Raw genomic sequence first — 144179 nt, 5'->3', positions numbered from 1 at the left:
AGAGCCTGGAAACCCTCTCATCCCCTGAGCCACAAAATCCTCTGACACAAAAACATACCCAGCTTATTCATCATTTATACTCAGCTGAGCTGTCTCCATCTCCAGAAACCCCCCTTAGATCCCCCACTCTCCACTCTGGCTGGCTTAGGTGCCCCTCCTTAAAGCTATCACAGCACATACTTTTGTGTTATACTCAAGATTGTGTTGTAATTATCACTCATGTCAATCTCCCCCACTAGACTGGGAGCTCCTTGAGGGTAGGGATCATAGTTTATCTAATCCCCAACAATTTACACAGTGTTTAGGGCTCTTAGATTATAAACTCCAGGAAGGAATGGATCATAGCACCATTTTTCAGTAACCCAGCGTCTGGTAGTTAGCAGGCACATTGATGAAGGAGTAATGAAACACAAATGAATCAACTGCCCACCTGACTATACCCTTGTCATCATCTCTTTAGTTGGCCTGAGTCAATGCCTGGCCCCTACTCAAGAACTTGACTTTCAGGAATTTATGTGATAGGCTTAATACAGCAGAGGCAAAGGAAAAAAATGGATACACAAAGATGTTCACAACAATATATATATATATTTTTGTGTGTGTGGTACGCGGGCCTCTCACTGTTGTGGCCTCTCCCGTTGCGGAGCATAGGCTCCGGACGCGCAGGCTCAGCGGCCATGGCTCACGGGCCCAGCCGCTCCGCAGCATGTGGGATCTTCCCAGACCGGGGCACGAACCCGCGTTCCCTGCATCGGCAGGTGGACTCTCAACCACTGTGCCACCAGGGAAGCCCCACAACAATATTTTAAATAATAGAGAGGAAAAGTGCAGGTAACCAGACAACCAAAATGTTTAACTTTAAACACTGGCCTCAACTGAGCAAACATTTATTAAGCATCTACTCAGTAGCAACAGATAAATGAGATACAGTCCCTGCTATGGATTGAATTGTATCCTCCTCCAAAACATACTGAAGTCCTAAACTCCAGTACCTCAGAATGTGACCTTATTTGGAACTAGGGTGGTTGCACATATAATTAGTTAAGATGAGGTCATACTGGATTAGGTTGGGTCCCTAATCCAATGATGGTGTCTTTATAAAAACAGTAGAGAGACACACAAAGAGAATGCCATGTAAACACAGAGGCAGAGACTGGAGTGATGCAGCTGCAAACCAAAGAACACCAAGGACTGATAGCCACTACCAGAAGCTTGGAAGAAGCAAGGAAAGATTCCTACACAGATTTCAGAGGGAGTACATCTCTGCCAGCACCTTGATTTTGGACTGCTAGCTTCCAGAACTACAAGACAGTAAATTTCTATTGTTTTCAGGTCACCCAGTTTGTAGTACTTTACCGCTGCAGCCCTAGAAAACGAACACAATCCCTATCTTCAGAAACCTGTATCTAATAAGAGACAAACATACAAACAAATACTTCCACCATGGAGTAATAAGACCAAAAAATAAAATTATGTACAGCATTCAAGGGTAGTACCAAGTAGTGGTTAACTCTACTAGGAATCTATGTTGGAGAGAATTCAGATAAAACTTTACAGATACAGTGATGTTGGTTTTGGGAGTGGATAATGGCTATGTGAAGGCTATTGAACAAGGTGGGGATGGGGAATGAGAGGATATTCTTCCAGGCACAGGGACCAGCCTGTGCAAAGCCCAGATGGTGTGAAATGGTATTGTGGCTCCAAGAACTGCAAGTAGCTCACTACTGCTGTCTTTCAAATGCAAGTGAAATGAGGAGAGAAAATATTGACCTAAAAAAAAATGCAAGAAGCAAGAACCAAATCCTACAGCACTTTGTATGCCTTGTCAAGGAAGCTGAAATTTATCCATTCCATGATGGGAAGCACTAAAGTTTTAAAGGGAAGAACATGGTCAGATTAGAAAGGCCACTTTATGGGGTAAAGTAAAGAGGGAATTGGGTCAGAATATGTGTGTCACAAGCCAGACAGAAAGACAAATTGATAGACTGACTATTTTTCTATCCTTCATGATGCCCTCTCTTTCCACCCACACCTTCCACCCCTCACCCACTCCCAGTCCTGAGGTGACCACCATGCATCAGGTTTTTATGTGGGAAGGAGGTTAATCATTTGTCTCTATGGCTCCAGGTTATAATTAAGACAAATTGGTATAAGTGTGAGAGAAGATACAAAACAAACAATTGTCTCATTAGAAAGAGTTCTAAAATTATTGCAGCATTTTCCCAAATATGACCTTATATCACTTCTGTGAAGAGGGGGGGAAGTTCCATGGTCAAATGTTTGCAAAATTCTGGCTTAAACAAAATAGAAAGTTCTCCCCATTCTGATTTTTGCAGAGCTCTTATTATGCTAATTTACATGATGACTCTCCAAAAGGGGGCAATTTTATAAAATGTTTCCCTAATGTATTTGACCTCAGAACTTTTGCCTGCAAATTATCACCTCCCAAAATAAAACACACCCTGTGTTGAGGTGAGTTAGCATTTTCTAATGAGCTAGTGATCCCCCCTTTGCTGGCATGTTTTGTGAGAGATTAGTCCTCTTAAGGATGATGTAAAAGAAAATTTCTCAGTTGAGTGGGATGTTAGATTAAACTACTTCGGAAGTCAATTACATTCACTCCCAGGATCAGACTACAAGAGCTTTCTTAGGCAAGAAACCCAATCCTCCCCCCACTCCACCCCTGAGAGCTGCCCAGCTCCAATACCATGCCCAATTGTGTGGCTTCCTTTCAGAAATGCATCTACAAGACTCATGTAACTTAAGCTACTCCTGATTTTTTCCAGGGAAAATAAAAATCAAATACTTTACTGTCTCAAAGGAATGCTGTCATCAATAATTTAAGGAGGGCTGGAAAGGGACAAAGCCAGTCACTGTCTAAGGGCATGCTAGGAGGACATACCTGTTGTCACCAGAATTACCAGAGAGGCTACATGGAATGGAATCATTCAGAACCAAAGATGAGTGTCAGGAAGAAGGGCAGGAAGAAATTGAGAAAAATAATTTCTTTGCCGACTGAAGAAACTGCTACTCTATCACAATCCCTGTCAGCCCAATGATGCTTCAGACCCTGACCCTTTTCCCACCTAACTCAGCTCTGAGTTACACAAATACATCTGATTGGCAAAACCTAAATTACAACCATAACCTTAGGGAGTCTTAAAAATGTGACTTTTAGCTTTCTAGCCTCTACTGCACGAGAAGGCACACTAGAAGGAAATTACAGTGGGTGTGGAGAAGGCCAAACAAACCACAGTATCCCCCACACACATATACAATACTTACAGAAGGCAGGTATTTTGGAAAGAAAACAAAATACAAAATAGAATGAGTTGAGTGGGGTTCAAAGACAAGTTATAATCTACTTCAGGAAGCTCCTGGTGATCCATTTATCCTACCAGTCATTAATAGCCACTCACACTTAAGTTGAGTCTGAGTTAGGATAAAAGATGTATAGCATATATTCTTTCACTTTCCCTTTCCACTCCTGTGGCAGACATTAATAATCAATCCCACTAATTTTGTGCTAAACCTAGACTCAATTTCAAATTCCTTTTCAGAACAATGCAACAGGCAGCTAGTAACATCAATCAGAATTAACAGGCAAGTTGAAAATTGTCATCCTTCGTTCAACTGTCATAACATTTTACTTTAAAAAATTTAGGAAACTGCTGGTCTATCATCTAGTGCCACAAAAATGATATGAAAACAAAACAAAACAGAACAAACAACTCCCTGAAATTCAGAGGTTTAAAGCAACACTCATTTATTATTATTAATGCATCTGCATGTTGGCTGATCTAGATTAGGCATGGCAGGGGCAGCTCTGCTCCCCAAGTGCCTTATCCTCCTTGGACCAGTGGGCTAGCCAGGCATGTTCTTCTCATGTCAATGACAAGGGTGCAAGAGGGGCTGTGGAAATGCACTGCCTAGGTTTGGAACTGGCACTACCACTTCTGTGCACATGCCATTAGCAAGAACAAATCACTAAGTTGAGCCCAAAGTCAAGGGTAAGGAAACCCCTTTCAGCCACAGTAAGGCCATGGCAAGGGTGTGAAAGCAAGGAGCAGTGAAGAATTGGGTATAAAAATGCAAACTATCACAGGTCCTCATCAAGGATCATTATCATCTCAAAATAAAATTGTGTGTAATCTCTAACTTTCATTGCCAATGATGCTGAAAAATTCTGCCCTACATTGCAAGACACTGGCCCTTGTCAATTAAAAATGGAGATCCACAGAGAAGTGCATATTGACATTAGGAGCATTGAGGTGAGCATGAAATCTGCTGGTTGAGGAAGTGGTATCCTTAGAAGTCTAAACCAGCACACAGAACTGCAGCAAGTGGTGGTCATACTAAAGTGACCAAGATAAGGGCCATGTGTACTTGGAGCAGCTCTATTTGTTCTCAGCAAGTCACTCACCATAACATCAGAGGCATGTGACAACAATCATTTTCATGTAAAGGCACCAATTTGCTTCTATTACTCAGTGCTACTTATGAAGGAATATGTTTAAATTTGTCATTTTGATAATCTCAAAAAGCAAATAGCCCTTTTCACCCCTGCCGCCACCCATGTGTGTGCACGGGGCCCACCCTACCAGCTCACCCTAGTCTTTTGCTTTCTTTTTCCTGCCCCGGGCCTCCCTCTCACACCCAGGACCACAATGCTCTGCTCCACTTGTCATTTGGAGGTGCCCAAAGGTGGAGCCGGGCTGCCCTGGGGGCACAGTGGATAAGCATTCGCCTGCCAATGCGGGGGACACGGGTTCAAGCCCTGGTGCGGGAAGATCTCACATGCTGCAGAGCAACAAAGCCCATGTGCCACAACTACTAAGCCTGAGCTCTACAGCCCATGAGCCATAACTACTGAGCTCATGAGCCACAACTACTGAGCCCACATGTCACAACTACTGAAGCCCACGCGCCACAACTACTGAGCCTGCGTGCCTAGAGCCTGTGCTCCACAACAAGAGAAGCCACTGCAATGAGAAGCCTGCTCACTGCAATGAAGAGTAGCCCCCACTCGCTGCAACTAGGGAAGGCCCACTAGAAGCAACGAAGACCCAACTCAGCCAAAAAAAAAAAAAAAAAAGGTGGAGCCGAATTCCACTCCCCTTGAATGTGGGCCAGATTTAGTGACTTGCTTCTAGTGAATAAAATGCAGCAGAAGTGATGTGATGTGGCTTTTGAGGAGAGACCAAGCAACTGGTTGCTGATCCTGCACTCTGCTCCCCGTAAGTCATCCAAATGGCAGCCCTGGCTTACCTTTCCTATGACATCTGTTAATAGCTTGAGGGCCAGAGGATCATGAACCAAGGAGTCCGTGTAAAAAGAACCAAGGTATTTCTTTGGGTTGGTTGGATTGCCCTGGGCACACAGATCTGGATGCATGCTGAATCCATGGGAGATTCTTCCTTCTGTGAAGGGGAAGGAACCACCTGCAAGCAAAGCCCATTCCTGAGGGGTGAGTATTAACTGAAAAGGATTCTTTTCAACCCTCATGTTGTATGCAAAGAGAAGTTACTGTAGCCCAGCTAGTTAACTGTATTTACAGAGGATCTACTGGGTTCCAAATGCGAGAGATGACCCAGCAAAAAGAATAAAGTTAACTCATCTAGAAATTCAGATTTAAGTAATTTATCCTAAAGAGAGAAGACAAGTGTATAAAGATGTGTGGTCAAGGTTTTCAAATGTAGCGTGGTTATAATAGAAAACTACAGAGGCAGCCTTTCAGTTGGGGAATATCTAAATAATGATGGCGTATCCATAAAATGTATTGTCATGCATATACAACCATCAAAAATGATGAAGCTCTGTACTCACTGACATGGAAAGATGTCTCCACGTGCTGTTGAGAAGGAAAAGTGGATTAGAGAACAGTGTGTATAGTTTGATATTGTGTGTGTGTATTCAAGAGTCACAAACTCACTTACCTACAGGAACCAAGCAGGAAATGGAAATGAATGAAACAGGCCTGTTTGTAAACAGTAGTGAATGGTAGGGACTATTGCAAACTGGAGAGCTTGTGGTAGCTTGTGGTCTGATGAGAGATTTAAATGAAAAACAAAGCAAAATCAAGTAAACTGTGCCAACCAAACTAAACTTGTCTGCAGAAATGGAATTTGGTCCTTGAACCATCATATACTTTATAACTAGAACAACAACCAGGACTAAATTGTGTCCCTCCAAAATTGTGTCCCTGACCCCCAATGTGATTGTATTTGTACATAAGGCCTTTAAGGAGATAATGAAGTTTAAATGAGGTCATAAGGTGGAACCCTCATCTGACAGTACTGGTGTCCTAATAAGAAGAGGAAGAGACACAGGAACTCTCTCTCTCTCTTCCTGTGAACACACAAAGAAAAGGCCATGTGAGGACATAATAAGAAGGTAGTCTTCTGTAATCCAGGAAGAGAGACCTCACCAAAAACCAGCTGTGCTGGCATCTTGATCTGGGAACTCCAGAACTGTGAGAAAATACATTTCTGTTATTTAAGCTGCCCAGTCTGTGGTCATATTCTGTTATGGCAGCCCAAGCGGACTAATACAGATAGGGTCTTACCTCCATGTGCAAAACATACTTTCAGTTTAGGAAACTTCTTGAACACTCCACCCATGATCATGGAGCAAATGGCTGTGGTGGTCTCTGCGGGCATTCCTGGAAGACGAAACAGTCATGACGTATAGGGCTTGTCATCACGAGCAAGAAGTTCAGTGATGCTAATGGCAGGGGAATGGGATCTTGTGAGAAACACGGGGTCCCTGTGCCCTAGCATCACTTGGTTGTATGCAGGCCATTACTCTGACAAGCAGAAACCATGTGACACTTCCTATTTGCCACTTGCAAGTAGAGTCATCTAATGGCTAGAAGAGTCAAGGAGCCAGAGGACCTGTCTTTTGTCCTGATTCTCCCAGCTTCCATTTTGTGTGCAGTGGGGCAAGCAGAGTACAGTGAGTCTAGGCTGAACCCTTTCTCCTCCAATTGTTTGCTTCTTGGGCTTTGACAAGTAATTTAATGCCCCCAAGTCTGGGCTTCTTCACCTGTGAAATGGGGGCAGTGTTGCCCATCTTGGAAGGCTATTGTGGAACCTTGCAAATGATGATGTTGGGAAAGTTCTTGGCCAGAACTTCACATTGGAGGGGTTCGACAAATATGATTTGCCCCCCTGCTTTAATTTCCTCATCTGTAAACTGGGGTTAATAATGGTTAGTTCTTGCCACTTAGTGAGTGCTCAATAAATATTAACTAATATTAATATTCCTGCCAAATCTTTACTGCTTCTTGGAGCTGAGGTTGAAAATAATTGGATTAAAATGAATTATTTCAAGTGCTTTGTGCTTCTAGAAGAGGCAGCTGGTCCATGCCTGATGCCTTCACCTCCATGGAGTCAATCTGGGCTATATTTCCAGATGACTGTTTTTCAGACTGTGATTAAGAAATCTCTGGGGGCTCTGTGACTGAGCCCTGGGCCTGCTGGGGAAGCCTGATTCTCTGGTTGCCTAGTGAGGCTTTACTGGTTGTTCATCCTTCCTTAGGCCTGTCACTTTTCCATGGACACAGATGCCCCTGGCTCCCTGGATCCTTGGCCTTTTGAGAATTCTGGAAGCATGATGGATTCACATCTACCTGGGAGTGGTTTGTGGGTAGAGTTTCCTGCAGGCGAGGGGATGAACAGCATCACTTCCCTTTGGTCCTGTGATTCTGCTTTCCATTAACTACCTGGACAATAACCCCACAATCATTGTCCATATAGGAGCCAAAGTGGAATATTTATAATGTAAATTGGATCATGGCCCTCCCCTGCTGGGAATCCTCCAATCTCCTAAAGACCGCCTTTGCATCCAGAATAAAATTCTGAAATTAAAAAAAAAAAGAGGGCTTCCCTGGTGGCGCAGTGGTTGAGAGTCTGCCTGTCGACGCAGGGGACATGGGTTCATGCCCCGATCTGGGAAGATCACACATGCCATGGAGCGGCTAGGCCCGTGAGCCATGGCCGCTGAGCCTGTGCGTCCGGAGCCTGTGCTCCACAACCGGAGAGGCCACAACAGTGAGAGGCCCACGTACCACAAAAAAAAAAAAAAAAAAAAAAAAAAAAAGCAAATATAACTTACTGGTAATAATAAGTAACTAGAGTACATAGGGTGCTATAAATTTTGGGGTTTTTTTTGATGCTATAACGAAAAAAATTACTAACAAAAAATGTTTTAACCATACATTATTATGAAAACATGACATTTTAACTATAAATCTTCATGAAAAGCAACTGTATAATTTGATGTTGTATATTTTATTTGTAATCACTGTTTTGATACCAGTTAGAATATATGAGTACAATTGTTGGATCCACAAAGCTATAAATGCCTTTGAATAATTTTTCTATCAATAAAACTAAATTTCACAACACTTGGTGTTCCTAATTCCTTTCAACACAGCTTAGTCTCAACACTTCCATTAAGGATTTTTCCTTCCTCTCTCTTCTTTTATGCTCACATCTATAAACACTAAAAATCATGCAGGGTGGGGAGGAAGGTAAGAAAAGATATTGGTTTAAAAAACTAGGTGGCAGAATCCTTCTAAGAGAAAAGTACCTTTTACTTATAACATCCTGATTGGCCCTTGGTTGTAGAAAGATATCCCTTAAGACGGGTGCAGGATAGGGGAAGAGTGAAGAAAGGAGAATTAAATTGCCCTATGTAATAAGTAAGAAGTTTTTGTGGAAAGGGGAGTGGCGGGGTGTGGTTTGAGAATAAGGTAGAAACTGAGGGAGGAGATAAAAGAAGATGGTATCAACCAAAAAAATAATGCAGGAAGCTGCAAATAAGAATAGAATTCATTTTGGATCTTAAGAATTATAATTACAGAGACACAAATTTGGGTTACCCCAGAAGAGCATTCCAAGGAAGAGAAAGAGCCAGGGGCTCATAAAGACAAAAAGCCACAAGGTTGTTAAGGTGCCCAGAGAGAATGGTGACTGAATCTGAATTGAGTCGGAAAATATTCATTCCAGGGTTTCCAGGATGGTTCAACATATGCAAATCAAAGCCATACACCATATTAGCAAAAGGAAAGACAAACCACATGATCATCTCAAAAGACCAGCAGTCCCTAACTTTTTTGGCACCAGGGACCAGTTTCGTGGAAGACAATTTTTCCCTGGACCGGGAGTGGGGGATGGTTTTGGGTTGATTCAAGTGCATTACATTTATTGTGCACTTTATTTCTATTATTATTACATTGTAATATATAATGAAATAATTATACAACTCACCATAATGCAGAATCAGTGGGAGCCCTGAGCCTGTTTTCCTGCAACTAGATGGTCCCATCTGGGGTTGATAGGAGACAGTGACACCCGAAGTGGGTTGCTCATGTTCAGTCTACTCCGTAATCTCGCTTTGGTTGCTGTCACTACAGAAAACCATGCTTCACAAAGATAGGATGTTGGAAATGGAAGCAGGCTTTTCCGTGATTTTGTGGCAATCTCAGGATATTCCGCCTTGACCTTAATCTAGAACGTATGGAGATTTGAACTTATCTCAAACATACTTTTAAGGCCACTGTCATTTGTGATCTCAAGCAGTTGATCCTCTTCTAGGACGGACAAAGTCAATTCACCTGGCTTATTCACAAATGGGTCACAGATCCATTCCCTCCCAGTGTGGGGGTCTTTTGTGGTTGGGAAGTAATGCTCAAACTCTTCTGAAAGCTGAGATAGGTGGTCATGCACCAGCTGGGAGAAAGAAGGCCCTGGCTCAGTCTCTTTCAAAATCTCTGCTAATGTTTGAAACATGTCAAAAATCCCAATGTTCACTTGTCGCCCCCATAATTCCAGTTTGGATTTGAATGCAGCTACTTTATCTGTCGACTGAACACAGTTGTTGGTCTCCCCTAAATTGACAGACTGAGTTCGTTGAGTAGGTTGAATATGTCACACAAGTAAGCAAATTTTGTGACCCCTTCCGTGTCACCGAAATGTGCTGCCAGTTGTGACTGTTTTTCTAAAAGAAATCTCTGGAGCGGCTCTCATAGCTCAGAAACTCTGGCCAGTGATCTGCCTTTAGAAAGCCATCTCACTTCTGTGTATAAGAGAAGACGTGTGTGCTCTGCGTCCATCTCCTCACAGAGGTGCGTGAACAGACGTGAGTTAAGGGCATGTACTTTAACGTGGTTGATAATTTTAATCACCTCCTGCAAAACGTTGTTAAATTCAGGTGACATTTTTTGGCTTGTCAGCATTGCTCTATGGATGACACAGTGCGTAGACTCACATTCAGAAGTGACCTCTTTGACCCGAGTAGTGAAACCAGAAAGCCGTCCAGTCATGGCAGCTGCTCCGTCCATGCATATACTGACACAAAATGACCAATTCAGTTTTCCTGATATGTAATCATTCAAAGACTTGAATAGTTCTACAGCTGTGGTGTTGATTGGCAACAAGAATGCACATAACATATCCTCATGCACATCCTCCTGAAAAATATATCACACAAAAACAAGCATTGTTGCCTTGTTGTCAACATCGGTAGACTCGTCAACCTGGATTGCGTACCATGGTGACTCATTAATCCTCTCTAACAATTGTTCCTCAATTGTTGTTTCATCAATTTGTCTAGTTATGGTGCTAGCCGAAAGAGGAACACGTGCCACCTTTTGAACTGCAGCCTATCGTAAAAGTTCACAACAAATGTCCTTAGCAGCAGGCAGGATCAACTCTTCACCAATAGTCAAGGGCTTCATAGCTTTAGCAATGTGGTTAGCCACTAAGAATAATGCTCTCAGTGCAGACACATTTGACGAAGTGGTGGCCTTCAATAATTGCTCTGTTCTTCATGTTTACGTTTATTTCTTTTGAAAAACTCCAGAGGTTTGTCTTTTAAAGCAGGGTGCTTGGTCTCCATGTGGAAAAGCAGTTTTGAAGGTTTCATGCCTTCGTTGGATAGCCTGTCGCCACATATTATACAAAGCAGGCTTGGAGAAGGTGAATCACCTGTTGCAATGAACCTGTAATTTAAGTAGGACTCTTGGTATTTTCTTTTAAATGCAGCTTTCTTTTTGCTGGCAGTCTTAAGAGTCTTCTGCCGTCTCATCATTGGGTCTTTCCCCCTTTTCAAAGAAGCTCTCCAGTGACATTTGTTTTTACCCATTTTGGCTAGGGTTAGCTTGTGGGCTTAGCAAAACTGTGACTGAGCAAGTGCGCAGTGCAGGAAAGAGGTGCAGATGGAAGTAGTAAATAAAATAATGGGCGGGCCAAGCGCAGACTAAAATAAGTGTCGGATTCTGACTTAACACCTGCCACCAGATGCAGCTATACAACTGAAGTACATCAACTCACTTGCCACTATAAAACCTGCCACCAGGGCTTCCCTGGTGGCGCAGTGGTTGAGAGTCTGCCTGCCGATGCAGGGGACACGGGTTCGTGCCCCAGTCCAGGAAGATCCCACATGCCGCGGAGCGGCTGGGCCCGTGAGCCACGGCCGCTGAGCCCGCACGTCCGGAGCCTGTGCACCGCAACAAGAGAGGCCACAACAGTGAGAGGCCCGTGTACGGCAAAAAAAAAAAAAACAAAACCTGCCACCAGATGTAGCTTAATTTTCACTTGCCACTCACTGATAGGGTTTTGATATGAGTCTGCAAGAAGTTGATTTATTATGGTCTCTGTGCAGTCAAACTTCTCTGCTAATGATAATCTGTATTTGCAGCTGCTCCCCAGTGCTAGCATTACACCCTCAGCTCCACCTCAGATCATCAGGCATTAGATTCTCATAGGAGTGCACAACCTAGATACCCCGCATGCGCAGTTCACGGTAGGGTTTGTGCTCCTATGAGAATCTAATGCTGCCACTGATCTGACAGGAGGTGGAGCTCAGGCAGTAATGCCAGTGATGGGGAGTGGCTGTAAATACAGATGCTTTGCTCACTCACCGCCACTCACCTCTATTGCAGGACCCCTGCAATAGACTCAGAAAAAGCATTTGACAAAATTCAACATCCATTCATGATAAAATCTCTCACCAAAGTGGGTATAGAGAGAACATATCTCAACATAATAAATCTATTTATGACAAATGCATAGCCAACATAATACTCAATGGTGAAAAGTTGAAAGCTTTCAAGTTCAAGACAAGGATGCCCACTCTCACCACTTCTCTTCAACATAGTATTGGAAGTCCTAGCCACAGCAATCAGACAAGAAAAAGAAATAAAAGGTATCCACTATTTGTAGATGATGTGATACTCTGTATAGAGAACCCTAAAATCTCCACACAAAAACTATTACAGCTAATAAATTAATTCATCAAGGTAGTAGGATACAAGATTAATATACAGAAATCTGTTGCATTTCTTTATACTAACAATGAAATATCAAAAAGAGAAAGTAAAAAACAAAATTCCATTTAAAATTGTGTCAAAAATTAAAATAAAATATCTAGGAATAAACTTAACCAAGGAGATGAAAGACCTGTATGTTGAAAACTATAAAACACTGATAAAAGAAATTGAAGATGATTCAAAGAAATGAAAAGATATCCCATGCTCTTGGACAGGAAGAACTGATATTGTTAAATGGCTATACCACCGAAAGCAATCTACAGTTTTAATGCTATCTCTGTCAAAATACCCATGACATTTTTCACAGAACTAGAGCAAATAATCCTAAAATTTATATGGAACCAAAAAAACTCAGAATTGCCAAAGTAATCTTGAGGGAAAAGAACAAAGCTGAAGGAATAACACCTCTAGACTTCAAACAATACTACAGTAATCAAAAGTGTGGTATTGGCACAAAAACAGATATATGAATCAATGGAACAGAATAGAGCCCAGAAATAAACCCATGCACCTGTGCTCAATTAATCTATGACAAAGGAGACAAGAACATACAATGGAGAAAAGACAGTCTCTTCAACAAGTGGTATTGGATAAGCTGGACAGCTACATGTAAATCAATTAAATTAGAACACTCCCTCATACCATAAACAAAAATAAACTCAAAATGGCTTAAAGCCCTAAATATAAGACAGGATACCATAAAACTCCTAGAAGAGAACATAGGCAAAACATTTTCAGATATATACTATAGCACCATTTTCTTAGATCAGTCTCCCAAAGCAAAAGAAATAAAAGCAAACATAAATAAATGGGACCTAATCAAACTTAAAAGCTTTTGCACAACAAAGGAAACCATCAACAAAACAAAAAGACAACCAAATGGGAGAAAATATTTGTAAACAATGCAACCAACAAGGGATTAATTTCTAAATATACAAACAGCTCTTACAACTCAATAGCAAAAAAATAAACAACTCAATCAAAAAATGGGCAGAAGACTTAAATAGATATTTTTCCAAAGAAGATATACAAATGGCTAACAAGCACATGAAAAGATGCTCAACATCACTAATAACAGAGAAATGCAAATGAAAACCACAATGAGGTATCACGTCATATGGGTCAGAATGGCTATCATCAAAAAGTCTACAAATAGTAAATGCTGGAGAGGGTGTGGGGAAAGGGAACTCTCCTCTACTGTTGGTGGGAATATAATCTGGTGTAGCCACTACGGAAAACAGTATGGAGGTTTCTTAAAAAACTAAAAATAGAGCTACCATTTGATTCAGCAATTCCACTACTGGGCATGTATCCAGAAAAGACAAAAACTCTAAATTGAGAAGACACATGAACCCCCGTGTTCATAGCAGCACTATTTACAATAGCCAAGACATGGAAACAACCCAAGTGCCCATCAAGAGATAATTGGATTAAGAAGATGTGGTATACCTATATAATGGAATATCACTCAGCCATAAAAAAGAATGAAATATTGCCATTTGCAGCAACATGAATTGACCTAGAGAATATTATACTAAGTGAAATAAGTTAGATAGAAAAAGACAAATATTATATGATATCACTTGTATGTGTAATATAAAAAATAATACAAATAAATTCTGCATACAAAACAGAAACAGACTCACAGACATAGAAAATGAACTTATGGTTACCAAAGGGGAAAGGGGGTATAAATTAGGCGTATGGGATTAACAGATACGCACCACTATACATAAAATAAACAACGAAGATTTACTGTATAACACAGGGAACTATATTCAATATTTTGTAATAACCTGTAATGGAAAATAATCTGAAATACGTGTATATCTGAATCAATTTGCTGTACACCTGAAACTAACACAATACTGTAAAAACTACACTTGAATTTTAGAAAAAGAAAGAAAATATTTGTCCTTAAGGAATCACAAGTTGTTTTAGGGTATGGGTCCAATAAGTTGATAGACTTTCACAAGTTATTTTAGGTCTGATAAGTGTCTTGAGTTTCTGGCAGAGGTTTTGATGACTTCATCAGGTCAAAGGTCAGATTCCATCCAGGCTGAGATGTGCATAAGTCACGCTTCCTTAATGGCACCCTGCTCCATTTTAGAGACCTCACTTAGCAACACCAACCTCATTTTTATTTTCCTTTCATCATGGAGAGAGAGAAGGCTGGTAAAGTAACAAGAGACCAGACAATAGATGTCTGTGCAGAAATTCAAAGTTGTGGGCATAGCTGTTGATCTTGAAGAACAGGGATAGCTAATATTCTATTTTAAATTGCTTTCTAGCCTCTGCTGCAATATCACACAAACATGACATCAACCTCCAAATCATGAATAGACGCCTACAATATATTTCATAGAAATCAGAGAACTCTTCCCTTCAGGTTAACCAAGAACAAAGAGAAGGGAATATCCATGAAAGGTGAAACAGAGAGAAGAAGAATTTGTGAGCAGAAAATGTGAGCAAGAGGTGACTAAGAGAAATGCAAGCAGGGTTGTTAGATAAAATAAAGGATACCCAGTCAAATTTTAATGTCAGATAACAGTTTTTGGACTAAGGATATCTCAAAGACTGCCTGAAACATACTTATATTTTAAAAATTAGTGTATTATTTGCTAAATCCAGCAATCCCAAATGCAAGCCTCCTCCACCCAAGAATCTTTAGATCTATTGTAGCAAGTATGTGTTTCTCTTTTTAATTTGAGATGATTAAACATTTTCCCCCACCTTCCAGCCTACAGGAGGACCTGAGGAATTCCAGACAAGTGACTAATATGTAAACGTATCCATTTACCATGTTACTAGCTAGTAATCCATACTAAACCAGTCATCTATTTCTCATGTCTTTTTAGTGTGGTCATGGTACTTTAAAATGGGGACTAGTGTCCCAGTGACTTTTGCTTTCTGTGCTACAGAAGGAGTAAAAAGTAAAGACTAGAAATAGGCTTCCTTTTCTGGCATTATGGACAGATTAGATACTCTGAACAACCCTCAAAATTGAATCAACTAAAATGCAGGATAAAATGTTTCTTAAAATATTTTGAATGCATCACTGAGCTGCATTCAAAGGAATCTACAGAAGCCAGAAATGAAATGAGAGCAGGAATTCTGAGTGGTAAGCAAGTATAAAACTCTGCATGGAGGGTTTGTGCTAATCCTGGAGAAACATTTAGTTAAACTGCAGGATGCGTGGGGGAAATACTAGATACTACCTAAGGTAGGGCTTCAAATAGAAAACCCCTACACCAAGCTGAGATAGCAAAGGGCTACACCCTCAGAAAAAAAGTAATGAAAAACTCCTCTATGCTGAAAGGAGCAGTTGGCCTCTACCTGGATGCTGGGTGGAAGGGGAAAAAATATTCCCCTTAAGATCTCATAACCAGAGGGCTCTCTCTCACGGGTTCAAACTCTAAGTTCACACCAATTCTGTGGTCCAAAAACTCAAACAGAATTTAAAGTGGCCCCAGGGGACTTCCTGAAAAAGAATGATGGCAACAGCTCGAAGTTATTGAATCTCTCCAAAACTCAGCATGAAACCAAGCTGAACAACCTAAAGATGCCGGCAAATGCTCACCACCAAAAAGAGACGCCACTCAAGGAGAAAGCTAGAAAGCAGGTCTGAGAACATGTGTAACTGAGAGGAGCCCTCAAAGGCTCCAAGTCTCAGTTCAAACACGACACATGGGGATGGGAGAGGACAATAGTCTCAGCCTTTCAGAATCTCAGATACCCAGGAATTTCCCTCCAGAGTCTCCCAATTGATAAACCCACGAGGAAGCCAGCTGACATGGGAACCCGTGAAACAGGGCCTTAAGTGTCAGCTTCCTACATGACAGAGCAAAGCAGGGGAGGGACGAAGAATAGGGCCATGAGCAAACAAGCAAGCAGCCAGCAGAGCCACCCCTTCCCTTACTGCTGTTATCCTGGCAGCGCTTTGTCAAGGAGTGACTGTGCGGGGCAGAGCCTCTGCCCATCTACGCTGACCTTGCAAAGTTGTGTGAAGCCACTGAGGTTTTGAAGTCATTTGATACTACAGCACAACCCAGGTTTACCTTGAAAGACATGGAGATTGGTATTTTACCAGTTAGAAGGAGGACTCTGCTAATAACGAAAACCCTCAACAGGGGACACTGGCTTAACGGTCAGCTGGTCAGCAGCAGGGAAATTAATTAGAAGCTAGAATGGCAATTGGTTTTATACAGTGGGAAGCATTTGGCAGAACTACTATCACCACAGTAACCCAGAAGGCAGATCATATATCTAGTGAATTTATAACCCTAGGGAAAGAGTTCAGAAAGCAAAATGTTAGTTATATGCTTTAGTTACAATTGGCTGCATTCAACAAGTTGCCACGGGGAAGATAGGAGCTCACAGAGGATTTGGCTGGTTTGCAGAAAAGGGCGAGAAAGAAGAGAGTCCACAAATTGATGGACTTGTACAGTGTCTCTCAACCTTGGGGTAAAAAACAATTGAGGAAGTTTTGGTACAAAATGACCAATTAAAACTCAGCTTTGGGGAAAATATCTGGTCAAGGTACGGACACCTGAATTAGTGATCAATATCTTCAAAATGATAATGGTGGCTGGGAGTAGAGGTTGAACTAGCGGTGTAATAACCAATAAATCCTCTCACTGGAAAAAATGGCTCAGGGAAAAGATAATAAGCTTAACTGGGATTTGGGGCTATATTTTAAACACGGATACTAAAAAGAGAATATGATAAACAGCTTTTTGTAAATTTGAAAACCGGACAAAATATACCAATCCTTAGGGGGAGAAAAGTCCTTATCAACAATAACTGAAGAAATAGAAAATTTGAATATTCCTACAACCATTAAATAAATTTAATCAATATTTTAAAACCTTTCTACAAAAAAATCTAGACCCAGAGAGCTTCACAGTCAAATTCTACCAAACATTCTAGTAAAAAATAACTCTAATCTTACATTAATTCTTCCAGAGAACATGAAAAGAAGAATCATCCCTCCCACACTCATATTTTCAGGCTACCATAATTTCATACCTAACCCAGACAAAGACACTACAAGAAAGGAAACTGATCACCAAGTTAGGCTCTACTCATGAACGCAAATGGAAATATTCTAAGGAAATAAAATAACCCTGAATCCCAAAATTTATAAAATAATAATGTAACATGATCAGTTGATTTTCCTTCTCAGGAATAAAAGTTTGACCTAAAATTAAACATTAACTAATCTAAGTGATTATTTCAATAGAAATAAGAAAATAATTTAATAAAATTCAGTATCCATTTATTATTTTTTAAAAACCTTAAGAAACTAGAAATAGTAAGTCCCTAACTTATTGAAGGATATCTAAAAATAACCAGTAGCCAACCATACATAATACAGTGCTTTCAGGATAAATACTGTATGGTTTCACTTATATGTGAAATCTAAAAAATAAAACAAATGAACAAACATAACAAAACAGGAACAGACTCATAGATATAGAGAACAGTCACCAGAGGGGAGACAGTAAGGCGATGGGTGAAACAAGTGAAGGGGATTAAGATGTACAAACTTCCAGTTATAGAATAAATTAGTCATGAGGATGTAATGTACAGCATAGGGAATATAGTCAATAATATTGTAATAACTTTGTATGGTAATAGATAGTAACTAAACTTATCATTTTGTAATGTATAAGAATATCAAATTATTATGTTGTACACCTGATACTAATACAATATTGTAAGTCAATTTTATGTCAATAAATACATAAATAAAAATAAAAATTTAAAACCTAGTGCTTTCAGCATTTCACTGTCAGTCACTGCCTGGCACAAGACATGGATGCCTATTTACCTCAGCTTCTATTTAACATTGTACTAGAGATCTTAGCCTGTACAGTAAGATAAGAAAAATATTTTTAAAAGGGATTTGAAAGTAATAAATATGCCAATATTTGAATATTATATGACAGTACACATATAAATTCAAAAGCAGCTACAAATCATTAGAGTTAGTATCAGAGTTTAGCAATTGCTGTTCACAAAGTCCCTACAAAAATGTCAATTGCATTGCTCTACACCCTCAACAACCAGTCAGAGATCATAATTTTTTAATAGGTACACTTTAAGATACTTTAAAAAAAAATACATTTAGCTAAGGGAAAATCTTAACAAAAGATGTACATCCTTTTACAGAAAAAAAAAAAACTTTATTGCAAGGGTGTGAAAGACCTAAACAAATGGAGAGACATGTCCTATTCTTGGTGAGAAAGATTTAATATCATACTGAAGATAATTCTTATCAAAGTGACCTTTAGATTCACTTATACACTTTGCAGATTTCCAAAATATTGTTTAGAGAAACATACAAAAGGAAAACAACTAGGAAGAGAATACTTAACACAAATTTTAGGGTAGCTATTTTTGGGGGGCGCTGAGAAGAGCATTAGGTTGGGAAGGTATTCACTGGAGCCTCCTGAGGTTTTAGTAATGTTCGGTTCCTTAAACTGTGGCACAGCTACACAGGTATTTGTTTTCTTATTTTTCATTAAACTGTACATTTGCATTTTATACACCTTTGACTTATGTTTCAAAATTCAAAACAGCAAGAATATTAGTAAATAATTTGCCCAAATTGTCCACTAGCCTATAGTTCCCTAAAAAACTCCTGATAATGTTAACCCATTAGACTTTGTAAAGTACCAAGAGGGTCGGCCCTAAATCTTGTTCTTCATACCTTTTCCCTTGTCTAGTACAGTACCTGGGATAAAAGAAATAGCTCCATAAACTTTTCTTTAATGAGTGAATAAACGAAGCCTCATTAATTCTCTGTAATGGCATGCATCCATCCCAACACCAATTACTCTTTTCCTAAGAACTATGCTTTGCATTCACGTATCTCTAAGCTTTGCTGGTGTTCCTATTATTTCCTACCCACTGTCTACTGGATTTCCTCTGCTGAAATGCGTGACTCACTTCCTCATATATGTTTAATGAAGTTGTCAGCAAAGCCCTTTTTCATCAGACAGCCTGGCTTGTGTTTCACTTAAGGTCTTATTAGCATGCCTAATTCTACTTCCTGAAAACACAGTTAATTAACTTGCCAAATCTGTGAATGTAGCCCTACATCACATTTAGTTTGCATTTACACACCAAGGGAAATTGGGGAACATACTTCGTTTCCTGGGACTTGAGTAGCATGGCAAGAGCACCTGGGGCTTTCTGGGGAGTCCACAAAGAAGGAATTGAGGTGGTAGTTGGAACACCGTAGATTAGGCTCAGCTCTTGGCAGCAATAGTGACAGGGGCCCATCTGCTCCAGTCTCTGGCAACAAACTCCTGAGCCCACCCTGACTCAGGGTTCTAGTCTCAGTCCCCATGAAATGCTGCCATAACACAGATTATTTCTCCCCAGAAGGTCACTGCATTTTTAAAAAGAGACTGATGGTCCCCTCCATACTTCCCAGGGGCTCATGCTCGTGAGTGGCTCTGGGATGGGGTGTCTTCTGATGACCTTGACAGAGTAACACCAAGCAACTTGGGGGTTTCCATACCATTTTGGGAGAAACTGGGGGCTCATTTTTAAAAAGAGACTGATGGTCCCCTCCATACTTCCCAGGGGCTCATGCTCGTGAGTGGCTCTGGGATGGGGTGTCTTCTGATGACCTTGACAGAGTAACACCAAGCAACTTGGGGGTTTCCATACCATTTTGGGAGAAACTGGGGGCTCATTTTTAAAAAGAGACTGATGGTCCCCTCCATACTTCCCAGGGGCTCATGCTCGTGAGTGGCTCTGGGATGGGGTGTCTTCTGATGACCTTGACAGAGTAACACCAAGCAACTTGGGGGTTTCCATACCATTTTGGGAGAAACTGGGGGCTCAGGGAATGTGAGGCAAAGCTGACACACATCCAGACTAGCCCACTCTCAGGCAGCCACAGAGGCCACCTGAGTCTATCCTCCTCCAGCTACTCCTCCCCACACTTACCTTCAGGGTCCAGGACTCCCGATGTAAACGGAGTTCCTGCAATAGGCCCAAAGCTCCCGAAGGAAGACATGCAGATTAAACTCTACGTGTGATTCTGAGCTAATTAGATATGTAAATATAACAAATTCAGAGTAGGAAAATAAACTTAATAGAATTCTAGTTCTTGGGTCTCAGTTTCTTCCCAAGGTAGTTTATGCCCAGAATCATGGAGTTGAGGGTACTTCCTGCTGCTAACAGCATGTCCATCTCTAAGCAGCACCAGCAGTTTATGGCCTTGGGGATGGACTGAAATGGTATCATTTTGTCTGGCAATCCAAGCTGTCTTCTGGACCCTGAAGATGTGTAACTTGGAGCATGTCGTGCAACATTTCTCAGCCTCCCTATTCTTATCTGTAAAATGAGGACCACGTGCTGTCCTTCTAGGGTTGTTGAGAGGGTAAATGCTATGACATATATGAGATGGTTTGCATAGAGTAAACCAATAAACTGCAGCTACCTGACTCAATATTATCATTATTATTCCATCTCCCTCTCACATTGCCTCCTGGCCTCCCAGAGATACTGCCTCCCTTTCTTCCCAGAAATGCTCCATAGATTAAAGCATTGACTCTGAGTCAGAATGTCCTGGGTTCCAATCACAACTCTGCCAATTGATAGAGGCACAACCTTCAGCAACTCACTTACCTTTTCAAAACCCGTTGGAATAATAGTACCAACCTCAAAAAATCCTTAACAGATAATTCATGGAACTCAGTCAGTTCAATTATCGGTAAACAATAGTCATTATTATTACTTCCTCAATTTCTCAACTCAAATTGCTAGTATCCCAATACAGATTATCTTAATCTATACAAAAGAAAAAGATTATTAACAGATTTAACCCTCAGAATCAGTTATTCATAAATCAAGAAAAATTTCTCATTAATGGGCATACTGGAGAGATACTTTTGAACAGGAGGATCCCCCTGCCTCTCTGGGCCCTCTCTCCATATCCACACGCTTTAGAGCACAGCTTAAGAACTGCTCCTGACTTCTAAGTGGAGTCTGATGCCTGCTCTGAACCCTCCAAGACCAAAAGACTGTTCCTGTTCATATTCTTAAAGGAGTAGAACAGCGTGGGGTGATTAAGCAATTATTTCCTTGATACAATGCTTTTTTCAACATTTTTCTTTCTGGCAGTTGTTCCCTCTTCTTTTAATTTGGCAATTTAACATCTCTAGTTAAAGACACTTCTGTAAGCCAGAACTACTATGAGTGTAATTTGCATATCTACCCCGGGGACACATAAGGGTATTCCAAGGCTCACTCTGCCCGGTGCCCCATGCCTTGTGGGAAACGGGGTGTGGGAAGGTGTCTTTGAAGCTAGGGAAGGCTGATCTGGATGAGAGAAAGTGACTCTTACAGCACTTTTCCTTCATAGTAAAATTTTTTAACATTTGTCATTAACTAATTTGCGGATTCTCTGTTTACTGACCTTCCCCCCTTCCTGACCCCAACACGCACACACTGGATATTACCTTCATGATGCTGGATTTGGTCACTGCAACATATCCAGCACCTAGCACCTGGTGTGCACTTAATAAGTATCTGTTGAATAAATGAGCAAATTTAAAAGAAGATTCTTTATGTCCCTCTCTCCTTTGGAATAAATTCCATTGTTGGGGTAGGATTTTAGGGGTCATTGAGGTGAGGGGGAAGGCATCAGACAGCTTTATTTCTGATGTAATTGGATTAGAGCATGTGGCCTGGATGTGTAACTACATGCACTTCCTAACGCCCCTAGACTGAAGAGACTTACCAGCACCCACCCCTCATCCCCAGCTGAATAATCAGAGGCCTCCCTGACCGGGTCAGGCCACATCATGTATGGCAGAAATCAGATTAAAATAAGGCTGTTCTGTGGACAGGCAACTCCAAAAGGAGTAAAAGTGGAGGGGGTGAGCTTCCCTGGTGGTGCAGTGGTTGAGAATCTGCCTGCCAATGCAGGGGACACGGGTTCGAGCCCTGGTCTGGGAGGATCCCACATGCCGCAGAGCAACTAGGCCCGTGAGCCACAACTACTGAGCCTGCATGTCTGGAGCCTGTGCTCCACAACAAGAGAGGCCGCGATAGTGAGAGGCCCGTGCACCACGGTGAAGAGTGGCCCCCGCTTGACACAACTAGAGAAAGCCCTAGCACAGAAACGAAGACGCAACACAGCAAAAATAAATAAATTAATTAATAAACTCCTATCCCAACATCTTCTTTAAAAAAAAAAAAAAAGTGGAGGGGGGCTGGCTGAGCCACACGTGTTCAGGTCCTCCCAAAGTCAATCAAATAAGTTGCTTTCTCCCACTCTCCACACGTGGGGAGGAATGAGCTGAGCAATGAATTAAGTACAGGTCAGATGCATCATTTCATCCTGGAAAGAGCCACCTCCATCAGATCAGCAATCAGTTAGCCAAGGGTCTGGTGAACCCCAGGCTGGGGTCATGACGCTGAGCCTACAAAGGGCCAGCCCAGCTCAGTGTGACGGGTGACCAAGAGAGGGCCCTCCAGACCTGGCCTGAGCTGCCACATCAGGAGACAGGGAAGATGTCTTCATGCTTCAAACCAGGCTGATGGCCTCCACAGTGCCACTGGAGACAGAAAGGCCACACACACACACAGTTCCTAGGGCACTGCCTAGCCAGCTTGGGAAATGTCCCCAGGTTCCCGTGCAAATGTCAATGGAGCCACTCACTGGAGTAGGTGAGAGAGTGGCCACAGCCTGAAGGTCAAATGACTTCTCAGGCTTGTCTGGAAATGAGACCCTTATCCAAGGTCCTGAAGGGTATGGAGGGAGCAGGGAGCAGGCAGGTCCTACACACTCAGTCAGTCCTCAAGAAGTCAGTCCTCAGCCTCCTTCTCTCATGCCCCTCGTTCCCCTCCCTTCCTTCTGGTACCTCATGTCTCTGCCTAAATTTCCCAGTGCTCTTGTACCTCTGGTTTCCCAGAGCCCACCCAGACCTGCCCTCCCTGAAGCGTCCCCCAAAATCACAAAATTAAGTCTCCACTTTTCCCATAATTATTCCCATTCCCAAAATTCAATCTCCCTCAAAGAAGTTACACTAGATATTAGGAAGAAAACATATCATCGAGTTAATTTACACAAAGGCTCCCCTGTTTTGGTCCAAAACACAATTTAGTAGAATTTCACCCGCAGGTGTGTCCCCTCTTTGCCTCTGCATGTGATCACCTGTGGATGTAATTTCTGGGATGTTGCAGCAAGTTGCAATCCCATGGGACACTAATGTTGCGCTGAAGCTGACACTGATGCTAGCAGAATAGAAGAAAGGAATCTGGGTCCTCAATGACATAATTGAGTTGATGATTGTGACATGCCTGGAGCCTGCCTGCCCTTATCTTCCTATAGATTTCTTGTCATGTAATACAGTAATTTCTTATTACTGTATTACTTATTACTAAATTCCCCCAGGATTAGGGGGAGTGTGTAAATCAAGCAAATGTAAGATCAGATTCTGGCTTTATTTAAAATTTCAATATTTTGCTCATTGTGAAATTTTTGCATTAATGTTGACTTGTTTAAACATTGCATTTAAATGGTATTAGTCTTTATTACTGACTTTTTTGGTGCCCTCCCCCAAATTTGCGCCCAAGGCGAGTCCCTCAGTTATTTACCCGAGTCCTGGCCCTGCTACTTTTTGTTGCAACTTTTGTTACTCACAGCAAAAATCATCATCAGAATGAAAAAAGGGGGGGGGGCAGAATTTGATAAAAGCTGTTAAGGAAATTCGTTATCCATATGAGGTAAATGTTGAAGTGAAGACAGGCCTGGGTAAATGCCTACGTGCTAAACCTGCACTGCAGGAAGGAGGGAGAACAAATGCACGGAGGTGAGTTACTGAGCCACAGCCCTGCAACCAGAACAGCTCACTGCTTGGTCTCGCAGGACGCCTCCCAAAAGGTGACATGAAAGCACTGTGTCTTGGAACTCCACGGAGGAGCACAGACAAGCAATATAAAGGCTGGTTTTCCCCTTCCCCTCTTTTCTTTCTTGGTAGAAGTCCACCTGCTGGGGCTTTGACTCCCTCGCACTCCCTGGTTCTGTGTCCCTCCAGGAAGCCCCTGCAGAAGTTCCAAGCCTCCCCAGGTCCCATCTACTCAGGGTGCGGGTATGACGGACTCTCCTTCTCAGTCAGTGCCACGCAAGAGCTCCTTAGTCTATGGCCTCAGTGGCCATGGCTTTATAACCATGAGAGCAAAGAGAACCATTGCCAGGGTAACTCTGGCCAGGAAACAGGGCAGGTAGCCACTCCAGGCAGAGCCAAGGAGATTTGAGATGGCACATAAACTGGCTCTGCTACGGATCCTCGCCTCCCATTTTACACAAAAATAATTCCCAGGGCATTAAAGACTTAACGATTCTTCAAAGAACAATAAACTACAAAAATACTAGAGGAGGGCTTCCCTGGTGGCGCAGTGGTTGAGAGTCCGCCTGCCGATGCAGGGGACGCGGGTTCGTGTCCCGGTCCGGGAAGATCCCACATGCCGCGGAGCGGCTGGACCCGCGAGCCATGGCCGCTGAGCCTGCGCGTCCGGAGCCTGTGCTCCGCAACGGGAGAGGCCACAACAGTGAGAGGCCCGCGTACCGCAAAAAAAAAAAAAAAAAATACTAGAGGAAAATAAAAGAGCATAGCTGTATCATCTGGGAGTAGGAAAGGCTTGCTTAAACAAGATGAAAAAAGCAAAATCATAAGAAAAAGCATTATCAATTGTACTAAGAATTAAGCTTTTTATAAGCAGTGGTTCTCAACTGGGGGTAATCTTGCCTCCTGGGCGACATTTGGCGATATATTTTCCCTGCCAAAACTGGGGAAGTGAGGTGGGATACCATTGGCATCGAACGCCCTGAAACCAGGGATGCTGCTACACGTCCTACAACGTCCAGGACAGCCCTCACAACAGAGACTTATCCAGCCCAGTCTGTCAGTAGCGCCAAGGTTGAGAAACCCAACCATAAACAAGGTTAACAGACAAGTTAAAGACAGAGAAAAGCTGTTTGGCATATATGTCCCCAATACAAGATTAGAGTCTACTATGGAGAGAGTCTGACAAATCAATAAGAAAAAAAAAGTCAACAGAAAAATGAGATATTCCTCATCCTTTCAGTTGGTAAAAGTTTTAAAAATCTAACAATATCAAGTGATAATGAGAATTTAGGAAGACTCTCCTGTACAGCTGGCAACCATGTAAACAGCTGCCCAATACCGCAAGTTATTTGACAGAAGATTTTTCAGATTTGAAATGTTCATATCCCACTGATGGAACGTCAGCAAATGTGAGGTGTGCCTTTATTAGGTCCATTCCTGAGAACACAGGTGTGAGCGCCTCTTGGCATCTTCCTGACGGTAGGATTTGGAGCTCTCTTTGACTTAACTTCAACCATGCAGACAAGAATAAAACAGAAGGAAGGCATGTGATGGGCCATGTGGACAAAGCCATATTTCTACCTGAACTGTTCACCTTGCAACTATTATGTGAGAGAATATAAATGTCTATTTTCTTTAATCAGCTGTATTTGGGGTCCTCTTTGCTGAAGTAGCTTGCTTTTACCCAACTAACACAGTTGACCCTTGACCAATGTGAGGGTTAAGGGGGCCAACCCCCCTGCAGGATCTCACATCCATAGTTCCACATCCAGGGATTCATGTACTTATTTACATATTTTCTGGTACATGTTTAGTGAAAAAATCCACATATAAGTAGACCCGTGTGGTTCAAACCCAGGTGGTTCAAGGGTCAACTGTACAATGTAGGTGTGTGCAGTGTGTGTAAAAGTACAGAGAAAGATCTGGAAGACTACACACAAAGCTCATAGTTTCCTCTGGGCTGGGCGATGGGTTTGAGATCAGTGGTCAAAGAACTCTTTCTGCGATGTTTCTCTTTTAAATAAGAGAAGGTATTCACACACTGTGCATTTTTAAACATATCTTTTTAAAAGAAGTGACCAAGATCATGTTGCCAAAACCCATGCAACAAATGGTAACTACTGTCGGTAAGAGGCAGGTACAAGATAACTGAGAGTGTACACCTCGTTCTCAGGAGAGCCAGGTCTGCAGGCACGTTCCAAAGTCTGCTGCCGGACCTTGATCAAGTTGCTTCATCTCTGAGACTAAGTTTCTTCAGGCACAAAATAAGGACAATACTGCTTCCCTCACATGGCTGTTGTGAGGAATAAAGGAGATAAAGTATGTAAAATTCTTAGAACGGTGGCTGTCATTTGGAAAGCATTCAATAAATCGAAGCTGTTATTATTATTAGGATATGTGTGAAAAGCAAAAGAAGAGCTCTCTGTTTTACTAGAAACGTATTTGTGAAAATAAAAATGAAAGGGTTATATAGCTGGCAAAGAAGGACAAAATTTAGTTCCATTCACGTGCATGTGTTGAGCACCTATTATGTGCTAGAGGAGTACGACCTAGTCTCCTGCCCCTAAGAAGCTCAGAGTCTAGTTGTGGAGACAGATGAAACTAAACCTGTAAATACGATGTAGAACCTCTAATCTATACAAAAAGAGAAATTGGCCGTGCCTTCTATAGTTCATTGGAGAGACTGGACTAGGAGGGCTTTCAAAGGGAAGATAATAGAAAACATGAATAGAAGTTTCAGAGGCAGAAAAAGTCAGGACAAGGCAGTATGGGCAAGCAGAAGCCTTGTGCAAAGAGATGAAACAGGGCACCACCACCGTTTGCTGGAATCTAGACATGAAAGTAGTAGCAGGGGTGAGAAAGAAGACCCTGGAGGCATCAGAGGCCCAAACAGGAAGGCCTTGAATGCCATCTTTAAGATCTAGCAGCAGGATGGAGGGTGGATATGAAAGGAGCAAAGCTGGGAAGCAGGAGAAAAAGGAGGGAGCTATTGCTGAAATTAGAGCAATGAACACAGTAAGAGCAAAAGGGAGCCAGAAGAGAGACTATGGAAGCAGCAAAATCCAAAGTAATTGATGCATTGGACATGGGGAAAAGAAAAAGGAAGAAGCTGAGGATGGCCGTCCGGTTTCCAGCCAGCACGACTGGTTGTATCTCTAAAACACAGACCTCAGGAGGTGGAGGAGAGAGCCGTGCAGCAGGTCTATTTATAAGTTCGGCGTAAGGACAAGCCAGCCGATTGCTGCGCTGCCAGGTCTGAGGGTGTGAATGCTTGGGTGGCATCACCAGATACTGGAGCGTGATGCCGGACAAGGCAGCTACTGGCCTCTGCTCTCCACTGAACCCTGGAAATGGCATCTACCTCATGGCCCATGACCAAGTGCTTAAATATGTCCGAGAATGGCCCAACTCACGTCTAAATGCAGCTGTGTCTTTCATGAGCATTTCTGTTTTCATTTAAAACTCATCAGCTGCAAGGGTTGCAGAGACAGAAGATGGAAATGGGTTATCCTGTATTAGAGTCCCTGGTATCCGAGTGCCTAATGTTTAATATTTTCAGTTAAATCATGAGCAAATAGTTATGCAAACCATAATTTTGCTATCCACAGGGAAATTATTAGCTTATTATCCTTAAGAGACTTGTACCAGGGCATCTAAATCTTTAGATAAGGAGCTAATTTAATTTTAGTTCCCCTTCTGCTAAGATTTCATACTCTGGGGTAATATATACAAAAAAGGGAAAACATGTGAGGTCTCTGGGTCAAGAATACTAGCATGATTATTAATGAGTAGAAATTTAGCTGTTTTACTTCTTAAAACTCTAAAGTTCCTTCTCACACACTATCTCATTTATTCTTAAAGATAATATAAAGCAAAAATTCCGAAAACAATATAGCTAAGTTATACGTGAGGCAAACTGCATTTGGGGAAAAGTCTTATTTTTATAAGTGTATATTACCAAACTTATAACACTTTGAATTATAGAGTTCTGTGGCTGAAACAGACCATTCCAGAGAGCATCACTTGTCTTAAAGGTGAAACAAAGGCTCAGAGCAGATAAATAGCTTAGTGAAGTTCACACAGTTGAGTCGTAGCAAAGAAAGGACTAGTTTCCAGGTTTTCAATCGTCCATCTAGCATTCTCTCCTCCACCTCATCCTATTTCCATTATTGACATCTATTCATTCTTTTACAGTGCAGGTTTCAATTTTAAAACTAAAAAAATTTTCATTATCCCTAGTTAGCCAAACCCATCTCCCTAACCTCTGCTTTCTGCTGGTTTTTCTAAAGTTCATAAACTTACCATCCTTAAAAACAAAAAAAAACGAAAGAGCATGCCACTGATCCTGCCTCCCCCTCAAGCTCCCTCCTCCCTTCACAGCCCAGCTTTCCGAGCGAAGGTCCACACTCACGCTCTCCTCTTTCTTCCCCCCATTCATTCCTCAGCCCACTGCCAGCTGGAGCCTGTTGCTGCCGCTCCCAGAAACTCTTCTCACTGCAGTCACTCAGGATCTCACACCTGGCAATGCCCAAGGACCTGTCCTTGCTGGACGTCCCTGCTGCATGTGACGGTGTTGGCCATGTCTTCCTTTGTGAAAAACTGTCTCATCCTGGGCTCTGTGATGCCAGCTTTTCGGTGCTTCCTTCCTTCCTTCTCAGTCTCCCTCATGGGCTCTCTGCTTTTATGAGTAGGCAGGGCTGTGAGGCATGCGTGAGTGGACCTGGCAAGGAGCAGAAGGGAGACACAACCATCCTCAGATACAGCTCCTCTCAACATCCTGCAGCCACCACCCCAACTAGTCCTGCCTTTCCTTCCTTCATTGATTCACTCAACAAGTATTTGTCAAGCACCAACCATATGCCGAATACTGTACCTGACCCTGGGGCTGCAGCTATGAAAGATGAGAGTGTAGTTTCTCTGCCTCCAGTTTGTACCGGCCTCCAATTCACTCCCCTCCAACCCATCCATCTTCTGGAAAGATCTGACAGGTCCTGTCACTCCCTTCTGATGAAATCCCTCCAATGGCTGGCTCTCTTTTTAAGCCCAGCTCCTCAGCATGGCATATATCTGGTTTTAATCTATCTGTCTAGCCATTCATCACAGCGAACACTCCAATCACACAGAACAACTCACAATTTCCCAAACACACACACCCTTTCATGCCTCTTTGCCTTTCCATACTCTGCCTCTCTCCCTCCCTCTAGAACACCCTTGCTTATCTTCTTTGTGTGGCAAAATTCGCTTCGTCCTTCACAACTGAGCAAAAATGTCATCTCCTCTATGACGCCTTGTCAACACCCCATCTGTTGTTCCCATTGTACAAACTCGTTAAATCACTTATCACTTTAAATTGAAATTGTTTTTTCATGTCAGCCTTTTCAATAGACTGTGAGCTCTGAGAACAAAAACTACATATTATTTATTTTCACACATGCCTAATGCCTAGCAAAGTCCCCGGTAGACAGTTATTAACAGACACCAACAAAAACGTGTAGAATTAATTACTCTATTTTCAGTGGTACCACAAATCCTCGGTACTTGTGCATCCCATCAACATTTAACATGTCCTGGGTTGATTTCATGTTCTTTCCCATTGTCTACATCTCACTCCTTCTTTTTGTTCTATTTATGTACTTCAAGAGGAAAAGGCAAAACCTGACATCTTTTCTTATCCCTCAGGCTCCTCTTCTTTATTAAATTGAAACCAAACTTCTTAAACCACAAAAGACTTTTGGTTCAAGCCCCTCCTCCTGTAGATAGCAATGAGGACAGATTTCCTTTCACTGGATTTGATTTATTCCTTCATAATGGAATAAAAATCAACTTCATGGAAATGGTACATACAACCAGAGGAAATGCAATGACTAATGAGTGAGATATTATATAACAAAACAGCTTAATTGGCTATTCTTGATTTAAAAAGCACAGCCTCTACAGTTTACAATGTTTCATTTCCTTTCATTCTTTCTAATTTTGTCATTGTGTAGTAATTACTACATACCCCTCTTTGAAAATCTTGCCTTCTGCTCAGCCTATTCCTGCCCTTGTAAATGAACCACGCCCACACACCAGACCTCACTGGGATTGAATTAAAAAGTCACTGCACAAAAAAGCAGGTCCTTGCTCTGCCTCCAGGATGCTGTCCCCTCCCCTGCCCACTTGTGCATCCCATTATTTCTCCCACTCAGTGTTTAGGTTCCTTCACACTCCCACATTTGGGGTTTGTACCATGGCCGCATACTTTCTTACCAACCGTGAATCGATGATTCTGTTTGGACTAGCTGTCCCTCCCCCCCATGATAGCCCCCAGCAGTGCCCTGCCTCAGGCCACAGAGAAGCACCCTCGGAAGCACAAGCTTCAAGGAGCACCTCCCCCCACCCCAACAGGGGAGGGAGATTGACAGGTGTCATTGCTGAGCACAGTCTTACCTGCACACTTTTTAAACTCCCCCTCTCATTACCTTCTTGCAAACTGTAGCCTCATAAAAGTCTACCCTGCCCCCGCCAGCCTCTCCCATCCTCCCCTCTCCTACTCCAGCCTCTCTCTCCCATGAGGACACCACGTGCCCTCCATGGGGTGAGAGGCGGGATATGTGTGCTCTTCACTGTCCACTTCAACTCCTAGACATTCCCTCCACATGCACCTCTATTTTTTTTTAAACATCTTTACTGGAGTATAATTGCTTTAAAATGGTGTGTTACTTTCTGCTGTATAACAAAGTGAATCAGCTATATGCATACATATATCCCCATATCCCCTCCCTCTTGCATCTCCCTCCCACCCTCCCTATCCCACCCCTCTAGGTGGTCACAAAGCACCGAGCTGATCACCCTGTGCTATGCGCTGCTTCCCACTAGCTATGTATTTTACATTTGGTAGTGTATATATGGCCATGCCACTCTCTCACTTCGTCCCAGCTTACCCTTCCCACTCCCCGTGCCCTAAAGTCCATTCTCTACATCTGCGTCTTTATTCCTGTACAGCCCCTAGGTTCTTCAGAACCTTTTTTTTTTTTAGATTCCATGTATATGTGTTAGCCCACGGTATTTGTTTTTCTCTTTCTGATTTACTTCACTCCGTAGAACAGACTCTAGGACCACCCAGCTCACTACAAATAACTCAATTTCATTTCTTTTTATGGGTGAATAATATTCCATTGTATATATGTGCCACATCTTCTTTATCCATTCATCTGTCGATGGACACTTAGGTTGCTTCCATGTCCTGGCTATTGTAAATATAGCTGCAATGAACATTGTGGTACATGATTCTTTTTGAATTATGGTTTTCTCAGAGTATATGGCCAGTAGTGGGATTGCTGGGTTGTATGGTAGCTCTATTTTTAGTTTTTTAAGGAACCTCCATACGTTCTCCATAGTGGCTGTATCAATTTACATTCCCACCAACAGTGCAAGAGGGTTCCCTTTTCTCCACACCCTCTCCAGCATTTACTGTTAGTAGATTTTTTGATGATGGCCATTCTGACCCATGTGAAGGGATACCTCACTGTAGTTTTGATTTACATTTCTCTAATGATTAGTGATGTTGAGCATTCTTTCATGTGTCTGTTGGCAATCTGTATATCTTCTTTGGAGAAATGTCTATTTAGGTCTTCTGCCTATTTTTGGATTGGCTTGTTTGTTTTCATGATATTGAGCTGCTTGTAAATTTTGGAGATTAATCCTTTGTCAGTTGCTTCGTTTGTAAATATTTTCTCCCACTCTGAGGGTTGTCTTTTCATCTTGTTTATGGATTCCTTTGCTGTGCAAAAGCTTTTAAGTATCATTAGGTCCCATTTATTTCTTTTTGTTTTTATTTCCATTTCTCTAGGACGTGGGTCAAAAGTATCTTGTTATGATTTATGTCACAGAGTGTTCTGCCTATGTTTTCCTCTAAGAGTTTTATAGATTCTGGCCTTATATTTAGGTCTTTAATCCATTTTGAGCTTATTTTTGTGTATGGTGTTAGGGAATGTTCTAATTTCATTCTTTTACATGTAGCTGTCCAGTTTTCTTAGCACCACTTATTGAAGAGGCTGTCTTTTCTCCATTGTATATTCTTGTCTCCTTTATCAAAAATAAGGTGACCATATGTGCATGGGTTTATCTCTGGGCTTTCTATCCTGTTCCATTGATCTATATTTCTGTTTTTGTGCCAGTACCATACTGTCCTGATTACAGTAGCTTTGTAGTATGGTCTGAAGTCTGGGAGCCTGATTCCTCCAGCTCTGTTTTTCTTTCTCAAGATTGCTTTGGCTATTCGGGGTCTTTTGTGTTTCCATACAAATTGTGAAATTTTCTGTTCTAGTTCTGTGAAAAATGCCACTGGTAGTTTGAGAGGGATTGCATTGAATCTGTAGATTGCTTTGGGTAGTAGAGTCATTTTCACAATGTTGATTCTTCCAATCCAAGACCATATTATATCTCTCCATCTGTTTGTATCATCTTTGATTTCTTTCATCAGTGTCTTATAGTTTTCTGCATACAGGTCTTTTGTCTCCTTAGGTAGGTTTATTCCTAGGTATTTTATTCTTTTTGTTGCAGTGGTAAATGGAGTGTTGCCTTAATTTCTCTTTCAGATGTTTCATAATGAGAGATTTCTGTGCATTACTTTTGTATCCTGCTACTCTACCAAATTCATTAATTAGCTCTAGTAGTTTTCTGGTAGCATCTTTAGGATTCTCTATGTATAGTATCATGTCATCTGCAAACAATAACAGTTTTACTTCTTCCTTTATGATTTGGATTCCTTTTATTTCTTTTTCTTCTCTGATTGCTGTGGCTAAACCTTCCAAAGTTTTGTTGAATAATAGTGGTGAGAGAGGAAAACCTTGTCTTGTTCCTGATCTTCAAGGAAATGCTTTCAGTTTTTCACAATTGAGAACGATGTTGGCTGTGGGTCTGTCATAATGGCCTTTATTATGTTGAGGTAAGCTCCCTCTATGCCTACTTTCTGGACAGTTTTTATCATAAACGGGTGTTGAATTTTGTCAAAAGCTTTTTGTGCATCTATTGAGAGGATCATATGGTTTTTATCCTTCATTTTTTTAATATGGTGTACCACATTGATTGATTTGCATACACTGAAGAATCCTTGCATTCCTGGGATAAACCCCACTTGATCATGGAGTATGATCCTTTTAGTGTAATGCTGGATTCTGTTTGCTAGTATTTTGTCAAAGATTTTTACATCTATGTTCATCAGTGATATTGGCCTGTAGTTTTCTTTCTTTGTGACATCCCTGTCTGGTTTTGGTATCAGGGTGATGGTGGCCTCATAGAATGAGTTTGGGAGTGTTCCTCCCTCTGCTATATTTTGGGAGAGTTTGAGAAGGATAGGTGTTAGCTCTTCTCTAAATGTTTCATAGAATGCACCTGTGAAGCCATCTGGGCCTGAGCTTTTGTTTGTTAAAAGATTTTTAATCACAGTCTCAATTTCAGTGCTTGTGACTGGTCTATTTATATTTTCTATTTCTTCCTGGTTCAGTCTCAGAAGGTTGTACTTTCTAAGAATTTATCCATTTCTTCCAGGTTGTCCATTTTATTGGCATAGAGTTGCTTGTAGTAATCTCTCATGATCGTTTGTATTTCTGCAGTGTCAGTTGTTACTTCTTTTTCATTTCTAATTCTGTTGATTTGAGTCTTCTCCCTTTTTTTCTTGATGAGTCTGGCTAATGGTTTATCAATTTTGTTTATCTTCTCAAAGAACTAGCTTTTAGTTTTATTGATCTTTGCTATCGTTTCCTTCATTTATTTTTCATTTATTTCTGATCTGATCTTTATGATTCCTTTCCTCCTAACTTTGGGGTTTTTTTGTTCTTCTCTCTCTAATCACTTTAGGTGTAAGGTTAGGTTGTTTATTTGAGATGTTTCTTGTTTCTTGAGGTAGGATTGTATTTCTATAAACTTCCCTCTTAGAACTGCTTTTGCTGCATCCCATAAATTTTGGGTGGTCATGTTTTCACTGTCATTTTTTTCTATGTATTTTTTGATTTCCCCTTTTATTTCTTCAGTGATCTCTTGGTTATTAAGTAGTGTATTGTTTAGCCTCCATGTGTTTGCATTTTTTACAGATTTTTTCCTGTAACTGATATCTAGTCTCATAGCATTGTGGTCGGAAAAGATACTTGATATGATTTCAATTTTGTTAAATTTACCAAGGCTTGATCTGTGACCCAAGATATGATCTATCCTGGAGAGTGTTCCATAAGCACTTGAGAAGAAAGTGTATTCTGTTGTTTTTGGATGGAATGTCCTATAAACATCAATTAAGTCCATCTTATTTAATGTATCATTTAAAGCTTCTTTTTCTTATTTATTTTCATTTTGGATGATCTGTCCATTGGTGAAAGTGGGGTGTTAAAGTCCCCTACTATGATTGTGTTACTGTCGATTTCCCCTATTATGGCTATTAGTATTTGCCTTATGTATTGAGGTGCTCCTATGTTGGGTGCATAAATATTTTCAATTGTTGTATCTTCTTCTTGGATTGACCCCTCGATCATTATGTACTATCCTTCTTTGTCTCTTGTAATAGTCTTTGTCTTAAAGTCTATTTTGTCTGATATGAGAATTGCTACTCTAGCTTTCTTTTGATCTCCATTTGCATGAAATATATTTTTCCACCCCTCACTTTCAATCTGTATGTGTCCCTAGGTCTGAAGTGGGTCTCTTGCAGACAGCATATATATGTGTCTTATTTTTGTATCCATTCAGCCAGTCTATGTCTTTTGGTTGGAGCATTTAATCCATTTACATTTAAGGTAATTATTGATATGTATGTTCCTATTACCATTTTCTTAATTGTTTTGGGTTTGTTTTCGTAGGTCTTTTCCTTCTCTTGTGTCTCCTGCCTAGGGAAGTTCCTTTAGCATTTGTTGTAATGCTGGTTTGGCGGTGCTGAATTCTCTTAGCTTTTGCTTGTCTGTAAAGGTTTTAATTTCACCATAGAAGCTGAATGAGATCCTTGCTGGGAGAGTAATCTTGGTTGTAGGTTTTTCCCTTTCATCACTTTAAATATGTCCTGTCACTCCCTCTGGCTTGCAGAGTTTCTGCTGAAAGATCAGCTGTTAACTTTATGGGGATTCCCTTGTATGTTATTTGTTGTTTTTCCCTTGCTGCTTTCAATATTTTTTCTTTGTATTCAATTTTTGATAGTTTGATTAATATGTGTCTTGGTGTGTTTCTCAGATTTATCCTGTATGGGACTCTCTGATCTTCCTGGACTTGATTGACTATTTCCTTTCCCATATTAGGGAAGTTTTCAACTACAATCTCTTCAAATATTTTCTCAGTCCCTTTGTTTTTCTCCTCTTCTTCTGGGACCCCTATAATTCAAATATTGGTGCATTTAATGTTGTCCCAGAGGTCTCTGAGACTGTCCTCAATTCTTTTCATTCTTTTTTCTTTACTCCTCTCTCTGGTAGTTATTTCCACTATTTTATCTTCCTGGTCACTTATCCATTCTTCTGCCTCAGTTATTCTGCTATTGATTCCTTCTAGAGAATTTTAAATTTCATTTATTGTGTTGTTCATCATTGTTTGTTTGCTCTTTAGTTCTTCTAGGTCCTTGTTAAACGTTTCTTGTATTTTCTCCATTCTTTTTCCAAGATTTTGGATCATCTTTACTATCATTACTCTGAATTCTTTTTCAGGTAGACTGCCTATTTCCTCTTCATTTGTTTGGTCTGGTGGGTTTTTACCTTTCTCCTTCATCTTCTGCATATTTCTTTGTCTTCTCATTTTGCTTAACTTACTGTGTTTGGGGTCTCCTTTTCACAGGCTGCAGGTTCATAGTTCTCGTTGTTTTACGTGTCTGCCCCCAGTGGCTAAGGTTGGTTCAGTGGGTTGTTTAGGCTTCCTGGTGGAGGGGACCAGTGCCTGTGTTCTGGTGGATGAGGCTGGATCTTGTCTTTCTGGTCGGACAACCGCGTCCAATGGTGTGTTTTGGGGTGTCTGTGAACTTATTATGATTTTAGGCAGCCTCTCTGCTAATGGGTGCGGTTGTGTTCCTGTCTTGCTGGTTGTTTGGCAGGGAGTATACAGAACTGGAGCTTCCTGGTCATTGAGTGGAGCTGGGTCTTAGTGTTGAGATGGAGATCTCTGGGAGAGCTTCAGTGTTTGATATTACATGGAGCCGGGAGGTCTCTTGTGGACCAGTGTCCTGAACTCGGCTCTCGCACCTCAGAGGCACAGGCCTGACACCCAACCAGAGCACCGAGACCCTGTCAGCTGCACAGCTCAGAAAAAAAGAGAGAAAAAAAAGAAAGAAAGAGAAAAAAATAAAATAAAGTTATTAAAATAAAACATAAAATAAATTACTAAAAATTAAAAAAAAATTTTAAGTATTAAAAAGAAAGATAGAAAAGAGAGCAACCAAACCAAAAAATAAATCCACCAATGATAACAAGTGCTACAAACTATACTAAAAAAAAAAAAAAAAAAAGGACAGACAGAACCCCAGGACAAATGGTAAAAGCAAAGCTATACAGACAAAATCACACAAAGAAGCATACGCATACACACTCACAAAGAGAGAGAAAGGGAAAAAAAAAATATTTATCTTTTGGGAAGTCTGAGGTCTTCTGCCAGCATTCAGTAGGTGTTCTGTAGGAGTTGTTCCACATATAGATGTTTTTCTGATGTATTTGTGGGGAGGAAGGTGATCACGTCTTACTCCTCCGCCATCTTGAAGTTCTCTGCCACATCCACCTCTTGTTAAACCCTATCCCACCGAAGGTCCTGCCATCTGACCACTTATTCACTAACTCTCATTCATTAAAGACTTTAAGTAGCTGGATCATGAGAAACTGTCAGCTCTCCAAACTGTTTCTCTCTCAGAACTCAAAATCTGTCTGACCCACCCTCTCTCCTCTCAATTTATATGCTAATCATTCCCACCACCTTTGTTTTGCAAATTCATTAGGACCTCTGGTCCAACAACCCACACATTGCTATGCATCCATCTCCTCCTTTCCCCTTCCTCTGCTTTGACTCCACGCTCCTGACGTCAACAATTCCCTCTCCAGTATTTGCAATTTCCGTTCTGGTCTGCACTTTCACAGCACCTGCCCAGTTAAACCCTAGGTGGTGAATCAAGCTATGTGCTTTCTTGGTGCTTACATTAGGAACATAAATACTGGAGAAAATCACGTGTGGGAGGGCAGGATTTTCTTTTCTGTCACCCACTTATCTTCTTCCTCTCATTGTCCAGGTGACCTTCATGAAGGGAAAGCTAAGAGTCCATCCTCAGTCCTCACCTTACCTGGTTTCTAACACAGCCCATGTTTCAGATTTTCCTCTAACCTCACAGTTACTCCTTCTCATCACCTGGACTGCTTCCTCCTCATCTCTCTGACCTCTTACTAGACGGGAGCACCCAGCTTCAGTCTTCATCCCTTGTCATCTCCTCCTTATCTCTACTCACTTCTCTGATAATTAGCTTCTGGCTTTAAATACCACCTGGATGCTGTTGACTCTCAATGTCTATGTCTACCTCTCCCCTGAATTCCAGATATGCCTTTTTCTTTTCTTTTTTTTTTTTTTTTTTTTGCGGTATGCGGGCCTCTCACTGCTGTGGCCTCTCCCGTTGAGGAGCACAGGCTCCAGACGCGCAGGCTCAGCGGCCATGGCTCACAGGCCCAGCGGCTCTGTGGCATGTGGGATCTTCCCGGACCAGGGCACGAACCCGTGTCCCCTGCATCGGCAGGCGGACTCTCAACCACTGCGCCACCAGGGAAGCCCCAGATATGCCTTTTTGAATTTAGCCTTAGATATCTCAGAGGCATCTCAAATTTCAAATGCTTCAAACCCAGTTCTCTACCTGCCCACTCAGCCCCACCTTTTTTGGTATTAACATAGTCTTTCCATCTCGATAAAAGGCAACTTCATCATTCTATCTTTCTTGGGTCAAAAACTTAGTCATCCTTGACTCAACAATTTCCTTTAAACCTCTGTCTAATCTGTCATCTAATCCTATCAGCTCTCTATCCTGCTCTCCTCTTTGTAGGAGGCCAGAGAACATTACCCTTTATTTATAGTCCTTTCATCTCAACCATTAATGACATCATTTAAATGCAGTGGTCAGAAGGAAACAAGTTTGCTGTGGTTCTCAACCTTGGCTGCACACTGGAATCATTGCTTGGTGGGGGGGGGGGGGGGCGGGAGGCAGTGCCTGTATCCCACCTGCAGAGATTCTCATTTAATTGATCCGCTTCTGGCCCCCCACCCAGGTGATTCTAATGTGCAGTCAAGTTTTAGGGCTTAAAGAGAGAGCCCCAGAGAGACCTGGTGAAAATCATTAGTATTAATCAGTGTTTAAATGTCAAGTAGATTTCAGAATCAGTATCACACACTAAAAACAATATCCCCCGAATTAAAATAAACAATAAAAATAATTAAAACTGGAAATCTATACCAATATGTTCTATTCTTTTTGAATAGGCCTTATAATTTCAATCTTTACTTTTATAATCTTTTCTTTCTCATTTTTATAAGAATCTTTTTTATTAGTTCTATATACTGATCATTTGATGAGAAAATTGTACTCCCGGCTAAAAACTGGCCAGATTATCACCAGATCTCAGCTCTGGATCCTTTCTGTGTTTTCTTTTCAAGCACTGACATTTCTCTGAATCTTGAGGGAAATGAGCTGAAAAGCTCATCCCAATATTAGGCAGGGTTGAAGGACTATACCAATTTAAGAAGGCCAGTTTTATTATCTTGATTTTCTTTTTCAGTTCTCGAGCATTTTCCTCTGAAGGCATCAGGCTGTGGGGTGACCAGTTTGCATTTTTTTAATAAGTTAACAAACAAGGGGAAAGAGACAATTAAGAAGTTAAAAAATGATAGGGAAAAACAACTCAAAGAGTGGTGGGTGAGAGGAAGGAGGAAAAAAGAGGCAAAGGAGGTGAAGGCTGGCACTTCTCAGTTCCTGCTATCAGAGGAAGTTGGGAAAACAGGTGAGCAGCTGGTGGACACTGTCATGTGGGGAGGGGGGCCATCATTACATCAGAACCTACCATTTCTCCTCCCCATCCTAATTTCTATTTTCCTCTGATTCAAATTTGTTAGAATCTGTGCAATAAAGTGTTTGCAGTCTTATTTCCCCTGAGAAATTCCCTACGGATGTCACAATTGTACATCGAACAAATATTTATACTTATGCAGTTGCATAACATTGAAATAAGAATTTAGCATTAAAAAAAAACCCTGTTTACTAGAATTGAAGGATACTTTAGATTAATCCAAAAATACAGATTGATTTGCCTAATAGTAATATTAAATTTTTCCCATGATGCTAATTATTCCAGGGATATACCAGAGCAAGCTTGTCTTAATCTGAAACCTAAACTGTATTGCTTTTAAAACATGTCAACCACAGTGCAATCAAGGAAAACAACTTCTTGTTTAAACAAAACAAAACAAAAAACAAAGGAGAATAGAGTAAACTCAATTTTGTGAGTAAACAATTCTGTGGTGCATTTTACTTGTTTTATTTTATTTTTACACTTATTTTACCCCTCCTTGTACTTCCAAGCTTGAATTATGAGTACACTTCTCAAAATATTTTAAGCAAACGAAAAAATATTCATCACACCATTAAAACAAATATCCCCAAATATCTTCTATGGTCACAGTTTTCATATCTGAACATTTAAATATAACTCTGTGTATGACCAGTAATGCTTGTTTTTTTTTTTCAATCATTTCTAATTTGAACTTGTAAAACACAGAATTTTTCTATTTTTGAAAAATTGTCTAAAAAAAATAAGAACAAGCCTTTCTCTTCAATGTTACACATAAAGGACCTTCTTTGTCACCTTCTCTCCCGGAATGGTAACAAGCTGACCCTACCTTCCCTTCTCTAAACAAGGCAATGATGGTTCATGCAGGAAATTCAAATCTGGCCAGAGGCAGCCCAGTGATTTTCCAGATGGAGGCAAAGGGAGAAAGCTGAGAAGCTCTGGGTATCTGCAGTCCGCAGAGCTGGGAGAAGTCGGCCACCCAGTGGAGGATGGAGGCCATGACGGTTACTTGTAATAGTTTGGTGCAGGTCTTTTGGGACATCAAGAACTGCTTCTACGGGGTCCTGAGTCATAGCTTCCATTCGAGACATGGTGTACTATCGGGAAAATGCCAACAACAAGCATCCATACTTAAACCCAAGACACAAAATGTTCTATAAATGACAACTATGCAGTAGCGCCCTATATAAGAGCATAAAGTAGTACCACATAAAGTACTGAGTGTTTAACAAATCCTGTCTCATTTCTACAGTGATTACCAATGTATTCTGTGTGTCTTTTCCTACTCAATAGTGAAAACAAGGTGGGAAGGATATTTATCCCCCATTATTATGATTAAAGTTGTACTTTTTCAGTATCTGCAGAGAATATTTTTCATCTGTTCAGATCCATGCGATAATGTACCTCAGTTTATGGCTCTCTTTCAAAAGTGACTGACATGTTCAAGCAAAGTTAAGGGATCGGCAAATATGGGCAGAAGACCTAAATAGACATTTCTCCAAAGAAGATTTACAGATTGCCAACAAACACATGAAAGGATGCTCAATCTCACTAATCATTAGAGAAATGCAAATCAAAACCACAATGAGGTACCACCTTATACCGGTCAGAATGGCCATCATCAAAACATCTACAAACAATAAATGCTGGAGAGGGTGTGGAGAAAAGGGAACCCTCTTGCACTGTTGGTGGGAATGTAAATTGATACAGCCACTATGGAGAACAGTATGGAGGTTCCTTAAAAAACTAAAAATAGAGCTACCATACAACCCAGCAATCCCACTACTGGCCATATACCCTGAGGAAACCATAATTCAAAAACAGTCATGTACCACAATGTTCATTGCAGCTCTATTTACAATAGCCAGGATATGGAAGCAACCTAAGTGTCCATCGACAGATGAATGGATAAAGAAGATGTGACACATATATACAATGGAATATTACTCAGCCATAAAAGAAACGAAACTGAGTTATTTGTAGTAAGGTGGATGGACCTAGAGTCTGTCATACAGAGTGAAGTAAGTCAGAAAGAGAAAAACAAATACTGTATGCTAACACATATATATGGAATCTATTTTTTCTAAAAAAAAAATGGTTCTGAAGAACCTAGGGGCAGGACAGGAATAAAGACGCAGACGTAGAGAATGGACTTGAGGACATGGGGAGTGGGAAGGGTAAGCTGGGACGAAGTGAGAGAGTGACATGGACGTATATACACTACCAAATGTAAAATAGCTAGCTAGTGGGAAGCAGCCACATAGCACAGGGAGATCAGCTTGGTGCTTTGTGACCACCTAGAGGGGTGGGATAGGGAGGGTGGGAGGGAGACGCAAGAGGGAGGAAATATGGGATATATGTATATGTATAGCTGATTCACTTTGTTATAAAGTAGAAACTAGCACACCATTGTAAAGCAATTATACTCCAATAAAGATGTAAAAAAAAAAAAAAAGTTAAGGGATCTGGACCTAGAGCCCAGGCCAGGCCACCCATATACATTCGTGCTCTCTTCTTTTGGTTTCTTTTGTCACATTATTCCAGTTTGCTTTATGTTTTAAATGATTGTTTTTCAGGTACACATACAGGCATCTATTTGAAGGCATCAGTTCCACCCCTTCCCACCTCCAGTCCTGGTCCAGGTAGAGGTAACTCCCCGTATGTCTGTCAGCTGTTTCTCTGAGTAAAATGCTTCTGCTGCTATTTTCAGATCTGTGGGGGGCAGACTGCCTCAGTTTGGGTTCCCTCAGAAGTAGACCATGAGACAAGGATTCAAGAGCAGGATGGGGAAGTAAGATGAGGTGGGGAAGGCAGCCAGGAAAGGGTACATCACCAAGCCAGCTGCCACTGTGGGCACCTGGAGCTAGACCCCAGGGCAAAATGGAGCCAGTGGACAACGGAGCCCAGGATCACTGGTTTAGGGCTGCTCCTGTCAGCAAAGTGAGTTCTGGCAGGCAAAACCCGGGAGCAAAGAAATGCAGAAGCTGGCAACTGGACACAGAGCTGCTGTGTGCTGCCATGGGCAGGACCAGGTGTCTGGGCAGGGCACTGGTTGCACCCACTACAGCCATCGTACCTAGATGAGCAAGTCCCTAGCACACACCCTACTTCCCCTTCCCATCCTCCCAATACCACCATTTTTTAATCCTTCTTTGGAAATCCTTGTAACTTTCAGTATATACTAACAGCTTTCTTTTTTGTTCCATCCACAATAGGCAGCATCTCATCCTCTAAGATGAAGACTTGCAGACACCACCCCACCGCCCAGCCTCCCACCTCTCAACTTCTGATTATATTTTCTTTCTCAGTTGCATTGTTCTATAGCTATACTAAGTCCTGGGAGTTCAGCCTATAGTTTAATTTTAAAAGTGCATTTAGGCGTCCGTGCCCAAGCCTCGCGGGTCTGCGGCCGCAGCGCCGGGTGCCGGAGCTCGAGGGGCGTGGTTTGGGGTCGGGCCGGCTGCCGGCCCGGGAGTCAGGACATGTTCGACGCCATCGTGATGGCGGATGAGAGGTTTCACCGGGAAAGGTATCAGGAAGGCTATGAAGAAGGAAGTAGTTTGGGTATGATTGAAGGAAGACAGTATGGCACGTTACATGGAGCTAAAATCGGATCTGAGATCGGGTGCTACCAAGGTTTTGCTTTTGCTAGGAGATGTCTCCTGCACGGTTCCGCCACTCAGAAAGACAGCAAAAAGATGAAGGTCTTAGAATCGTTGATTGGAATGATTCAGAAATTCCCTTATGCTGACCCTACTTATGATAAACTTCACGAAGACTTAGACAGAATTAGAGGGAAATTTAAGCAGCTTTGTTCATTACTAAACGTTCAGCCTGACTTTAAAATTAGTGCAGAAGGTTCCAGACTTTCATATTGAGGATGACAGATGCACAAAGACGAAACATCAAGGAACAGATGTTCGTATGTTAAGTGTTTAAAAATGTGATTAAAGGCAAAACAATGATGGGGGATTCATTGTTTTGCAGGGAGGGTTCCAGCTTGGCCTGTGAACAGGCTTCCTTCCCCCGAGGTCTGCCAGGTCACCTCGGTGCCCCCCATGGGGCCCCTCCACACAAGCCCGTCCTTTGTTGGGCCCTGTCTGCTCTGCTGTGTGAACATGGCCCTGGCAGAGCCCTCGCAGGGCTGCTCTTCTCTGGTCCAGGGTCCAGGCCGCTGGCTCACAGGTTCTCATCACCTGGCAGGCCTGGCTGGATCTAGACTCCGGTTGGCTCTGGATAGGATAAACCTCCCCTTTACCCCCTGGGCTTTGGTCAGTGCTCAGAGGGACAGTTTTTTAAAAAATGAGAGCCACAGGGTTGACACGAAGCAGGTTAATGGGAAGGAGTCATGGGTTCTGTGACATTTATTGACCCTTGAGATGTGCCAGTGCTGTGACCTGCTTCTCATGTTTTATTTAGTCCCTTCAGGAACCCATGAGGTGGGCGTTATTCCCGTCTTATAGATGAGGAAACTGAGGCCCAAGAGACTGCCTGATCCAAGGGCACTGGGCGGCAGAGTTGGGACTCCAGCCCTGTCTCCTGGTGCCCGCTCTGGAACGCACAGTCACACGCACAGGCTTGGGGTTCCTGCTTGCAGGTCCCTGCTATGCCCCGTGGAGTCCTGGGGCATCGTCCCCTGTGGCCATGGACGTGGGCATCTGGCTGAGAGGAGAGGCCAGCCCTGTCCCCAGGGAGCCAGGACGTGCTCTTCCTGTGTCCCCTGGTGGGTGGGGCTCTGCAGCGTGAAAAATGGTCAAGAGGAGGAGACTTTAAGGCCACCCTTCTATGTGCAGAAACTTAGGAGCCTTACTGCAGCCTTCCTTTTAGTGTGAGTTCTTCTGTCTTCTGCCGGACTTAAAAGGCATCATCTGTACATACCGTGCGGCCTCAGATGCCCCTTTGTCACAGACACCAGCAGCGCTTATCTCTGGCTAGTGGGATGGAGGGGCTTTTGTTGTCATTTTCCTGGGTGGATTTTTGTGCTCCCTAAACTATCTGTTTGGATAATGTATTATTTTTATAATTGGAGAAAAAATAAACAGCATATTTTAAAGCAAAAAATAAGTGCATTTATGTGACTACAGAGTATTTTTCACTGCAGAGCTGGTGTTCACTATAATTACATTTCTTTTGTATTCAGTCTTTTCCATTTTTCCTGAAGTTTCTGTCTCTTAATGTTCTTGCACTTTTTGCCTTTGTTTCATAATGACATTTTTCCTTAACCTCTTCTGCCCATCAGGGATCAGGTGTTCTGCTGAACCCCTTTTCTCTGTGGAGTTTCTTTGCAGTGCCCTCCATGGTGCTGCTCCAGTCTGGACTCCTTCTCTCTGCACCTACTGTCAGCCTCAGACTTCCTGACACTGCTTTCCCTGGTTGGATCCACTGTTGCCTATATCCCGTTCTCCTTTTTTTCTTGGTATATTTACTCCCTAGTTTTACTTGAATATATCCTAAGAAATAATGTGCGGGAAGTAAACTTCCTTTCACTTTGGAAATTTATTGTTCTCATCTTCAGTTTAGTAAACAGTTGCATTGCTTTTGACTCTAGATTATCACTTTTCTACTTTCTAGGGATACAGCTGCAAAATCTGATGCATTTTGATTCTTATTCCTTTGCAGATGGTCTGTGTTTCCTCCTCCATTTTGGAAGCTTTTAAGATCTTTTCTCTTTACCCTTGGTGTTCTGAACTTTGCAATGGTGGGTCTAGATGTGTGTGCTGCCAGAGGTGCTTCCAAAGGCAGAGGCACAGGGAGAAATACCCTGGCTTCCCTCTTCCTCTGCCCTCCAGTCTCCTGCCAGTGCCCCCACTGGGCAGCTCCCCCTGGGAGCAGGCAGACCTGAGAGCCTGGGAAACATTACCTGGAGGAGTCACATCTAGGAATACAGAGCAGGGCAGGGGAAGGGCAAGGGCAAGGGATAAATCTGAAGGCAGACAAGCCCAGGACCAGGGCAATTAAGATGACAAAATGTCATACGGAATACAATCTCACTTTGCTTTTTATGGTTTTAAAGGTTATAAAAGTAAAACATACTAGTTGTACAAATTCAAACAACATGTAGGTCTCCATTAAAAAGTGAAAGTCCTCATGCACAGCCCACCCATGATACTCCCTGCCCCAGAGCATAACACTGTGGGTTTCAGTAGAGATCCTATCTGTGCATTTACAAGCTTTATAGACACAGGCTCATGTGATATGTACATAACACATTCTCACTGTTTCTTTTACATCCCCTTTGCTCAATTCTGTCAGGCTGATTAAGTTCTCATGTTTCCTTTGTCTTCTTTAAGTAGATTAGAAATTATACAGCTATTTTACAGTTTTGACTCAAATAGTTCAATGAAATATTCTATATAAAAATATGTATGTATATATAAAATATGATGTGTCTCCATTACTCAGCCTAAGATGTAACAGTATTGCTGAAGTATCCAGAAAGCCCCCTAAATTATAACCCCCTCCCACCCAACAACCACCACTAATCTGAATGTTGCTTTTCTTAAAACTATATTTTAAACTATATGTTATTTTTAAATACTATACTGGTAACTAATTGTGGTGGGTTTTTTAAACTTATATGAAAGGTGACATATCATAAGTATTCTTATACAACTTGCAATTTTTACTCAATGTTATGACTTTTTGTTAGATTCAAACATGTTGCTATGAAACTACAAAATATTATCAAGAAAAATTTTTTTAATTCATATATGGAGAGAGATACCTTCTCTTCTGACATCTTAAGAAAGATGTCATTTCTCCCCAAATTAATCTATAGATTCAATGTAATCCCAATCAAATTGCCAGTAGGCTTCACTGTAGACATTGACAAGCTGATTCCAAAATTCATATGGAAATGCAAAGGATCTAGAATAGCCAAAACAACTTTGAAAAAGAAGAACAAGTTTGGATAATTTACAGTACTTGATTTCAAGACTTATGAAGCCACGGTAATGAAGACAGTGTGGCATTAAAATACACAAATAGATCAACAGAACAGAATAGGGTCCAACAATTGACCCACATATATATGGACAACTGATTTTCAACAAAGGTACAAAGGTGGTTCAGTAGAGAAAGAATAGTCCTTTCAACAAATGGTACCAGAACAATTGAATACTCATATGCAAAAGCTAGAATTTCAATCCATACCTTGCACCATACACAGAAATTAATTCCAAACAGATGATAGATCTAAATTCAAGGCCTTTAAACTACAAAATTTCTAGAAGAAAACACAGGAGAAAATGTTCTTAAAATATTAAGAAAATCTTAAAAGCTAAGAAAGTTTTCTTAGATATAATACTATGATTCAAAAAGAACAAATTGATAAATTGGACTACATCAAAATTAAAAACTGCTCTTCAAAGACATAGCTAAGAGAGTGGAGAGACAATCATCAGATTGGGATATACCTGAAAAAGGACCTTCATACACAATATATAGAGAGAACTCTCACTACTCCAAAATAAGGCAAACAACCCCCCAGAATGGTCAAAATATCTGAAAAGACACTTAACCATGATGAAACTTATAATTTGATAAGCCTTGACATATGTATACACTCATAAACACAGTTTTTACCAAAACTGGTGGCAAAAAAAAGCGCATATCTTGAGGGAAATGTACATTAAAACCACAATAAGATACCATAACTCCTATTAGAGTGGCTAAAATTGAGAAATATCCAGAAAGGCAAGGATGTGGAACAAGTGGGACAATCATGCCACTCCTAGGTATTTACCCAAGAGAAATTAAAAACACATGCCCATATACAGCTTGTACATAAATGTTCATAGCGGCTTATCTGTAATAGCCGAAACTGGAAACAGTGCTAATGCTCATCAATAGGTCAGTGTCCATAAGCAAATAGTAGAATATCCCTACAATGAAACACTACTCAGCAATAAAAAGGAATGGACTATTGACACATATAACAACACAAAGGAACCAGTATGCGGAGTCAAAGAAGCCAGACATTTATATGAAATCCTATAAAATGCAAGCTAATCTATAGTGATAACAAGGAAGCAGATAAGTGATTTCCTGGGCAACAGGAAACTTTTAGGGGTGACGGTATGTGCATCATCTTGATTGTGTTTATGGGTAAATAGATACGTCAACACATCAAATTATACACTTTAAATATGAGTAGTTTATCGAATGTCAATTATACGTCAAGAAGGCCATGTAAAAAATATGACTTTCGAAGACTCAACTTATGTCTAAGAAGATCTGCTTGAGAAGTTACAATGTCTCCTTACTAAAAATTAGTTTACTTTTGTTCTTCCAAACAAGTTTATTAAATTTGTAACTTCCTCCTTAATCTGTATTACTTTGTACATATTATATATGCAATTGGTATGAGGTACATACTTATTGGCTCACTTTGGAAATCCTGGAGGTTCCATAAAAATACCTGGCTTTGCTCTAAGAAATATGTACTGCAATAGATGACTCCTCCCATAGCAGGGAAAAGCCTTGACAGTTCATTCTAACATTAAATTGGCAATTATGTACATGTGTCCATTTAAGTTACCCAACCAAGGCTGTCAGTATCCTCGTAAGGGCCGCAATCAACAAGGATACAGAGACCATCCCCCACCCCAGTTAAAGTCACCATTCTATTGCCTGGCAAAAAATGATTTCCCTCAGAAGGAGCATATACCATTTGGATTACACTTTATGAGAGTCAAGAGTATAAACTTTGGACCTAAAAGGCTGAAGTAAACTTGGCCTTACCTCACTTTGTAGATCATCTTAATTTGAATCATCTGAAACTGAACAATCGTATCTGGTCCTAAGTGAAAAGCTAATGCAAGATAGGCCATAGTGGGCTTCCCTGGTGGCGCAGTGGTTGAGAGTCCGCCTGCCGATGCAGGGGACACGGGTTCATGCCCTTGTCCAGGAAGATCCCACATGCCGCGGAGCGGCTGGGCCCGTGAGCCATGGCCGCTGAGCCTGCGCGTCCGGAGCCTGCCGCAACGGGAGGAGCCACAACAGTGAGAGGCCCGCGTACCGGAAAAAAAAAAAAAAAAAAAAGATAGGCCATAGTGTTAAAATTAAAAAATTAAATCAATAACTAGGAACTAACAGTTTATACTTTGGGAATGGTGGTCTTTGGGCTGCTGTGGGTAAAGCTCCCATGACCAGCACCCTCGAAGCCTTGCTCTGTGGGCCAGGTGTCACTATTTTACTGGTCCTGTGCTATCACCACCACAGGTAAAAATCAGCCTTCCCATTTCACTTTGCATTGATTGCATGATGGAACAAATACAAGGATCTACTTAAAGAGTTTTGTAACTCCTCTGTTCCCAGTCAGTAAGACAAAGGGTAAATTATGGCAAGAAATCCTTGGAAAATACTGTTCCTTTGGGCTGAGGCTCCTAGCCATTTGCTATATGACTATCCAACCACCTGGGAAAGGAAGAGCTTGATTGTACGAGTGTTCCCAAAGGCTATGCTGTTTGCTTTTAAAGAGAGAATTTATACAAGCTCAACAAGGGAAGGCATGAAGTGGGCTGCAAAACTCATCAGTCAATTCCCCCTCTCTCTCTCTCAGAAATTAGGCATGCTTGATACTTGGAAAGTCTATATTAGTGACTAGAGAACCATATTTATGGCCCATGGTGCCCCAAATGGGCAAATCTATAGTTGAATAACATCATAAGCAATTATCATGGTGATAAATAAGGCTGTCGGTTCACTTCTCACCTTGAGGGCATGTCCACAGCACTGTACTGAACCTTCTTCTCCAGGTCCTTCTTCCTACCCCTCCTGACCAAGGGGAACTCCACTGCTGGGAATTCTGAAAAGGGGAGGGAAATACCTCACCAGGAGTCACCATCTGCTTATAAGTTAATAGTACCATAAAAAAATAGAAAGAACTTCGCTGAATAACATCATCTTGGCCAATGTATGGCTCTTGATGTTCTCAATCTTTGTGCTCATTGCCTTGTAAGAAAAATAAGTGAATTATTAAGGCCTGACAAAGAGAGGAGCATCTCTCATAATCTGGTCAGAATTCCCTAAAACAATAGCCATACATTTTTACTAAAGAAAACAAACATATGAAATAGCAAAATTTTCAAACTACAGCAAAATTCTTCAGTTGTTTACTGACTTTTTCCTCTCCTTGATATAGTTTTATTACCTTATGAAAGATTTTCTCATTTTTCTCCAGAAGGGACATCTTTATAAAGAGTGAAGAGGGAAGGGAACAAAATCAGAGGAGGAACAAATCACAAACGGATGGACTTAAAAACTTCTCCTCACCTTTAGTCTGCCTGAAGATTCTTTCACTGTAAAAGCCTCGAGCACCCGAGTCATTATTACCTGTAAGTCTACACTTGCACCTTATCACCCATGTCTTCTGAGGGCTTACACTCATATTCCCTAAATCATCCAAAAACAAAACAGATTTAGAAACAGTTCTAACTCCGAAGAATCTTATCATCCTTTTCCACATTACAATTAATTTTACCCTCTTCTTTCCATCTCCTCTTTCCCATCTCCTTCCATCTCCTTGAAAAGTGTCAGCTCTCAATTATACTGTTGACTTTTCACTGAGGACACTATTTACTGAACCGTCTGGCTGTGAGGCTACATTGCCACATATCAGTAACGTTCTGGGGATTTAGAGATTCAGTAGGCTGAATGATGTGTTGTTTCACGTGAGCAGAGCCCACCACTCTGCGGCACAATAATGCTCATTCCTGAGACACAGAGTACAAGGGGCAGGAGCTGTTTTGAGAGCCAACAGCAAGATAACTGAGTGAAAGACTAATTTGTATTTATTCCCCTTATACGTTCCCTTTCATCTCATTTCAGACAAGGAGGCAGGGCTTTAATATCTCCTTCCCTCAGTGATTTTTAAAAGTGGAAAACAGAAGTCACTTTCAATCAGAGGCTCTTCTGTCTTTTGCAAGCATCTAAGTTACCTGCAGAGAGGATGCCAGGAGTCCCAGGGGATGAGCAGATGGGTGCCTTTAGGAGCAAAAAGGAAAAGGGACAAACCCAGGGCCTGGAAAGGAGACATAGGTCGGTGGATCCTAAGATATGGAGAGATTCACATTCAACTCCTAACCCTTGCAGAATGGAAAGGCCAGACCCCAGGTACAGATGCCCCATGTCTTACCAACTACCCCCATGCCAAGCACAGCACAGCCATGGGGTCCAAGGGACCACACAGGCTGCAACAAAGGGCCCCTTAGCAGCAACTGGTCATGGTAGACCATGACCAGTGTCCATAGGGGCCAAGATCCCAGGTCACTTGCACAACACTGAGTGGTATAGGAGCTTCCAGCTGGATTTAAGCTAATTTAAAGAAAATTCAGAAATGTCACATGTTTTGCACATCCCAGTTGGCACACTAAGATTCATGTGGAGACCTCCCCTGGGGGTTGAGTGATGCATATCTGTGGCTGACATTGATTACAGGTTCTGGAATTTAAGCTAATTCATCCTGAACCCATGGTTGTGACTGTATTGTAGAATGGTGTGTAAAAAGATGAGTGTAAACTCTTGGAAAACACACCTGATTAGCAAATACCACGGATCTGCGATAAGGTTAGGTTTGAAAGAGTAATTCATAATGCTTTAAAATCCCTGGCCCTCTTTTAAAAGTAACAAAATACAAATCACTTCTTCAGTTACTATTATCTTGACTTGGTGGAAGTAAATTCAAAGCAAGACAATATCAACTAACAAAAAATAAAAGGATTGTTTTCAATATTGTACAATTTGTATAAATTATAAACAAATAAATCCTGGGCAGTTACAAGGTGGCCAGAGAAGGAAGTGAGCACAATGACAGCTTTGTTGGTTTGCTAAGATTCAAGTTCTCTAATTCTTAGGAAAATGTCTAGAAAGATTTTAAGGTCTCTAAGTTAATTTGTCTTTTTAAAAATTAAAACCCTTCCCAGAGAAGGAAAGGCAAAGAGTAGCCTATACACATGCCATCATGTTGGGACAGCAGTTTCAGGGAAAACCATTGTGTGTGATGGACACGACAGTTACAGAAACTGCAAGGTTTTCCAGTGATGTTTCCAATAATGAGACTCCCACCCCCAGAGGAGAGACATCTGAATCTTGGTTAGGAAACATTACCAAGGAACTGTGGCTATTGCAGTACCGGAAGTGCTCAGCAGACAGGCCTCCCTCCAGCTCTCTGTGGCTTCATCGCCTAATACCTTCTTTTTTGCTCACCCCACTCCAGGCACACTGACCTCCCCGATGTTCCCTCCTCCCACGGCCTTTACCTGCATTCCCTCTGCCTAGAATGCCCTTCCCAGACACCAGTGCCTGCAGCAGGTCCAGGCCCTTCCCAGACACCAGTGTGGCCTATTCCCGTGCCCTCTTCAGCCCTTTATTCAAACAGCACCTTCTCAGCAAGGTCTTCTCTGCCTAAAATTGCCACCTTGGCCCCAGCATTGCCTTCTACACTTAATCACCATCTGACCTATTACATATTTTACTTACTTCGTTTGTTGTCTGTCTCCACTAGATAATCTCCATTAGGAAAAGTATGGAGTCCTGTTCAAGGCTGTGTCCTCAGCCCCTAAAAGTATCTGACACACAGTAGGTGTTTAATAAATTCTCACTGAAAGAACCAATGAGCAAGTGAATGTTTACAGAATAAATGCCAAGTGGCCCAGGCTTGGGGCACTTCTGCTTTCACAACAAACAACGCTGCAGTGGCTATGGCCGAGCATCTGAGTATAGGCTTGTGGAGTCCAATTTGCAAACAAACAAAACAAGCAAAAAACAAAAAAACCAGAAGGCTGTGAACAGGTGTCTTCAATTGCACTGTGGTCAGAGGGCTGCAGCAGGTCCAGGTCCAGGCCCAGGCAGCTTGGACCTTTGCACAGCTCTGTCCTACATGGAAGCAGAAGGGCAGATGGAATTTTGCAGGGCATGCTCTCCCGGAGAGCGATTTGATGAGCTCAGTCTGCTCTGTGTTTCTCCCAAGCAGGGAATATGGCAAAGGAGGAAAAGGAGGGTTATTGGTTGATCCTCTTCACACATATCATTACTCATTTGGTGCTCTTCTCAAAACAAAGAAATTCCATGAGAACAAAAGAGCTGGGAAAATTCTTATTTGGGCATAGGGAACCTATGCTATACTTTTATACATGTGACCTGATGTAAAGCTCAAAAAACAAAATAGTATAAAATGCAATGCCTGTTCACGTGAAGCTTACGCTCTGGATGGGGATACAAGACAAACGTGTAAGAAACAAATTGGCGACATTTTTCTAATAAAGGGTCCCTGAGAGCCAAGGAGGGCAAATACGTTTTTCCTGGAGGCTGGGTAGCATTCAAGTTGGAAAGCAGAATTTCTTTGCAGTCTTATGTTTTATTTTTTTTAATCAAATTTTATAATCTTTACAGGTGTAAAATCTGCATTATAAAATTGTTTTAATTACTTACCAGTAAACTTACTTAGCTTTTGTTTCCCACAACTTCAAGACACACTGGTACTCCACCAAGATGTGCCAAGGAGCCCCGTGACTTTGGACTCTCTTTGGCACTATGAGCCCCGGGGGTATCACCCTAAATGGTAAATGTGGAATCTGGACATCACGAAAAACATCATCTTATACCAAAATATATGACAGAGGTAATAACTTATGGCTGTTCAGAAAAGGCCAAAATATTTGGAAAGACTACAGTGAGTCTTATTCAGTAATTCTATACAGACTATTCAAACTGCTGCCGAAGATATAAACTGCAAGACACAGCCATTCTTTTTGCCTTAGTTACGCTATTTTTTTTAAATGAGGAAACAAGACATTTCAAAAACATTTTAATATAAACAGAAAGTAAATATGCAGTAATGCCAGAAATAAACTATCTTCAACTCCAGGCTCTTTTCAAAAGACACAAGATACACAGATAAATCACATTCATTCCTTACAAATGTTAAAGAGCGAACAATTTAAATTCATAATGAACAATGAATATTTTTCAGTAGCTGAAATTTTACTCATTCCATAATTTTACAAGTGAAAAAAGAGCTAATCATGTTCCTTAATATTGTCATTTATGTATTATTCAAAAGTACAAACACCCTGAAGATAGAGTCCCATTCTTATCATATGTATTATAAAAACACTGAGACATTTATCAGGTATAATTAACATAATGAAAACTATATGTTAGGATATGTTTCACAAACACAAGTCCAACATTTCTCTCTGGTTCAGAAAATATGAGAGGTAGTTTCAAATAAAGTAAATGTCTATTATGTCACTACATTTCCATTGAAATGTTGGCAATTTATAACAAATTACTAGAAATAAAACTTGAGTTTAAGAACTCAATTGAATATGGGGATATATGTATAGCTGATTAACTTTGTTATAAAACAGAAACTAACACACCATTGTAAAGCCAGTATACTCCAATAAAGATATTAAAAAAAAAGAACTAAATTGAAAAATGATAAGAATAACTTCAACTAATAAATATTTTTCTAAGTCCTAATCACACAAATCAGAAAAGATAGTTGATTACAAAAAATGGCTTCAGTAAAATAAAAACATGCTATCAATATTATAAATCAAATTTTCTATATCATAATGTGTTTCTAAGCTGGGGGAAAGAGAAAATATGAATGTACATGTTTGTAAATTGGGCCTTTCATTTATAGTACCAAATATATAAAATTAATATATACTATTCTCCTAGCTTTGTGCTGCCCAAATTGAGAACTGCAGGGTCAAATAAATTAAAAGTGAGGGGGAAGTGAGAACGCCATTCACCCATGATCAACCTACTTCACGTAATTAAGAAATTTCAGATAACCAAGAATGGTCCCCAGAAGCCTTCCTGATTAAAATGGAAGTCTGACTCAAGTAGGAAACAAAGGACAAAGAGAAGAGAGATGCTCTTCAGAAACTGATACAAGTAAAAGGGTTTTGTTTCCTGGTGCTTTTCAAAGCAATGACAATAAACAGAATTTTTCAAATAAGTTGCCTTGTGTTGATAATTTAACAGTAATCTACTGACAATCAGTGTGTCATCCTGGGAACCAAATAACAGTACAAGACAAATGGAGAAGTGCTCACTGAAATAAATATTATTTTATCACTCTTCCTTACACAAAAATCTTATAAGTGGACCAGGGTATTCACATGCCTTGAAGTTCTGCCGCTTATGTTCATTCTTATTCAGCTTAAAAAAAGATTATAGACCTTATACCTATTTAGCTGCTGTAAGATTATGTTTTCATGCAATGACTCTCCATGAATGGTCCTAAAAGGAAATTTTAAGAAGTTTATAAAGACATTCAAAATACATAAATAATTTAAGTTTCTAGGTTTTGCAATCATTTTGTTTTTAAGAAAAAGATATTTAAGTATAAAGGAACTGGCATAAACTTGAACCAACCAAAATAAAGATCAAAGATTTATAATTCATACAAAGCAAATTTAGTTCAGCAAGTACATTTTTTCAGATTTAGGATTCCAGGCAGAGATTTGTAGAAAGGACTAATAAGAAAAAATATAATTTTATTGCCTTTTCAAGACTGTATGAGCTTATCAAGACAATGATTTTTAGCATTTCTGAATGTATAAAATTGAGTCCAAATGTTTGAAGTTACCAATGATTTGCTCTTCCCTTTTGTGAAAAAAAAAAATACAGCTTCTTTTTGCCATGGACTTGTTGCAGCTCTAGGAGAAAAGGTCACTCTGGAGATGGTTGAAAGTTTCAATAATTATGCTAAAGCAAAAAATTCAGCATATCACTTCTGAGTTACTCCTAAAGTTTGTCTCATATTTTCATAAACCACATAACTGATGCCTACAGCAGGAAGCACCTTCATAAAGTTTGGGGTGATGCCTCTGTAAAGTCCTGGTATTCCTTCCTTAGAAATTATTCGTCGAAAGAGCCCAACCATGTTCAGCTGTGCGGTTCCTTCTACCATGGCTAGAAAATTAAAAAATAAACCAGGCTAATTTAATATTCATGCATGTTTTATTATGACTATGCAATTATGATTCAGAATGATTTTCTAGAACGAACAGAATAAAAGGATAAAATTTATTCCAAGGGGCCCAAGAAATAATTCTCCCTGTATGGCACCTAACAGTGAATGCCTTGATTATAACAAATATGAGTGATTACTCTGTGTTAGATATTGAGTTAGTTACTTTATATACCAATCCTCTAAGGCAAGTGTTATTATACCCATTTAATAAGTAAGAAATCGGAGGTTTAGAAAGATAGAGAAACTTGTCTCAACACACTTAGCTAGCCAAGTGAGAGAGCTGAAAGCTGATGGTCTTTCTCTTCTGTAAATGGAATGAAAACTGCACAGCACTGAAAGAATCAGTAGCAACATATGTAAAGCAGTTGGCATCTGTCAAATTCTCAGTAAATGGTGGCTGGAGTTGTTTGTTATTATGGAACCTACAACTTCTGAACTGTGATTCCTCCCCACTGTGACACTGTCTCCTCGACTTTGATTACACAGCGCCCTCCTGGCTCTCCTGCCGTCTGATTCAGTATTCTCTTTTCTTATGATTTGCTGGTTTTTATTGCTATGCTAAAGTAGTATTCATTCTGTGCTTTTCTTTCACTTTCTGCTTTATCCCTGGCCAATCTCACCCACTACCATTTCTTTAAACAGTACTCCCTGAGCATTGAGACGCCTCTATCCCCAATCTCTCTTCCAAGTACCAACCTCCCTCCCCCAACCAAGCAGTCAATCATTAATTAACCAGTACTTCCAATGTAGATGATCTGTAAATACAAATGTAAAGAGCGGACTGCATGGCAAATGCAAGTTTTACTTTTTGGAACTTTCTGGATTTTGGGAGTCTTTTTGCTGAATATTTTCGATCGACAGTTGGTTGAATCCATGAATGCAGAGCCCACGAATATGAAGGGCCAACTGTACTCTTAAAACATGCACTCTCAACGGGAGCATGAAAATCTTACTCTGTGCATAAACCACAGATATACATACAATTTATGCACAGAGTAGCCGTGGTATTAAAATTTCATGAAGAGGAACTGATTTGGAAAAGAATTTCTAAAAAGCTTCCTTAAGGAGGCAATAATGCAAAAACGTTGAGAAATACTCTCTTAAAACCACACTCTGCTGTCTCAGTGGAACCTGAAGTTCCAAAAGCACGTTACTGATGCACTACTTTATCAGTGTCATCCTTGTATCCAAAACTCACCTTGAGCCTGCATGCGTGTTCTCACCAAAGCCAAGGGGTAGCTGGCCAGCTGACCACAGGTGCTGGATAAGGCACCACATCCCAGCAGCACCACGACTCCAGGGTTTACAGAGTCTTTGGCAAAATTATCTAGCCAATGGGACTTCAAGAGCTGCCAGAGAAACAGAAAAGAAGAAAAATAATAAACAACTAACTTTACAACTGCTTTCACTCAACATGAATGTTCTCACAGCTACTCTCATCCTTATGAGACAGGACACATTTCTGCAAGATTGGGCGGCACAGCCACTGTAGGAAGCAGCAGCTCTGTAGAGAGGTGGGGAAGCCACAGGGGATTCAAAACATGAGAGGTGTGACTGGCTGCTCATCTTCTTCTAACTAAATGTGAAGATCAACAGCACACCAGACTAGGATCTAAACATTTCCTACGGTGCTTATCAATGAAAATAATATAATACTACAAACTGCATCTAATTTTGTACTTTACACATATGTTATTTCATTCAGTCCTTCTACAAAAGCTCTGAGGTGGAGCTATTCTTCTGATTTTAGAAATGAGGAAAGTTAGTCTCAGTGGGGTTTTCTAAACAAGGGTGCTGAATTAAGTATATGGATCCTCAGGCTATGCTTCTTCCCTATTATCCTAGGTCCTTGTATTTCCATTAGAAGGCAATTAATTGAGAGAAATGTATAATCTACTTTTTAAATAAAAAATATCTGAAGTATTAAAATATATGCTAATATGTGGGGAAAATTATATACTAGTTTAAATATTTTAAGATAAAATGTAACTGCATACTTGGACCTTACAATTATATAACAAGAAAATCTCTATAAATTTGAAAACAAAGATTATATTTAAGTGTCTTATTTAAGGTCCATTTAGTACTGTAATATGACAAGAAAAAGTCAATAAGGCTAAAGATAACCATGTCTGAACTACAAACATGAGAAAAGAAAAGTGATTCACTAGAAACTAAGCAACTATTTACACTATTAACACCAGAATGGGGGGGGGGGGGTAGGAAAATGCACTTTTAAAACAATTAATTTAAAATCCTATAAAATATACATGATCCTGTAAGTCCTCTCTGTGTGTCCCATAATCATTTTCTTCTACATCCTAGGATCCATTATCATTCCTTGCCTCTCAGATCTCACTATATTTTTCTTACTTATTCATTTTATTTATTTTTGTCTCCCCCTCTTTATTGGCTTTGTACCCCTCAATTTATAGATATTCTCAAAATTCTATCACCTTATGAAGGTTCTCTGGCAACATCAAGGTCATAACAGTGGGGTCCTGATCCAATAGGATTAGTGTCTTTATAGGAAGAAATAACAGAGAATTCATTCACTCAACTCTCTCTCCCTCTCCCTCTGGGAACAAAGCAAGAAGGGAGCTGTCTGCAAGCCAGTAAGAGAGCCTCACCTCAAACCAAATCAGCCAGAACGCTGATCTTGGACTTCTAGCCTCCAGAACTGTGAAAAAGTAAATTTCTTTTGTTTAACCCTCCCAGTCTCTGGTATTTTGTTATGGTAGCCCAAACATACTAATACACTACCCAAAGCAAACTGCAAATTCAATGTAATCCCTATTCAAATTTCAAAGACATTGTTTGAAGAAATAGAAAAAAAATGCAAATAGAATCTTAAGGGACCCCACCTAACCAAAATAACCTTGAAAAAGAACAAAGTTGGAGACCTCACACTTCCTGATTTCAATGTATATTACAAAGCAACAGCAATCAAGATAATGTGGTGCTAGCATAAAGACAGATACATCGAATAATGGAACAAAATAGAGAGCTCAGAAATAAATTCTTGAATACATGGGCGCATGATCTTCAACAGAGGTGACAAGACCCCACATTGGGCAAAGGATAGTCTCTTCAACAAATGGTGCTGGGGGGACTTCCCTGGCAGTCCAGTGGTTAAGACTCTGTGCTTCCACTGCAGGGGGCACGGGTTCGATCCCTGGTTGGGGAACTAAGATCCCACATGCTGTGCAGTGGGGCCAAAAATTAATAAACAAAAATGGTGCTGGAAAAACTGGATACCCACAGGCAAAAGAATGAAGTTGGATCCTTATCTTACAACATATACAAAAAACTAACTCAGAATAAATCCAGGGCTGAAACATAAGACCTAATACTATAAATTTCCTAGGAGAAAACACAGGATAAAAGCTTTAGGACCTTGGCTTTGGCAACAATTTCTTGGATATGATCCCAAAAGCACAGGCAAAAAAGCAAAAATAGACAAATGGATTTCATCACCTTAAAAACTTCTGTGAAGCAAAGAAAACAACCAATAGAGTGAAAAGGTGACCTACGGAATGGGAGAATATATTTGTAAACCATATATCTGATAAGGATTTAATATCCAAAATAAATAAATAACTCCTACAATTAAACAACAATAAAAAATAACCTAATTAAAGAATGGGCAAAGGACTTGAATAGACATTTCTCCAAAGAAGATAAATAAATGGACAACAAGCATATGAAAAGATGTTCAACATCACTTATCAGAGAAATGCAAGTCAAAAGCACAATGAGATATTGTCTCACATCTGTTAGGATGGGCACTATCAAAAAACAAAACCCAGAAACTAACAAATATTAACAAGGATGAATGAAAACGCACTGTTAGCGGGAATGAAAAATGGTGCAGCTTCTATAGAAAACAGTTTGTTCCTCAAAAAGCTCAACACAGAATTACCATATGACCCAGCAATTCTGTATACTGATAGGTATACACCCAAAGGAACTGAAAGCACAGACTTGAAGAGAGATCAATACTTGTATCCCTTTGTCCCAAGAGGTGAAAGTATCCTTGAAATTAATTCAACCCCTCAACAACTGATGGCATTCCAAGCTCCTCAACCCTATCAGCAGGTTTTGCCCTTAAGACAAGCTTGGAAGGTAACATAGACTTAAAACTCAAGAACGTCCCTGAGAGACTCGGCAAAATCCACAACCCACGTTGGGCAGGCTCATTTGGCTCCCTCAATTAAAATTCAAATTGACCGCAGTCAGCCTCTTCCTAACATTAAACAATATTCTTTAAATCTTGAGACCTTAGCAGGAATTAAACCAATCATAGAGGAATACAAAACACAACACCTCATAGTCCCCTACACTAGTCTCTGTAATACACCCATTCTCCTCATTAAGAAACTCCACAAAAGAGGATGGAGATTTGTCCAAGATTTGAGGGCTATTAATAACACTGTCGCATGGCTTCCGGGAAGATGGCGGAAGAGTAAGATGCGGAGATCACCTTCCTCCCCACAGATACACCAGAAATACATCTACACGTGGAACAACTCCTACAGAACACCTACTGAACGCTGGCAGAAGACCTCAGACCTCCCAAAAGGTAAGAAACCCCCCACTTACCTGGGTAGGGCAAAAGAAAAAAGAATAAACAGAGACAAAAGGATAGGGATGGGACCTGCACCAGTGAGAGGGAGCTGTGAAGGAGGAAAGGTTTCCACACACTAGGAAGCCCCTTCGCGGGTGGAGACTGCGGGTAGCAGAAGGGGAAGCTTCGGGGCCGCGGAGGAGAGCACAGCAACAGGGGTGTGGAGGGCAAAGCGGAGAGATTCCCGCACAGAGGATCGGTGCCGACCGGCACTCACCAGCCCGAGAGGCTTGTCTGCTCACCCGCCAGGGCGGGTGGGGCTGGGAGTTGAGGCTCGGGCTTCGGTCGGAGCGCCAGGAGAGGACTGGGGTTCGCGGCGTGAACACAGCCTGCAGGGGGTTAGTGCACCACGGCTGGCCGGGAGGGAGTCCAGGGAAAAGTCTGGACCTGCCGAACAGGCAAGAGACTTTTTCTTTCCTCTGTTTCCTGGTGCGCGAGGAGAGGGGATTAAGAGCGCTGCTTAAAGGAGTTCCAGAGACAGGCGCGAGCTGCGGCTAACAGCACGGACCCGAGACGGGCATGAGACGCTAAGGCTGCTGCTGCCGCCACCAAGAAGCCTGTGTGCGAGCACAGGTCACTATCCACACCCCGCTTCCAGGGAGCCTGTGCAGCCCGCCACTGCCAGGGTCCCGGGATCCAGGGACAACTTCCCCGGGAGAACGCACGGCACGCCTCCGGCTGGTGCAACATCACGCTGGCCTCTGCCGCCGCAGGCCCGCCCCGCACACAGTGCCTCTCCCTCCCCCCTGGCCTGAGGGAGCCAGAGCCCCCAGTCAGTGGCTCCTTTAACCCCGTCCTGTCTGAGACAAGAACAGATGCCCTCCAGCGACCTACACGCAGAGGCAGGGCCAAATCCAAAGCTGAGTCCCGGGAGCTGTGCGAACAAAGAAGAGAAAGGGAAATCTCTCGAAGCAGCGGATTAAAGCTCCACAATCAACTTGATGTACCCTGCATCTGTGGAATACATGAATAGACAACGAATCATCCCAAATTAAGGAGGTGGACTTTCAGAGCAAGATTTATGATTCTTTCCCCTTTTCCTCTTTTTGTGAATGTGTATGTGTATGCTTCTGTGTGAGATTTTGTCTGTATAGCTTTGCTTCCACCATTTGTCCTACGGTTCTATCCATCCGTGTTTTTTTTCTTTTTTTAATTTTTTTCTTAATAATTACTTTTTATTTTAATAATTTTATTTTACTTTATCTTCTTTCTTTCCTTACTTCCCTCCTTTAGACAATGAATCATCCCAAATTGAGGAGGTGGACTTTTAGAGCAAGATTTATGATTTTCTCCCCTTTTACTTTTTTGTGAGTGTGTATGTGTATGCTTCTGTGTGAGATTTTGTCTGTATAGCTTTGCTTCCACCATTTGTCCTACGGTTCTATCCGTCCCTTTTTTTTTTGTCTTAATAATTATTTTTTTACTTTAATAACTTTATTATATTTTATCTTATTTTATTTTACTTTATCTTCTTTCTTTCTTTTTTCCTTCCTTCCCTCCTTCCTTCCTTCCTCCCTCCCTCCTTTATTTCTTTCTTTTCTATCTTTCTTTCTTTCTACTTCTACTAATTCTTTCTTTCTACTTTTTCTCCCTTTTATTCTGAGCCGTGTGGATGAAAAGCTCTTGGTGCTGCAGCCAGGAGTCAGTGCTCTGCCTCTGAGGTGGGAGAGCCAACTTCAGGACACTGGTCCACAAGAGACCTCCCAGCTCCACGTAATATCAAATGGCGAAAATCTCCCAGAGATCTCCATCTCAACATAAGCACCCAGCTTCACACAACGACCAGCAAGCTACAGTGCTGGACATCCTATGACAAACAGCTAGCAAGACAGGAACACAGCCCCACCCATTATCAAAGAGGCTGCCTAAAATCATAAGAAGTCCACAGACACCCCAAAACACACCACCAGACGTGGACCTGCCCACCAGAAAGACAAGATCCAGCCTCATCCACCAGAACATAGGCACTAGTCCCCTCCACCAGGAAGCCTACACAACCCACTGAACCAACCTTAGCCACTGGGGACAGACACCAAAAACAACGGGAACTACGAACCTGGAGCCTACAAAAAGGAGACCCCAAACACAGTAAGATAAGCAAAATGAGAAGACAGAAAATAACACAGCAGATTAAGGAGCAAGATAAAAATGCACCAGACCTAACAAATGAAGAGGAAATAGGCAGTCTACCTGAAAAATAATTCAGAATAATGATAGTAAAAATAATCCAAAAGCTTGGAAATAGAATAGACAAAATGGAAGAAACATTTAACAAGGACCTAGAAGAACTAAAGATGAAACAAACAATGATGAACAACACAATAAATGAAATGAAAAATACTCTAGATGGGATCAATAGCAGAATAACTGAGGCAGAAAAATGGATAAGTGACCTGGAGGATAAAATAGTGGAAATAACTACTGCAGAGCAGAATAAAGAAAAAAGAATGAAAAGAACTGAGGACAGTCTCAGAGACCTCTGGGACAATATTAAACACACCAACATTCGAATTATAGGGGTTCCAGAATAAGAAGAGAAAAAGAAAGGGACTGAGAAAATATTTGAAGAGATTATAGTTGAAAATTCCCTAATATGGGAAAGGAAATAGTTAATCAAGTTCAGGAAGCATAGAGAGTCCCATACAGGATAAATCCAAGGAGAAACACACCAAGACACATATTAATCAAACTACCAAAAATTAAATACAAAGAAAACATATTAAAAGCAGCAAGGGAAAAACAACAAATAACACACAAGGGAATCCCCATAAGGTTAACAGCTGATCTTCAGCAGAAACTCTGCAAGCCAGAAGGGACTGGCAGGACATATTTAAAGTGATGAAGGAGAAAAACCTGCTACCAAGATCACTCTACCCAGCAAGGATCTCATTCAGATTTGATGGAGAAATTAAAACCTTTTCAGATAAGCAAAAGCTGAGAGAGTTCGGCACCACCAAAACAGCTTTACAACAACTGCTAAAGGATCTTCTCTAGGCAAGAAACACAAGAGAAGGAAAAGACCTACAATAACGAACCCAAAACAATTAAGAAAATGGGAATAGCAACATACATATCAAAAATTACCTTAAATGTAAATGGACTAAATGCTCCCACCAAAAGACACAGATTGGCCGAATGGATACAAAAACAAGACCCATATATATGCTGTCTACAAGAGACCCACTTGAGACCTAGAGACACATACAGACTGAAAGTAAGGGGATGAAAAAAGATATTCCATGCAAATGGAAACCAAAAGAAAGCTGGAGTAGCAATTCTCATATCAGGCAAAATAGACTTTAAAATAGAGACTATTAGAAGAGACAAAGAAGGACACTACATAATGATCAAGGGATCGATCCAAGAAGCAGATATAACAATTGTAAATACTTATGCACCCAACATAGGAGCACCTCAATAATAAGGCAAATACTAACAGCCATAAAAGGGGAAATCGACAGTAACACATTCATAGTAGGGGATTTTAACACCCCACTTTCACCAATGGACAGATCATCCAAAACGAAAATAAATAAGGAAACACAAGCTTTAAATGATACATTAAACAAGATGGACTTAATTGATATTTATAGGACATTCCATTCAAAAACAACAGAATAGATCATGTCTTGGGTCACAAATCAAGCCTTGGTAAATTTAAGAAAATTGAAATTGTATCAAGTATCTTTTCTGACCACAAGGCTATGAGACTAGATATCAATTACAGGAAAAGGTCTGTAAAAAATACAAACACATGGAGGCTAAACAATACACTACTTAATAACGAAGTGATCACTGAAGAAATCAAAGAGGAAATCAAAAAATACCTAGAAACAAATGACAATGGAGACACAACGACCCAAAACCTATGGGATGCAGCAAAAGCAGTTCTAAGAGGGAAGTTTATAGCAATACAATCTTACCTCAAGAAACAGGAAACATCTCGAATAAACAACCTGACCTTGCACCTAAAGCAATTAGAGAAGGAAGAACAAAAAAACCCCAAAGCTAGCAGAAGGAAAGAAATCATAAATATCAGATCAGAAATAAACGAAAAAGAAATGAAGGAAACGATAGCAAAGATCAATAAAACTAAAAGCTGGTTCTTTGAGAAGATAAACAAAATTGATAAACCATTAGCCAGACTCATCAAGAAAAAAAGGGAGAAGACTCAAATCAATAGAATTAGAAATGATAAAGGAGAAGTAACAACTGACACTGCAGAAATACAAAAGATCATGAGAGATTACTACAAGCAACTCTATGCCAATAAAATGGACAACCTGGAAGAAACGGACAGATTCCTAGAAATGCACAACCTGCCAGGACTGATTCAGGAAGAAATAGAAAATATGAACAGACCAATCACAAGCACTGAAATTGAAACTGTGATTAAAAATCTTCCAACAAACAAAAGTCCAGGACCAGATGGCTTCACAGGCGAATTCTATCAAACATTTAGAGAAGAGCTAACATCTATCCTTCTCAAACTCTTCCAAAATATAACAGAGGGAGGAACACTCTCAAACTCATTCTACGAGGCCACCATCACCCTGATACCAAAACCAGACAAGGATGTCACAAAGAAAGAAAACTACAGGCCAATATCACTGATGAACATAGATGCAAAAATCCTCAACAAAATACTAGCAAACAGAATCCAACAGCACATTAAAAGGATCATATACCATGATCAAGTGGGGTTTATTCCAGGAATGCAAGGATTCTTCAATATACGCAAATCAATCAACGTGATACACCATATTAACAAATTGAAGGAGAAAAACCATATGATCATCTCAATAGATGCAGAGAAAGCTTTCGACAAAATTCAACACCCATTTATGATAAAAACCCTGCAGAAAGTAGGCATAGAGGGAAATTTCCTCAACACAATAAAGGCCATATATGACAAACCCACAGCCAACATTGTCCTCAATGGTGAAAAACTGAAAGCATTTCCACTAAGATCAGGAACAAGACAAGGTTGCCCACTCTCACCACTCTTATTCAACATAGTTTTGGAAGTTTTAGCACAGCAATCAGAGAAGAAAAGGAAATAAAAGGAATCCAAGTCGGAAAAGAAGTAAAGCTGTCACTGTTTGCAGATGACATGATACTATACATAGAGAATCCTAAAACTACCAGAAAACTACTAGAGCTAATCAATGAATTTGGTAAAGTAGCAGGATACAAAATTATTGCACAGAAATCTCTGGCATTCCTATACACTAATGATGAAAAATCTGAAAGTGAAATCAAGAAAACACTCCCATTTACCATTGCAACAAAAAGAATAAAATATCTAGGAATAAACCTACGTAGGGAGACAAAAGACCTGTATGCAGAAAATTATAAGACACTGATGAAAGAAATTAAAGATGATACAAATAGAGGGAGAGATATACCATGTTCTTGGATTGGAAGAATCAACATTGTGAAAATGACTCTACTACCCAAAGCAATCTACAGATTCAATGCAATCCCTATCAAACTACCACTGGCATTTTTCACAGAACTAGAACAAAAAATCTCACAATTTGTGTGGAAACACAAAAGACCCCGAATAGCCAAAGCAATCTTGAGAACGAAAAAAGGAACTGGAGGAATCAGGCTCCCTGACTTCAGACTATACTACAAAGCTACAGTAATCAAGACAGTATGGTACTGGCACAAAAACAGAAAGATATATCAATGGAACAGGATAGAAAGCCCAGAGATACACCCACGCACATATGGTCACCTTATCTTTGATAAAGGAGGCAGGAATGTACAGTGGAGAAAGGACAGCCTCTTCAATAAGTGGTGCTGGGAAAAATGGACAGGGCATGTAAAAGTATGAGATTAGATCATTCCCTAACACCATACACAAAAATAAGCTCAAAATGGATTAAAGACCTAAATGTAAAGCCAGAAACTATCAAACTCTTAGAGGAAAACATAGGCAGAACACTCTATGACATAAATCACAGCAAGATCCTTTTTGACCCACCTCCTAGACAAATGGAAATAAAACCAAAAATAAACAAATGGGACCTAATGAAACTTCAAAGCTTTTGCACAGCAAAGGAAACCATAAACAAGACCACAAGACAGCCCTCAGAGTGGGAGAAAATATTTGCAAATGAAGCGACTGACAAAGGATTAATCTCCAAAATTTATAAGCAGCTCATGCAGCTCAATAACATAAAAACAAACAACCCAATCCAAAAATGGGCAGAAGACCTAAATAGACATTTCTCCAAAGAAGATATACAGACCGCCAACAAACACATGAAAGAATACTCAAAATCATTAATCATTAGAGAAATGCAAATCAAAACTACAATGAGATATCATCTCACACCAGTCAGAATGGGCATCATCAAAAAATCTAGAAACAATAAATGCTGGAGAGGGTGTGGAGAAAAGGGAACCCTCTTGCACTGTTGGTGGGAATGTAAATTGATACAGCCACTGTGGAGAACAGTATGGAGGTTCCTTAAAAAACTACAAATAGAACTACCATATGACCCAGCAATCCCACTACTGGGCATATACCCTGAGAAAACTATAATTCAAAGAGTCATGTACCAAAATGTTCATTGCAGCTCTATTTACAATAGCCCGGAGATGGCAACAACCTAAGCGTCCATCATGGGATGAATGGATAAAGAAGATGTGGCACATATATACAATGGAATATTATTCACCCATAAAAAGAAACGAAATTGAGCTATTTGTAATGAGGTGGATAGACCTAGAGTCTGTCATACAGAGTGAAGTAAGTCAGAAAGAGAAAGACAAATACCATATGCTAACACATATATATGGAATTTAAGGGAAAAAAACGTCATGAAGAACCTAGGGGTAAGACAGGAATAAAGACACAGACCTACTAGAGAATGGACTTGAGGACATGGGAAGGGGGAATTTTAAGCTGTGACAAAGTGAGAGAGAGGCATGGACATATATACACTACCAAACGTAAGGTAGATAGCTAGTGGGAAGCAGCCGCATAGCACAGGGAGATCAGCTCGGTGCTTTGTGACTGCCTGGAGGGGTGGGATAGGGAGGGTGGGAGGGAGGGAGACGCAAGAGGGAAGAGATATGGGAACATATGTATATGTATAACTGATTCACTTTGTTATAAAGTAGAAACTAACACACCATTGTAAAACAATTATACTCCAATAAAGATGTAAAAGATAAAAAAAAAATAAAAAAAATAACATTGTCATCAATCATCATCCAGTTGCCCTTAACCCTCATACCCTTTTAATGGCAATACCTACAGAGAATAAATTTTTCACTATAACTGACCTCTGTAGCACCTTTTTCAGCATCTCTGTGGATTGTGAAAGTCAAATTTTATTTGCTTTCATGTGGGAAGGACAATACATCTGGACTGTCATGCCACAAGTCTAGACTAAAAGCCCTTCCTACTTTTTACAGATCCTAAAAGCAGATTTAGCAGGTGTCATTTTTCTGTAAGAGTCCATCCTTTTCAATAGGTTGATGACCTTCTTTGCTTGTCTTCCAACGGGGCAAGTGAGGAAGATAGCATCCATCTCCCCAGGCTGTTAGCAACTAAAGGTCATAAAGGTCTCTAAAGAGAAATTACAACTTATTCAAACACAGGTCATATACCTAGGACCCCTGATCTCGGATTAAGGACTCCTTTAAGACCCTAATAGGATTCAAAGTGTCTTAAATTTCCCATAGCCACAAACCAAAAGACAACTTTAAAGATATTTCGGGCTGACTGGATACTACAGAAACTGGATACTTAATTTTTTAGTTGCCCAGCCTCTCAAAGCTTAAAGACCAGATCCTTTAGAGTGGGAAGAAAACGTCTTTAGGGCTCCAGAACCTGAAAAGTGGACTCTGCAGTCCCCTGCTTTACGACATACTAATTATTAGCTTCCCCTTTTCCACTCCATGTTCGAAAGAAGAGAAATGGCTTAGGAGCGCTTACTCAAAGGCACAGAGGTCAACACCAACCCCTTGGATATTACACTCAACAATCAGACCTGTAGCCAGAGGCCTTCCTCCAGCATGAGAGCTATTTCAGCAGCAACAGCCCTTACAGCATCAACTGAGGAAATAGTTACGGGCTCTCCACTCACCATCTATGTTCCCCCATGTGGTAGGAGGCTTGCACAATTCTCATCACACTCAACACCTTCCTGCAAGCTGTCTTACCCCGCATGAAATTTCATTACTGACTTCTCACACAACCCTTTCCCGCTACAACAACTTCAACCCTGCAACCCTTCTCCCTTTACTTAGTGACAAAACTCCTCATGACTGTCTGACCCTGACTGATCAGTTATTAACCCTTAGAGCTGACTTACAAGAAACCCCTGTTGCTAACATTGAGATTTCATGGCTTACTGATGGTTCTTGTTTGAAAAACGGCAAAGGAAAATATTGTACTGGGTATGCAATCATCTGCTCCTTTGAAGTAACTGAGGCAGCTCCACTGCTGACCGCTACTTCAGCCCAGCAGGCAGAACTCCATGGTTTAACTAGAGATTGCACCCTAGCAGAAGGTAGAACTGTGAATACCTGTACAGATTGTCGCTTTGCCTTTACGGTAGCTGATGACTTTGGCATGCTTTAGAAACCAAGAGGATTCTTAACCTCAGGGGGAAGCCAGATTAAGAATGAAAATTGGGTCAATAAATCATTGGAATCGATCCAATTTCCACCTGTCCTAGCCATCATTAGGGTACCTGGGCATCCAAAATTAAATTCAGATGAAACCAAAAGAAATAACTTGGCTAATCAGGCCACAAGGACAACTGCCTTACAAGCCACCAAATCTCCTAGGAGTCATTTCCTGTGCCTCCCTGTTGCCCAGTGGTCTAACCCTATGACACTGACTCCTTGAAATAACCACTGGAAATTAAAAATTCCCCCCCAACATGGGACATGACTTTCTGGGACAGGTCCATCCCAGCAATGTGAGACAAAGCAAATCTGTAAGTTGATTGGCAATGCTTTTAGAGAATGATCTTGATCAAAAGGGGGATATGTGACATAAGATGGAGTCACTTATGTCAAGGGGTTTTAAAATGAAGCTGCAAGGCCACTCAAGAGGTGGACCTTATGCCTGTCTCACCAGGTGGAACCATAAACATATGAACTGGGCCACACCACAGATAGTCCAAGAACTCTGCAAGAACACCTGCAACTTGTCACAGTAATGAACTCTTACCTCCCTCTAATGATAGCCTTAGCAATCAATCATGTTTAGTCAACTAGGTTCTGCCTTCAGCTCCAACTAAAATTCTTTGTAATGCAAACCTCCCTTCTTTACCATTAAAAACCCCTGACTTGGGCTTCCCTGGTGGCGCAGTGGGTGAGAGTCCGCCTGCCGATGCAGGGGACACGGGTTTGTGCCCTGGTCCAGGACGATCCCACATGCCGCAGAGCGGCTGGGCCTGTGAGCCATGGCCGCTGAGCCTGCGCGTCCATAGCCTGTGCTCCGCAACGGGAAAGGCCACAACGGTGAGAGGCCCACGTACCGCAAAAAAACAAAGAAAAAACCCCCCAGAAAACCCCTGACTTTTATTCCCTAACAGACACTGTTCAGATTGATACGCAAATCTGTGTGTACTGAATTGCAATTCTTTGATCCCAAATAAATGCACTGTGTTTGATTATTGCCTCCTAGGTTTCTTCAGGTTGACAAGTACAAGGAATGAATCTGTACTACCCACATCAGTCTCTTGGTTTTATCAATGTTAAATTTTAACAAACCAAAGAAAATGTGCTATTTTTGCTTATTTTTCTCTCCTCAAAAAAATCCCTAATATCATCTGCTAAGCTGAACAACTGTATCTGTAATAACCTTTTTTTTTAATTGAAGTACAGTGAATTTACAATGTTTTATTAGCTTCAGGTATACAGCAAAGTGATTCAGTTATACATTCTTGTTTTCAGATTCTTTTCCATTATAGGTTATTACAAGACATTGAATATAGTTCCCTGTGCTATACAGTAGGTCCTTGTTGTTAACTATTTTATACATAGTGGTATGTATATGTTAACCCCAAACTCCTAATTTATCCCTCCCACTCCCACTCTCCCCTCTGGCAACTATAAGTTTGTTTTCTATGTCTGTGAGTCTATTTCTGTTTTGTAAATAAGTTCATTTATATCATTTTTTTAGGTTCCACATATAAGTGATATCATATGATATTTGTCTTTCTGTCTTTCACATAATATGATAATCTCTAGTTCTATCCATGTTGCTGTAAATAGCATTATTTCATTCTTTTTTATGGCTGAGTAATATTCCATTGTGTATAAATACATCTTCTTTATCTATTCATCTGTTGATGGACACTTAGGTTAACTTCCACGTCTTAGGTATTGCAAACAGTGCTGCTATGAACACTGGGGTGCATGTATCTTTTCAAATTAGAGTTTGCTCTGGATATACGCCCAGGAGTGGGATTTCTCGATCATATGGCAGTTCTATTTTAATTTGGCAAGGAACCTCACTACTGTTCTCCATAGTGGCTGTGCTAATTTACATTCCCACCAACAGTACAGAAGGGTTCCCTTTCCTCCACACCATTATTATTCCTTTTCTCCACAGCATTTATTATTTGTAGACTTTTTAATGATGGCCATTCTGACTGGTGTGAGGTGACACCTCATTATAATTTTGATGTGCATTTCTCTAGTAATTAGCGATATCAAGCATCTTTTCATGTGCCTGTTGGCCATCTGTATGTCTTCTTTGGAGAAATGTCTATTTAGGACTTCTACCCATTTTTTGATTGGGTTGTCCTTTTGATATTAAGCTATTTGTGTATTTTGGAAATTAATCCCTTGTTGGTAGCATCGTTTGCAAATACTTTATCCCAGTCCATAGGTTGTCTTTTTGTTTTGTTTATGGTTTTCTTTGTTGTGCAAAAGATTTTAAGTTTAATTAGGTCCCACTTGTTTATTTTTGTTTTTATTTCCATTACTCTCAGAAACGGGTCCAAAAAAGTATTGCTGTGATTTATGTCAAAGAGTGTTCTGCCTATGTTTTCCTCTAAGAGTTTTATAGTATCCAGTCATACATTTAGGTCTTTAATCTATTTTGATTTAATTTGTGTATATGGTGCTAGAAAAGTGAACAACTATATCTGAATGTGAGAGTATTCTCTTCATTAATAAAAATAATTAACAGGGAAATCTAATACAAAAGTGACCACAGGCATATGGGGTCTCATATTCAAGGAACTTGAAAAGAAAGATAAAAGAACACACCCTTGAATCTACTTTTGGTCACAAACTGTTTCCTGGTACATATGTACCTCTCTATATAAAGTCAAATTCTAACAATGAGAACTATTTAACTACATTTTCAGATTCAAAAGATTGCTACAAACTCACCTCATACACAGCAAGATCTATACCTGCATAAGGTATGATGCCTAATAAATTGGGAACGTAACCTTTGTAAAAAGCTCCCATGCCTTCATGTTTCAAAATCTTCTTGGCACAATCAAACATCCCAGAGTATTGTCCAGTTTTGCCTACAGCCAGCCTGGTTTTCAGAACCTGGTTATGAAAGAATATAATGAGTATTATTATTCACATCAACGCTATCATCACAGAATTCAAAAGACGTAACTTTACAAAGAACAAATATCTAGCATATATTGTCACTCAAATGACTGTCCAGTTTGTTGATGTGTTCTCTCTCACAAATTATCTCTCTTAAGGGTCTAAGACCAGAGCCAAGAAGATCCCTTTTGCTGTAAAGATGATCTGAATTAGGGCAGTAGCAGAGGAAATAGAAGATAATCTATTGACATCTTAACAAAATTGTGATGTATTAGATATGGAGGGTGGGGAAAATGGTAGTGTAAAGGATGATCCCAGTGTTTCTAGCTTGGAACTTGGGATGGGGCCAGCAGAGAAGAGGGAAGGTGATGCTATTAACTGAGATGGAGGATATAAGAGGCAGCCTATGTATTGAGTTAGGATATTTTTTGAGGGGTGTGTGGAGTGATATGAACAATCATATTAAGATGCCTGCAAGGAAAGCTATATTAATATGCATACCACAAAGGTGAAAACTAACAGTATTTCTTAAGTCTTATCAGTTATTGAAAAACGCTTTGTCATATCAATAAAGATATCCACATCTACAATATTATTCTTGCTCTAAAGCAGGAGTTGGCAAACTTTTTCTATAAAGTAAATATTTTCGTCTTTGCCGGACTGAAATACCAGGTCTCTGTTGCATATTCTTTGGTATTGCTTTTTTGTTGTTGTTGTTGTTAAACCACCTTAAAAAGGTAAAAATATAAAAACCATCCTTAGCTCAAGGGTTGTACAAAACAGTCCACAGGTCCATGGTTTGCTAAGCTATGCTCTAATAAAAGGATGTCCAGTTAGATTACCACCAAATTCTAAGGTTCCATTACGAACTTTATGGTACAGAAACTCTTTGGAGAGGAATGGGTGCTATAATTCTTATCAACACTATGGGAGCCAGCCTCCAAGATGGCCCCCAACTATCCCTGCCTCCTGGTATTCACACCATGTGTAGTCCCCTTCCACACTCTACCAGGGGCGGTCTTTGTGACCAACAGAATAGAGCAGATGTGACCAAAGATTGCAGCTTCTATCTTGGGTGCTCTCTTTGATAACTGATTTGGAAAAACCAGCTACCATGTTGTGAGGATACTCAAGCATCCTATGGAGAGGACCCTGCAATAAGGAACTGATATCTTCAACCAACAGCCAGGAAAACCTGGCAACAAACACGTGAATAAGCTTGAAAACAGATCCATCCCCAGTTGAACCTTGCAGTGACTGCAGCCCTGGCTGACACCCTGCTATAGGCTGTGAGAAACCCTGAGCCAGAGGAACCCAGCTAAGCTACACCCAGGTTCCTGATCCACAGAAACCGTGAGATTATATATACTTGTTGTTTTAAACTGTTAATCTTGGGATAACTTGTTACACGGTAATAGATAATAATACAAACACCGTTAATGCAATCAGACTTCACAATGGTACTTACCTCCATAGGATAAATAAGTGTCTGTGCAGTTGCTCCAGCCATGGAACCAGAAACGAATCTCTCAAAGGTTCCTACTTTTTGTCCTTCCTCAGTAAGCAACTTCTTGTACTGTGTAAATAAAGTTTTAAATGCACATTAATACCTGCTACAGAATGAATTGTGTTCTTCCCCCCCCTTTCGCGTCCCCCCCCCCCACAAATTCATATGTTGAAACTGTAACCTCCAATGCGATAGTATTTGGAGCTGGGGCCTTTGGGAGGTAATTATGGTTTGATCATGAGGTGGGGCCTCTCTCTCTTTCTCTCTTTCTTTCACACACATGCTCAGTCTCTCCCTCCTTCCTTCCCTATCCCTCACCCCTCTCTCTCTCTTCCCCCAACATGTATGCACCAAGGAAAGGCTATGTGAGCACACAGTGAGAGGGTGGCCATCTGCAAGCCAGGGAGAGAGCCCTCACTGGAAACTGAATTGGTCAGCACCGTGATGACAGACTCCCCAGCTCTAGAACTGTGAGAAATAAACTTCTGTTGTTTAAACAATCCAGCGTATGGTATTTTGTTATGGCAGGCCAAGCTAAGACAATACAAAAATACAAATCAGCTCCTAGAAATCAATTGACAATATGATGTTTCTCAAAACGCACATTAATTATTAATTGTTAATGCACTGCATTAACAATATCTAACAGAAAAGCAAGGTTTGAATGCTAATACATTCAGTTTACTGGACAGTGATTTTCAAGTTAGAATTCCACAAAACACAGATGATCACAGAGGGGACCCGGTAGCTCCTTTGCTAAAACAGATTCATCACAACATTCTTCCTCAGATGCACAGGTTAATAAAGTGTTCACAGTTTTTAGATATTTTCCCCATAGTTTTCCTTTTTTTAAGATGAGTTTATTTTCACCAGTATAAGTAAAACTAATAAATAAGTGACAAATATTAACAAAACAACTTAGAAAAACAGTTTTTGTAGGTAATACATTTAACCATACTAACATCTCGACCCCAGAGCCCGCCTGGCCCACCAGTACTAAAGCAACCGACATAGCTGATCTGGCCAAAGGGGGAAATCTGGCACAAATGCAGCCGAAATACCGATAGGGCAGGATGTTAGCATCATGGGCTCCACAGTCAGGCAGACCTGGGCTTGAACCCTAGGTCTATGTGGCCCTGAGCAAGTTTATGAACATGTCCACATGCAGTTTCCTCATCTGTGATAACCCCAGTTTCACAGGGTTGTTGAAAGAATTTGATCAGATAATACACGTAACACAGCACAGTGCTGGGCAAATGGCAAATGTTCAGTAAATGTTATTGTTGTTGTTATTACTAATATATTCAATATTGTCTTTCTACAACTTGGAGAGAAAATCTCTGTCCAAACACAGACTGTGTTTATAAGCCAGGTAAACCAGATTCCTTCTCCTAGAAATGTGAGGTGGGTCTACAGGTATAATTAGGCACTGACACCTGAGGGAGAAATGGATAAAGCAATAGAGAAGCAGACACATGGAGAAGGGACAGGTCAGTGAGGTTCCACTTTCTGCACTTCCTGAGGCTCCTCCCCTTAATGCCGCAGGCTCCTCCCCTTAATGCCGCAGGCACCTCCAGCCTCCTTCCCTGAGCCAGCCAGTCTCTGTTCCTGGGATCCAAAGAGCCCAATGCAAAAACACAGGAATACTTCCTCCTAGTAAAACTGTGTTTCTCTGCTCATGATAAAAATTAAATATATTATGATTTCACAAAGTTCCCCAAATAGCAGATATCTGCTTACCCCCAAAGAGCAATGTTTCCACAGGCTCCATTTCCTGAACTGCATCAGAATGTTAACCAAAACTCCCTTCTGCATAGGCCCTATTGATTTTCCTGCATGTCAGATTATCACCATCATTAAATATAATTTATTGAAAACCGTCCTGCGTATGAACAGGAACCTCAGAGACATCGTTTACATAGTGTACCCCCATCCCAAAAGCACCTATCAAAAGTATTCTTTAGTGATTGGTGAATAAATATTTAAAGTGTAGGGGTTTGGGGCCCCTGCACCCCAGAACATACAATGCACAAAGGTAAGAGTTGAGGACAGAGAGCCTGTACAGGGTTAGGCAAAGGGACAGGTGCTTAACACTATGTCACCAAGCTTAATTCCTACCCCAGAAAGGAGGTAACAGTCACAGAGACTTTAGGTGGCTTGCTCAAGGCCACAGAATTTGACTTTCTCAAAGATGACTTAGCTGTGCTCTCAAAGCCAGCCTAAAATCCTTTTCAGGATTTTAATTTTTCCTTCCTTTCTTTCTTTCTCTTTTTCTTCCTTCTTTTCTTTTCTTTTTTCTTTTCTTTTCTTTCCTTCTCTTCCTTCCTTCCTCCCTCCCTTCCTTTCTTTCTTACAATTTTCTTTATTTCTTTCTTTTTCTTTCTTTCCATCCATCCTATCTATCTCAACTCTCTCTCCATTTGTTTGAATACCATTTCAACCTTCTCCATTCTCCTCCAGCTTCCAATACCGCTTCCTCCCTCATTCTCAAAAAAAGTCCTTTCTTGGGAACTCAAGGAAGAACAGAGAGGCCACCAAGCAAGGATATCTTGGTATTCCTGCCCACTTCCCACAAAATCACCCACATCCACTTATATCTTTTTCTTCCCGAGCTGACATGAGAACAGTCCTCCACACAGTCAAAGGCTAATCCTGCCAGCAGACTGGTTAGTACCTATTTCTCCCCCAGCCCCTCCACCCCCCCACTCCCTAGTCCACACACATACTTCCTCTGAATACCTGCTGCACTTGTCATCAGTCTCTCTCACTTATATTTTTTAACCTCTTTCTTTGTATTGACATGCTTCCTTCAGCCATAGGCATGTCATCAAAATGAAACGTATCAAAACCCAACATGCTTCTAACCTATCACTCTCTCCCTCTTCTTTTCTCCTTCCCTTCACTGAAGTCAAGCTCCCAACAAAGGTGTCTACTGTCCAGTTTTCTTCACCTCCTGTTCACTTCAGCTCATTTCAATTGGTTTATCATCTCATTACCTCACTGAAACATTTATACCAAGCTTTCCCGTCTCGGAGCTGGTAAATTCTGAAAGATAAACTGTTTATTGTATTTAGTACCCTGCAGTATTTGACCCTTCATGGAACCCTCTTCTTCCTCTGACTTCTAGGCCGTCACTTTCTCTGGATTTCCTCCTGTCTCTTTGGCTTCTCTTTCTCAGTCTCCTCTACAAGTTTCTCCTACTTCTCCCTGGACATATCCCCAGAACTGTTCTCATTCTGTAAGCCTTCCTGAGGGCTCCATTCCAAAGGCTTTTCACCTCAATCACAACCTCCCTGTCCTACTGGACAGCTCCTTGTACGTATTACAGAAACAACTCAAACCCAGCATGTCCAAAATGCAACCTGTTGTCTTCCCTCAAAATCAGTTCCTCTTGTTCCTCTTATTGTGTTCTCTACATACTTAGTTGCTCAAGTTAGAAACCAGAGTATCACCCTTGATTCCTCTTTCTCACCTCTACATTCACTCAGTGAGTTCTGTTGTTTCTATTTCCCAAAATAGTTTTCAGTTCATTTCAGTTTTTCTTCAATCACTACAGCCGTCTCCTTATACTGGTACTCATTTCTTACCTGAATTCCTGAAATATTTCCTTAAATAGTCTCCCTGCCTCAACTACAGCCTCACTCTCTTCCAATACCTCTTCACTCTTTTTCCACATTGATCTTTCTTAAATGTAAATATACTTATTCCACTTCCCTACGTAAGATGCTTCAATAACCCTCTCACCACATTCAGGATAAAATCTAGACTCCTATCACATCTGGCTCCTGCCTATCTGTCCAGCCTGCTTTCATCATCATCTTCCCGGACACACACTCCACTACACTTAAACCCAGTGGACCACCTTCAGCTTCCTTATTGAGTGATGCTCTCCTGTGCCAACATTTCTGTCCACAGGCTGCTGCTTCTGCTCAAATACCCATCTTCCCCTTCATCTTAATGGACGTAAGACTCACACTCATTCAATGAGGATTTACTGGCACTGGGCAAGGTGCCGGGAACACACACCTGAAAACAGATCCTGCCTAAGGAAGCTCACAGCCTCCTTAAGAAGAGAGATAAGTACTGAGATCATCAGAATTCAGTGTGAGAGTGCTAACAGAGGGAAACAAAGGGAGGAAATAACTCCCGAGCAAAGTCTTGAAAGATGTTCACCACCATATGACCTATAGGAAGAGGAATGGTGTGTGTGTGTGTCACTGGAGTGGGGGGTGGGGGAGGGATGACTGTAAAGTACCCTTGGGATATGTAAGCGGAGATGCACAGATATGCAGTGCTCAGGTGGATGTGCAGGTATAGAGATGAAGAGAAAAATGTTAGAATGGAAAGCAGTTAGAATGCAGATGGCAGCTGAAACCATGAGAACACAACACCGTACTGCCACCCTGTTCCTGATCCAATTGAACTGCTATGGCAATGAGGACCCAAATGGACCGCAGCTTTATCCCATGTTGATGTGTTTAAGAGAGCTACGTACCAGGCTGAAAATATTCTTTTCTTCGTTTTCTAAACTATTAGTTATTCAATGAACAAGACCTACCTGAATACAGAAGTGAGCTAGTTAGGTACTCTGGGAAATTTGAGAATATATATGGCATAACATTTATGCCAAGGTAGTCTACAACTCACTGGGAAAAACAATGGGTTTTCCATATCCAATGGAAAATTGGATATTCTGTAAAATAGTACTCTAAGGAAACCAGGCAGGAGAGGCATCAGTTTTGGTTAGGATGCTTAGGAAATGCTTCTCATAGGAAGCTGGGCTTTGGACTTAAGAGAACCCTGAGGGATGAAAGGACCTTCAGCAGGGGGCAGAAAATGGACAGGCATCATAGGTCCCAGAGACCACAAGAACACTATACCACACTGTGCAGAGAGCTTTCTCTTGATATCTAAGAAAAGTTAGCATGCAGTAATTAAATATTGTGAAGAGGCCTGAGAAAGGAGCCTGGCTGGATGCCTGTTGGTAGTGTTCAAGGTAAGAATCTGCTAAGTAGCATAAAGTATAATACATACATTTGCTTGCAATAATACAGACTTTCAAAAATATTGACTTCCTGCATATGGAATAATGGTTTTATACTTGAATACTTATTTATTTTAGGGTCTGGTTTTCCTATCATAAAATCCAAGTATGTGATCAGAATAACCTGCAGGTATCTAAAATGCTAGCCCTTACTAGTTGTGATATGTATCCTCAAACATCCACAGAAGGAAAATATACTTCCCAAAGATAAGCTGTAATTAAAGTCATGGAGGCTACATTTTCTTCAATGTTTTCTTTGCTTCTCTATTTCCTAAGCCAAGAAAAAAACACCACTAGACTTTGTAATCTTCTCAAGAGTCTTCTGTTGCTCAAGAACAAAATGTTCTCCAAAATTATCAAAAATCTATTTGAAATAATACAAAATATAAGGTGGAATTCAATTTCAAGGTTCTTATGGTTAACAATGATGGAAGAAGTATCGGAAAGAATCATTTTGTGCGTGCTTAACTAGACAATTCTGCTAATGACAAAGAGAAGCCAAACTCTAAAATCCACTACTGTATTTCCTCTTAACACCAAGTTATGCTGAAGCAGCATCCTAATATCTAAGCATCCTAAACAATCTAAGTCAACAGAGAAGTTGATTCAGAGGTAAATGCATTCATTCGTTTACTCATTCACTCACTCATTCTACACTTACTGAGCACTTATCACACGCCAGGCTCTGTCAAAATGCTGGAGTGCACGGAGGAGAAGCCAAGCCCCTGCCTTCATGGAGCTTTCACTCTAAATTCAACTCAATTTTATAGCAATGTCAAATTACACAAAGGACTCCAACTTAAAAGTTTTCCTTCCAGATGCCGGATGGGGATACTTTCACAAAAACTTATGTGAGTGTGCAGCTTCTATTCTGAATTCAAAATGAATAAGCTAAAATCTTACATTTCCTTTAAGAGCTACTTAGAAAAGAACACAAAAGTCTTTTTAAGTAATATGAAATTCAGAATCCCAGAATTGAGTCATAAGGGATCTCTGAGGTTATCTAGTCTAATCTCCTATAAGAGAAATTCCTCATGGAGTATATGTGGAAAATTATCATGTATTAAAATAATAATCTAAAAAGCATTGTATGATAATTGTTATTGAATCAGTTTATTAACTCCCCTTTGATAACAAATTCCACAGGTGATAACTATTACCTGTTCATATGCCCAGAACTTAACAGCTGTCTCAGGAGCAATTTTAATTACATTTGTACCATTTCCTCTCCAAAGTGAGCGGATACCTCCCTCTTTCACCATCTGTCGAAAGCCGCCATATATGTTCATTTTCTCTGATTTTGAACCATGGACCTAAAAACAAAAGCAAAACGATATGAAATACTGGTGGGATGTTATTATTACTATTTCTAAAGTAACCATACAATCCACTCTCTTTTCTTCAGTATTATTTATTACTGCATGAAGATGTATTTGAAAATAGACTATAGAACGCTGAGAAAATATATAAGGGGAAGAACTATTACCATCATTTTAGAAGCCTGACTCTGAATCTAAAACTAAGAAAAATCGTAACCCTCAGTGTGGGAAAGCAAACAGAGAAGGCATGATCAAAAGTAAAATTATGAACAATGTTCGTAAGATAAAATGAACCAACTTATTATTTATTAGGCTATGGAACACCCTTTGGAACATGAGCAAGTTCAGTATAAGAAAAATTAGAAAAATATACTGAATGTAATATATTATCCCTCCCCCTGAGAAGTAATACTGACTTGAAATATAAATGGGACTCAACACAATCTGGATGTTACGTTTATCAGAGCCATAGAGAATAGAATACACACAGCCTGACACCAAAAATAAAAATTGTAACTTCTACAGCTTATCTCGAAATCTCATGTACCAACTGCCTAACCCAGTGAATACTGATGAATTATCTGGCTCATACTACCGATGTGATAGTTGTTTAAATAAACTAGACCTTATGCTTGCCTCTATATAAAACTGATTAAATCTAATAAACCAAAAGTAATTAAAGAAGTCAGCTATGCTTCTGATTGTTTCTGCTTACACAAAATGAGTGACTACTATTAAAAAAAAAAAAAACCAAGAAGGGAGGAAGGGAGAGGCTGAAGACTAAAGGTCAGCCATGAGGGCAGTATGTGATCTAGTCACAATAAAAACTCTGGACACCAAAGACTCAGGTGAGCCTCCTTGGTTGGTGTGCAACTCTGTGCATGTTGTCACACGCCAATGTCAGGAAATAATACATTCTGACTCTCTGGGGAGAAAACAACAGAAACTCTGCATTTGGTACTTCCCTGGAAGCCCTATGCTCTTCTTTCCTTGGCTGATTTTAATATATATCCTTCACTGTAATAAACCATAACCATGAGTATAAAAGCTTCCAGTGAGTTCTGTGAATTAATGAATCTGAAGGTAGTTTGGGGAAACCCCTGAACTTTCAGGAACAGAAGTCTAAATATATCCATTTTATTTTAAATAAACTTCACAATAAAATACGACAAAGGAAAAGATGAATGCTTATTCAAGCTCTCTCAAAGTCAATTTACTATTGTTCCTAAAGAAAAACATACAGGCCGATTCCCTCTCCTTTTTTTTTAAAGCAGTATCTTTACCCCTAAACATATTTTGAGATGTAGGTACATTCTCAATGGATGCTGGTTTAAAATATTGTCAGAAATCATTTTGTACAGAAATCTAATGGCAAATATAAAAAGTGCTGACCATAGGTATAACAACACAACTTTTAAAACCCTTTTTTAAGCAGCTAGTATGTTCTAGCAGGGTGTTCCAGCCTACCAGGCATTTTCACATACCTTACATTATTTAATTCTTACAACCACCCTTGTTAGATATTCCTATTCCCATTCTAGAATGAAGGAAAATGAGGCCTCAGGGGTTTCATGCAGTGTGAGAACCATGAGCTTTAGAGCCAGAAATACTCCATTCCTTGTCTAATCTGTTGTAAAGGAAAAGTTATTTAACTCTCTGAGCCTTGTGTTCCCCACAGATAATATGAGGATAAAATCCCCCCATGCAGGGTTACTAGAGGATTAAATGGGTTACCATAATGAGCACCAAATAAATATTAATCCTTTCCTTTCCCTCTTTCTTTTCACTCTGACCAGCCAAGCCTACACTGCTAGTAAATAGGAAAGTCAGCTTATAAAACCAGGTCTTTCCTGCCAACCTCAGCTTTAGAATAATTTTTTAAGTTACATCCTTGTTTCAAGATTCTAGATTTCAGAAAAACCCTCTTTTGAGAAAGAACACAAAATACAAGGAAAATATAAGTAATTTAAGGAGAACCCTACAATAATGGCTAGAGATTTCCTTTTCTAATTAAACATTTGAATAGTCACAGAAAGCCAAGATTAAAAGTTCATCACACACATGTACCAACAATTTAAGGTTTGGTCAAACACTGAAATACTTAACATGGACTGAATTTAGGATTAATAGCAATAAAATTGAGAGATTTCTTTTTAAAGGTATGACTATCACTGCAAAATTTTTAAACTTTTTTCAAAGCACCGTATTTCTCATTGTTTCAGGATATTTTGGGCAAACTTAGAAGATCGCAAAGCTCACCTGCATCATGACTTTCAGACGATCCAAAGGGGCAGTGCTTGTTCGAGAGACGGCACCAGCAACACCTCCTGCCAAAAGCTGCCTCCACCACTGCCCCGACTTCTTTTCATCTTCCGTGAATTCATCTGGAATAGTTAAACTATCTCCTATGTCAATACCCTGTTAAAATGGAAGAAAGAGCCCCAGGCTCCATCAATTAAAGACAGATCGTTCCAGAAGGTTTGCTTCTTTGAAAGAAGAATTACATATTTTATAATTAAGATCAGCTTCAATCCTTAGAAAGTACTGTACTGAACCAATCTGAGCATATAGGCAATTATAAGTAGCCTATTCACGCTAAATGAAGTACAGTATCGGTCCGCAAGAAATGAAAATTAACAGTAATTACAAATTTACAAAACCAAAAATCACAACTTTTTTCTTAATAGATTCAGAATAACTTTTCTCTTCTAGGTCTAAGTCAGAATGAAAGAGCAGCATTTGATCAGAGGTAGTGAATCCTTAGCTACAGAAAGAAAACAATTTGTCAGTTCTTCAAAGATACACACTTTATCTCAAAATTATATCCACATTACACTTGATAACATGATATGTGCTCTAAAGATGTAAATAAAAATTAAATTAAAACTGTAATTTGAGTACCCCTAAACTCATTTCCTATATAGACTGTCTGTAAATATTTTTATAAATCTGACTTGTCATTTAAAACATGCGACAGATTCTATATAAAATTTAGCTTACAGAGAGGTATTGTTTAAAATGATCTACCTTCCAATCTTCTCTAAATATTACTATAGGTTACAAACATAGCTTGACAGAAACAAAATTCTATAATAATATTTTTACAACTTTATTATCTAAATGATTCTAGTGTAAAAGATTTTATAGGTAAGACTGTCAGGGTAAGGAGCTTTGCTATAGTAGTAACCCTCTATTTCTTCATTTTACAATCAATAAAATGGATACATGATTGTAGCCTCAACTATTACTATCTCCAAAGATGCAATAAGAATTTGATTATGTAAATATGACTTCACATAAGTATAAAATTTATCAAGGCAACTGAACTACAAATATAGTATTTATACTCATAGTTGAAAAGGCATTAGTCACCAATAATTCTACAATGCTCTAGGTGAGTTTAGGCATTGTTACTAGTAACAATGTGAACTCTAGGCTTCATTTAGTGCATATAAAATGTACTGAAATCCAGGAATATGTATAGAAGTCAAGCCCATTAGAAAAATAAAAATTCCTTCAAAGAGTTCCCACTGTTTTCAGGAACAGATTGCAGAATGAAATGAATTTCATTTACCCCAGGATATTTCAGTAGGATATTAATGTAATTTAATTAAAATTTGAAAGTTTAGAAGAATACAGATGGATAGGTGTGCAATACTAAACAGATGAGCCAAAGATATTTTAACCTTCCATGATTATTATTATAGGTGCCTTAAGCCAGAGATAAATGTAGGTGGTTGACTGAACAAGCAAGTTTCAGAAGGGATCTTTGGTCATTATCAACCATGAGGTACTGAGATTATTTAGGCAATATATTATCTATAAAAAGTAAAAGCCCCAGGACTTCTCTGGTGGCACAGTGGTTAAGAATCCTCCTGCCAATGCAGGGGACATGGGTTCGATCCCTGGTCTGGGAAGATCCCACATGCTGCGGAGCAACTAAGCCCGTGCACCACAACTACTGAGCCTGTGCTCTAGAGCCCACAAGCCACAACTACTGAGCCCATGTGCCACAACTACTGAACCCCGCGTGCCTGGAGCCCATTATCCACGAGAGAAGCCACTGCAATGAGAAGCCCACGCACCCCAACAAAGAGTATCCCCCGCTCGCTGCAACTAGAGAAAGCCCACCCGCAGCAACGAAGACCCAACACAACCAAAAATAAATAAAATAAAATTAATTTTAAAAAAAAGCTTTAATATACTCTGAGTATACACCTAACAGAATACGTAGAACTCTACAAGTTAAAGAGCTACTGAGACGGGCACCATGGCCCATAAGTGTTACAGAGTGCTCTTGGATGATAACCACACCAATTGCTTACAGCTCCAAATAAGTATAAATTAATACATAAAGCGTACTCACAGTAGAATGTTTCCAGAAACGGATAATTTCCTCAATGTCTGTAACAGGGTTAAATAAGAAGTAGTCTCTCCATTCATTCCAGTCCACGGTCATTGTCCCATCAGCATCGATGCTGAAAATAAAAAGAAGCTGATTAAAGAACAAAATAAAATGTATAAATAAAACTAACATTATTGGCCATGTTGCAGAATGACAGTTTCTCTTCCAACTTAATATTCTTAAAAGGTTTTTGGAAAGAGCAACAAGCATTCGATGATCTGTTTTAATCATTTAGATAAAAATAGACCCACAAATTACAGGTCTCACTAAAGGCTACTTTTGGTGCTCTGTCAAACTCCAAGTCAATGAGCTATCAAACACTAATGCTGGAAGATAAAACTGCGGGGTAGCAATGAATGAATTTATGATCCATTTTTTCTTACACTGGCTCAAGAAGATAGTTCTTAATGTTCTATTGTAACATTTGGATGTGACTTCAGAATATACTCAAAATACACTATCAATTTCCTTCTCCAATTTTCTCTAAGCTAAGAAAATTACCAATGATTGTAAAAAATAAAATCAAACTTGGTGATTGGGCCTTCTGAGTCTTAAGAAATCCTGGTACCTTATCTTCAACATTTAAAATTAACATATTAACATATGTTAATTAATTAATATGTTAACATATTGTAGCCATTAACTTTTTGCTTATTTTAGTAGGTTCTTGGTAATAATGTCATTTGTACCTGTTTATTTTCCTAAAAGCAACTTTAAACTGCCCAGGATTTTGATAGTTTTGTTCACTACTGTAGACCCAGCATCTAAAGTGGGCAGTACAAAGAAAGTGCTCATTTATTTATTGAATTAATGAATATATCTGAAAAAAAAGTTTTGGTGTCTCCTCTGAATTTATTCTATGACTTGTGTGAAAGTGATGCATAAAGATGGCAGTCAGATAACATGCTATTTTCAGATATTTATGATTATATTTTCCAGTGTCACTTTTAACTTTGATTGCATTCATGAAGTTACACTTAAACTTTCAATTGTCCCAGCACACAGGTGTTAACATTCCATATTTGCATAAGAGTCCTAGTTACTACTGATGTTTATGACACTATTCTTCTGGGTTAAAATATTTATAGCTCTATTTTTTAATCACTATTTGCTATTTTAATGCAATTGTTTATTGTCTGACCCTACCCCTCAACCCCCCACACACGCATGCAAGCATCCTCCACAAGGCAAGGATTTTTTATTTTATTCACTGATATGACCAAAGTGTCTAGAACAGTGCCTGGCGCAGAGCAAATATTTGTTGAATGAATAAATGAATTCCAAACTCTGCAGCTTAAAGCTACAGAACACTTAGTGTTGACAAACTTCTTAAATAAGATAGTCTCACTGTGGGTTTAAATTGCGTTTCTCTTCAACTTACTAACGAATTTGAGCATCTCATCATATTCATCTGCTATTCATGTTTTTCCCCTTGTGAAATGCTTGTTCATATCTTTTGCCCATTTTTCTAATGGGTTGTGTCTTTTTCTTAAATATGTATAGTTCTTTATATAGTTGATTTAATCCTTCAAGTTATAAGTTAGCAAGTACCTTCTCTTTGTCTTTTCATTTTATTTACAGTGTCCATGAATAGATGCTCTTAATTATAATACAGATGAATTTATCAATCTTTTCATATATGGTTACTGACTTCTGTATTTTTTTAAAATAAATTCTTCCCTATACTGAGATATAGACATTTGCTTCTTTTTCCTCTAAAGGTACTGCAGTGTAACTTTCACATTTAGTTTGATTTTTTTTTAATTGAAGTACAGTTGTTTTACAGTATTATGTTAGTTTCAGATGTACAGCAAAGTGACTCAGTAATATGTATACTTTTTTCAGATTATTTTCCATTATAGGTTATTACAAGATATTGAATATAGTTCCCTGTGCTATACAGTAAATCCTTGTTGCTTATCTATTTTATGTATAGTAGTTTGTATCTGTTAATCCCATACTCCTAATTTATCCTTCCTACCCTCCCTTTCCCTTTTGGTAACCATAAGTTTGTTTTCTATGTCTGTGATTTCTGTGCATGGCGTGAGGCAGGTACCCAACTGTATTTCTGTCTGCATGGATAACCAGGTGCACCAGAACAATTTATTGCATAGTCTCTCCTTTTCCCAGGGATTTGCAGTTACTTCTCTCATGTGACAAATCCCAAATACAGATGGGTCTGTTTCTGGGATGGTATGTTCCACTTGTCAACTTGTCTATCTGTGTAGCAATACCACTAAGTCTTAATTATAGCTTATAACAACTCTTTGATATCTGATAGGGCAGGCCCCCAGCTCCTTAGGGTTCTCCAAGAATGTCTTGGTTATTCTTGGGCCTGTATGGTTTCATTTTTCTCTAGAAATATTTCATAGCCCAAATGCTGGGGCAAAGAGAACAACTGAGAGGGTGGTTCAGGATTGGGGGAAAGTAAGTAGGAGTGGTGGAAGGAATCGATTAAGAGGAGATTGACGGACTGGTGGAAATGAAGGGGCCAGAGATCTGTAAGTCAAAACGCAAGTACCATAGGAGCAAGACAGTGTAGAATCTGGAGGAAGAAGGGTCAGAAGGTAGGATACAGGTTTTTAAGACTTCAGACGAGGAGTGAAGTCTGAAGTCTGAAGTCAGACGAGGAGTGGCTTCAAGTTATGATACAATCCTGAGAGGGAGTGGGCTGCTGAAGCAAAATGGAATAAAAGTCTCAGGTGTGTTGAGGAAGGCAAGGAACACTGACGCTAGAAAGAGGAGTCACCGGCACGAATACTGAAGTTTCCTAGGACCTAAAGAGAAAATGACTACTTGACAAGTGCCACAAGGTCCTCAATAAATGTGGAGAGGGAACTAGAGATAAGAAAATTAGAGGAAAGAGGGATGGATATGAAAGCCTAAATGGAAAATGGATTTTACTTGAGAGCGGAAGATAAAGATACATGAAGCACACATGTTTGGGAGCGGCTGCCTACCTATTTCAGCTACTCCCCACCCATATCGTCTACTGAAAAAGTAGAACTAGGAGGCTGTATTTCAACCAAGTGATTCCTATTCTCATACTCTGATGACTCAGCCTCAGCTGTTTCAATCAGCACCTTTCAGACTTCTCTCCCATGAATTCAGTTTTGAGTATACTAAGAGACAGTGAAACGGCAGAAAGGAAGCTGACATTTGGAGGTATTACGAGTCACACTGATGGCTGAGCACTCAAGGGAAGGTCCGTGATTTCCACTACTGAAAACACAATCCGATTCTGCCTTTTAAAACACTGTGAGATAATAGAAAATATATAACTTGGTCTCTGTTCCCTGTTCCTGGCAAGAGCCCCTAAAGCCCTTGTAATTTCCTAAGTGATAAGAGCACTAGGGCATCTTTTGTTCTAATGAGGCAACTCTGGGTGGGCTCCTGGATGGCTCCTGGATGAGGGCTGGTCACCAGAAAAACCAAGTCATGATTAGAAGCTTGGAATTTTCAGCCCCCTTCCCACCCCCATCCCACCCCAATTCTCCAGAGGGGGAGAGGGACTGAAAATGGAGTTAATAATCGAGCATGCCTACATGAAGAAGCCTCCATAAAAATCTCAATAGCACGGGATTTAGGGAGCTTCTGGTTAGAAAACACATCCATACACTGGCAGAGTGAAACACCTAACTCCACAAAGACACCTGTGCTCAGGACCCTCCAGGCCTCTCCTTACGTATCTTTTTGTCTGCCTGTTCATCTGTATCCTTTATAATATCCTGTAATAAACTGGTAAGCATAAGTAAATGTTTCCCTGAGTTCTGTGAGCTCCTCTAGCAAGTAACTGAACCCAAGGGGGAGAACGTCATGGGAACCTCTGATGTGTAGTCAAGTCAGGCAGAAGATGTGGGTAATCTGGGTACCTACTACTTGCGATTGGCATCTGAAGTGGAGAGCAGTCTTGTGAAACTGAGTCCTTAATCTGTGGGATCTGACACTACCTCCAGGTAGAAAATGTTAGCATTGAGTTATGTTGTAGGACACCCAGCTAGTGTCAGCTAGAATTGCTTGTTGTGGGGAAAAAAACCCACATATTCAGTGACCAGAAGTTTCAGAAGTGAAGTGTTTTGTGTGAATGGTAAAGGAGTCACGTAAAAGGGAAAACAGAGCTTCTTCTACTGCACCAGCCCTGGAGGCCTTGAAAGAGTTTTCCCAGTCCTACACTTTAGGTATATGTATACACACAAAATGAAAAGCGAGAAAAAGGGGAGAAAGATATTGAAAGTACATAGTGAGGAATGGTAAGGTACAAGGATTTGTTTTAAGCCACACTTACAAAGGCAGATCTCTAATACAGGATACTAAAAGTAAAAAAAAAAAAAAAACTGTCAATAGAGGAAGAGCTTACCTTTGAAGAATCAACTCTGCTTGTTGTTTAGAAATAGTTAGACCTAGTATCTGGAGAGACTGGACAATTTCAGAAGCCTCAATTTTTCCTTTAAAAAATAAAAATTATAAACTTAGAACTGATAAGGACCTTAGAAATCACGAATTTCAAATCCCTCACTTTATAAGGGAGAGGCTTGGACTGATTAAGGTAAAATTGTGAATTTAGATGAGCTATAGATTTGCTTAAGTACATATTGCAACACCAACTCAAATTTCAACAAATATATTAAACAAATATACACACATTATTTCACTCAAAAGTCATAACAGCCTTGTAGGTAAATAATGACATTCCATCTAAAGAAAAGACTGAGACGTACATGGCCTTACCAAGAAATGACATTAAGAAGCAGCAGAACTGAGATTCAAATCAAGATACTCTGACTTTGAGGTAAATTCAATTAAGCTAGGATCTATTCATTTTAAAGCATGCATTTCTACATTTTAATAAATGATTAAGCATTTATTATACATAAATATGTAAGGCACTGAGTTAAAAGAAAGTAGAAAATGACTAAATGAAGCCAAAGAGTGTGGAATATTCTTTTGAGAAATCTGGCAATAAAAATAAAGCAGGATAGTAGGATGATGGAAGTAGGAAAATTATTATTATAAGAGCAATTAGAGCATGTTGTAGAAAGGAGAAGAATCAGAAGAGAAGAAGAAAGAGAAAACATAAGCAATAAATGTAAGATTGCGTTTCCCTCAAGCATCCCACAGACCCATGAGGATCCTAAGACTAAGATGCATGGACCAGGTAAACAAACCAAAGGGTCTGATGCCAAACCAGGATTAACAGCAAAGTTCTCCAGGAAAAGAGGAAGACAAAAATTACTGTTAGTGGTGAAAGGGAAGACTCCCTTTAAGGGAAGGACTTTGAAGGAATGACAAGATTTGGAGAGACTTCTCCCAGGGAGAAGAAAGGAGCAGCACGAGAATCTGGACAATGTAAGAGCAGTTAGAGGCGTCACCCTGTTAGCGATGAAATTTTTCAAATACCACTCTGAATAATCTCCTTTCTGGCTGCACTCTCAAAGAAGTACAGTTGATTCTCATTATTCACTGTAGTTACTTTCTATAAGGTCACCATGAACACAGAACTAAAGAACCGAACCGCTGTTCCTAAGGGAAATACAGGGTTAGGCTCCTGTGCCTCTGGTCACAATATTCTCATCAACCAATCAATACAAAACCTTGTTTTCTGTGTGTTTCTGTTTAAAGACACCTTGCTTAATATATATTATTGACTCATAAACATTGAACTCATGGTCAACAGCACTATAACTCATGCCTGAGTGAAGCTTTTCTGACACACCTATTTTCTTCCAAAGGCACGTCACAGCCTTCCCACATTTAGGAACACTCGACAGCATTTCAGCACTGTTCTTGGGAGCCATTGCAAATAGTGAAATCACCAATAAAAAGCATAAAAATGCAAAACACATGGCACCAAGTAGACTGCAGAAGGACTTGTTTACAATAAAAAAGCTAAAACAAGAACGCAGCGCATCGCCTCTTTCTATCTCAGCTTTAGAAATGTGCTCACCAAGAAAATGAAATTTGTGGCTGCTCAGCGCAAATCCATGAATGACTGCAAAAGCGCTGTGAGTATTGATGTGGGGGTTATTTGTGGAGTTAAATTTTAGCAAGTAGAAAAATTCTCAAATACGGAATTCATGAATAATGAGGATAGACTGTATATGCTTTGCTTTAAGAAAGTCTAATAAACAAAAGTATGAACCTATAATGAAAAAGTGTTTTTGAATTACAAAAACAAGATAAACTAAGGGGAAACTGTTTGTATTTACTACAAATTTCATCTTTAACACAACATTATAAATCAACTATACCTCAATAAAAAATAAAAATATTTCACCTTTAATTATTTCTTCTGGTGCATTTAGAATTTTCTGAAATGGACCATTGATAGTGCATACTGTACATACTGAACGATCAGCCTCTACTTATCCGGAGATGATCCTGAGGTAACTTCATCTCCCGCTACTGCCTGCCCTAACACTATATAGACAGTCCCTTCTCTGCAGCTGAACTTTAGAGGGTTCAGGGTGGGATGAAAGTTTGTGGGAAGAAATAAATTTGATTGTAAGAATTGAATTTTGCTGCAAGATTGGACTAAGGTAGACTTGGAACATACAATGTAAGGTTTATGGGTGGTAACAAATATTCTAACAGTACTACTTTCCACCACAAACTCAGCTCTTCCTGGCCAAGTCACAGATTTGAACGATCATCAAAACCATTCAAAGGGTTTAGTTGTTTCTTTGTTTGAAGGAACTTGCCTTGAGTCTAACTGAAGTTAATGTTCAGTAAAAATCAGGGATCAGCAAACTATAACCCTCTGGCCGAATGAGGCCAGTTGCCTGCTTTTGTAAATAAAGTTTTATTGGAACACAGCCATGCCTACTCATTTACATATTATCTATGACTGTTTCTGCACTGTGACAGCAGAAATGAGTACCTGCAACTGAGATCACACAGCCCACTAAGCTAAAATACTATCTGGACTTCTACAAAAAAAAAAAGTTTGCCTATCCCTGGTATGAACCATATTTTCTCTCAATTTATTTGTTTAACTTGTTTCTTGAATAACAAATCTTGAATGAAATGGCCTTGACCACTCATGCGTGGGGAGGGGTCTGAGGCTGCATTATACATTTTTATTTTATTTTTTTATTTTAAATTTTTTATTTTTTTGGTACGCGGGCCTCTCACTGTTGTGGCCTCTCCCACTGCGGAGCACAGGCTCCGGACGCGCAGGCTCAGCGGCCACGGCTCACGGGCCCAGCCGCTCCGCGGCACACGGGATCTTCCCGGACCGGGGCACGAACCCGTGTCCCCTGCATCGGCAGGCGGACTCCCAACCACTGTGCCACCAGGGAAGCCCTGCGTTATACATTTTTAAAATAAATGCCCTCTTCCTATCAAAGGTTGCCTCTGGTGATAAGGGTTTGATAGCTCTTCCCTTTCTCCTACAGTGGCCCTTACTTCTTGCTCCACATGACTGGGACTCTAACTCCAAGCTATTAATCTAAATAGAAAAACTATAATCCCAATCAGAAGGTATATATTTAAACGTCTATCTGCTATTTTCTTTTTTAACTTTCAGAATCAGAGCATCTTCTTTGATCACATGTAATTCTTTCAAAAAGACTATCAAATATAAGATAATCTGAAAGTTGTTTAAATTTTAGAATATATAATACTCATGCTTAGTATGAATAAAAATAACTGTTGCCCAGAGAGCAAAAAAACATAATTATTATTTTTAACCCATAGCTTTAAGTCAAATCAGTATAAGGTTCCATAATTAATATTTTACAAAGGCCCTACTCACAGTTTATGATTCATTAGGCAAAGCTACATATAACTTTTCTTCACTAAAAACATTCTACATAAAAATCACATTACTAAGAAAAACAAGTATTAACACAAGTAATAATTATCATCTAAAAATAGACTGACTAAATATACATTGTTTTAGACTTTTGGAAGCATGAGATGTGCTTCTTCATAGCTGGTGATAAATAGAAAAGAAAGACACACCATCATTATTTTTGTCCAAACTCTTAAATGCCAATTTCATTTGTTTCTCATGGTCTTTAAGGTACTTCATAAATTCTTCAAAATCCAGCTTTCCATCTTTGTTGACATCACCAGTAGTAAAAATTTTCTACAAAAAAGAAAAAAATTAGAGATATTTTTATATGGGTTAAAAATACTAGATGTTTTGTACGTCAAGCAGATTGGCTGTTTTCCTATTAAGACTTGTATTTTATAAATCCCAAGATAGAAGACAAAATCTTGACCTAAATTTAAATGTTTAAAATAGTATTTTTCCCTTTAATTTCCAAAATTAAATAATCTTTTCCTAAAGATGATTCTTATAAAAAGCTGTCATATCAAACTGTCTATCTCTATTAAGAAAAATCATTCCTTTTGAGAAAGAAATAATATATTATTTCACACAAATATATGTATTGATATATACACACACATAATATATATATACATAATATATATGGGTACAATATATAAAATTGATAATACTATATATATAATTATATGAATACAATATATAAATTGATACTATATATATACATATATAATACTATATGTATTATACATACACATATGTACATGTATAATACTATATATTATATATACATATGTACATAATAAATATATACATAACACTATATATGGACACACATACATACACAAGATAAATGTATTACAGTAATCCCAGGTTGGGTTAACATATTTTTTCTAATCTTGTAATCCACCACAGTAACAGAATAAAAAAGAAAAGTCATGTGGTTACCTTAATAAATGCAGAAAAACATTTGATGGATTCAATATCATTTGTGACTAAAAACTCTGAGCAAACTAGGAATGGTGTTTCCTCAAACTAATAAAGGGTATCTACAAAGAATTCTAGCCTTTTTTGTTTAAACTAGTATGACTAGGATTCTCTTATCTGCAACCTAAATGCCATCAATTATTACTTACAGTTTTAAAAGCAAATACATTTGTAATGTCACTGAAAAATAATTATTGCTATTTAATTACTTTTACAAATTAGACTGAGGATGATTTTCATCTGGAAATTATTTTCTGATTACTCAACACATACACTGAGATTTGCATAATCCAAGAGAAAATGTCACAGCATTCTGGGGCCCCCTTTATGTACTGAAGTTTCATCTAAGAAGTTTATATCTCGGTCAATGAAAATAACAGTGAACAACTATCATTTTAGAAATTACAAGTTAAAGGACATCTCTAACGCTATCTTTGAACAGCCTGATTTTTTTACCCATATTTCATTAGCCTTTGTTACGGTAAATAAAGGTTCCCAGAGTTACAACTGTCTAATGACTCTGACTTCTGAGTTTTCTTGCCTATTCCTCTGTGGAAATAAAGACCAGTCAAAGGAGAAAAGGAAAGGCTGTTTATTCTGAGATTACTATAGCAAGGAAGTCAACCACTGTCACTTGTATTTTGGCTCAAAGGCAGGAAGAAGAGCGGGAAAGCTTTATAGTAGAAAAAAAAAGGTTTTGGGGTGTGCCCTGATTGGAGACTGTTGGCCTGGGAAAACTGTAGGTGGGCTAAAGCAAAAGTGGGGCATCCTGTGTGATTGGTTACGGGGGCATATTTGGCTTTTTCTGGTTGGTCCTAAGTTGGAAGCAGGGACAAAAATTGGGGAAAATGTCAGTTATCAATTAATTTCTGGCCATTTGGGGCTGATTGTTACACAAGTTATTGTTTAGCTTCCTGGACTGTCGCTAGAGATAGCATTCTGGCTTCCAGTAAGTCTTACAGCGGGTTGGCTTCCTGGATTTTTTATTATAAACAAGGGGTAGTTTTCTGGGTAGGCCTTAGGTCAAAGTTCAAAATTTTTTTAATTGAAATATAGTTGATATACAATATTAAGTTAGTTTCAGGTGTACTACATAGTGATTTGACATTTGCACACATTATGAAATTCAAAGTTCAATTTTAAATATGGTCTAACACTGTCTATTTGCATATTCAGTCTCTCACCTTTCACAGCAAAAAAACAAACCAAAACAAATATCATTCAAAAAATCTGGGGCCTTTAAAAATGCTTTGCCAAAGCCCTTCAGGGAGCGTGAGGCTTTTCAGGCCATGAGACACCTCATCTCTTTGCATGGCCTTGCAATAAACTAAACCTTTCTTTGCTCCAAGCTCTGATGTTTCAGTTTGTTTGGCCTCACTGTGCGTCAGGCACATGAACTTGCATTAACAATTTTGGCGAAGCCAGCCTAGGAGTCCGTGCCCATAGCAGGTCCACTCCAGCTTGGGGCAGCCCCTTCCCTGAGCCCCCAGCAACTGCCGGAGCCCATTTCCCTCTGGAGATCTCAGACGGACTGTCCCCAAGAGGTGCTGGCTGCCATGGCATGAGGCTGTTTGGAATCGACAAACATCTGGAGTTGAGGTCCACATTCAGCGTTGTTGGAGTTTCTGACAAGAAATTTGCTGTGGTCCTCTCTTTGCTCCTCTGTAGATTTTAGGAGGAAGGCGGAAGATGGCGGAAGAGTAAGACGCGGAGATCACCTTCCTCCCCACAGATACACCAGAAATACATCTACACGTGGAACAGCTCCTACAGAACACCTACTGAAGGCTGGCAGAAGACCTCAGACCTCCCAAAAGGCAAGAAACTCCCCACATACCTGGGTAGGGCAAAAGAAAAAAGAGACAAAAGAATAGGGACGGCACCTGCACCAGTGGGAGGGAGCTGTGAAAGAGGAAAAGTTTCCACACACTAGGAAGCCCCTTCACGGGCGGAGACTGCGGGAGGCGGAGGGGGGAGCTTCGAAGCCGCGGAGGAGTGCACAGCAACGGGTGCGCAGGGCAAAGCGGGGAGATTCCCGCACAGAGGATCGGTGCCGACCGGCACTCACCAGCCCGAGAGGCTTGTCTGCTCACCCGCCGGGGCGGGCGGGGCTGCGAGCTGAGGCTCTGAGGCTCGCGTTTCGGTTTCGGTTTCGGACGGAGCGCAGGAAGAGGACTGGGGTTGGCGGCTTGAACATAGCCTGAAGGGGTTAGTGCACCACAGCAAGCCGGGAGGGAGTCCGGGGAAAAGTCTGCTCCTGCCGAAGAGGCAGGAGACTTTTCCTTCCCTCTTTGTTTCCTGGGGCGTGAGGAGAGGGATTTAAGAACGCTGCTTAAAAGAACTCCAGAGACGGGCGCGAGCCGCGGCTAAAAGCGCGGACCCCAGAGACGGGCGCGAGCCGCGGCTGAAAGCGCGGACCCCAGAGACGGGCGCGAGCCGCGGGTGAAAGCGCGGAATCCAGAGACGGGCCCAAACCGCGGCTAAAAGCGCGGACCCCAGAGGCGAGCGGGAGACATTAAGGCTGCTGCTGCCGCCACCAAGGGGCCTGTGTGCGAGCACAGGTCACTCTCCACACCCCTCTTCCGCGGAGCCTGTGCAGCCCGCCACTGCCAGGTTCCCGGGATCCAGGGACAACTTCCCCGGGAGAACGCACGGCGCGCCTCAGGCTGGTGCAACATCACGCTGGCCTCTGCCACCGCAGGCCCGCCCCGCACCCCGTGCCCCTCCCTCCCCGCCGGCCTGAGTGCGCCAGAGCCCCCGAATCAGCGGCTCTTTTAACCCCATCCTGTCTGAGCAAAAAACAGACGCCCTCCAGCGACCTACACGCAGTGGCAGGGCCAAATCCAAAGCTGAGCCCTGGGAGCTGTGAGAACAAAGAAGAGAAAGGGAAATCTCTCCCAGCAGCCTCAGAAGCAGCGGATTAAAGCTCCACAATCAACTTGATATACCCTGCACCTGTGGAATACCTGAATAGACAACCAATCATCCCAAATTAAGGAAGTGGACTTTAGGAGCAAGATCTATGATTTTTTCCCTTTTCCTCTTTTTGTGAGTGTGTATGTGTATGCTTCTGTGTGAGATCTTGTCTGTACAGTCTTGCTTCCACCATTTGTCCTAGGGTTCTATCCGTCCATGTTTTTTTTTAATTTTTTTCTTAATAATTAATTTTAATAACGTTATTATACTTTACCTTCGTTCTTTCTTTCCTTCTTTCTTTCCTTCCTTCCTTCCCTCCTTTAGACAACGAATCATCCCAAATTGAGGAGGTGGTCTCTGACAGCAAGATTTATGATTTTTCCCCATTTACCTCTTTTAGTGAGGGTGTATGTGTATGCTTCTGTGTAAGATTTTGTCTGTATAGCTTTGCTTCCAACATTTGTCCTAAGGTTCTATCCGTCACTTTTTTTTTTTCTAAATAAGAATTTTTTAATTCAACAACTTTATTATACTTTATTTTATTTTTACTGTATCTTCTTCCTTTCTGTCTTTTTTCCTTCTTTCCCTCCTTCCTTCCTCCCTCCCTCCCTCCTTTCGTTCCTTCTTGCCTTCTTTCCTTCTTTGCTTCTTTCTTTCTTCCTTCCTTCCTTCCTACCCTCCTTTCCTTCTTTCTTTCCTCATACTTCTACTAATTCCCTCTACTTTTTCTCCCTTTTATCCTGAGCCGTGTGGATGAAAAGCTCTTGGTGCTCCAGCCAGGAGGCAGGGCTCTGCCTCTGAGGTAGGAGAGCCAACTTCAGGACACTGGTCAACAAGAGACCTCCCAGCTCCACATAATATCAAACGGCGAAAATCTCCCAGAGACCTCCATCTTAACACCAGCACCCAGCTTCACTCAACGACCAGCAAGCCACAGTGCTGGACAACCTATGGCAAACAACTAGCAAAACAGGAACACAACCCCACCCATTAGCAGAGAGGCTGCCTAAAATCATAATAAGGCCACAGACACCCCAAAACACACCACCAGACATGAACCTATCCACTAGAGAGACAAGATCCAGCCTCATCCACCACAACACAGGCACTAGTCCCGTCCACCAGGAAGCCTACACAACCCACTGAACCAACCTTAGCCACTGGAGACAGACATCAAAAACAGCAGGAACAACGAACCTGCAGCCTGCAAAAAGGAGACCCCAAACACAGTAAGATAACCAAAATGAGAAGACAGAAAAACACACAGCAGATAAAGGAGCAAGATAAAAATGCACCAGACCTAACAAATGAAGAGGAAATAGGCAGTCTACCTGAAAAAGAATTCAGAATAATGATAGTAAGGTTGATCCGAAATCTTGGAGATAGAATGGACAATAGAATGGACAAAATGCAAGAATCAGTTAACAAGGACCTACAAGAACTAAAGATGAAACAAGCAACGATGAACAACACAATAAATGAAATTAAAAGTACTCTAGATGGGATCAATAGCAGAATAACTGAGGCAGAAGAACGCATAAGTGACCTGGAAGATAAAATAGTGGAAATAACTACTGCAGAGCAGAATAAAGAAAAAAGAATGAAAAGAACTGAGGACAGTCTCAGAGACCTCTGGGACAACATTAAACGCACCAACATTCGAATTATAGGGGTTCCAGAAGAAGAAGAGAAAAAGAAAGGGACTGAGAAAATATTTGAAGAGATTATAGTTGAAAACTTCCCTAATATGGGAAAGGAAATAGTTAATCAAGTCCAGGAAGCACAGAGAGTCCCATACAGGATAAATCCAAGGAGAAATACGCCAAGACACATATTAATCAAACTGTCAAAAATTAAATACAAAGAAAGCATATTAAAAGCAGCAAGGGAAAAACAACAAATAACACATAAGGGAATCCCCATAAGGTTAACAGCTGATCTCTCAGCAGAAACCCTACAAGCCAGAAGGGAGTGGCAGGACACACTAAAAGTGATGAAGGAGAAAAACCTGCAGCCAAGACTACTCTACCCAGCAAGGATCTCATTCAGATTTGATGGAGAAATTAAAACCTTTACAGACAAGCAAAAGCTGAGAGAGTTCAGCACCACCAAACCAGCTTTACAACAACTGCTAAAGGATCTTCTCTAGGCAAGAAACACAAGAGAAGGAAAAGACCTATAATAACGAACCCAAAACAATTTAGAAAATGGGAATAGCAACATACATATCGATAATTACCTTAAATGTAAATGGACTAAATGCTCCCACCAAAAGACACAGATTAGCTGAATGGATACAAAAACAAGACCCATATATATGCTGTCTACAGGAGACCCACTTCAGACCTAGAGACACATACAGACTGAAAGTAAGGGGATGGAAAAAGATATTCCATGCAAATGGAAGCCAAAAGAAAGCTGGAGTAGCAATTCTCATATCAGACAAAATAGACTTTAAAATAAGGACTATTAAAAGAGACAAAGAAGGACACTACATAATGATCAAGGGATCGATCCAAGAAGAAGATATAACAATTGTAAATATTTATGCACCCAACATAGGAGCACCTCAATACATAAGGCAAATACTAACAGCCATAAAAGGGGAAATCGACAGTAACACATTCATAGTAGGGGACTTAAACACCCCACTTTCACCAATGGACAGATCATCCAAAATGAAAATAAATAAGGAAACACAAGCTTTAAATGATACGTTAAACAAGATGGACTTAATTGATATTTATAGGACACTCCATCCAAAAACAACAGAATACACATTTTTTTCAAGTGCTCATGGAACATTCTCCAGGATAGATCATATCTTAGGTCACAAATCAAGCCTTGGTAAATTTAAGAAAATTGAAATTGTATCAAGTATCTTTTCTGACCACAACGCCATGAGACTAGATATCAATTACAGGAAAAGATCTGTAAAAAATACAAACACATGGAGGCTAAACAATACACTACTTAATAATGAAGTGATCACTGAAGAAATCAAAGAGGAAATCAAAAAATACCTAGAAACAAATGACAATGGAGACACAACGACCCAAAACCTGTGGGATGCTGCAAAAGCAGTTCTAAGGGGGAAGTTTATAGCAATACAAGCCCACCTTAAGAAGCAGGAAACATCTCGAATAAACAACCTAACCTTGCACCTCAAGCAATTAGAGAAAGAAGAACAAAAAAACCCCAAAGCTAGCAGAAGGAAAGAAATCATAAAAATCAGATCAGAAATAAATGAAAAAGAAATGAAGGAAACAATAGCAAAGATCAATAAAACTAAAAGCTGGTTCTTTGAGAAGATAAACAAAATAGATAAACCACTAGCCAGACTCATCAAGAAAAAAAGGGAGAAGACTCAAATCAATAGAATTAGAAATGAAAAAGGAGAGGTAACAACTGACACTGCAGAAATAAAAGAGATCATGAGAGATTACTACAAGCAACTCTATGCCAATAATGGACAATCTGGAAGAAATGGACAAATTCTTAGAAATGCACAACCTGCCAAGACTGAATCAGGAAGAAATAGAAAATATGAACAGACCAATCACAAGCACTGAAATTGAAACTGTGATTAAAAATCTTCCAACAAAGAAAAGCCCAGGACCAGATGGCTTCACAGGCGAATTCTATCAAACATTTAGAGAAGAGCTAACACCTATCCTTCTCAAACTCTTCCAAAATATAGCAGAGGGAGGAACACTCCCAAACTCCTTCTACGAGGCCACCATCACCTTGATACCAAAACCAGACAAGGATGTCACAAAGAAAGAAAACTACAGGCCAATATCACTGATGAACATAGATGCAAAAATCCTCAACAAAATACTAGCAAACAGAATCCAACAGCACATTAAAAGGATCATACACAATAATCAAGTGGGGTTTATCCCAGGAATGCAAGGATTCTTCAATATACGCAAATCTATCAATGTGATAAACCATATTAACAAACGGAAGGAGAAAAGCCATATAATCATCTCAATAGATGCAGAGAAAGCTTTTGACAAAATTCAACACCGATTTATGATAAAAACCCTGCAGAAAGTAGGCATAGAGGGAACTTTCCTCAACATAATAAAGGCCATATATGACAAGCCCACAGCAAACATCATCCTCAATGGTGAAAAACTGAAAGCATTTCCACTAAGATCAGGAACAAGACAAGGTTGCCCACTCTCACCACTCTTATTCAACATAGTTTTGGAAGTTTTAGCCACAGCAATCAGAGAAGAAAAGGAAATAAAAGGAATCCAAATCGGAAAAGAAGAAGTAAAACTGTCACTGTTTGCAGATGACACGATCCTATACATAGAGAATCCTAAAGATGCTACCAGAAAACTACTAGAGCTAATCAATGAATTTGGTAAAGTGGCAGGATACAAAATTAATGCACAGAAATCTCTGGCATTCCTATATACTAATGATGAAAAATCTGAAAGTGAAATCAAGAAAACACTCCCATTTACCATTGCAACAAAAAGAATAAAATATCTAGGAATAAACCTACCTAAGGAGACAAAAGACCTGTATGCAGAAAATTATAAGACACTGATGAAAGAAATTAAAGATGATACAAATAGAGGGAGAGATATACCATGTTCTTGGATTGGAAGAATCAACATTGTGAAAATGACTCTACTACCCAAAGCAATCTATAGATTCAATGCAATCCCTATCAAACTACCACTGGCATTTTTCACAGAACTAGAACAAAAAATTTTGCAATTTGTATGGAAACACAAAAGACCCCGAATAGCCAAAGCAATCTTGAGAACGAAAGAAGGAACTGGAGGAATCAGGCTCCCTGACTTCAGACTATACTACAAAGCTACAGTTATCAAGACGGTATGGTACTGGCACAAAAACAGAAAGATAGATCAATGGAACAGGATAGAAAGCCCAGAGATAAACCCATGCACATATGGACACCTTATCTTTGATAAAGGTGGCAGTAATGTACAGTGGAGAAAGGACAGCCTCTTCAACAAGTGGTTGTGGGAAAACTGGACAGGTACATGTAAAAGTATGAGATTAGATCACTCCCTAACACCGTACACAAAAATAAGCTCAAAATGGATTAAAGACCTAAATGTAAGGCCAGAAACTATCAAACTCTTAGAGGAAAACATAGGCAGAACACTCTATGACATAAATCACAGCAAGATCCTTTCTGACCCACCTCCTAGACAAATGGAAATAAAACCAAAAATAAACAAATGGGACCTAATGAAACTTCAAAGCTTTTGCACAGCAAAGGAAACCATAAACAAGACCAAAAGACAACCCTCAGAATGGGAGAAAATATTTGCAAATGAAGCAACCGACAAAGGATTAATCTCCAAAATTTACAAGCAGCTCATGCAGCTCAATAACAAGAAAACAAACAACCCAATCCAAAAATGGGCAGAAGACCTAAATAGACATTTCTCCAAAGAAGATATACAGACTGCCAACAAACACATGAAAGAATGCTCAACATTATTAATCATTAGAGAAATGCAAATCAAAACTACAATGAGATATCATCTCACACCAGTCAGAATGGCCATCATCGAAAAATCTAGAAACAATAAATGCTGGAGAGGGTGTGGAGAAAAGGGAACACTCTTGCACTGCTGGTGGGAATGTGAATTGGTTCAGCCACTGTGGAGAACAGTATGGAGGTTCCTTAAAAAACTACAAATAGAACTACCATATGACCCAGCAATCCCACTACTGGGCATATACCCTGAGAAAACCGAAATTCAAAAAGAGTCATGTACCAAAATGTTCATTGCAGCTCTATTTACAATAGCCCAGAGATGGAAACAACCTAAGTGCCCACCATCGGATGAATGGATAAAGAAGATGTGGCACATATATACAATGGAATATTACTCAGCCATAAAAAGAAATGAAATTGAGCTATTTGTAATGAGGTGGATAGACCTAGAGTCTGTCATACAGAGTGAAGTAAGTCAGAAAGAAAAAGACAAATACCGTATGCTAACACATATATATGGAATTTAAGAAAAAAAAAATGTCATGAAGAACCTAGGGGTAAGGCAGCAATAAAGACGCAGACCTCCTAGAGAACGGACTTGAGGTTATGGGGAGGGGGAAGGGTGAGCTGTGACAGGGCGAGAGAGAGTCACGGACATATACACACTAACAAACGTAGTAACGTAGATAGCTAGTGGGAAGCAGCCGCATGGCACAGGGATATTGGCTCGGTGCTTTGTGACAGCCTGGAGGGGTGGGATAGGGAGGGTGGGATGGAGGGAGACGCAAGAGGGAAGAGATATGGGAACATATGTATATGTATAACTGGTTCACTTTGTTATAAAGCAGAAACTAACACACCATTGTAAAGCAATTGTATCCCAATAAAGATGTAAAAAAAAAAAATCTGTTATCAGAATAAAAAGTTGTATCTTTTCTTTCTTAGCAGTATGTAAGTACCATTTCTATATTTAAAAAATCAATTGAATTCTCAATCTATATAAATAAACTTCTACTACGGAATCTGGAGACATGGGGGTGAAAACTCACATCAAAACTTCCTAGAGATGTCACCATCACCTGAGGAAAAGCCACATCAGTTTCCCTGAAATATACGGTTCTATGTGGCTGGTGCAGAGACTGCCAGAGTTTTGATATGTGAGACATCATCAGTCATAAAAAGCCTTTATATGGCTCACACCACCTCTTACCAAAAACAAAAGACAAATATGCAAAAAAATTTGTTTTGATAAAGAAGAAATGTGTTTTAAAGCGTTAAACTTGTTTATGGCATAACCCTGAATTTCTTATGAAAGGTTAGTTTGTATCAAATAAACAAATATCAATACAAGTCACATGTGAAAATCTAAGTACAAGAGTAGCTTTAAAAAAGCATGAAGGACGTTTAGGTTTAAAAGGAAAAACACAATTTAAAAATCCAAGTAAACTTTACAGAGATAATATTTTGGACTGGTCTGGTCCATGGACAACATCCAGTCCAGGCCTCTGATGTTACAAATGAGGAAACCAGGACACAGTGCTTGGCATATAGAACGTGCTCAAAATACAAATGATCAATGACTAAGTGAATGACAAAATAAAGACTCCCAAAGTTCACATGGCTAATAGGAAGAGTTTTACCAAATCTTAACACGACAGAACTCATTTGACAGTTTTTTGAGCATGAAGTGCCAATTATCTTAAATGAATTTGCCAGTCTTTAACTCTCATGGATCTCCATCTATTGGGTTAAACATCCAAAGAGCAAAGATCACTGGAAAGTAATAATTATACTCAATAATAACTTCTGAACAGAAGATAACTTGGAAATACACTGATAGAAATATGCATTAGGCACGGCATACTGAGAAGGATCCTCCCATCTAGGTTGCTGGGGAAAAGATTTGCAAAGGAAAAAATGCCCAAGCTCATTCTTCAAAAGTCTGATGATAGGGCTTCCCTGGTGACGCAGTGGTTGAGAGTCCGCCTGCCGATGAAGGGGACACGGGTTCGTGCCCCGGTCAGGGAGGATCCCGCATGCCGCGGAGCGGCTGGGCCCGTTAGCCATGGCCGCTGAGCCTGCGCGTCCGGAGCCTGTTGCTCCGCAATGGGAGAGGCCACAACAGTGAGAGGCCCGCGTACCGCAAAAAAAAAAAAAAAGTCTGATGATAAAGGCACCTTATGAGGAAACATCAGCATGGGAGAAACCCCAAGAGTACAAGCCACTCAGACTGATTGCCCTCCTTCCAAGAACAGAAACCAAAATACACTATTAGAGAATTTCCAACTACCACACAACTCCCAAAACACACAGTGATTATGCCAGTTCCCTAAAGTGGGAAGAGAGCATCTTTGGCCTAAATGCACATCTAGGCTACTATTAACAGGTGAGTACACTGAACAAGGTGACTCCAAAAACAAGGTTGCAGCCAACATCTTGAGAGCAATTTGAATTTAGAAGTGTTATTAGAGCCAGGGAGAAAATTGAGAAAAATGCTTGAGAGGAGTATTAGTAACGTTGTTATTCTTCATACAGTAACGCTGGTAACAGACCTGAAAACTATAGTGGGGCCCAGCATCAAGCTTGGGAACGTGTAAATTTGGCTTTACCCTTCTCTGCCCAAGGCCCCTCCAGAATTCTCAGACCCAACATCTCTCTGACCACAGCCCTACTGAAGCCCACCTTCCCTTCGTCCTGAATGACCCCTACGTCCTGCAGGCCTTCCTGAAGTTCAAGGATGTCCAGGGTCCCATCTTCATTATGGTCTAGGTATGAAAACAGTTCTTCATCGAAGGCGTCCATCTGGGATGTCTCTGGCGGCAGAGGTGCTTCGGGTGGTCCACGCTGTGACCCCCGTTAGTCTCCCCGAGGTGGAAGTGAGAGGGAGGATGGTGATCTCTGCCCCCCACAGGCCGAGTTGGAAAAGACCTAAGGTAGCAGCTGCCTCTCTGCTACCAAAGCCAAAGCCCCTGGGCCAGGTACAGAACGGAAAGGGGACGGTTCATCGCCACGGCTCCAGAGCAGAAGCATGAGATGCGCTGGGAGCCTCGGAGGGGTTGGTGCTGGAGGCCAGGCCTGGAGTGTGAGGCCATGGAGTTCCGGCCTCACTCCCAGATCAGCCAATCAGACTCCATGTTTCCCACCTCACTCCAGGAGGAGCCTTGTCTCCAGAAGCTTCCTGAGAGACCTCCACACAGGTCTGTCTCTAAAGGTAGAACTTCTTTTTAGAGAAAAGCGGGTAGGGGAGTTTTGAGACATGGACTGTGGGGCCATAATGACTGGTGGTGTTGGTCCAACATTTTTTTGTTTTTTAAGTTGTCTGGTCACACCTAAGACTTCTTCTTCTAAGGTTAAGGCACTTGGGAATTATTGTAATGAAGCTTGGGACCAGAATGAAAATCTGACCATGTGGGCCTTTCCTTCTGTGATCCTCTCCCCCAGTTCCTTATCTTCACTCAGTATCTGCAGTGGCTCCAGAGCAAGGCTGCTGAACAGGAGTCCCATCCCCATCTGCACAGATTCCGGCAGCACACTTGGGAGGATAATCTCAAAACGGGCAGAAGTTAAGTCAACTGGGGTCCAGGAGATACTCATAAACAATGTTTATGGCGTCTTCTTAATCGCCACTTTCCGTAACCACTGAGAGCTCTGGCTTCCCTATACACATACCTGTTGGTCCCTCATCAGGCGCCACTGGAAATGTGGAAGTGTAGTTTCACAGTCAAAATTCCACTTTTTACATAAGTTACTTTTAAAAATATGGAGTACTCTTTAAAAACTTGAATGTTAAAATTCATATGGAGTAACAAGAACTCTCATGCTGGTGGGAATGCAAAATGGTACACTTTAGAAGACAGCTTGGCAATTTCTTACAAAACTAAACACACTTTTACCATATAATCCAGCAATCATGCTCCTTGGTATCTACCCAAAGGAGCTGAAAATGTAGGTGCACATGAAAATCTAAACACAAATGTTTGTAGGAGCTTTATTCATAATTGCCAAAACTGGAAGCAACCAAGATGTAGGTGAACGGGTAAGTAAACTGTGGTACATCCAGACAACGGACTATTATTCAGTGCGAGAAAGAAAAAAGCTATCAAGCCATGAAAAGACATGGAGAAATCTTAAGTGCATATTACTAAGTGAAAGAAGCCAACCTGAAAAGGTTACATACTGTATGATTCTAGCAATATCATATTCTGGAAAAGGCAAAACTATAGAGACATTAAAAAGATCAGCGGTTGCCAGACAGTTGGAGAAATGGGTGGAAGGATGAATAGGCAGAGCAGAGAGGATTTTTAGTGCAGTGAAAAATACCCTGTATGATTCTGTAAAGATGGATACACGTCATCATACATTTGTCCAAACCGATAGAATATACAACACCTAAGGTAAACTATGGACTTGGGGTGATATGTCAATGTAGGTTCATCAACTGTAACAAATGTTACCACTCGGTGTCAGATGTTGATCATGGGGGAGGCTATGCATGCGTGGGGGCAGGTGAGATATGGTTAATCTCTAGACCTTCCTCTTAATTTTGCTGTGAACATAAAACTGTTCCCCCAAAATAAAATTTTTTTAATTCATAAAGATAATCTAATCAAGCCGTTATCTGTCAGTTTTTGCTCTATTTACTCATCATGTCAAGTACGGAAAACACAAAGAGGACCATCCCATGTCCTTGAACTACCCATGTGTTTGCCAGGAAGAGATTATGCCATGGTTAGTCATAAGTACTACTGCAAGCTTCGCAATAAACGTTTCTCCCCAGAGCTGTTGAGCAGTGGCAAACATCTAATGTTGTTTCACAAGGTGTGCTGTGGCCCAATCAACAAGGAATTCTCCAACAAAAGAGAATTTTACAGTCCACAGGGAATGATCCTTCCCTGGGCATTGCAGAGAATGCAAGTAGTCACAAAGAGTCATAGAAGACAGACATCCAGGCAGGCACAAGAGTCTTAAGACCAAGTAGAAAAGATAGAAGTCACAGCCAGACTTCTGAATAAAGAAAACAGACTAACAGCATTTTATATAACTGATAGAAGAGAGCAAAACATAGACTTGATCATCTCATCATTTTATTGCCTTAATTCTAAATCCAGATGTTTTTTTTTGGGTTCTACACTATTCTGAAGTCTTCCAAGCCTAAATTGAACCAAAATAAGCATACTTCCAGCTAAAACTGCTGACTCTTCATCATCAGTTTATTTTTCTGATTTCCATTTCAGTAAATTAAAATTCAGATTATTTCTTCTGCTCTTTGATGTTCTGAAATTTTTTTCCTCAGAGTACCTCAAGTGACATCCAAACATTGGGATTGCCTTTTAAAATGTTCTAACGTGGCCTTTGATGAAAAACAATGAGGAGGGGGAGGCAAAGAGGGAGGAGGGAGGAAACGATGGAAAATAATGCAAAAAGCAGACAGGATTACTAGATTCTTATGGGAAAATTAGTAATAACTACTGTATCTCCTTGTTCCTCATACTATCTTCTACTCTCAATTCCTGAGTCACAGGAGAACTTAATGTGAATTTTATCTCTTCTAAAACACTAATTTCATAAAGAGGAGATTTAGAAACACATGGAAAACCAGGGTCACTCATATCAGAAGAAACCATAGTGAGTTCGCCTCTAGCTGGTTCTTAATTTTGTCTCAGAACTTGCCTTGATGTCTTTTCCCTTCCCTGTATACTTTTGGAACACTTAGTAACAATTAGTTATTGTATTCCTTATTATGTTCCACATTCTTTCCATTTAAGGCCTAAAGGAACTTAAATAGAAATTTGCTCTCTTCTACTTGCCAAATTCGTTACAAAAGCTTGGCAACATGGAGATGAGATCAAGTCAGACGGAAATTTATAGAGATTTCACTTTAGGCTGAGTATTTGTTTTAGATGCAAATTATCTTGAAACCTTCCCTTGAAGAATCACCCCATAGTTCTCATTTCTAGATACTCCAGTGGGTAATCTCCCCAATCCTTGACATTATACAAACCCTTGACCTATGCCTCTGAAATTCTCCCCCATAAAGACTGACCATGTAACCCTAATTCCAAGTATGTGATTGGCTACTGTCACCCAGGCTCCCCTCCACACCCTCTCTTCCTCCTGTTTTTGCACAGCCACCAGAGTGATCTTCCTAAGTCATAAGTCTGCCTGTGTCCCCTCTTGCTTAAAATCTCCCAAGTGCTCCCATCACTCAATTGATAAAAGTCCAAACCACCTGGCAGGTCCTCAATGCCTTTCATGATCTGGCCCTTGCCTGGCCCTGACATGACACTATTCCTCAAGAAGGCCAACTGGTCACTCGGTGGAAAGTCAGTTATATTGGGTGCCTCCTGTGGTGTAAGGGGCACTGGGTCTTCCTCAGAGGAAGGTAGGGGTTTCCCTTTCCTGCCCACAAAGGTTCAGATAGCACCACTATCTGGGGGCTTGTGGAATGCCTGATCCACAGGCGTGAAATCCCTACAGAACACAGCATCTGACCAGGGGATCCCGTCATAGTGTAAGAGGTGTGCACCTGGGCCCGAGACCACTGGATCCACTGGCCATTTCACACCCCACACCATCAGGAAGCAGCCAACCTCACAGAATGCTGCAATGTCCTACTGAAAGCACAGCCGAAGCACCACCTAGGAGACAATATTTGGCAAAAATGGGTTGCCACCCTTCGGGATACCATTATGTACACTAAATCAGAGACCTACCATGTAGCTCTGTGCCCCCAAAAGGAAGAACACATGAGTCCAGGAACTAAGAGGTGGAAGCAGGAGTGGTCCCACTTACTATCACTCCCAATGACCCAATGGGAACTTTTTGCTTCCCATCCCCACAACTCTGGGCTCTGCAGTGTTAGCTTCTGGTCCCCAAGCAGGATAGATACACTCCTGTCAGGGAACACAATGAGGGTCCCACTGAACTACAAGCTATAGCTTCCACCTGGACATTTGTAACTCCTTGTGTCCAGGGACCAACAGGCAAGAAAAGAAGTCACCCTCTTAGTAGGTGTAAATTGGCCCTGATCAGCAGGAAGCAGGGCTGCTTCTACACCACCGAGACAGAGAGGAATACTTACGGAACTCAGATGATCCATGTGGACTCCAGGGATGCCCAGTTATAACTTTGAATGGGCACATGCAGCAACATTGGCCTGAGAAACTCAGATACTGCAGAAAGGAAAGTTTAGGTCACACAACCAGGTAAGTCACAAAGATCTGCAGAGATTCTAGCTGAATGTGAGTGGAATTTAAAATAGATAGTCAAGAAGGGAAATCATGAGTACCAGTTGTGACCAAGTGAAGCAACGGGGACCGTAGTTTGTCCCACTGTCCTCCCTGAGGAAGAGAGGCTGAGTACGATAAGGGAGCACTCCCCAAACCTATGCTGAGAAGCACATCTGTGGGTGCCATGGAGTGGCCTGTGGAGGCCAGGTCAGATCACTCTACAGGCGAACACTCCTGTTTCCTCTCCCTTACCCTTCTTTTGCACACTCAATCCCATCGTGGTTTCTGCTCCTAGGAGAACCAGAAATGACGCAGTTAGCACCAGCAGTAGCCCAAGACAAGAGGTAAGAACATGGGGTTTGGGAACTGGCTCATTCACTGCCCAGCAGGCAAAGAGCCCGGAGTGGAACATGGGGGAAGGATGATGCTTTGTACAAGGTGGGAGCCCAAAGCTGAAGATTTCCCAGCGGTGACCTGGGAAAACAACCTGTTTAAGGGGAACACCTGGCTAGTGCAATGACTCAGGCATTTGTAAAATATGGGGGGAACCATGCTATAAGGGTAGGCAAGAAAGCATAATGATGAAAGGAGCAATTCACCGAGAAGCTAAAACAATGCTAAATTTGAATACACCAGCAGTATAGTCCATTATATAGTCTGTTTTTAAAATAAAAGGGAAAATCAACAGAATTATAAAGGAAAGTTAGCAAATGTGCAATTATAGAGGAAATTTTGACAGTAGTAACAGTTTTAGATAATTTAAAGGCTAACTGATTGCTTATTAGGTACCATGAATTATTCTAAATACTTTACGTATTTTAATTCATCTATTCACAATAACCCTATGAGATAAGTACTCATGTTACCTCTGTCACAGATGAGAAAACTGAAGCTAAAAAGATATTTTTAATGGCCCAAAGTTAACTAGTAAGTAGCAGAACCAAGATTTAAACCCAGGTGGTTTGACTAGATTTTTCTTACAAGCTCATCTATGTATGTAAAAAGATGTTTATCTGGAAAAACTATAGAATCAATAAAAAGATCAGTGGTTGGGGATGTGGGAATGAATAGGCAGAGCACAGAGGACTTTTAGGGCAGTAATAATACTCTATATGATATTATAATAATGGATACATGTCATTATACATTTGTCCAAACCCATAGAACATACAACACCAAGAGTGAAACCTAAGGTAAACTATGGACTTAAAGTGATAATGAGGTGTCAATGTAGGTTCACCTTTGGTAAAAAATGTACCATTCTGATGAATGATGTTGACAATGGGGGCGACTATGTATGTGATGTTTAGAGGCAGAGGGTGTATGGGTAGGTAATCTCTGTACCTTCCTCTCAATTCTGTTGTAAACAAAAAACTGCTCTAAGAAAATAGTCTTTTATATATTTATCTTATTTTATCCAACATTTCTAGGTATCTAGCAACAGGAGAATTTTTGGTTTTCTTGTCCTACATATGCTGGAAATAAAAGCACTAACAACTGCTTTACAGTTAAGGTTTTTTTTCTTTTAATTATTTCAAATGAGCCACTGTCTTGTTTAGGGTATTTCAAATCACAGCCTTAAATCTTTTTGTACCACTGTGCTTAGATCACTGAGACATGACCCTCATCTTCAAGATGTTTGGTCTTAGTGGAGGGCACAGTCAATAAATAAAAATAGTACCTTTTGAAAATTATAGCAGTAGTGATACAGGAGACAAAGATCTACAAATAGTAGGGTGAGACCAACTCTTCTATAGGGGGTGGTCCAGAAAAGCTCATCACAGAGGAGGTGATATTTATTAAAAAAAAAAACAAACTCTATTTTTTCCTAATCATAAAAATAATAATGCATGATCATTTTAAAAAATTGAAATAATACAAAAATTGTGAAGAAAAAAGTAACAAGGTAATTTAACTCCTACCATCCAGAAGTAATTATTATTAACATTTAATTGAAGAATATACCCATCAAAAAAGAGTGCTGGGAATAGTTAATAATATCTGGCATGAGCACAGAGTGATACTATGTATATGTATGTAGGTATAAAATATATTTTATGTATATGTATAGAATACATATATTGTGTGTGTGACAAATATACACCATCCTGTTCTATATGTTTGCATACACACAGTTTTATACAACTTATTTTATAATTTGTTCTTATATAAATTTTGGAAAATTAAAGACATTTTTTATTCCTGAGTTCCTCTTTCTTTTTATTAATCAGTCTTGCCAGAGATTTGTCTATTTTATTCATATTTTCAAAGAACCAACCAAAAAAGCATATAGTTGGAAATTTAAAGCACACAAATAATTCATGGGTCAAAGATGAAATCATATTGGAAATTAGAAAATACTTAGAACTAAATTACAACAAAAGTACAAACTTACGGGATGCAACTAAAGAAGTGATTAAAGTGATATTGTAGCTCAAAATTAATAAATCAAGCATTTATTAATAACTCAAGAAATTAGAAAAGGGACAAATGAGTAAATCCAAAGAAAGTAGAAGGAAATAAACAAAAGTTAATGGAAGAAAATTTTAAAAATGGAGACAATCTTCAAAAAGTACCAAAAGTTGGCTCTTTCAGTGTATGAATAAAAAAGACAAAGGTTGAAAGGGAAAAAAAAAAGGTTGGCAAGAAAAAAAGATTTGGCAAGATTGAAGAGGAAACAGGGGTGGGGGGGGAGATATCAGGAATAAAACAGAGAACATAACTACAGAACAGTCAGAACTTTTTAAAAATCACAAGTGAATATAAATATTATGAGCCTTGGACAGAAAGTGCAGTTTCCTAAAAGTTGTAACTTACTAAATCTGACTCAAGAAGAAATAGTAACCTGAAGAGGCCTGTAACTACTAAAGACATTGAATGAGTAGCTTAAAATATAACTACTATAAAAAGTTTTTGGCTCTTATAGCTTAATAGCACTTTACTCTTGGGATAGGGAATGCCAAAGTGTCCTCCTACGTTTCAGTGGGGTTGGAGAGGTTCCAAATATCTCTGCTGATAGGGGCTGCACTTCAGGGACACAATTAAAATGACTCAGAGAAGCTGAAATTGCTCGTAGGATGGGCCAACCCTTCAGGTCAACTTATGTACTTAGGGCATTAAGAATGTCTTAAACAATGGAATGTTGCCTCTCCTCCTCAACAGGAGGTTGGGGGAAACATACCACTGGTTTTCAAACAGTTTTGAAACAGTAGACAAACTAGCTGGTGTAAGAAAGTAGCTTCGAAGAGATACAAAATGTGAGACATTTTACAGAACTTGGGGCTCACTGAAGTGTGAGAGCTAAAAAAAAAGAAAAAAGAAAAAAAGTGGCTAAATTTTTGCATAGGCTTAAAAAGCCCTGGGATGCATTCAGACCAAAAGTACTGGGCACAGGATTTTTAATTCTCAGAGTGAGTCAGAGGGTCCACTGCCCTAATTTTTCTGTAAAAGTACCGGTAGCCTTTCAGATCCTGATGCGCATCCGTTCCGGGGTACCTGGCCCCATTCCCGAGCTTCTGAACCCACTCGCGGGTTGGAAGCCACACTTCCAGTTACTTCCTGCAGAGCCGCGGGCAGCCGCCCTCCGTCCTGGAAGCGCCCAGAGTCCCCGCAGCCCTTCCGGCCCTCAGGCCCCGCAGCGACCCACCTCCTCGGCGTCCTGGCCCAGGGGGATGCCCAGGCTCTTGAGCCCCTCCTGCAGCTCGCAGATGTCCACCACGCCGTCCCCGTTGCGGTCCAGCTTGTGGAAGAGGGTCTCGTAGCGCGTCGGAGGCTCCGCGTCCTGGCAGGCCGCCGCAGGCAGCACGACGCCCCGCAGCCAGCGCAGCATGGTCCCGGAGGCGCGGGCCGGCCCAGCCGAGGGAAGCCAGGGAGGCCGAAGGCTGCTTGGGCGCGAGGCCTGGCTGTAAGGGGCGCGAGGCCTGGCTGTAAGGGGCCCGCGGCCTGGCTGTAAGGGACCCGCGGCGCACAAGCTGAAAAGAGCCAAGTCCCCACCCGAGCTCGGCTCGGTGCACGGAGAGTGGCCGCTCCCGCTGCTGCCTGGGGAGGAGCTCGCCCGGCGCCGGCCTCCCCGATAGGCGCGGGGGACGGGCTAGGCACTGCCTTGAGCGGGCAGGAAGTAAAAGGGTTGCAGGGTGCGGCCCGGGAGGGGCTGTGGGACCTGGGAGGTAAGCTCTGCGGCGTCCCTACTGGAGCTGTCAGGGGTGCGGCCCGAGGAGCCAGTCCCGGGAGGTTGTGGGATTCTGCATCAGGGTATTAAAGGTGGGACGGGGGACGGAGGAGGGGTGGTGGTGGTGGTGAACGGGAGGATTGAGGGAGCAGCTGGAAGCTCAGGTTACTTAACTTCAAGCTCCCTGCCCATCGGGCTTGGTACCCTGGCGAACTGCCCAGAAACAGTCCTCTCTGCAGGGACACCGGGCCTTCTCGGGCTTTGTCTCGCGCAGATCTCGCACTTTTTCGTGCAACTCCACGGACACTACACATCTCTGGGACTGTTTTCTTTTCTTTTCTTTTTTTAACATCTTTATTGGAGTATAATTGCTTTACAATGGTGTGTTAGTTTCTGCTTTATAACAAAGTGAACCAGTTATACATATACATATATTCCCATATCTCTTCCCTCTTGCGTCTCCCTCCCTCCCACCCTCCCTATCCCACCCCTCTAGGTGGTCACAAAGCACTGAGCTGATCTCCCTGGGCTATGTGGCTGCTTCCCACTAGCTATCTATTTTACGTTTGTTAGTGTATATATGTGGGACTGTTTTCTATTTACAAAAAATGAGAGAGTTGGGTGGCTGCTCACTTGGGATGGGAATTAAGCTTTAAGAAGCAGAGGAGTTAAATCTGAAAGCAATTAAGAAACAAAAAGGAACACTTAAAACTAATACAGTATCATATAATTATAGCTCCACAAAACTGGGTGCGGGGTTGGGGGGCACTCAAGGGTCTTTTGCAGAAATTATCAACATCCATCCAGGTGGGCAGTGGTAAAAAGAGTGTTTACTTTGCCCTACAGCTTAGTTAGTGTGATCTGCCCCGATAAATCTTAGGGAGCATCTGCCATCAGCACTTATTAGGAAAACCTCAGGCCCCTCCTTCTCAAGATGGATGCAGTTACAAGGCTTGGGGTTTATTGCCCAGGAAAGACAGAAATTCTTACTGCATAACATGGGATAAGCAAAGGAACAGTGGACCTCCAAAGAAAATACCAGACAGGGTCCTAATCCTTCAGCTGTGTAAACTTGGAGATGTGGCATAACCTCCCTGGGTAGCCTCTCTCCTCAGTAAAATGAGAGTATGAATATCTGCCTCATAACAACAAGGTTGTATATTGTATGTGAAAGATCGTAACACTCTCAAGTGCCAATCAGATGAGATATTAATTGTAATAATTCTCTGTTCATCCACAGCTGCTTATAGAAACTATCACAGTGTTCCTGTTACCTGCAGGGGATACAGATCTGTACTTGTACTATAAATAAGGATCTGCCCACGTTTTCTGAAACACTAAACAAAAACTAGTTCCAACAAAATCCAGGAACTCAGACCTTGAATTTACTTCCCCTCATACTATTTTATATATTTAAGACATATGCAAATCGAGAGTTTGTAAACTGAGGACTGCTTGTTGAGTAAAATCATCTTGAAACCAATTTGTTTGCTTATTTTACTTACAATTTCCAGTTTTGTTAAGAATTATCCTCTTCCTTTGGAAAGGCTTTCAAACGTCATCAGATTTTCTATCCGTCTTTAAAAACCTCTTTCAATCCCTGCTATGAACACTCTGTACTTAAAGAGAAGCTGCTTGAAATGGTCATCTCAGACTTAAATGTTTTTCTTCTTCTTTTCTTTCTTTCTTTCTTTCTTTTCTTTCTTTGGAGTAAATAGAGGAATTACCTATCAAAATTTTGACTGAGAAAACTTATGTTCACACAAAAACTTGTACAAGAATGTTTATAGCAGTTTTCTTCATAATTTCCAAAACCCAGAAATAAGCAAAATTTCTTAAATGGGTGAATAGATAAGCAACCTGTGTTACATACATACAGTGGAATACCACTCAGCAATAAAAAGGAATGAACTGATGAATGCAACCATACGTTACATGACATTCTAGAAAAGGCAAAACTATAGAGACAGAAAACAGATCAGTGGTTGTCAGGTGCTGAGGGACAGGGAGGGAGTGATGGAACTGTTCTGTGTTTTGATTATGGTGGTGTTTATGCAACTGTATGAGCTTGTTAAAATGCACGGCACTGTGCACTCTCTGGAAATATACCTCAATAAATCTGACTTAAACATAAGTAAAATGGAATAAGAATTCTTAGCTCAAAAGATCACTGTGAAAATCAAAGTAGCTTATGAAGTACATAAACTTCAAGACTAGCTACAGAAAAGCGTGGTTGCAGACCAGCAGCATCAGTATCACTTGAGAGCTTGTTAGGAATACAGAATCTCAGCACCACCACCCCAGGTCTACTAAATAAGAGTTGCACTTACACAAGAGCCTCAGGTGATCTTTCACACATTCAGGTTTAAGAAGCTCTGCTACCACTCAAAGTGTAGTTTGCACACTGGTGCCAGACTGCAGGCTGTTACCTGTTCACAACAAGGTAAACCAGAGATTAAGAGGAGGCATTTAGAAACTTTACAGCAGTTTGATAAGTTCCTATGTGTTGAATCTAGTACATAAAAAGAAAACCTCAAGGCTTGTCTTTTTATTTCAATTTTCTTTTTTTAAATAAAAGTATCTGTCTGCAGTGAGTTAAGAAAACACTGTTACCACACTTAATAAAGGTATAATTAACAATAGCAACTTCAAGCATGAGAAAAGAAAATGTTACGTAGATATTTAAACATCTGCATGAGAGAGGGCATCCCTACCCACATGTATGCTGGTAATTCTCAGAGACCAGTGTTCCTACAGAGGTCAAGAGCAGAAACCCTGAACTCATTCGCTTCCTTAGCCCAAGTTATGTCCGTGGTCAGGACAGAAGTCTAGGGTTCAGCTTGTTTCCATTTTTCCCAGCATTTAGCCTTCTCAAGTACTACTGTCTTCCATTGGAACAACTTTTGAGCTTAATTTCATCTACTTTGGTCTTCAAAGACCTCTTTCAACACCTGCTTTGAATACCATATAGTTAGGGGGATCTGCTTGAATAATCGTTCTAGATTTTCAGAGTTTTAGCTGGTAAACAAGTTTACCCTTTTTATTTACTGGAACACTTAGTTCCAATAAGACCAAAGTCTCAGCTGGTCCACAAAGACCTGATCCTATTTCAAAATCCTGGTCATTTGCTGTCTCAAATTTAAGTGATCACAAAGTGGGCTAAGAGTTTGATTGGCTCACTGTAAAAACATCACTGGAAAGACAATTTTATCATATAATGAGTTTTAAATTTGAATGTTCTTGTAGTCTTTAGGGGAACAATAATCATTTTAAGTTTTGACTCATTTATAACATTAAGATAAGTGGATATTCTCCCCAGGTTTTCCAAGGCATTTAGGAGACCGAAATCCAGATAAGAAGGTGAATTCTGTCTCTTGCTCAGCCTGTCCACTATCTCCAATCCCCCAAAAGGTAAATGCAGACAACTCTCAATCACAAAAACATGGCACTTAATTACTGAACAACTGCCATCATTATTGAATCATGTAAATAATTCCCATTTCAAACCAGTTGTGTCAAATTCAAACTGGATTCAAAACCACATACCTCATCACTTTGAAAATAATTATGTGAAAGACTGTGTTCAGACCATCTTCAGTTTGTGAACATTTGTGTAAATTTTGTCCTGAAGGCCAATAGATTGAAAGTGCAGGGAAAGAAAGTTGCACATCTATTGAAGAATCAATAATCATGGAAATTGTATCAATATTCTATACTTATGTTTTTGTATGTAAAGCCTCCATCTCCCTCCCTACTTCCCTCCCTCCCTCCCTCTCTTCCTCCTGGAATCACCAGTTAAAAGCTATTAGGCAGGCTTGAGGAAAGCTGCCCAGCATGGATCAAAGCTTAAGGAAAAAAGGAAGCTGAGCAGGGCGGCAGTCTAATGGTTGGGAGACTAGTTACATACAAGAGGATAGAGCAAATAAATAAATATACTGAGGATAATGAGAGCTAGGCTTCTTGTCAGGGAAGTGAGTTACAAATATGCCAAGAGGAAAGCTAGAATGAACCCTATAGTGTTGGATTTGAATTAGTGGTATTGGTGTGAATTCATGTTTTTAAATATTTTTAGATACAGAAATATAGAGGGGTGTCTGTACTCACGGAGCGTACAATTTAGTCAGAGGAGACAAAATAACTATACCTCCAGGATACTGTAACTGGAAGAAATTTGGGCCATGTAAATAACAATAAAACTAAGAATCTACAGAACAATAAAAATTTGCTCCTCTAACATTCATTTTAACAGTTTTACTGTGCAGAGAGAAATTTCAAATGCACATTTTTCATTTTAAAGTGTTCATAACTCATATTTAAAATGGGACTTTATGATTTTTTAATTTCATCCATACCTTATTGCTATACATACTCAAAAATTAAATGTCTTTTACATTGTTTGCTTGTGTCTTCATAATACCTTCAAACTCATGATCACTTGTTTCTTTGTAGTAACGTGACTGCACTTGTATCTTTTTAATAAGTTTGAAATAGTCTGCAAGCAATTCAATTTGCAGGAAGTCCATCTTTTTAGTACATTTTCGAAGTGTTATTTTTCCTTCCGAAGGAAAAGGATCCACTATTGGAAGAATAGCCACAATGTAATGTTGCTACCAACTCAGTAGAGGGTGCTGCAACTTAAAGATGAAGAATAGCTTTGGGATAAATACTAGTAAAAACAGAGAGGGAAATGCAGGCAGGAGGAGATCAAAGGAAAGAAGGAAGATTAGTGGGTCTTTATTTTTTTAGTAATCAATATAATAGTTATGGATTCCTAAAATATACTCAAAAATATACAGAACTAAAATATTATTTAAAACCTGGGTATAACACAACATATTTTTGTCTTTTTAAACAAATATTCTCTGTCCATATTCACTCACTATGCTCTCCAATAAAACTAAAGTAAATCAACAGAAAAAATGTAATATACTTATCTTAAAAATTATTTTTTATGTTGCACACACAATCTATTGCATCAGCATCCTACTATCAATAACAAAATCAAAGTTTCATATGGAGTCAGGAACTTTATAATCCCTGTGAATGATTTCTCAGTGACTCAATCATCTATTTAAGCCCTGAAGTATATAATGTAACTTTGTGCTACAAAAAAAAAAGGGCAAGTGATGGTTAAAGTTCATTTTGTAAACCTTGAAACCTTCTGTTGTCAAAATGTACTGCTTTTTAAAGTTGTTGTAGTGTTGATTCTTCTTTATTATTGTTGTTCATTTTAATTAACCTTCCCCTTTAATGTCTTCAAATGTCTTCTAGATGTTGACTCTGTATAAGTCATTATATTATGTGTGTGTACATGAATTTAGTCATACCCTAATTTCATATTTTCTATTTTCAAAAAAAATATTTGAGGAAACTTAGTAGGCTCTAAAGAGAAAGTGTTTGGAGATTCCAACTACCAGAAGCCCAGTCTGAGCTAACTTATGCAAGAAGAGAAGGACTGCAGCTGGAACTCAGGTAAAACAAGAAGCATGAACTGGAACAGCCTCAAGATTCTGAATGTTGTGTCTCTGCTCCCATCTGTGCTCCTGCTTCTGTCTTCTCCCACAATGCAGATCAGTTTTCCTTACATAGTAGGAAACATGGTTGTAACTAACAGCTCCCAGTTTTATATCTTACTACCTCAGGCACCAGAGACAGCCGTTTGTAATGCTCTTTCTGGTACTAAGTTCTCTAAATCCTCATGAGGGACTCCTTGACTTAGGTTAGGTTAGGTGCTCACCACTGGAGAAATTAACAATGTCCGTGGGCCCAGGATTATGTCAATGCATTGCAGTTCCCAGTGAGTACAAAAAGTGGAGAAGTGCATTTGCTGGAAGAGGATCTAGATGTACAAATAGATTTGTCTTATTAAATTTAATTGACTTAGGTTTCAGTGTATCAGATTATATATAATTTGTCAAATGTTCAAAAGTCAGTTCCACTTGAAAACAAAACAGAAAAATAAAGCATCTCTGAAACTGACTTATTTAAGTCGATGGCAAAATGGGATTCAATTAAAAACCAAATTTTGGGCTTCCCTGGTGGCGCAGTGGTTGGGAGTCCGCCTGCCGATGCAGGGGACGCGGGTTTGTGCCCCGGTCCGGGAGGATCCCACGTGCCGCAGAGCGGCTGCGCCCGTGAGCCATGGCCGCTGGGCCGGCGCGTCCAGAGCCTGGGCTCCGCGGCGGGAGAGGCCACAGCGGTGAGGGGCCCGCGTACCGCAAAAGAAAAAAAAAAAAAAAAAACACCAAATTTATAAGCAACTTTGTAGGAACATACATTTTATATAAAGTAATGCAGAATTAACAGGCTGTTAAATAGAAATTTAACTAAGATACCAAGACAGCATATATCCTAAGACAAAATGAAATGCAAGGCCATAAAGCAGAATTTTCAAAGGAAGTAGTAGTAGAAGTCAGTTTTGTGGCCCTTGAACCCCTGTCACGCACATTGAGGGTAAAAGGGGTTCAATTAGAAGAGGATTTTTAGAGAGAGCTGCTGCTGTACTGAGTGCCCCTTCGACTCAGCCCCACCTCCCACCCAGGGAAAAGGGTACCTGTCCCTCACCTGCAGCCTAGGGCAAGGAACTTTAGTGAGATTACCTGAAAAGTTTGATATAAATCTCATCGGTTTTGAAGACACAGTGAACTGGTATCTGATGCATGCTTAGGAAATGTGTGCTAACCATTCTCACAGTAAAGTGAGAGAGAAGCTGCTGCCTTAGGCAAGTTACACTCTCAGAGTTTGTTGAAACAAAGAATATGTGAATATTTCCCCTGTGAAAAGATGTGGGCTGTGAAAAAAAAGCCAAGGTGGAGTTGTCCTAGATCCTGTCTAAAAGGGTTAAAGGGCTGTCTGAAGAGATAAATGAGCTTCAGCAGAAAAAATGGTGGAGGCACCGACAGATGTCTAGAGATTGAAGAAGGAGATATAAGTGACCAACCAGGGAGAATACATGATATCCACCAAGAAACTATAGAAAAGAGTTTCCTAGGAACTGGGTGGGTCTCCAGAGAACCTGCAAAAGACCTGATAAGAGAAAGAAAGAGTTTCACAAGATGTCAAGGCAGAAAACTCAGTGCTGCTCACAACGGTATTAGGTAAGAACTGGCCCACTGGCCCTTTCCTCTCCTTTCTATTCTATTGTGACTCTGATGGGATTAGCAAACTAGAGAAAATGAATCCTAGAAGGAAAAAAAGAAAAGCCAAAAGTGTCCATCTCTTTCCTAACAGGCCTTTTGTCTGCAACAGGCCTGAGCAGAGGTAGAGGAAGAAATTTTAGCTTTAAATAGAGATTGAAGTTTTGTTGACTACACTGGGCCAAACATACTAATTACTCCCTTGAAGAACCTTTCATTAACTGAAAGTGATAAGTTGTGCAATCTGCCCTGAATTTCATCTAGAACAAGGGAAGAACCAGCCTCACAAAATGAGTTCAGAGTGACTCTGGGAAACAGTTACAAAGCCCTGGTAATTACATCCCACAAGTTATGCTTGTTTCCATACATAAAATACTCAGCAACAATATCACCTCACACCTGTTAGAATGGCTACTATCAAAAAGGCAAGAATAATGTGTGTTGGTTAGGGTGTGGAGAAAAGGGAACCCTCATGCACTATTAGTGGGAATGTAAACTAGTGCAGCCATTAAGGAAAACAGTATGGAATTCCTCAAAAAAACTAAGAATAGAACTACCATATGACCCAGTTATCCCACTTTTCGGTATTTATCCAAAGAATATAAAAACACCAATCCAGGGCTTCCCTGGTGGCGCAGTGGTTGAGAGTCCGCCTGCCGATGCAGGGGACACGGGTTCGTGCCCCGGTCCGAGAAGATCCCACATGCCGCGGAGCGGCTGGGCCCGTGAGTCATGGCCGCTGAGCCTGCGCGTCCGGAGCCTGTGCTCTGCAATGGGAGAGGCCACAAAAGTGAGAGGCCTGTGTACCTCAAAAAAAAAAAAAAAAAAAAAAAAAACACCAATCCAAAAACATATATGCACCCCTATGTTCATTGCAGCATTATTTACAATAGCCAAGATATGGAAACAACCTGAATGCCTATCAATGGATGAATGGATAAAGAAGATGTGGTGTATATATATATATATATATATATATATACAGTGGAATACTACTCAGCCATAAAAAAGATGAAATCTTTCCAGTTGCAACAACATGGATGTATTATGCTAAGTGAAATAAGTCAGACAGAGAAAGACAAATACCATATGATTTCACTCTTATGTGGAAAGTAAACAAACAAATAAAATAATTCAACAAACCAAACCAGGGCTTCCCTGGTGGCGCAGTGGTTGAGAATCTGCCTGCCAATGCAGGGGATGGGAGTTCGATCCCTGGTCTGGGAAGATCCCACATGCCGCGGAGCGGCTGGGCCCGTGAGCCATGGCCGCTGAGCCTGCGCGTCCGGAGCTTGTGCTCCGCAACGGGAGAGGCCACAACAGTGAGAGGCCCGCGTACCCCAAAAAAAAAAAAAAAAAATGCCTGTTCTCCCTCCTTCCAGGGTTATTGGAAGAATCATGAGATAATATACTACAAAGAGGAGAGAAACAATACATTATTGTTCCTTCTTCTGCAGACAGAAGAATTGTATTGGAGGTAATCATGTGGGGGGATCATAAATCATACTCATAAATTGCTTGTGATATACTACACTAAAAGTCATATCTTCCCTGAAAAAAATTTCAAAATGGAAATGCTTGCTTTAAATATAAATTTATTGATCTAAAAACATAACACCACTACCAGTAAAAAATAGAAGTAGAGAATGGAAACCATTCCTTTTCATTTGTTTCATTGAATCAAAAAATGTATTTTGATTATACAAATCATGACCAACCTAATTATCTTGGCTGAAGTAATCCAGATTGCACATGAATGAAGTGGAGGCTTCAAGTGGCAAGGCTGGCCACTATGTGCACCTATTTGAATTTTCTTTGGCCAAATTTGTTAAACCTCATTAGAACTTCCTGCTGCCCACACAACATCCTGCACCGACTTCCTGGTAGCCTTTTGTGATCTGACAGGGTGAGTAACTAAACAAAATTATAAACAACACTTCAACTTGCACTGAGGCATTACCATCCTCTCCCTAGGAAAACAAAGGTTATTCATGAGAAAGAGAGGATGACTAAGAAAATCAACTATTATAAAATTACTAAGTTTTAAAAAATGTATTAAAATATGCCCATTTTAGTCTTACATTTTTATTCTGTTTAAATGTATTAAGGCAGTTAATCTTAAACGCAAGGCTTCATTAGCTACCCATGTTATGCTAAAATTTTTTCAGCCATCTTAAAATTCTCTCCTTTATACCAATTTCTTTTGCTATTTTTAAATGACCTATACACTTTGATTTCTGATTACAAAATGATACATGTTTATTGTATGGAAAATACAGAAAATCACAGAAGAAAAAAAATACACATGATCTCACTGTCCAGAGATTTAATTTAGATGTGAAACCTTTCACTTTCTCTCTCTCTCTCTCTCTCTTCTTTTTTGTATAACTGCTTTATTGCATATTCCATTTTTTTAAATAAATTTATTTATTTTTGGTTGCGTTGGGTCTCCATTGCTGCGCATGTGCTTTCTCTAGTTGTGTTGAGCGGGGGCTACTCTTTGTTGTGGTGTGAGGGATTCTCATTGCAGTGGCTTCTCTTGTTGAGGAGCGTGGGCTCTAGGTACACGGGCTTCAGTAGTTGCAGCACATGGGCTAAGTAGTTGTGGCTCACGGGCTCTAGAGAGCAGGCTCAGTAGTTGTGGCGCACGGGCTTAGCTGCTCTGCGGCATGTGCGATTTTCCCCAACCAGGGCTCAAACCTGTGTTCCCTGCATTGGCAGGTGGATTCTTAACCACTGTGCCACCAGGGAAGTCCCTGCATATTCCATTTTTTATTAAAATAATCTCAGATTATATATACTATTTTGAATACTGCTTTTCCTAATTAATATAGTATAGACATTTTCCCGTGTCACTAACATTCTCCTATATCATTTCAAAGAACTGTTTAATACTGTACTGTGTTAGATTTAAACTAATATTTTGTTAAACATATTCATTATTACAATTCTTCACTATTATAAACAGTGGAAAATATAAACACTCTAAAAGATAAATCTTTTTTAACAGCCATGATGTTTTCCTTAGAATAAATTTCTAGAAATGAAATTGCTCAGTTATGGCTTTTTCTGCTTTTGCTAAGTATTGTCAAACGGTCCTTCAGTAAGTTTGGACTAATTTACATTTCCATAGGCAGTGTATGAGATTATTTAATTAAAAAATGCAAGTACTGGGTATTAGAATATTATAAACTTCCATAATTAAAGAGGTGAAAACTGTGTCTTACTTTAATCCACAATACTTCGAGTAATATTGTTTTAGCTTTTACATAAAGCTGTCATCTACTTCAACTAACTTTTTGTGTATCATGTAAGGTAGGGGCATTGAGGTTCATATTATTCCATATGAATATCCAATTGTTCTAGAGCCATTTGTTGAGGAGACTGTCCTTTCCCCCATTGAATTACCTTGGCACTTTATCAAGAGTCAATTGACCATACATGTGTAAGTCTATTTCTAGGATCTCTAATTTGTTTCATTAATCTGAATATCTATCCTTATGCCAATACCACCCTGTCTTGTCACTGTAGCATTAGAGTAGTTTTTAAATCATATAGTATGAGTCCTCGTACTTTGTTCTTCAAAATTGTTCAGGATAGCCTAGGATGTTCACAATGGATTGAAATTTCGAATTTCACTCCGCTGAGATCAGAGAACATACTTTGTATAATTTTAATCCTTTTCAAGTTATTGACCTATTTTATGACCTAGCATATGCTCTATCCTGGAGAAGGTGCATGTGCACTTAAGAATATGTATCCTGGGACTTCCCTGGTGATCCAGTGGTAAAGAATCCACCTTCCAATGCAGGGGATGCAAGTTCGATCCCTGGTCGGGGAGCTAAGATCCCACATGCCATGCAGCAACTAAACCCGCGCACCACAACTACTGAGCTCACACGCCTCAACGAGAGAGCCCTTGTGCCACAAAACTACAGAGCTCATGCACCCTGGAGCCCATGTGCCACAACTAGAGAGAAGCTTGAGCGCCACAACGAAAGATCCCGCATGCCTCAACCAAGATTCAGCATGCTGCAACTAAGACCCGATGCAGCCAAAAAAATTAAGAAAATAAGTAAATTTTTTTTAAAAAAGAATGTGTATTCTGCTGTTTTTGAGTGGAGTGTTCTATATATGTTAGGTCTAGTTTGTGTATAATGTTCAAGTGTTCTGTTTCCTTGTTGATCTGCTTAGTTTTTATATCCTTTATTGAAAGTGTGCATTAAAGTGTCCAACTATTATGGTTGAATTGCTTATGTCTCTTCAGTTCTGACAATTTTTGTTTCATATCTTTTGGGCCTCTGTTTTTAGGTGCATATATGTTTTTGATTGTTCTAGCATCCTGATAAATTGACCTATTTAGTATAAATGGTCCTCTTTATCTCTATTAATATTTGTTGTTTTAAAGTCTATTTTGTCTGATATTAGTATAACCACTTTAGCTTTCTTGATTGCTATTTATGTAATGCCTCTTTTTCCATTATTTTACTTTCAACCTATTTGTTATCTTTTGATCTAATGCATGTCTCCTTTTAGACAGTATATAGTTGGATCTTTTCTAAAAATTCAGTCTAATAATCTCTGGCTTTGATTGTTTAATTCATATTAATGTTATTAATGATAGAGCTGAATTTACACCTACCACTTCTGTTTGCTAGTTGTCTTGTGTCCTTTTTGTTCCTCTCTTCCTTTACTGCTTTGTCTTGCATTACGTGAATATTTCCTACATAAAATGCCCACATCTTAAAAGGGTATTAGCCCTATAAATGATTTTTCTTTCATTAATTCACTAAATATTCAACAACAAACGTGTATTGATAGGCTACCTTGCATTAACAAATAGGCCCAAAACTGTAACTGCCCAAATTTAAAAGTAATTATTTCTCACTCTCATAATAGTACTACACAGGTGTTCCAGTCACAGGTAGCTCTCCTCCATGCAGTTTCAGGAAATGTAATTTCACGCCCAGAAATTGTACACATCATTTCCACTCACATTTCATTGGAAAGAACTTTGTCACATGTCCACCCTAATTACCAGGGGTGCTGAGAAATCTTTAGGTGCATTTCAAGGAAGAAGGGGAGATTACATACTTTTTGGACAGCTAGACATCTCTAACTCAGTACTATGAAGAAACCTGAAGAAAATTTTTCCTCTGGATAGTTCAATATTCTGAAATATTCTGAAACTCCTTAATTTACAAGCAAAAATCTATAGGAAGTTTTATTTTTTTAAAAAAAGCATTAAGCAGTATATATTTTTGCAAAAGAAAAATTATAGGAGGCTAAAGTGTCGCAATGCCTTAAAAAAAACTTTAGAGGGCTTTCCTGGTGGCACAGTGGTTGAGAGTCCGCCTGCCGATGCAGGGGGCGTGGGTTCGTGCCCCGGTCCGGGAAGATCCCACATGCCGCGGAGCGGCTGGGCCCGTGAGCCATGGCCGCTGAGCCTGCGTGTCCGGAGCCTGCGCTCCGCAACGGGAGAGGCCACGACAGTGAGAGGCCCGAGTACCGCAAAAAAAAAAAAGAAAAACTTTAGAGACCCACAAAATTTAGAGTAAGCTTTCCTTTCTAGGATCACCTGTATGAGCTATTCCACTGAAGTCTCTATATTACCTTCTGCTTCATAGTGTGTCTGCTGCACCACTACTTCTTGGTATGCTTATTCTATCCTTCCCTGGTGTGGCTACTGTACTATGAGGTTATTACACTCATATGGTCCTTCCCTTGACATAACCTTCTACTTTCTTATGCCAGTGTTCTATTGGTTTGACTTTTCCAGTGATAAGGTGAAATTTGACATTTTCAAACAGCCCTGTGTCTTGCTTAACCAGACTTTTTTTTAGTCATTCAGAGAACCCATAGCTTTTATAGAAGGGACTTTTTTCTATCCTTTCCTTCCTGATACTTTCAGTGATTATAATTATTTTAAAGGAGATATAGCAGATGTCAGGTCAGAAATTCATTCCTTCCCCTTAAGGCTTTTCCTCTCTGATTATAGATCAACTACCTTTGCTATGAAAAAAAACTCTGCAGGGCTGGCATCAGTATGTACTCTAACAGAAAAATTTTACTTTTCTTAAAGCTCAGTTTCTACTCTAGACAGCAAGGAAAGTCCACTACACTAACTGCTTACAGGAAAATCACACCAATGACAGTTTTCCCTTGTCTTTCCAGTAATAGGTCTGAGAATCCTACCGCAAGTGTATTACTCTCAACTATTCAGGAGTTGCTCCCTACCTCACTCTGTAGTTTGTTATTAATATCCTGTCATCAATATTATTAATATAATTAGTATCATCACTACAGTTATGTACTGGGCAGAAAATCAAATTATCTAGTAAAAATATTTCACACAAACCCCATGGCAAGTGAAACAGTGTCCTTAGCTATTCCTTTAAAAAATGTGTATGCATTCCATCTTACCTTCAATTTTTCTAAGTGAGCACAGAGAGGGAAGACATCAGAGCTTAAAGTATGGGACTAACTCAGTAGGTGTTCAATAAGAGTAACACCAGCTCCTAGGAAGCAACTTGGAAATTTGTGAGAGAATTTTAAAATTATTTTTTAATAAAATATTAACTTTAGAATAGTATTTGATTTACAGGAAAGTTGTGAAGATAATACAGAGAATACCCAGGTACCCCATGCCCAGTTTCCCCCTATTATTAGCATTTGCAATTAGTAAGGTACATGTGTCACAGAGAAGAAATACTGCTAAATTACTATCAACTGAAACCCATACTTTATTCACATTTCTTTAGGTTTTAACCTAATGTCCTTTTTAGTTTCCAGGATCCCACCCAAGATACCACATTCTATTCAGTCACCATGTCTCCTTAAACTTTCTCTTGACTTAGCTGTGAGAGTTCTCAGACTTTCCTTGTTTTTGATGACCTTGACAGTTTTGTGGAGTACTAAACAAGAATTTTGCAAACTGCCTCTCAATTGGGATTTCTCTGATGTTTTTCTCATAATTATGGGATTTTTGGAAGGAAGACACAGAGGTAAAGTGCCGTTCTCATCACATGGTATCAGTAGTACATCATATTAATATAACTTAGTCTATATTGACTTTGATTACCTGGCTGAGGCAATGTTTGTCAGAGTTCTCCAGTGGGGCTTCCCTGGTGGCGCAGTGGTTGAGGGTCCGCCTGCCAATGCAGGGGACACGGGTTCGTGCCCCGGTCCGGGAAGATCCCACATGCCGCGGAGCGGCTGGGCCCGTGAACCATGGCCGCTGAGCCTGCGCGTCCGGAGCCTGTGCTCCGCAACGGGAGAGGCCACAACAGTGAAAGGCCCGCGTACCGCAAAAAAAAAAAAAAAAAAAGCTAAGTAACTTTTCCCCCATTTCCATAATACTCTCCTTGGAAGTCACTATGCATAGCCCACACTTAATGAGTGGAGAGTTGAGGGAGAAGTATCCACATAAATTATGTGGAATTATCCTGCAAAGGAGATTTGTCTATTCTCCTCCATTTATTGATTTATTCAATCATTAATTTACATTAGTATGGACTCATGAATATCTTATATTGGGTTATAATCCAATACTACTTCATTCTGTTGCTCAAATTTTTCCAGCTTTGGTGATTTGGAACACTTTCTATGGGCTCCTGTGCCCCTTTGACATATCTCCTTCAATGTGTGTGTGGGGGTGGGTTTTTTGTTTTATTTGGATTTGTGAGCACTTTAATTTCTGGCACTACAAGACACTTCAGGCTCATCATAGGTATTTATTTCTCCAGTCCTAGAATCAGTTAATTCCACGAGTCCTGTTTTCTTTATTGGAGAACGGTATTAGAAACCAAGATTTGGGCATAAGGTGTGCTGATTGCTACTGGGGTGTTGTTTCTTTGAGGCCATTTCAGCTGACAATGCAAAGAAATATACATGTGTATGCTGACCTGTGTAAATACACCTAACTACCAATGTTCCCTATATGTAACTATCTCTATCTATATTAAGATAAACATGAGTTCTTACTGATGTCTCCAGCAGTAGTCCTTACTGCACAGTACAAGGCCTTCTGCCCTTGTTTATCTGTAATCTCTCACTCCAACAGTGACAAAGGTGGCTCCCACCATCTGCCATCATTTACTTAACTGTTAAATTTCAGTATACATGTATAGTGTTTTCAGAATTGTTAAACTGTACCCCTGTGGAAATCAACTGTCATCAACTATAATATATTGTGCTCATGTGCAGTTCCTTTTGCCTTTAGTCTTAACAGACTTGTGGTGGCACTTTTGATTGTCATAATGTTTGTAATGGTGGCTCTGACATTTACAAGGAAGGACTCAGGAATGCTAAATGTCCTGAAATGCAATGCACAATTCTCACAAAATATGGCATATATGACTTTTAAATGTCCCACGGACCATCTATTCAAGTAAAACCTGTTTATTATCTATTTTTACAGTTATAATTTTCATTAAACATTTCAAGAATGTAACTATCATGTAAATTAAGGAAAAATTATACTTCTTTTGTTCAGAATGTTACCAAGCAATGTTTACCATTTTGGAAAATAATGTCACTGATGGTAGCACTGCTTGTGGTATTTGAGCTGCCAAAGCAACATCTCTGTGTTACTCTGCATCTGTTGTTATCACATTTGCACAATTCTATGTATGTATACAAATATGCTTATTTTTCCTTTATTTCAAATGTTAAATAGAAGGAAAAACTGTCTAAATATTGAACTGAATATATTTTGTCTTACTTGGAGTTCTGGGTTCCACTGGAATGAGGTAGATACTAAGTTTTTAGTTGTCCTACTTCTCCTAGAAACCCGAGGAAAAGAAAGAGGAAATAAATTCCCTTAAATACATTTCAGTGAAATCGGAGACAGCAAAAATCTGAAAACTCAAAAATGGGCATGAGTGCTGCCCTAAGCTCCCTAAGAAGTTGGCGTAGGTGTTTGTAACACATGTCCTAGGGAAGAACAGAGGACTCAGCAGTAGGAGATATCAGAAATCTCCACAAAATGCTGTATTCTAAAAGAGGGCCTTATGTGTAGAATAAACTATTGAGAGCAAGACTGAAACTAGATAGGACACCAGGGGGAGAGGCGAAGAGAGAATGCTCAGAAAATGCTGATGGACTGAGGCTCTGAAGGGGCAGATCTCACAAAGTTCCCACACACCAAAATTTCTAAAATTGAGTGCAGCATCTTGGAAGGTGATTACTTTGTTTCCTGGTGATGGAAACCTATAGAGAATGTGTGGAGGCCCAGGGGTCCTAAACTAAGCTGGTTTCTGAGAGCAAGAGGAGATATGACTATGCAAAGGCAGGTATTTTAAGTTGTTCCCCTGAGCTATGAAGCTTGGAAAGTTACCTTGGCCTCCCCTACCAACCCCACTGGGACTTCTAAGCCAGAAATTTCCATCTCCTTCAACTATGATTAACAAAGATGAATATGCTCAGCATTTAGACTAAGGTATTACAGGCATACCTTGGAGATATTGTGGGTTCAGTTCCAGACAACCATGATAAAACAAGTATTGAAATAAAGCAAGTCACAGAAGTCTTTTGGTTTTCCAGTGCATATAAAAGTTATGTTTACACTATACTGTAGTCTATTAAGTATGCAGTAGCATTATGTCTTAAAAAATGTACATATCGGGGGACCTTGAAGATGGCGGAAGAGTAAGACGCGGAGATCACCTTCCTCCCCACAGATACACCAGAAATACATCTACACGTGGAACAACTCCTACAGAACACCTACTGAACGCTGGCAGAAGACCTCAGACCTCCCAAAAGGCAAGAAACTCCCCACGTACCTGGGTAGGGCAAAAGAAAAAAAAGAAAAAACAAAGACAAAAGAATAGGGACGGCACCTGTACCAGTGGGAGGGAGCTGTGAAGGAGGAAAAGTTTCCACACACTAGGAAGCCCCTTCGCGGGCGGAGACTGCGGGGGGCGGAGGGGGGAGCTTCGGAGCCGCGGAGGAGAGCACAGCAACGGGTGCGGAGGGCAAAGCGGGGAGATTCTCGCACAGAGGATCGGTGCCGACCGGCACTCACCAGCCCGAGAGGCTTGTCTGCTCACCCGCCGGGGCGGGCGGGGCTGCGAGCTGAGGCTCTGAGGCCCGGGTTTCGGTTTCGGACGGAGCGCAGGGAGAAGACTGGGGTTGGCGACTTGAACATAGCCTGAAGGGGTTAGTGCACCACGGCTAGCCGGGAGGGAGTCCAGGGAAAAGCCTGCACCTGCCGAAGAGGCAAGAGACTTTTTCTTCCCTCTTTGTTTCCTGGTGCGTGAGGAGAGGGGCTTAAGAACGCTGCTTGAGGGAACTCCGGAGACGGGCGCGAGCCGCGGCTAAAAGCGCGAATCCCAGAGACGGGCGCAAGCCGCGGCTAAAAGCGCGGACCCCAAGACGGGCGCAAGCCGCGGCTGAAAGCGCGGACCCCAGAGACGGGCGCGAGCCGCGACTAAAAGCGCGGACCCCAGAGACGGGCGCAAGCCGCGGCTAAAAGCGCGGACCCCAGAGACGGGCGGGAGACGATAAGGCTGCTGCTGCCGCCACCGAGGGGCCTGTGTGCGAGCACAGGTCACTCTCCACACCCCTCTTCCGCGGAGCCTGTGCAGCCCGCCACTGCCAGGTTCCCGGGATCCAGGGACAACTTCCCCGGGAGAACGCACAGCGCGCCTCAGACTGGTGCAAAGTCACGCCGGCCTTTGCCGCCGCAGGCCCGCCCCGCACTCCGTGCCCCTCCCTCCCCGCCGGCCTGAGTGCGCCAGAGCCCCCGAATCAGCGGCTCTTTTAACCCCGCCCTGTCTGAGCAAAAAACAGACGCCCTCCAGCGACCTACACGCAGTGGCAGGGCCAAATCCAAAACTGAACCCCTGGAAGCTGTGAGAACAAAGAAGAGAAAGGGAAATCTCTCCCAGCAGCCTCAGAAGCAGCGGATTAAAGCTCCACAATCAACTTGATATACCCTGCATCTGTGGAATACCTGAATAGACAACCAATCATCCCAAATTAAGGAAGTGGACTTTAGGAGCAAGATCTATGATTTTTTTCCCTTTTCCTCTTTTTGTGAATGTGTATGTGTATGCTTCTGTGTGAGATCTTGTCTGTATAGTCTTGCTTCCACCATTTGTCTTAGGGTTCTATCCGTCCATGGTTTTTTTTAAAAATTTTTTTCTTAATAATCAATTTTAATTTTAATAACGTTATTATACTTTACCTTCGTTCTTTCTTTCTTTCTTTCCTTTCTTCCTTCCCTCCTTTAGACAACGAATCATCCCAAATTGAGGAGGTGGTCTCTGACAGCAAGATTTGTGATTTTTCCCCATTTACCTCTTTTAGTGAGGGTGTATGTGTATGCTTCTGTGTAAGATTTTGTCTGTATAGCTTTCTTCCAACATTTGTCCTAAGGTTCTATCCGTCCCTTTTTTTTTTCTAAATAAGAATTTTTTAATTCAATAACTTTATTATACTTTATTTTATTTTTACTGTATCTTCTTTCTTTCTTTTTTCCTTCTTTCCCTGCTTCCTTCCTTCCTCCCTCCCTCCCTCCCTCCTTTCTTTCCTTCTTGCCTTCTTTCCTTCTTTGCTTCTTTCTTTCTTCCTTCCTTCCTTCCCTCCTTTCCTTCTTTCTTTCCTCATACTTCTACTAATTCCCTCTACTTTTTCTCCCTTTTATTCTGAGCCGTGTGGATGAAAAAGCTCTTGGGGCTCCAGCCAGGAGTCAGGGCTCTGCCTCTGAGGTAGGAGAGCCAACTTCAGGACACTGGTCAACAAGAGACCTCCCAGCTCCACATAATATCAAACGGCGAAAATATCCCAGACCTCCATCTTAACACCAGCACCCAGCTTCACTCAACGACCAGCAAGCCACAGTGCTGGACAACCTATGGCAAACAACTAGCAAAACAGGAACACAACCCCACCCATTAGCAGAGAGGCTGCCTAAAATCATAATAAGGTCACAGACACCCCAAAACACACCACCAGACGTGAACTTGCCCACTAGAGAGACAAGATCCAGCCTCATCCACCACAACACAGGCACTAGTCCCCTCCACCAGGAAGCCTACACAACCCACTGAACCAACCTTAGCCACTGGAGACAGACATCAAAACCAGCAGGAACTATGAACCTGCAGCCTGCAAAAAGGAGACCCCAAACACAGTAAGATAAGCAAAATGAGAAAACAGAAAAACACACAGCAGATAAAGGAGCAAGATAAAAATGCACCAGACCTAACAAATGAAGAGGAAATAGGCAGTCTACCTGAAAAAGAATTCAGAATAATGATAGTAAGGATGATCCGAAATCTTGGAGATAGAATGGACAAAATGCAAGAATCAGTTAACAAGGACCTAGAAGAACTAAAGATGAAACAAGCAACGATGAACAACACAATAAATGAAATTAAAAGTACTCTAGATGGGATCAATAGCAGAATAACTGAGGCAGAAGAACAGATAAATGACCTGGAAGATAAAATAGTGGAAATAACTACTGCAGAGCAGAATAAAGAAAAAAGAATGAAAAGAACTGAGGACAGTCTCAGAGACCTCTGGGACAACATTAAACGCACCAACATTCGAATTATAGGGGTTCCAGAAGAAGAAGAGAAAAAGAAAGGGACTGAGAAAATATTTGAAGAGATTATAGTTGAAAACTTCCCTAATATGGGAAAGGAAATAGTTAATCAAGTCCAGGAAGCACAGAGAGTCCCATACAGGAGAAATACAAGGAGAAATATGCCAAGACACATATTAATCAAACTGTCAAAAATTAAATACAAAGAAAGCATATTAAAAGCAGCAAGGGAAAAACAACAAATAACACATAAGGGAATCCCCATAAGGTTAACAGCTGATCTCTCAGCAGAAACCCTACAAGCCAGAAGGGAGTGGCAGGACATATTGAAAGTGATGAAGGAGAAAAACCTGCAGCCAAGACTACTCTACCCAGCAAGGATCTCATTCAGATTTGATGGAGAAATTAAAACCTTTACAGACAAGCAAAAGCTGAGAGAGTTCAGCACCACCAAACCAGCTTTACAACAAATGCTAAAGGATCTTCTCTAGGCAAGAAACACAAGAGAAGGAAAAGACCTATAATAACGAACCCAAAACAATTTAGAAAATGGGAAGCAACATACATATCGATAATTACCTTAAATGTAAATGGACTAAATGCTCCCACCAAAAGACACAGATTAGCTGAATGGATACAAAAACAAGACCCTTATATATGCTGTCTACAAGAGACCCACTTCAGACCTAGAGACACATACAGACTGAAAGTAAGGGGATGGAAAAAGATATTCCATGCAAATGGAAGCCAAAAGAAAGCTGGAGTAGCAATTCTCATATCAGACAAAATAGACTTTAAAATAAGGACTATTAAAAGAGACAAAGAAGGACACTACATAATGATCAAGGGATCGATCCAAGAGGAAGATATAACAATTGTAAATATTTATGCACCCAACATAGGAGCACCTCAATACATAAGGCAAATACTAACAGCCATAAAAGGGGAAATCGACAGTAACACATTCATAGTAGGGGACTTAAACACCCCACTTTCACCCATGGACAGATCATCCAAAATGAAAATAAATAAGGAAACACAAGCTTTAAATGATACATTAAACAAGATGGACTTAATTGATATTTATAGGACACTCCATCCAAAAACAACAGAATACACATTTTTCTCAAGTGCTCATGGAACATTCTCCAGGATAGATCATATCTTGGGTCACAAATCAAGCCTTGGTAAACGTAAGAAAATTGAAATTGTATCAAGTATCTTTTCTGACCACAACGCCATGAGACTAGATATCAATTACAGGAAAAGATCTGTAAAAAATACAAACACATGGAGGCTAAACAATACACTACTTAATAATGAAGTGATCACTGAAGAAATCAAAGAGGAAATCAAAAAATACCTAGAAACAAATGACAATGGAGACACAACGACCCAAAACCTGTGGGATGCAGCAAAAGCAGTTCTAAGGGGGAAGTTTATAGCAATACAAGCCCACCTTAAGAAGCAGGAAACATCTAGAATAAACAACCTAACTTTGCACCTCAAGCAATTAGAGAAAGAAGAACAAAAAAAAACCCCAAAGCTAGCAGAAGGAAAGAAATCATAAAAATCAGATCAGAAATAAATGAAAAAGAAATGAAGGAAACAATAGCAAAGATCAATAGAAATAAAGCTGGTTCTTTGAGAAGATAAACAAAATAGATAAACCACTAGCCAGACTCATCAAGAAAAAAAGGGAGAAGACTCAAATCAATAGAATTAGAAATGAAAAAGGAGAGGTAACAACTGACACTGCAGAAATAAAAGAGATCATGAGAGATTACTACAAGCAACTCTATGCCAATAAAATGGACAAACTGGAAGAAATGGACAAATTCTTAGAAATGCACAACCTGCCAAGACTGAATCAGGAAGAAATAGAAAATATGAACAGACCAATCACAAGCACTGAAATTGAAACTGTGATTAAAAATCTTCCAACAAAGAAAAGCCCAGGACCAGATGGCTTCACAGGCGAATTCTATCAAACATTTAGAGAAGAGCTAACACCTATCCTTCTCAAACTCTTCCAAAATATAGCAGAGGGAGGAACACTCCCAAACTCCTTCTACGAGGCCACCATCACCCTGATACCAAAACCAGACAAACATTTCACAAAGAAAGAAAACTACAGGCCAATATCACTGATGAACATAGTTGCAAAAATCCTTGACAAAATACTAACAAACAGAATCCAACAGCACATTAAAAGGATCATACACCATGATCAAGTGGGGTTTATTCCAGGAAGGCAAGGATTCCTCAATATACACAAATCAATCAACGTGATACACCATATTAACAAATTCAAGGAGAAAAACCATATGATCATCTCAATAGATGCAGAGAAAGCTTTCAACAAAATTCAACACCTATTTATGATAAAAATCCTCCAGAAAGTAGGCATAGAGGGAACTTTCCTCAACATAATAAAGGCCATATATGACAAACCTACAGACAACGTCATCCTCAATGGTGAAAAACTGAAACCATTTCCACTAAGATCAGGAACAAGACAAGGTTGCCCACTCTCACCACCACTATTCAACAAAGTTTTGGAAGTATTAGCCACAGCAATCAGAAAAGAAAAAGGAATCCAAATTGGAAAAGAAGAAGTAAAACTGTCACTGTTTGCAGATGACATGATACTATACATAGAGAATCCTAAAGATGCTACCAGAAAACTACTAGAGCTAATCAATGAATTTGGTAAAGTAGCAGGATACAAAATTAATGCACAGAAATCTCTAGCATTCCTATATACTAATGATGAAAAATCTGAAAGTGAAATCAAGAAAACACTCCCATTTACCACTGCAACAAAAAGAATAAAATATCTAGGAATAAACCTACCTAAGGAGACAAAGACCTGTATGCAGAAAATTATAAGGCACTGATGAAAGAAATTAAAGATGATACAAATAGATGGAGAGATATACCATGTTCTTGCATTGGAAGAATCAACATTGTGAAAATGACTCTACTACCCAAAGCAATCTATAGATTCAATGCAAGGGGATGGAAACTACCTATCAAACTACGACTGGCATTTTTCACAGAAATAGAAGAAAAAATTTTGCAATTTGTATGGAAACACAAAAGACCCCGAATAGCCAAAGCAATCTTGAGAACGAAAAAAGGAACTGGAGGAATCAGGCTCTCTGACTTCAGACTATACTACAAAGCTACAGTTATCAAGACGGTATGGTACTGGCACAAAAACAGAAAGATAGATCAATGGAACAGGATAGAAAGCCCAGAGATAAACCCAAGCACATATGGACACCTTATCTTTGATAAAGGTGGCAGTAATGTACAGTGGAGAAAGGACAGCCTCTTCAATAAGTGGTGCTGGGAAAACTGGACAGCTACATGTAAAAGTATGAGATTAGATCACTCCCTAACACCGTACACAAAAATAAGCTCAAAATGGATTAAAGACCTAAATATAAGGCCAGAAACTATCAAACTCTTAGAGGAAAACATAGGCAGAACACTCTATGACATAAATCACAGCAAGATCCTTTTTGACCCACCTCCTAGAGTAATGGAAATAAAACCAAAAATAAACAAATGGGACCTAATGAAACTTCAAAGCTTTTGCACAGCAAAGGAAACCATAAAGACGACCACAAGACAACCCTCAGAATGGGAGAAAATATTTGCAAATGAAGCAACTGACAAAGGATTAATCTCCAAAATTTACAAGCAGCTCATGCAGCTCAATAACAAAAAAACAAACAACCCAATCCAAAAATGGGCAGAAGACCTAAATAGACATTTCTCCAAAGAAGATATACAGACTGCCAACAAACACATGAAAGAATGCTCAACATCATTAATCATTAGAGAAATGCAAATCAAAACTACAATGAGATATCATCTCACACCAGTCAGAATGGCCATCATCAAAAAATCTAGAAACAATAAATGCTGGAGAGGGTGTGGAGAAAAGGGAACACTCTTGCACTGCTGGTGAGAATGTGAATTGGTTCAGCCACTGTGGAGAACAGTATGGAGGTTCCTTAAAAAGCTACAAATAGAACTACCATATGACCCAGCAATCCCACTACTGGGCATATACCCTGAGAAAACCGAAATTCAAAAAGAGTCATGTACCAAAATTTTCATTGCAGCTCTATTTACAATAGCCCGGAGATGGAAACAACCCAAGTGCCCATCATCGGATGAATGGATAAAGAAGATGTGGCACATATATACAATGGAATATTACTCAGCCATAAAAAGAAACGAAATTGAGCTATTTGTAATGAGGTGGATAGACGTAGAGTCTGTCATACAGAGTGAAGTAAGTCAGAAAGAAAAAGACAAATACCATATGCTAACACATATATATGGAATTTAAGAAAAAAAAATGTCATGAAGAACCTAGGGGTAAGGCAGGAATAAAGACACAGACCTCCTAGAGAACGGACTTGAGGTTAAGGGCAGGGGGAAGGGTGAGCTGTGACAGGGCGAGAGAGAGTCATGGACATATACACACTAACAAACGTAGTAAAGTAGATAGCTAGTGGGAAGCAGCCGCATGGCACAGGGATATTGGCTCGGTGCTTTGTGACAGCCTGGAGGGGTGGGATAGGGAGGGTGGGAGGGAGGAGATGCAAGAGGGAAGAGATATGGGAACATATGTATATGTATAACTGATTCACTTTGTTATAAAGCAGAAACTAACACACCATTGTAAAGCAATTATACCCCAATAAAGATGTTAAAAAATGTACATATCTTAATTAAAAATACTTTATTGCTTAAAAAAATGTTAACCATCATCTGTGCCTTCAGCAAATCATAATATTTTTGCTGGTAGATGGTCTTGCCTCTATCTTGATGACTTCTGACTTATCAGGGTGGTGTTTGTTGAAGGCTGAGGTGGCTGTCACAATTTCTTAAAATAAGACAACAAAGAAGTTTGCCACATGGATTGACTCCACCTTTCATGAACAATTACACTGTAGCATGCAAGCCTGTTTGATATCATTTTACCCACAATAGGACTTCTTTCAAAACTGGAGTCAATCCTCTCATACCTGTTGCTGTTTTAACAACTAAATTTTTATAATATTCTAACTCCTTTGTTGTCATTTCAACAATCTTCACAGCATCTTCACCAGGAGTAGATTCCTTCTCAAGAAACCACTTTCTTTGCTCATCCATAGGAAGCAACTCCTCATCTGTTCAAGTTTTATCATGATATTGCAGCAGTTCAGTCACATCTTCAGTGTCCATTTCTAATTCTAGTTCTCTTGCTATTTACACCACATCTGCAGTTATTTCCTCCACTGAAGTTTTGGACCTCTCAAAGTAATCCATGAGCGTTGGAATGAACTTCTTCCAAATTCTCCTTAATATTGATATTTTGCCCTCTTTCCATGAATCACAAATGTTCTTAATGGCATCTAGAATGGTGAATCCTTTCCAGAAGGTTTTCAATTTACTTTTCCCAGATCCATCAGAGGAATCACCATCTATGGCAGCTATAACTTTATGAAATGTATTTCTTAAAGAATAAAACTTGAGGGCCGGGGCTTCCCTGGTGGCACAGTGGTTGAGAGTCCGCCTGCCGATGCAGGGGACACGGGTTTGTGCCCCGGTCTGGGAGGATCCCACATGCCGTGGAGCGGCTGGGCCCGTGAGCCATGGCCACTGAGCCTGCGCATCCGGAGACTCTGCTCCACAACAGGAGAGGCCACAGCAGTGAGAGGCCCACATACCGCTAAAAAAAAAAAAAAAAAGAAAAAGAAAACTTGAGGGCCGGAGGAGATAAGATGGCAAAGTAGAAGGGCTTGAGCTCACTTCCTCTCACAAAAACACCAAAATCTCAGCTGACTGCTGAAAAACCATTGACAGAAACGAGTGGAACCTACCAAAAAAGATATTCTACATCTAAAGACAAACAAGAAGCCTTCACAATATAATCAGATACCATACCCACCAGTTGGGCAAGCCACAGACTAGAAAATAATTATATCACAGAGGTTCTCCCACAGGAATGAGAGTTCTGAGCCCCATGTCAGGCTCCCCAGCCTGGGAGTCTGGCATCAGGAGGAGGAGCTTGCAGAGCATCTGGCTTTGAAGGCCAGTGGGGCTTGAGTGCATGAGCTCCTCCACAGGACTCAGGGAAACAGAGACTCCACTCTCGGAGGGTACACACAAGGTTTCACGTGCACTGGAACTCAGGGAAAAGAAGTGACTCCATAGGAACCTGGGCCAGACCTACCCATGGGCCTTGGAGGGTCTCCTGGGGAAGCGTGTGTCAGCTGTGGCTCACTGTGGGGGCAAACACCCTGGTGGTGGAGTCCCCTGGGAATATTCATTGGCATGAGCTCTCCTAGAGGTCACCGTTTTGGCACTGAGACCTGGCCCTACCCAACAGCCTGCAAGCTCCAGTGCTGGCACACCTCAGGCCAAACAACCAACAGGGTGGGAACACAGCCCCACCCATCAGCAGACAGGCTGCCTAAAGTCCTGAATGTATAGCCACCTCTAAACACACACTTTGACACATCTCTGCACACCAGAGGGACAAGACCAGCTCCACCTACCAGTGGGCAAGCACAAGTCCCTCCAAGCAAGAAGCCTGCACAAAACCCTGGATAAATCTCACCCACCAGGAAGCAGACACCAGAAGTGAGAGGAACAATGATCCTGCAGCCTGTGGAAAGGAAACCACAAACACAGAAAGTTAGCCAAAATGAAATGACAGAGAAATATGTTCCAGACAAGGAAACTAGATAAAACCCCAGAAGATCAACTAGGTGAAGTGGAGATAGGCAATTTGCCTGAAAAAGAATTCATAGTAATGATAGTAACAATGATGCAAGATCTCAGAAAAAGAATGGAGGCACAGACCAAGAAGATACAAGAAATGGTCAACAAAGAGCTAGAAGATATAATGAACAAACAGAGATGGACAATACAATAACTGAAATGAAAAATACACTAAAAGAAATCAATAGCAGAATAAATGAGGCAGAAGAACGAATAACTGAGCTGGAAGACAGAATGGTGGAAATCACTGCTGTGGTACAGAATAAAGAAAAAAGAATGAAAAGAAATGAGGACAGCCTCAGAAACCTCTTGGACAACATTAAATGCAACAACATTTACATTATAGGGGTCCCAGAAGGAGAAGAGAGAGAGAAAGGGCCTGAGAAAATATTTGAAGAGATAATAGCCAAAAACTTCCCTAACACAGGAAAGGAAACACTCAAGTCCAAGAAGCACAGAGAGTCCCAAACTGCATAAATGCAAGGAGGAAAACACTGAGACACATATTAATCAAATTAACAAAAATTAAAGACAAAGAGAAAAAATGAAAAGCAACAAGGGAAGAGCAAAAAATAACATACAAGGGAATCTCCATAAGGTTATCAGCTGATTTCTCAGCAGAAACTCTGCAGGCCAGAAGAAAGGGGCATGATATATTTAAAGTAATGAAATGGAAAAACCTACAACTAATAATACTCTACCCAGCAAGCCTCTCATTCAGAGTTGATGGAGAAATCAAAAGCTTTACAGATAAACAAAACCAAGAGAATTCCCAGGGATGCAAGGATTTTTCAATATCCACAAACCAATCATGTGATACACCACATTAACAAACTGAAGAATAAAAACCATATGATCATGTCAACAGATGCAGGAAAAGCTTTTGACAAAATTCAACAACTATTTATGATAAAAACTATCCAGGAAGTGTTTATAGCGGGAACCTACCTCACCATAATAAAGGCCATATATGACAAACCCACATCTAACATCATACTCAACAGTGAAAAGCTGAAAGATCAGCAATAAGACAAGGATGTCTACTCTCGTCACTTTTATTCAACATAGTTTTGGAAGCCCTAGTCATGGCAATCAGAGAAGAACAAGAAATAAAAGGAATCCAAATTGGAAAAGAAGCAAAACTGTCACTGTGTGTGATGACATGATACTATACATAGAAAATCCTAAAGATGCCACCAGAAAACTACTAGAGCTCATCAATGAATTCAGTAAGGTTGTAGGATACAAAATTAATATCCAGAAATCCCTTGCATTTCTCTACACTAATGACAAAAGATCAGAAAGAGAAATTAAAGAAACAATCCCATTTACCATCTCAACAAAAAGAATAAAATACCTAGTAATAAAACTACCTAAGGAGACAAAAGACCGGTACTCTGAAAACTACAAGACACTGATGAAAGAAATTGAAGATGACACAAACAGTTGGAAAGATATACCATGTTCTTGGGTTGGAAGAATCCATATTTTCAAAATGACTGTACTACCCAAGGCAATCTACAGATTCAATGCAATCCCTATCAAATTACCAATGACATTTTTCACAAAAGTAGAGTAAAAAAAAATTTTAATTTGTATGGAAACACAAAATACCCCGAATAGCCAAAGCAATTCTGAGAAAGAAAAATGGAGTTGGAGGAATTAGGTTCCCTGACTTCAAACTATACTACAAAGCTACAGGCATCAAAACAGTATGGTACTGGCACAAAAACAGAAATATAGATCAATGGAACAGGATAGAAACCCAGATATAAACCCATGCACCTATGGTCAATTTATCTATGACAAAGGAGGCAAGAATATACAATGAACCAAAGATATTCTCTTCAATAAGTGGTGCTGGGAAAACTGGACAGCTACCTGTAAAAAGAATGAAATTAGAACATTTTCCGACACCATACACAAAAATATACTCAAAGTGGATTAAAGACCTAAATATAAGACTGGATATTATAAAACTCTTAAGAGGAAAACACAGGCAGAACCTTCTCTGACATAAACTGCAGCGATATCTTTCTTGATCCACCTACTAGAGTAATGAAAATAAGAACAAAAATAAACAAATGGGACCTAATTAAACTTAAAAGCTTTTGCACAACAAAGGAAACCATAAACAAAACAAAAAGACAACCCACAGAATGGGAGATAATATTTGCAAACAAAGCAACCGACAAGGGATTATAATCTCCAAAATATACAAACGGCTCAGGCAGCTCAATATCAAAAAAACAAACAACTAACCAAAAAATGGGCAGAAGATCTAAGTAGACAAACAGATGGCCAAAACGCACATGAAAAGATGCTCAACATCACTAATTATTAGAGAAACACAAATCAAAACTACAATGAGGTATCACCTCACACCCGTCAGAATGGCCATCATCAAAAAGTCTGGAGAGACTGTGGAGACTGTGGAGACTGTATAAATGCTGGAGAGAGTGTGGAGAAAAGGAAACCATCATGCATTGTTGGTGGGAATGTAAATTGATACAGTCACTATGGAGAACAGTATGGGGATTCCTTAAAAAACTAAAAATAGAACTACCATATGACACAGCAATCCCACTCCTGGGCATATATCTGAGAAAACCATAATTCAAAAAGATATTTGCACTCCAATATTCATTGCACCACTATTTACAGTAGCCAAGACATGGAAAAACCTAAATGTCCATCGACTGAGGAATGGTTAAAGAAGATGTGGTACATATATACAATGGAATATTACTCAGCCAGAAAGAAATAATGCCATTTGCAGCAACATGGATGGACCTAGAGATTATCATACTAAGTGAAGTAAGTTAGACAAAGACAAATATCATATGATATCACTTATATGTGGAATCTTAAAAAAATTGATACAAATGACCTTACTTACAAAACAGAAACAGAATCACAGACTTTGAAAACAAACTTGTGGTTACCAAAGGGGAAAGTTGAGGGGAGGGATAAATTAGGAGTTTGGGATTAACATATATACACTACTATATATAAAATAGATAATCAACAAGGACCTACTGTATAACGTAGGGAACTCTACTCAATAGTCTATAAAAACCTATGAAAAGAATCTAAAAAAAATGGATTTATGTATATGTATAACTGAACCACCTTCCTGTACACCTGAAACTAACACAACATTGCAAATCAAGTATACCCCAATATAAAATAAAAATTAAATTAAAAAAAAGAATAAAACTTGTAAGTTGAAATTACTCCTTGACCCATGGGCTGCAGAATGGCTGTTGCTAGCAGGCATGAAATAACATTAACGTCTCCATCAGAGCTCTTGTGTAACCAGGTACATTGCCCTTGAGTAGTAATATTTTGAAAGGAATCTTTTTTTTCTGAGCAGTAGGTCTCAACAATGAGTTTAAAATACTCAGTAAACCATGTTGTAAACAGATATGTTATCATCCAGGCTTTGTTGTTGCACTTATAGAGCACAGGCAGAGTCAGTTTAGTATAATTCTTAAGGGCCCTAGAACTTTCAGAATGGTAAATGAGCATTGGCTTCAACTTTAAGTCACCAGCTGCATCAGCCCATAACAAGAGCTTCAGCCTGTCCTTTGAAGCTTTGAAGCCAGGCATTGACTTCTACTCTCCAGCTATAAAAGTTCTAGATGGCATCTTCTTCCAATACAAGGCTCTGTCATCTACAATGAAAATCTGTTTTTTAGTGTAGCCACCTGCATCTTAGCTAGATCTTCTGGATGACTTTCTGCAGCTTCTACATCAACATTTGCTGCTTCACCTTGCACTTTCATGTTATGGAGATAACTTCTTTCTTTAAACCTCTTAAACCGATCTCTGCTTATTTCAAGGTAACATTCCCACATATATATTTTTTTTCCTTTGGAAATTTGCTTTATTTTTTAAATTAATTTTTATTGGAGCAGAGTTGCTTTACAATGTTGTGTTAGTTTCTGCTATACAGCAAAGCGAATCAGTTATACATATAAATATATCCCCTCTTTTTTGGATTTCTTTCCTGATTAGGTCACCACAGTGCATTAAGTAGAGTTCCTTGTGCTATACAGCATGTTCTCATTAGTTATCTATTTTATACATAGTATTAATAGTGTATATATGTCAATCTGAATCTCCCAATTCCTCCCTCCCCCTCTTCCCCCCTTGGTATCTATACATTTGTTCTCTATGTCTGTGTCTCTATTTCTGCTTTGTAAATAAGATCATCTATACCATTTTTCTAGATTCCACATTTATGCATTAATATACAATATTTGTTTTTCTCTTTCTGACTTACTACACTCTGCATGATACTCTCCAGAGCAATCTAAATGTCCATGAATAGAGGAATGGATAAAGAAGATGTGGTACATACATACAATGCAATATTACTCAGCCATAAAAAGGAACAAAATTGGGTCATTTGTAGAGACATGGATGGAGCAGAGTGAAGTAAGTCCCACATATATTTTTAAAAGAAAAACTATAATGGAGCAATTGAAATTATGAAGAAAGACTATAAAACAGACAGAAAAATGGGAAGCAGATGGTCAAACAACAGGAGGTTATGACTAGATAACATGAAAATGTGAAGTGGGAACTGACATAACTCAAGAAAGTAACAAAAAGACTAGTTTGCGGTTTTAATTTGGAGGCAGTGGAAATCAGTGCTGCTGTCCTGGATTTGCCTGTTCTGATTTCTCAATGCTCTTTCCCTATGTAAGGAGTTTAAGGGCATTTTGAAGATCTATGTGGCTTTCTCTACCAAAGCTACCTGCTCTGCTCTTCTGTTTTACCTTTATTAGTCAGCTCACACTGACATGCTAACAAATAGTATAGACTGGGTTGCTTAAACAACAGACATTAATTTTCTCACAGCTCTAGAGGCTGGGAAGTTTAAGATCAAGGAGCTGGCCAATTCAGCTCCTGGTGAGGACTCTTTTCCAGATTGCAGACATCTTGTGCCCTCATACAGTAGAGAAAGAGAGCAAGAGATCACTTCCTTTTCTTATAAGGCCACCAATCTTATGGGATTAGGGCCCCATCCCTATGACCTCATTTAACATTAATTACCTCCTAAAAGCCCTATCTCCAAATTCAGCCACACTGGGGGTTAGGGCTTCAACATATAATTTTGGGGAGGACACAATTCAGGCCATAGCATTATTCATCCTTGAAAAGTCACTAGCCTTCAAAAACAACTTTTTCTAGACTTTCAGACTGGAATTTTTATAAGCAAAAATTTGTCTTGGATGATGCAGAGCAAATGATAAGCTATCTAACCTCATTCTGTCTCAATGTAGTGTTGCTCTAAGAGGCTGAAACAGTCCCCCTAGACTTATGTAAGATGATTATACTACTGTAGATAGTAAGTATATAGAAAGAACATTAGCTTTATATCAACAGAACTAAATTTGAATTACTAATTGT

General features: G+C 40.2%; 1 protein-coding gene and 1 pseudogene across 2 annotated transcripts; one reads left to right on the top strand and one right to left on the bottom strand.

Moving 5' to 3' along the window:
* Positions 1-42116: 42116 nt before the first annotated feature.
* LOC117313770 (protein LTO1 homolog pseudogene) lies at positions 42117-43201 on the top strand (annotated as a pseudogene).
* A 9829-nt stretch (positions 43202-53030) lies between these two features.
* On the bottom strand, positions 53031-112080 carry SLC25A24 (solute carrier family 25 member 24). Of its 2 annotated transcripts, none has more exons than XM_019919785.3 (10): positions 111753-112080; positions 91648-91774; positions 88043-88130; positions 83647-83758; positions 81540-81698; positions 79122-79274; positions 72879-72986; positions 71237-71404; positions 56429-56579; positions 53031-55169 (listed from the first exon to the last, which is right to left on the bottom strand). In XM_019919785.3, exons 1-10 carry the CDS (start codon positions 111933-111935, stop codon positions 54985-54987), a joined length of 1434 nt encoding a protein of 477 aa, XP_019775344.1. In that variant the 5' UTR covers positions 111936-112080; the 3' UTR covers positions 53031-54984. The 2 variants fall into 2 exon arrangements, with proteins under 2 accessions (XP_019775344.1, XP_019775345.1); XM_019919786.3 differs by lacking the exon at positions 111753-112080 and adding an exon at positions 107959-108055.
* Between the last annotated feature and the right edge of the window lie 32099 nt (positions 112081-144179).

Source organism: Tursiops truncatus, chromosome 1 (assembly GCF_011762595.2).
Source record: "Tursiops truncatus isolate mTurTru1 chromosome 1, mTurTru1.mat.Y, whole genome shotgun sequence".
Lineage (NCBI taxonomy): Eukaryota > Metazoa > Chordata > Mammalia > Artiodactyla > Delphinidae > Tursiops > Tursiops truncatus.
The sequence above is the reverse complement of the archived record's forward strand: the minus strand, read 5'-3'. Positions and strand labels throughout refer to the sequence as shown.

Coding starts and splice junctions, on each gene's coding strand:
- SLC25A24 (XM_019919785.3), bottom strand. CDS start 111,935: ATGCTGCGCTGGCTGCGGGGCGTCGTGCTGCCTGCGGCGGCCTGCCAG. Junction 71,405..72,878: donor CACTTATTTATCCTATGGAG/GTAAGTACCATT, acceptor TTTCATAACCAG/GTTCTGAAAACCAGGCTGGC. Junction 55,170..56,428: donor AACACGCATGCAGGCTCAAG/GTGAGTTTTGGA, acceptor TTAATTTTCTAG/CCATGGTAGAAGGAACCGCA.